This window comes from Bombina bombina, chromosome 8 (genome assembly GCF_027579735.1).
Source record: "Bombina bombina isolate aBomBom1 chromosome 8, aBomBom1.pri, whole genome shotgun sequence".
In the NCBI taxonomy this organism is placed as follows: domain Eukaryota; kingdom Metazoa; phylum Chordata; class Amphibia; order Anura; family Bombinatoridae; genus Bombina; species Bombina bombina.
The window spans coordinates 282,183,511-282,327,689 of NC_069506.1; the positions used below are offsets into that span (position 1 = coordinate 282,183,511).

A 144,179-nucleotide genomic window follows, 5' to 3' on the forward strand; every position below is an offset into this window, starting at 1 on the left:
AATGTGGGCAAAGATTTCCGGATGGAGTTCCCACTCCCCCGGATGTAATGTCTGACGACTCAGAAAATCCGCTTCCCAATTTTCCACTCCTGGGATGTGGATTGCAGACAAGTGGCAGGAGTGAGTCTCCGCCCATTGAATGATTTTGGTCACTTCTTCCATCGCCAGGGAACTCCTTGTTCCCCCCTGATGGTTGATGTACGCAACAGTCGTCATGTTGTCTGATTGAAACCGTATGAACTTGGCCTTTGCTAGCTGAGGCCAAGCCTTGAGAGCATTGAGTATCACTCTCAGTTCCAGAATATTTATCGGTAGAAGAGATTCTTCCCGAGACCAAAGACCCTGAGCTTTCAGGGGTCCCCAGACCGCGCCCCAGCCCATCAGACTGGCGTCGGTCGTGACAATGACCCACTCTGGTCTGCGGAAGCTCATCCCCTGTGACAGGTTGTCCAGGGACAGCCACCAACGGAGTGAATCTCTGGTCCTCTGATTTACTTGTATCGTCGGAGACAAGTCTGTATAGTCCCCATTCCACTGACTGAGCATGCACAGTTGTAATGGTCTTAGATGAATGCGCGCAAAAGGAACTATGTCCATTGCCGCTACCATCAAACCTATTACTTCCATGCACTGCGCTATGGAAGGAAGAGGAACGGAATGAAGTATTTGACAAGAGTTTAGAAGTTTTGTTTTTCTGGCCTCTGTCAGAAAAATCCTCATTTCTAAGGAGTCTATTATTGTTCCCAAGAAGGGAACCCTCGTTGACGGAGATAGAGAACTCTTTTCTGCGTTCACTTTCCATCCGTGAGATCTGAGAAAGGCCAGGACAATGTCCGTGTGAGCCTTTGCTAGAGGAAGGGACGATGCTTGAATCAGAATGTCGTCCAAGTAAGGTACTACTGCAATGCCCCTTGGTCTTAGTACCGCTAGAAGGGACCCTAGTACCTTTGTGAAAATCCTTGGAGCAGTGGCTAATCCGAAAGGAATTGCCACGAACTGGTAATGCTTGTCCAGGAATGCGAACCTTAGGAACCGATGATGTTCCTTGTGGATAGGAATATGTAGATACGCATCCTTTAAATCCACCGTGGTCATGAATTGACCTTCCTGGATGGAAGGAAGAATTGTTCGAATGGTTTCCATTTTGAACGATGGAACCTTGAGAAACTTGTTTAGGATCTTGAGATCTAAGATTGGTCTGAACGTTCCCTCTTTTTTGGGAACTACGAACAGATTGGAGTAGAACCCCATCCCTTGTTCTCCTAATGGAACAGGATGAATCACTCCCATTTTTAACAGGTCTTCTACACAATGTAAGAATGCCTGTTTTTTTATGTGGTCTGAAGACAATTGAGACCTGTGGAACCTCCCCCTTGGGGGAAGCCCTTTGAATTCCAGAAGATAACCTTGGGAGACTATTTCTAGCGCCCAAGGATCCAGAACATCTCTTGCCCAAGCCTGAGCGAAGAGAGAGAGTCTGCCCCCCACCAGATCCGGTCCCGGATCGGGGGCCAACATCTCATGCTGTCTTGGTAGCAGTGGCAGGTTTCTTGGCCTGCTTTCCCTTGTTCCAGCCTTGCATTGGTCTCCAGGCTGGCTTGGCTTGAGAAGTATTACCCTCTTGCTTAGAGGACGTAGCACTTGGGGCTGGTCCGTTTCTACGAAAGGGACGAAAATTAGGTTTATTTTTGGCCTTGAAAGACCTATCCTGAGGAAGGGCGTGGCCCTTGCCCCCAGTGATATCAGAGATAATCTCTTTCAAGTCAGGGCCAAACAGCGTTTTCCCCTTGAAAGGAATGTTAAGCAATTTGTTCTTGGAAGACGCATCCGCTGACCAAGATTTTAACCAAAGCGCTCTGCGCGCCACAATAGCAAACCCAGAATTTTTCGCCGCTAACCTAGCCAATTGCAAAGTGGCGTCTAGGGTGAAAGAATTAGCCAATTTAAGAGCACGGATTCTGTCCATAATCTCCTCATAAGAAGGAGAATTACTAGTGATCGCCTTTTCTAGCTCATCGAACCAGAAACACGCGGCTGTAGTGACAGGGACAATGCATGAAATTGGTTGTAGAAGGTAACCTTGCTGAACAAACATCTTTTTAAGCAAACCTTCTAATTTTTTATCCATAGGATCTTTGAAAGCACAACTATCTTCTATGGGTATAGTGGTGCGTTTGTTTAGAGTAGAAACCGCCCCCTCGACCTTGGGAACTGTCTGCCATAAGTCCTTTCTGGGGTCGACCATAGGAAACAATTTTTTAAATATGGGGGGAGGGACGAAAGGTATACCGGGCCTTTCCCATTCTTTATTTACAATGTCCGCCACCCGCTTGGGTATAGGAAAAGCTTCGGGGGGCCCCGGGACCTCTAGGAACTTGTCCATTTTACATAGTTTCTCTGGGATGACCAAATTCTCACAATCATCCAGAGTGGATAACACCTCCTTAAGCAGAGCGCGGAGATGTTCCAACTTAAATTTAAATGTAATCACATCAGGTTCAGCTTGTTGAGAAATTTTCCCTGAATCTGAAATTTCTCCCTCAGACAAAACCTCCCTGGCCCCCTCAGACTGGTGTAGGGGCCCTTCAGAAACAATATCATCAGCGTCCTCATGCTCTTCAGTATTTTCTAAAACAGAGCAGTCGCGCTTTCGCTGATAAGTGGGCATTTTGGCTAAAATGTTTTTAATAGAATTATCCATTACAGCCGTTAATTGTTGCATAGTAAGGAGTATTGGCGCGCTAGATGTACTAGGGGCCTCTTGTGTGGGCAAGACTGGTGTAGACGAAGGAGGGGATGATGCAGTACCATGCTTACTCCCCTCACTTGAGGAATCATCTTGGGCATCATTTTCTCTAAATTTTGTGTCACATAAATCACATCTATTTAAATGAGAAGGGACCTTGGCTTCCCCACATTCAGAACACAGTCTATCTGGCAGTTCAGACATGTTAAACAGGCATAAACTTGATAACAAAGTACAAAAAACGTTTTAAAATAAAACCGTTACTGTCACTTTAAATTTTAAACTGAACACACTTTATTACTGCAATTGCGAAAAAGTATGAAGGAATTGTTCAAAATTCACCAAAATTTCACCACAGTGTCTTAAAGCCTTAAAAGTATTGCACACCAAATTTGGAAGCTTTAACCCTTAAAATAACGGAACCGGAGCCGTTTTTATATTTAACCCCTTTACAGTCCCTGGTATCTGCTTTGCTGAGACCCAACCAAGCCCAAAGGGGAATACGATACCAAATGACGCCTTCAGAAAGTCTTTTCTATGTATCAGAGCTCCTCACACATGCATCTGCATGTCATGCTTCTCAAAAACAAGTGCGCAATATAGGCGCGAAAATGAGACTCTGCCTATGATTAGGGAAAGCCCCTAGAGAATAAGGTGTCCAATACAGTGCCTGCCGGTTATTTTACAAAATTCCCAAGATTAAAATAATTCCTCAAGGCTATGGAGTATAAAATATGTTTATATATAAATCGATTTAGCCCAGAAAATGTCTACAGTCTTAAAAAGCCCTTGTGAAGCCCTTATTTACTGTCTGTAATAAAATGGCTTACCGGATCCCATAGGGAAAATGACAGCTTCCAGCATTACATTGTCTTGTTAGAATGTGTCATACCTCAAGCAGCAAAAGTCTGCTCACTGTTCCCCCAACTGAAGTTAATTCCTCTCAACAGTCCTGTGTGGAACAGCCATCGATTTTAGTAACGGTTGCTAAAATCATTTTCCTCTTACAAACAGAAATCTTCATCTCTTTTCTGTTTCAGAGTAAATAGTACATACCAGCACTATTTTAAAATAACAAACTCTTGATTGAATAATAAAAACTACAGTTAAACACTAAAAAACTCTAAGCCATCTCCGTGGAGATGTTGCCTGTACAACGGCAAAGAGAATGACTGGGGAAGGCGGAGCCTAGGAGGGATCATGTGACCAGCTTTGCTAGGCTCTTTGCCATTTCCTGTTGGGGAAGAGAATATCCCACAAGTAAGGATGACGCTGTGGACCGGACACACCTATGTTGGAGAAATTAGCTTTGTTTTTAGCCCTAAAGGGCTTGTCCTGAGGGAGAGCATGGCCCTTTCCCCCGGGGATTTCTGAAATAATCTCTTTCAATTATGGCCCGAAAAGGGTCTTTCCTTTGAAAGGGATATTTAATAATTTGGATTTTGACGACACATTGGCCGACCATGACTTGAGCCAAAGCGCTCTGCGCACCACAATGGCGAAACCTGAATTTTTTGCCGCTAACTTAGCTAATTGCAAAGCGGCATCTGTGATAAAAGAATTAGCCAGCTTTAGAGCCTTAATTCTATCCATAATTTCGTCATATGAGGTCTCCGTCTGGAGCGACTCCTCCAGCGCCTCAAACCAGAAAGCCGCTGCAGTAGTTACAGGAATAATGCAGGCAATAGGTTGGAGAAGTAAACCTTGTTGAACAAAAAATTTCTTAAGTAAACCTTCTAACTTTTTATCCATAGGATCTTTAAAAGCACAACTGTCTTCAATTGGTATGGTTGTGCGCTTAGCAAGTGTAGAAACAGCCCCCTCTACCTTAGGGACCGTCTGCCACGAGTCCCGTCTGGGGTCAGTTATGGGGAACATTTTCTTAAAAATAGGGGGGGGGGGGGGGGACAAAAGGGACACCTGGTCTATCCCACTCCCTAGTAACAATATCCGCAACCCTTTTAGGGATCGGAAACGCATCAGTGTATACAGGGACCTCTAGGTACTTGTCCATTTTACACAATTTCTCTGGGACCACCATAGGATCACAATCATCCAGAGTTGCTAATACCTCCCTAAGCAATACGCGGAGGTGTTCCAGTTTAAATTTAAACGCTAATGAATCTGATTCTGCCCGCTGAGAAACTTTTCCTGAGTCAGAAATTTCTCCTTCAGACATCAAATCCCTCACCGCCACTTCAGAGTGTTGTGAGGGTACATCAGATAAACCTCCCAAAGCTTCTGACTGCTCATAATCTGTTCTTAAAACAGAGCTATCACGCTTTGTAGGAAAAACTGGCAGTTTGGATAGAAATGTCGCAAGGGAATTATCCATGACTGTCGCTAATTGTTGTAATGTAATAGAGGCCAATGCACTAGAGGTACTAGGCATCGCTTGCGCGGGCGTGACTGGTGACGACACATGGGGAGAGGAAGGCGGACTATCCTTGTTACCTTCCGTCAAAGAATCATCTAGGGCTACCTCTTTAAGTTACACAATATGATCTTTAAAGTGTATAGACACATTAGTGCACTTGGAACACAATTTTAGAGGGGGTTCCACCATGGCTTCTGAACACATAGAGCAAGGCCTTTCCTTAGTGTCAGACATGTTTAACAGACTATTATTATACACAAGCAGGAATGAAAACACTTTATTCAAATAAAAATTACAATTTGAAAAAAAACATTACTGTGCCTTTAAGAAATAAAAAGTGCACACAATTTTACAAAACCGTGAAAAATGAACCAATCTCTTTGAAATTTTCACTGTATGAGCCTAATGCTTTGATATGATTGCACAGCAATTTTCAGCCCAAACAACCCCTTAATGCCCAAACCGGAGCAGCCTAAAGCCGGCAACCGGTTTATGAACTACAGCACCTTGCCACAGCTTACTGCCGTGGCCCTACCTGCCCTTAGGGATTAGATTTGGGGAAAACAAGCTTCTTTGAAGTCCTCAAACAATCTCTGGACCCTCCATGTGAAGCAGCATGAACTGTCTGTTAATACTAACTGCGCAACTGAGGCGCAAAATTAGGCCCTCTCCCCCTCCACTCCGGAGTTGTGGGGCCTTCAAAATCATAATTAGGTGACTAAGCCATATGCCATGTGGAAAATAACCCCATAATAAACACACAAAAGTGCTTAAAAAGTGTCTACAATGAGTATTTACTCCAATAAACAATCGATTGCCCTGTAACAGTGTCCACCAGTCTATTGAGCCCTGTTAAGTAAGCCATTAATTCTATACTGAGTCTCAGAACATAGCTTACCTTCCCCACATGGGGATTCTTGTCAGTCTTCTAGCATTAACTAAATCTTGTCTAGAAAAAGATGACTGAACATACCTTATTGCAGTTAAGCCTGCAAACTGTTCCCCCCAACTGAAGTTTTCTGGTACTCCTCAGTCCTGTGTGGGAACAGCAGTGGATTTTAGTTACAACATGCTAAAATCATTTTCCTCTCAGCAGAATTCTTCAACACATTTCTGCTATAGAGTAAATAGTACAAACCGGCACGATTTAAAAATAACAAACTCTTGATTGAAGATATAAAACTACAAATCTAACACCACATTCACTTTACCCTCCCGTAGAGAGGCCATGCTGCCAGAGCCGGCAAAGAGAATGACTGGGGGGCGGAGCTAGGGGGGGAGCTATATGGACAGCTCTGCTGTGTGCTCTCTTTGCCACTTCCTGTAGGGAATGAGAATATCAAACAAGTAAAGGATGAAGCCGTGGACTGGATACACCTTGCAAGAGAAATGGTCTATGGATAGGGTCCTCATGAGCCCCACGCATTGCAGGATTTCAGGATCCCTACACTCAGCTAACTGGGTACAATGATTCTGGTACAACTTTGTGCATAAGTAATCTTGTGTGCAAAGCTATCGCTTTCTTCTCATACATCGCAAGCAAACAGTTTGCACCAAGTGACCACAGTAATATCAATAAAATACCATGTTAGTGTCATTTTAATGGTAAACTGCATATCGTTCCCAGAAAGAGCACAGATACGGTACCGTCACATCATTTACACATATATAAAATGCCATTCACATAAAAACTGTGCATTTGTTTTAAGTCACAAAGTGATAAAGTCCAAACAACTTGTAAAGGTTTTTGTACAGAAGTCTCAAAGACAAGATAAAGCATCACATAAAAACAGGAATCGCCCATTTGTCCCAGAGCAGTGTTGTTTAGAGCTCAGTCATTTAAACACAAAGTCAGTCATTTTTCTCTTCTAAAATACATTTAGCCGCACTGTGTACAGGATGCTCTGGCACTGAATCTTTCTTTGCAGAGGACATATGGAGGGTTATTGCTGCGCATATTTAATGGAAGAGCCTAGTCTTATAGTTCTGGGCTGGCACAGATGTCCCTATCCTGGGTATAATGTCTAAATGCTATTGTAAATATGCACATAGGCATATCGTTACTTATGTCTTTAGATAGGTATGTAAATGTTAAACTAGTTGTGTGCTGTACACTCAAGCAATTGGTATTGGAGAGGTAAAATGAATGAAATTTAATATGTTCCTAGATAGATTGAACATATTGGGCAATAATACATATGCGGTGCAAGCTTCAGTGTAGCTGCTGAAACCCATGCCGTCCGTAATTTCACCTAGCACATCGGGGGAAATCACATATTTGGCGCCGGCAGTTCATAAAGTGCCGTAAGTCGGAAAAACTAGCGATGTCCAGAAATGTGTGTAAATACACATTTCTGGAGTTGCCAGTGACTTACGGCACTTTAGAAACTGCCGGCGCTTAAGAAAATAAAAAATATATCAAATCTCCCTTAAAAAGTCTAACCCGACACGTAAAAATTCCAATATCCGCAATCCCCCCACATTGCAACTAATAATAAATGTATTAACCCCTAAACCAACAACCCTCCACAACGCAATATGCCTAATTAAACTATTAACCCCTAATCCGCCATTCACCCACATTGCGATCTACCTAGTAAAAGTATTAAACCCTAAATCCGCCAACATCGCAAACTACCTAATAAATTTATTAACCTCTAATCCGCCATTAACCCACATCGCAAAGTACCTATTAAAATTATTAACCCCTAATCCGCCATTAACCTACATCGCAACAAACCTTATAAATCTTTTAACCCCTAATCCGCCAAACCCACACAAAGCAATAATCCTAATAAAACTATTAATCCTTAATCCACCAACCCCCCACAACGCAAATAACTAATTTAATTACTAAGCTCCCTAAATTACCAAAAATAAAAAAGTCTAACATTACAGAAAATAATAAACAAAATTATCCAAAATAAAAAAATTAAACCTAATCCCTATGAAAATAAAAAAGCCCCCAAATCTAATGCTAAACTACCAATAGCCCCAAGTTAAACAGATCTTTTGCATTTCAAAAAAATTCTAAGTCATCCCCTAACAGTAAAACCCACCACCTACCAAACCCCCCAAAATAAATAAGCCTAACACTAAAAACCTAAGATACCCATTGCCCCTAAAGGGGCATTTATATGGGTATTGCCCTTAAAAGGGCATTCAGTTATTTTACTGCCCTTAAAAGGGCATTCAGCTCTTTTATGATTGCCCATTAAAACCCTAATCTTAAAAAAAAAAAATCCTAACTCTAACCCCTAAATAGGTACTCACCATTCCTGAAGTCTGGTGGAAAAGGTCCTGTTCCAGGCAGTGAAGTCTTCTTCCAAGCGACCGACATCTTCTTCTAAGCGGGGACCACTTCCTTCTTCATCCAGAACCAAGCCAGCGCGGAGCAGAGATGAGCGCGGAGCAGGACTGGCGACCGCTGAGCCATGGAGCGTGGAGGATCCTCTTCATACGATCACCAATAGGATTTCAGTAGCTCTCATCCTATTGGCTGATTTGAATAATCAGCCAATAGGAATGCAAGGGACCTCATATTTAAACGCGTACCTTGAATTCACTATTCAGTGTACAGCGACAATCGTACGAAGAGGATCCTCCTCACTCCCTGGCTCCGCGATCGCCAGTCCTGCTCCGCGCCGGCTTGGTCCTGGATGATGTCGGATGCTTAGAAGAAGACTTCACCGCCTGGAACAGGAACTTCTCCGCCGGACTTTAGGAACGGCGAGTACCTATTTGTGGGTTAGAGTTAGGATTTTTGTTTTTTTGCTCATACAAATGCCCCTTTAGGGGCAATGGGTAGTTTAGGATTTTTTTAGTGTTAGGTTTTTTGTTTTATTTTGGGGGGTTTGTTGGGTGGTGGGTTTGACTGTTAGAGGGGGGACTTAGTATTTTTTAAGGTAAAAAAGCTGTTTAATTTAGGGCAATGACCTACAAAAGGCCCCTTTAAGGGCTATTGGTAGTTAGGGGGTGTTTTAATTTTGAGGGGGCTTTTTTATTTTCATAGGGATTAGGTTTATTTTTTATTTTTGATAATTTGGTTTATTATTTTATGTAATGTTAGACTTATTTTTTGTAATCTTTGATTAATTTAATTTTATTTATTTTTAAATAATGTTAGCTTTTAATTTTAATTTTACTTTTTAATTTAGGTAATTGAGGTTAATTTAGGGGGTGTTAGGTTACGGGGCCCAGTAATTTAATTAGTTATTTGTGTAGTGTGGGTTTGGCGGATAAGGGGTTAATAGATTTATTAGGTTTATTGCGTTGTGTGGGTTAATGGCGGATTAGGAGTTGATAGTTTTATTAGGTTTATTGCGTTGTGGGTTAATGGCAGATTAGGGGTTAATATTTTTATTATGTTTATTGCGTTGTGGGTTAATGGCGGATTAGGGGTTAAAACATTTATTACATTTATTGCGGTGTGGGTTAATGGCGGATTAGGGGTTAATATGCTTTATTAGTTATTGCGGTGGGGGTTGGCAGTTGACAGGTAGATATATATTGCGCTTGCGTTTGGTGTTAGTTAATATTTTCAGGCAGTTACAGGAGTTACGGTGCTCACATTTTCAGCTGCACCTGCCTATGTGTGGCGAGGTGAAAATGTAGTAAAATTCTCCATTTTCACAGCGTAAGTTCTTGTGCTAAATATGTGATACCGATTTGCGACACGGTTCTATGTTAGCTTATGGGAGTAAAAATTGCGGGCGACGGGTGAAATATACGCGCCGCATTTATATGCGGCATATGTGATACCAAAACCGCATAAAAACCATAGCCGCCGGCTTTTGTGGGCGCCGCCGCATATGTAATCTTGCCCATTATTTGTGAGCAATCAGGGTATGAATTTGTTAGTAACTATTAGTCAGTTCCAATGACTCTGCATACATGGAGTACACAGAGAAGGTTTAGAATTGGATTTTATCCCATAATACTGTCCTTGGAACCAGTCAGCAGAAACATATGTGATAGAGAAGTCATTAAATATGAGCAATTTGTGAGCTAATAAGAACTACAGCTTGCGCACTGGGTGCAGAAACATCTTCTACTTGATCTATTGTAATAACATTGAATATTAATTTGCAGCCAGCACTGTCTGAGCCAACAAAGAACATCAGTTGTTTATTAAAGAGCAGCATTGTGTGTGTTTGTCTTGTTCATCCTTTATCTCAAATAAGCAAATTGCTCGATTAGACAGCAAAGACATTTTTATGTGTATGTACAGGCAGCAAAGTATAAAACAAGTTTGTACTAATGCAGGATGTAGCCTACGCTGCTGTTCTACCAATCAGACAGCCCTTGTGCTCGCTCTGTACGCCATGTCTTTACCATCTGTGGTGTCTACACTTATTCTTTAGCTGCTTTTGACTCCCAACACAGGAAACAGACAAAGAAACTAGAAGACAAGCAGATTTCTGATATAAATACATAGAGCTATGGTAATGTAGAACAGGAGAACAAGAGGGAATACAAAATCCACCATCCGTTCTTGTGTATTTATGTACCGTAGAGGGGGCCAAAACAAATGCAATTTAAGGGATTAAAAACAATGGGATAAACTGATTCCTAAATCACTGTATGCACTATTATTGCATGTATATTTTAATACAGTTCCTTTGCTCTCTGACATATACAGAAAAGCTATGTTACAGCCCAAGCAGGGTTGCCATTTCAACACTGTATAGGAAAGAAAAACCAGCACCATCCCTATACTATGGCAGGTCTGCAATATTAAATAGCTCATTTACGTTGATAAAGGGTATGTACCATTGATTTCTTCATGGGATTCTAATTAGCCAAAGACTGGCTGTCCTCTACATAAAAATGGCTTACAATGGAGGCCTTGTCCACTCTGCCCAACTCCCACACATAAAGAAGCTGTATACAGATTAATTGTGCACCTTCTATTTGTATTCCAACATGTGCCAGGCAGCATGACCAAATAAACAACTGTATATATGGAACAAGGGTCGGATTCTCAGGGTTCAAGGTTTTGACAACTAAAAAGGAAAAAATAAACTAATGCAAGACATCTAATCCAATGGCAAAATGGGCTCTGCCCTTCAGAGAAAACTAAAACCATGGCGTGTGCAGTAACTGGAGGCCGGACAGATTCCTTTGGTTCCAGCTCAGTACCCCAGAGAGAACTTCTGTTTGGCAGGTGAGGCGTGTGGGCTGGGCAGCTTCTCAGAGGACGTGGAGCTGCTCAGAGATGACTGAAGGTAGACCGTCTTGTGAAAGAGCCTGTTGCTGAGGAAGACCACCAAAGAAAACAGCCGCAGTTGGAAATGGCTGGCAAAAAAAATTAACAAGCTTTAGCAACATCACAGAATAAGACAACAGTTTAACTAATTAAAATGGACAACACAAAATGATTGGCTGTATTTTTCAAGTGCTTTGTATCAGTTTAAATTTAGATTTGAGATATTCACCTGGATGCTAAGTTTTGGTGAGGACGAAAGAAGACAAAAAGTATATCACAGCCAACCTCTTTGCTTTCATTCACACACTATGCCAGAAATGTTATATGGAGCCTCTATTAGAAATGTGACCCACATAATGCAATACAAGAAATCCTGAAAGGTCTTAAACAACTGGCACTATTAGAAATGTATCTACTCATTTTATATTAAAGTCAAAAGTGAGTCTGTGTACACAACAAATAGATGTAAAACACAACTGGTACTTACTATGCTTTTCCTGGTGTCTTAGCTTCATTAGCACTGATGATGAACAGCGGAAAAAGGATGGAAAACAGACAGCCGCTGGTGAGAAAGAACCCGGATTATACAGCTGCAATACAACTCCAAATCTCAAAGTCTTCTAATAGCTCAGCTTATGTCATGGCAGAAGGTTAATAACTGCTTCAATTACGCTCAGATCTAAATATTAGGGCCATATTAAGTAAACATTTCTGTTATCTATGTAAAACAAGAACCATAAACCGTTTCCTTCCATGATGATACACTGGTTAAATATTTGGACAATATGTCATTTTCAAAGTCCCCGGAGTCAGACAAAGAAAAATGGTTAAAAGACTCCTGGTTTTCAAGTCTCCCATGAACGTTAGAGAGGCTGAAATAATTACAGAGGCTGAAATAAGATGATTTAAGTTTAGTTTCCAACAGCAGAAAAGATAAACTAAGTTACAATAGGGCGGCGCCAACTGCTTTATGTACATTTACGTTACCCTTATTTTATTCAATATTTACACAACTAATATAATTTTTAAAAATACATGTACAAATTATCTATTTCCTCTAGATACATTATGCAAGCAATGATTTATTTAGGGCCAGATTACGAATGGAGCGCAAACGTCTACGTGTGAGTGATAAGGAGGTTATCATGGGTATTTGCGCTGGTATTACGAATTGAAAGCAAACAAGATCACTTGAATGATTACCACGTCCTGCATTACAAACTACATTTACACTCATAATAACATGGTCTAATCAAAATTATTCACATAAAAATATTTTACACAAAAGTTATGTAGGCGCAGAGATATGAGATCTCAGGTGTTAGGAAACAAGAGGCAGGCAAATTGCTTTAACATAGACACATATATACACCTTTATTATAAAACAATAAAAAAAAGTCACCCACTGTGAACATACATATCGAGTACAATATAAAGCAATATGTCAAAACACTCAGCTTAAATAAAACATATATCGATAAAGATAAAAAAGCCTGTAAGTGGAGAGACAAAACAAACTGCTTGCCTGGCCAGGTCAGTAATCCACACAGTGCAATATTCTAAGTTTGGCTTTTTGCGCTCATTGGGTTAGAGTTTGAGCGAAAAACAGTTTACTTTCAACTCATAATACGAGTGCAAAAACCCGAACTTCTAGCACTGTTAACGCTCGATCAGGAGCGTTAATTAATGCTCCAACAGAGCTGAGACGTTTCCTGACAAACGTGGCAGAAGAAGACTGTAAAACATCACAATTGTAATGTGACACAAATGTATGTGGGGTTTTTTTCCAAACTGCTGCCTGGCAGATGTCAGAGATAGTAGCATCATTTTGAAATGTGCAGGATGTGGAAACCACCCATGTAGAATGTGTCCTGAACTCGGGTAGAATCGGAAGTGAGTTCAACCTGTTACCTTCATTATACAGTGAAAATCTTAGGTTAAGACAATATCTTCAGTAGAATTAAATTCTGAGAACATCTTCAGCAAACGTTCTGGAACTGTCCTAAGGAGCACTTTATCCGGATAAAAAATCCTAAAGGGCTCTCCCACTGATAGAGCATGCAACACTTGTCTTTCTGAAGTTATTGGCGACAAAACATGTTTTTCATTGTTATGCAACATAAAAATGCAGATTTCAAAGGATCAAAGAGATTCCATTAAAGCATTTAGCACCAAAGACTAGTCCCAGACAGGACAATGAGTTTTAACCTCTGGTCATATAATAAAGCTTGAAAGAACTGGATCATTATAGGATCTTGAGCCTATTTAATTCCAGAAACTGCCAAAATAGATGAAACATGCACTTTTAAAGTGGATGTAGATAAACGTTGCTAATATCCATTATGGAGAAACTGCAGCAGATGGGAAAATGTAAAATCTTTCATTTAATTTTCTCTCCAGCTTCCAAATTGAAACCCCCAAAATTCTATGCTTTTGAAATAAACAGCTTCCTGGCCTGTAGAAAAGTGTGAATAACTGAAGGAGGAATGTTAAGTTTGCTAAACCGTGACCACTCAGCAGCCATGACGCTATATGCAGCATGTGAGGATATGGAGGGAGGACTTAGAACTTTACTGAGAATACACAGAATCCATGACAGAAGCCAAGGAGGCAGACTCCATGTTCCCCCTTGATATTTGATGTATGAAACTGCTGTTATGTTGTCTAAAAATATCTTTACCAGATGACCTTGAAGTAGTTATTGAAAAGCCTGCAGGGCCTGACATACTCCTCTCAGCAATAAGATATTTGCTGGCAGACCAGATTCTTTCTGATTATAGACTCACTGAACATATGTCTACAGGCTGTTCCTCAGCCTTTTCTGCTGAAATCTGTAGTAACTACTATGCACTGGGGTTGAGACAGAGCAATGCTCAGACAGATTCTGGACCTGCAAGTACCATTCAGACCGGTGTTTCAGAGACATTGAAAAGGATATCTTTTGTGCCAATTATAATTCCCTTGTCCAGTGTTTGAGAAAGTGATATTGGAATGTTCTGACATTACACTGAGCCCATCTGACCATGTGAATGGTAGATCTGAGCTTGACGATCAACTTTATCCATTACCTTGTGGTCAGTACTTTGCATTTCCAGGCCTTTAAAAGAAACAATCTTAACTGATTAATCTTTTTTGAGGAAAAAAACAATTTTCTTCTTGTGTTGAAATAGGTCCCTAGAAACACAACCTCCTGAGCTGGCTTGAGTTGGATTGTTTTCCTGCTCTGAAACAACCACTATAATAATGTTGTCCAAGTAGTGCAGAAGGAAAATCCCTTGTTTGCAAATTTCTGTAATTAATGGCCCTAACACTTTTGTGAAGGTCTTTGTGATACACCAAACGGAAGAGCCACAAACTGGTAATGCTGATCATCAGATACCTTCTGTGTGGAGGAGCCACCAGAATATGGAAATGTGTGTGTCTTGCAGGTCTATGGAAACAAAAAACCAAACCTTGTGGGATGTGTAGTTTGAGGAATTAAGAGAGCTCTTAAGTTCAGAACTGGTGTCCAGAAACTTCTTGGAATAAAGCGCCAATCCTTTGAAAGATGAACTTCTTTGAGTGGCTTGAGCTTTTAGCATCCATATAATATAACACTACTACTTTCACCACTTCTTGCAATACTGTGGAAGCTGAGACTGAGGACTTTGTTTTTTTGGAACTCCAAAAAAAGTAACCAAGTGTTACTATATCTACTGCCCAGGAGTCTGAAATCACACCTACTTAGGTATTACTGAAGTGAGAGAGATGAGACCCCAAAGGGATGTCCTCAGCACCCACACCATCGTGATCTACCAGAAGCATCAAGAAACAGTCTGAAATCACGTCTGGCACTTTTGTGCCTCTAGCCTGTAAAGCCTTCACAGATATGCGTAGCAGTGATTTGTGCAGCGCAAATTAACCGTCCAAGTAACCGAAAATACGCTGAGATTGCCGCACTGAGCTGGACAGGGCCGGAGTAAAGATACTCAAAGTTGGTATTTTTCATGAAGAAGTTCTTAAGGCAGTAAGCACGCAATGGAACGGTAGGATAAAAACGCATGTTTATTGCTATACAGGTATATGCAAGATTGAAAATAAGTCAGTGTGCACAAATCATATAAATATATTGAAGGTATAAGTGACTTAAAGGGACATAAAACCCACATTTTCAGATAGAACATGTTCTTTGTTTTCTTGTTATCCTTTGTTGAAAAGCAAGGATGTAAGCTTAGAAGTGTGCATGTGTCTGCAGCACTATATGGCAGCGGTTTTGCAACAATGTTATACATTAGCAAGAGCACTAGATGGCAGCACTATTTCCTGTCATGTAGTGCTTCAGACACATGCACGCTACCTACCTAGGTATCTCTTCAACAAAAAATATCACGAGAAGGAAGAAAATTTGATAATAGAAGCAAATTGGAAACTTGTTTTAAATTGTATTCTCTAGCTGAATAATGAATTAAATATTTTGGGTTTAATGTCCCTTTAAGGATTGCACAAAGATAGGTCATCACTTATTGGATTAGTTTCATGAAATAGTTTCTGAGTTAAAACTCTACTGTGTATTGGAAGTGTTAAATAAAAAGTCCCAGCAAAGAAGTGCCCACAAAGGGCCAATTCTATTGAAAGTTCATCTGCGGGAGTGTCATCCAATAGGAAAAAAATAATAATCCTGATTAATTGGATGCAAGAAATAGAACGTAGCGCAATCCTTATGCCCTGGCGTTATCTGGAAACAAAGTATCTAGTGTTAGAAAAGTTTCAGTTCACTCTGTATTGTAACAGTTCTCCAAGTGGAGCTAGTTTGCTTAACGTACCTCCGCTGCTAGTCCTCAGTGAAAGAAGTGGTAAGCGACAGAAGCCGAAATACGTTCCCGGTCAGGTGAGTAAAACCTCCAGCCTCCGTCAAGGATCTTGTTGTCCTCTGTATGGGGTAAAATGCTCCGTCAGGGTGGGAATATAACCCTCCTCCCCAGGTTCTGGGCTACCCAATGCGTCAGCAGGTGAGTCACTTGGTAGATTATAGCTGATTGGAGATATAGATAATGTGTCCAGACTTCTCAAAACGCCTTGGGTAATAGCATGGAATTCAGCTGTATTGTGGTTTTCTCAACTGCTTCATAAGTAATCAGTTCACAAATAAAAAAGCTGAAACCATGGGCTTGCTAAATGCTGTGTTTATTGGCTGTGCCAATTAATCTTAAAAGGTTATAAACCAGAACATCTGACGCATTTCACACATGTGACCAGAGGCTGCCACAGAAACAGTTGTGAGATCTCTCTGGGTAGATGGGTAAAGGGCCACTAATAGTGATGCACCGAAATGAAAATTCTGGACCGAAACCGAATCCGAAAATCCGGGATGAATTTGGCCGAAAACCGAAACTGATACCGAAAATGTATTTTTTCAAATTAATCATTTTTATTTTATTTTTTTGCATAATTAGAATTAGAGCCAATAAAAAAGCCCACCCTTTTATTGAAAGTAACACACTAAATGCTACACAATAATTTTACCAAGAAAAAAAAAAAAACAGGCAAACAATAATGCCATTTTTGGCCCATATGTTTCTGCGACCAAAATTTTGGTGCATCCCTACTTAAAACAATTATAAATATCAATATACTGTATTATTCTTCATTTAGTTCTATGTAACAATCATATTTAACAGGTTTTTTTTTTTACCAATTATCCAAATAAAGTATAGTCCTAGAAAACTCATTATATGCAGATTAGAAAGTCAAGTAATAAACTTAAACAGCAGCTCTAGGCTAGCATCAAATTTGAAACATGCTATACAATAATTTTACCGAAAATAACAGGCAAAAAAAACGAAAAACGAAATAGCCAAAAATGCCATTTTCGGCCGAAACTTTCTGCGGCCGAAATTTCGGTGCATCCCTAGCCACTAAGTACAATATAACTGACAAATCCACAATAAAAAATACAATACAATAGCGCGTACTTTGAAATAAGCAGTAGAATATTTCCTGGAAAAGTTAATACAAATGTTCCTTCCCTTGTAGCATTTGACAGCCCATAGCCAATCACAAAATGTATATACGTATATACTGTGCACTTTGGCAGATGCTCAGTAAGAGCTGAAGCCTCAGAAAGCGTACATATAACTGTATCATGTGACAGCCTTCAGGCAATTACAAAATGCATATATGTATATACTGTGCAATTTTGCACATGCTCAGTAGGAGCTGGAGCCTCAGAAAGCGTGCATATAACTGTATCATGTGACAGCCTTCAGCCAATCACAAAAACAAAATGTATGCTTTCCTGATAAATGATTTTTTTTTCCTGGCATGGAGAGTCCACGATTCCATTCAATTACTGTTGGGGAATTCAACTCCTGGCCACCAGGAAGAGGCAAAGACACACCCCTCCCACTTCCCATACTCCCAAGTCATTCAGCCAAGGGAATAAGGAAAGAGGAACACAAGGGGTAGAGGTGCCTGAAGATTATTAAAATAAATGGTGTCTTAAAAAAATTAGATAAGGGTGGGTCGTGGACTCTTCATGCCAGGAAATAAAATAATTTATCAGGTAAACATAAATTTTGTTTTCTTTCCAATGGCATGGAGAGTCCACAATTCCACTCAATTACTGTTGAGAAACCAATACCCAAGCCAGAAAGGACACAGAATGGACAGGGAAGGAGAACTAAAGGCAGGCGGACCTAAACTGAAGGCACCACCACTTGAAGCACATTTCTCCCAAAATAAGTCTCAGCTGAGGCACAAACATCAAACTTTTAACATTTTGTAAAATTTTGAAAAAGGTATGCAAAAAGGACCAAGTAGCCGCATTACAGATTTGTTCCATGGAAGCTTTGTTCTTAAAAGCCCAGGAAGAAGAAACAGCACGGGTAGAGTGAGCCGTAATCCTCTCAGGAGGCTGCTGTTCAGCTGTTTCATATGCCAAACGAATGACACTCCTCAGCCAAAAGGAAAGAGTAGTTGCAGTGGCCCTTAGGCCCTTGCACCTACCGTAATACATTAAAAAACAATGAAGAAGATTGTCTAAGCTCCCTGGTAGCCTGGATTTAGAACTTTAGAGCAAAAACCACATCCAGGTTGTGAAGCAAACCTTCCTTTTGAGAAGAAGGATTAGGACAGAAGGATGGAACTACAATCTCCTGATTAATATTGCGGTCAGTACTGACAACAGCCTTATCCGCATGGAAAATAAGATAAGGAGGGTCACACTGCAAGGCCGACAATTCTGAAACTCTACAAGAAGAAGAAATAGCAAACAAACACAAAACTTTCCAAGATAAAAGTTTAATATCAACAGAATGCATAGGCTCAACCAGAGTCTGCTGCAGAATACGAAGAAGTAGATTAAGGCTCCAGGGAGGAGCAACAGGCTTAAACACAGGCCTGATTCTAACCAGGACCTGAACAAAAGACTAAAAGGGCAGAGATCTGTCCTTTTAAAGTACTAGCAGACAAACCATTTTCCAAAATCTCTTGGAGAAACAAAAGAATTCGAGGAACTCGTCCCTTGTGCCAAGGACAACCTTGAGACTCGCACCAAGAGAGATATGTGAGCCAGACCTTATAATACATCCGGCGAGTCACTGGCTGAAAAACCTCTCAGACAGGACTAAGAGTTAAATCTCCACGCAGTCAGCCTCAGAGAATCTAGATTTTGATTAAGGAATGGACCTTGAAGTAGTAGGTCCTTCCTCAGCGGCAACCTCCACGGAGGGAAGGACGACATCTTCACCAGATCCGCAAACCAAGTCCTGCACGGCCAAGCTGGAGCAATTAGGATCACTGAGGTCCACTCCTGCTTGATGCAGGCTATGACCCTGGGAAGAAGGGCAAGCAGAGAGAACAGATATATCAAACTGAACTCCCACGGAACTGCTAGTGCATCCACCAGCACTGCCTGAGGGTCCCTCGATCTGGACCTGTATCTGGGCAGCTTGGTATTGAGGCGAGATGCCGTGGATGAAGAGCCCACTCCCCTGGATGGAACGCCTGTCTGCTCAGATAGTCTGCTTCTCAGTTGTCCACTCTTAAGGATATGAATGGCCAAAATATGAAATTTAAGAGACTCACTGAAGGATGCCAGAGACTTCCTTCATCGCCAGGAAACTCCTTGTTCCTTTCTGATGATTGATGTAAGCCACAGAAGTTATGTTGTCTGATTGGAATCTGTGAAATCAGACAGAACTCAGTTGAGGCAACATCCCCAGAGCATCGTAGAATGTTCTCAGCTCCAGAATGTTGAGGACCGATTTCTTTGGCAGCCAGGATCCCTGAGGTCTTAAGGAACCCAAAACAGCTCCCCAGCCTGAGAGGCTGGCATCTGTAGTCACAATATCCCACAATGGTCTCAAAAAGCACATGCCTTGGGACACATGATCCTGACAGAGCCACCAAGAGAGAGATTCTCTTGTGTGGTTGTTTAGGACGATTCGCTGAGACAGATCTGAAAGATCGCCATTCCAGTGTCTGCGCATACATAGTTGGAGAGGTCTCAGATGGAAGCGAGCAAAAAGGAATAATGTCCATGAAACCCATCATGAGGCCAATTACTTCCATAAACTGCGCCACTCAAGGGCGTGCCGAGGACTGAAGGGAGAGACAGGCAGAGAGAAGTCTGGACTCAAATCTGTCAGGAAGATCTTCATAGAGACGGAATCTATGATTGTCCCCAAAAAACAGACCCTGTTATTGGGAATCAGGGAACTCTTGTCCAGGATTATCTTCTACCCGTAAGAGCAAAGAAGAAACAACAGAGAGTCCGTGTGAGATTTTTGCCAAATGAAAAGATGAATCCTGAACCAAGATATTGTCAAGGTACGGGCCACAGCGATTCCCTGAGACCTGGCAACCACTAAAAGAGCCCCCAGTACCTTTGTAAAGATTCTGGGAGCTGTAGCTATACCAAAGGGAAGGGCTACAAATTGAAAGTGTTTGTCTAGAAAGGCAAACCCCAGGAATTGAAAGAATTTTAGATCCAGAATAGGACGGGAGGTTCTCTCCTTCTTGGGAACTTGAAAAGTTTTGAATAAAACCCTAATCCCTGTTCTGCAGGAGGGACCAGGGTGATCACTTCCAAGGAAAAGAGGTCCTTAACACAATTTAAGAGTCTTGATATGAGAAATCTGCCCTTTGGGGGGCACAATTTAAAACTATCTTGTATCCTTGGGAGACAATGTCCACTGCCCAAGGATATGGGACATTGCGAACCCAAGCACCCAGAAAGATAGTCTGCTTCCTACTGACCCAATCCCGGATCGGGGGCCACCCCTTCAAGCTGTCTTATTCTCAGTGAAAGGTCTTTTGGACTGTTTGTTTTTGTTCCAAGCCTGGTTAGGCTTCCAGGAACTCTTGGGCTGATCTGATTTATTGGAGACCGAGGATTTCTGTCCCTTCTAGTTGCAAAAGGAATGAAGATTAGAAGACTGATGACGCTTTGATCTAGTCTTCTTATCCTGTGGAAGGATGGCCCCTTTTTTTCTCCAGTAACCGTAGAGATAATTGAATCAAGACCAGGACTAAATAAAGACTTCCCCTTAAAAGGTAAGGAAAGAAGCCTTGATTTAGAAACCATATCCGTTGACCAGGACTTTAGCCACAAGGCTCTGCGCGATATAACTGCCAGACCTGAGGACTTGCACTCAGATGGACAATTTGCATATTAGCATCACAAATAATGGAATTGTCTATCTGTAAAAGTCTTAATCCGATCCTGAATCTCCACCAAGGTAGTCTCCTGCAAAATCAGCTCAGATAAGGAGTTACACCAATACATGGCAGCTCCAGCTACTGCTGCTATACCCGCAACCGGCTGCCATAGCAGACTAAGATGCTGGAAGATTTTCCTTCCCTCCAACTTCCGATCCATGGGGTCCTTAAATGAAGTACTATCCTCTAAAGGTATAGTAGTTCTCTTGGCAAGGGTGGAGATAGCTCTGTCCACCTTAGGAATTGTATTTCATAACTCCAATATATAGAGTCAGAAACTTGAAACATCTTTTTTAAATATAGGAGTTGGAGAAAAAAGAATCCCCAGTCTTTCCCATTCCTTAGAGACGATGTCTGATATGCAAGCCGGGACTGGAAAAATGTCCACAGTCTTATGCCTGACATCATAAACTCTGTCCAACTTAGGGATTTTAGGAGTTTCAGATGGTTTGGGCTCCAGGATATCCAAGGTAGCTAGCACCTCCTTAAGTAATAAGGGAGGGTGTTCCAGCTTAAACCTAAAATTAACTTCCTCTGATTCTACTGGACTGTCTGAAGCAGAGTCAGAATCAGAGATTTTACCTTCAGAGGCAGCTGAGGAATGGTCATCCTCAGATATATGAGATAAACTGACTAAAGCAGCCTTGGTGAGACGAGATTCCTGATTCAAAGGAAACCTGTTTTGTCTTTCTTCCTCTTACGTGCAATAGGTAAGGAACTCAGCACAGCAGAAAAAGTATCCTGGTAAAAAAGAAACAGACTGAGCTGAGCCACAGGGCACTGCCGGTGCAACTACTAGGGAAGGGAACTGAGGAGAAAGTTGAGGCATGTCAAGGACAACAGAGTGCTGAGAGGTAGGAAATTTTTTTACTTTTATTTTCTAAATTGCCTTTTAATAGTTTTGAGGTAGAAGGCATTGAGGGGTTAACTATTCCTGACAAGGATGTCAGAGATTTATTTCCCTGGGGTCTGGCTTGCAAGATAGAAGACAAACATATGGAACAAGGTTGTGCAGGAGGGAAAACCGTTTGCTCTTCCCAGTAAAGGCATTTATTTGCAATAAATAAGGTTGAATCTTAAAAATTGTTCATACTGTCCTTCTCCACCATGAGAAAACAGCTAACCCAACAGTAACAAAGGAAAAAAAAAAAAAAAAAAAAGATCCCTTTTAAGTTCTTTTATTTCCTTATCAAATAAAATACCTAACGGTTGCAAAAGTCTAGTAAGTCCCATCTTCTCAGTGTCCTATAAAATAATTAAAAAGGCACTTACCCTCCAGGGTCACTGCTGTGTAGCAGACACAGCACTTTCAGGTCTGACAGCTTCATCCAGACTTCTGACAGGGACTGAAGTAGAAGGAAAGCAGAGTAACTAACCCTGGTTGCCAGAAGGGGGTGTTAGCACAGATTGCTGGAGGAGGACAGAGAAATTCCCTGTGACATCCATCAGCTAACAGCTACCAAAACTCTTAGTAAAGAGATTTACATGGACACAGCATTAACCCCAGTCCAATCTTGAAGGGAAAATACCCATTAAAGGACTTAGATTCATCTTTATTCAGAGCACTATATTCGCTTCCTCCTGGTTACAGAGGCAAAGAATGACTGGGGAGTATGGGAAGTGAGAGGGATACTTACGCTTTGCTGGGGTGACTTTGCCTCCTCCTGGTGGCCAGACGTTTAATTTCCCAACAATGATTGAATTGAATCGTGAACTCTCCATGCAATTGGAAAGAAATGCATATATGTATATACTGTGCACTTTTCCACATGCTCAGTAAGAGCTGATGTTTCAGAAAGTCAGCGTTTAAAAAATAAGTGCACATTTTGATAATTAAAGTATATTGGAAAGTTGTTTTTTGAAATTTCTCCTCTATCTTAACCAATTAACTTAACTTAATTGTGATATTAGTGGCCCTTATAGTTAAGTGATATATCTGACTTTGGTCTGCTGACGTGTTAATGGGGCTATACTGCTGTATATAGTGCACCACCCTCTGGTAGAGATTGCTCACAACTCCCTCACCTCACTGAGCTCCCATAAATTGCTCCTAATAAATCTGCCCCTTTAACCTCAGTGCCCTTTATGTCAAACATACTCTCTGCATGTATGACTTTGTATTAATGTTTTTACTCACCAGAGTGTATGTTATTTACTGCACTTGGCAGCATCGCTATGGTGACATATCGGCCATCCTAAACAATTTATTAAATATGTAACATACTGAGAGAGTCAGACTATATTTTTGTGGTTTTATTTCCTTGATTTTTTCAAGCTCTCATAAACATCTATATGAAAACTTTAACACAATTTATTAATTCAGTAATTGTGTGACATCACAGCTGCTGAATTAAACAGTTCGAAAATGTGAATTTGATCAATTTGAAGCTATTTAAATACATTGCAAGCAAAATGGAGGACTGAAATTTAAGTATTGGGAATCCTGAAATCTATATTATTTTGTTAGTTATGCTCTACAAAAAGCTGGTCAGCAATTTAAAAACAAAACTGACAGGTAAGTAGAATTGCAGGACTTAGAGTCAGCAAATTACTTGCCAGACGCTGAGTTATTATTCTGCAATCAGCACAGTACTCAGTGGCAGGAGCAAATATATTACCTGATGATATAAGATGACTGCATGGCTGTCAGAAACGCAAGAGGCAAACCGAACCCAAAGTAATACGGCCAGTTCCTTTCAATGTTAGACAGTCGCTGATGCATCTCAATTCCTAAGAGGAAGAACAGTCACAATCTCATATCACTAATCACTGTAGCCATGAGTAGTATATGCACAGTTTAGCATGACAGAAAATCACATATATTGCCAACATGATACAGACAGATTCCAACAACAACGATGATACAAATGTACTGAATATTTGCTGCTACTTGTTTTGTTTACTGTGGTTTCCCATAAAGTACAATATATACGTTTGAGATATAATATTCAGCAATTAAGTCTGTCTCAACTAAAAATGGAACCAGACGTGACAGCAGCTCATATCCTGTTGTACAAGCAAACAGACATGACGTGACATCAGCTCACATCCTGTAGTACAAGCAGACAGATATAACAACAGCTCACGTCCTGTAGTACAAGCAGACAGATATAACAACAGCTCACGTCCTGTAGTACAAGCAGACAGATATAACAACAGCTCACGTCCTGTAGTACAAGCAGACAGATATAACAGCAGCTCACGTCCTGTTGTACAAGCAGACAGATATAACAGCAGCTCACGTCCTGTCGTACAAGCAGACAGATATAAAAACAGCTCACGTCCTGTCGTACAAGCAGACAGATATAAAAACAGCTCATATCCTGTTGTACAAGCAAACAGACATGACGTGACATCAGCTCACGTCCTGTTGTACAAGCAGACATATATAACAGCAGCTCATATCCTGTAGTACAAGCAGACAGATATAAAAACAGCTCATATCCTGTTGTACAAGCAGACAGATATAAAAACAGCTCATATCCTGTAGTACAAGCAGACAGATATAAAAACAGCTCATATCCTGTTGTACAAGCAGACAGATATAACAACAGCTCACGTCCTGTAGTACAAGCAAACAGACATGACATCAGCTCACGTCCTGTAGTACAAGCAGACAGATATAACAGCAGCTCACGTCCTGTTGTACAAGCAGACAGATATAACAACAACTCACGTCCTGTTGTACAAGCAGACAGATATAACAACAGCTCACGTCCTGTAGTACAAGCAGACAGATATAACATCAGCTCACGTCCTGTAGTACAAGCAGACAGATATAACAGCAGCTCATATCCTGTTGTACAAGCAAACAGACATGACGTGACATCAGCTCACGTCCTGTAGTACAAGCAGACAGATATAACAACAGCTCACGTCCTGTTGTACAAGCAGACAGATATAACAGCAGCTCACGTCCTGTAGTACAAGCAGACAGATATAACAACAGCTCACGTCCTGTTGTACAAGCAGACAGATATAACAGCAGCTCACGTCCTGTAGTACAAGCAGACAGATATAACAACAGCTCACGTCCTGTTGTACAAGCAGACAGATATAACAGCAGCTCACGTCCTGTTGTACAAGCAGACAGATATAACAGCAGCTCACGTCCTGTTGTACAAGCAGACAGATATAACAGCAGCTCACGTCCTGTTGTACAAGCAGACAGATATAACAGCAGCTCATGTCCTGTAGTACAAGCAGACAGACATGACATCAGCTCACATCCTGTTGTACAAGCAGACAGACGTGACATCAGCTCACATCCTGTTGTACAAGCAGACAGACATGACATCAGCTCACATCCTGTTGTACAAGCAGACAGACATTACATCAGCTCACATCCTGTTGTACAAGCAGACAGACTGGCATTATAGCAGCTCACATCCTGTTGTACAAGCAGACAGACAGACATGACATCAGCTCACATCCTGTTGTACAAGCAGACAGACAGACATGACATCGGCTCACATCCTGTTGTACAAGCAGACAGACAGACAAGACATCAGCTCACGTCCTGTAGTACAAGCAGACAGATATAACAACAGCTCACGTCCTGTAGTACAAGCAGACAGATATAACAGCAGCTCACGTCCTGTAGTACAAGCAGACAGATATAACAGCAGCTCACGTCCTGTAGTACAAGCAGACAGATATAACAACAGCTCACGTCCTGTAGTACAAGCAGACAGATATAAAAACAGCTCATATCCTGTAGTACAAGCAGACAGATATAAAAACAGCTCACGTCCTGTAGTACAAGCAGACAGACTGGCATTATAGCAGCTCACATCCTGTTGTACAAGCAGACAGATATAACAACAGCTCACGTCCTGTAGTACAAGCAGACAGATATAACAACAGCTCACATCCTGTTGTACAAGCAGACAGATATAACAGCAGCTCACGTCCTGTAGTACAAGCAGACAGATATAACAGCAGCTCACGTCCTGTTGTACAAGCAGACAGATATAACAGCAGCTCACGTCCTGTAGTACAAGCAGACAGATATAACAGCAGCTCACGTCCTGTTGTACAAGCAGACAGATATAACAACAGCTCACGTCCTGTAGTACAAGCAGACAGATATAACAACAGCTCACGTCCTGTAGTACAAGCAGACAGATATAACAACAGCTCACGTCCTGTAGTACAAGCAGACAGACTGGCATTATAGCAGCTCACATCCTGTTGTACAAGCAGACAGATATAACAGCAGCTCACATCCTGTTGTACAAGCAGACAGATATAACAACAGCTCACATCCTGTAGTACAAGCAGACAGATATAACAACAGCTCACGTCCTGTAGTACAAGCAGACAGATATAACAACAGCTCACGTCCTGTAGTACAAGCAGAGAGATATAACAGCAGCTCACGTCCTGTAGTACAAGCAGACAGATATAACAGCAGCTCATGTCCTGTAGTACAAGCAGAGAGATATAACAGCAGCTCACGTCCTGTAGTACAAGCAGACAGATATAACAGCAGCTCACGTCCTGTAGTAAAAGCAGACAGATATAAAAACAGCTCACGTCCTGTAGTACAAGCAGACAGATATAACAGCAGCTCACGTCCTGTTGTACAAGCAGACAGACATGACATCAGCTCACATCCTGTTGTACAAGCAGACAGATATAACAACAGCTCACGTCCTGTTGTACAAGCAGACAGATATAACAGCAGCTCACGTCCTGTTGTACAAGCAGACAGATATAACAACAGCTCACGTCCTGTAGTACAAGCAGACAGATATAACAGCAGCTCACGTCCTGTAGTACAAGCAGACAGATATAACAGCAGCTCACGTCCTGTAGTACAAGCAGACAGATATAACAGCAGCTCACGTCCTGTTGTACAAGCAGACAAATATAACAGCAGCTCACGTCCTGTTGTACAAGCAGACAGATATAACAGCAGCTCACGTCCTGTAGTACAAGCAGACAGATATAACAGCAGCTCACGTCCTGTTGTACAAGCAGACAGATATAACAACAGCTCACATCCTGTAGTACAAGCAGACAGATATAGCAACAGCTCACATCCTGTAGTACAAGCAGACAGATATAACATCAGCTCACATCCTGTAGTACAAGCAGACAGATATAACAACAGCTCACATCCTGTAGTACAAGCAGACAGATATAACAACAGCTCACATCCTGTAGTACAAGCAGACAGATATAACAGCAGCTCACGTCCTGTAGTACAAGCAGACAGATATAACAACAGCTCACGTCCTGTAGTACAAGCAGACAGATATAACAGCAGCTCACGTCCTGTTGTACAAGCAGACAGACTGGCATTATAGCAGCTCACATCCTGTTGTACAAGCAGACAGATATAAAAACAGCTCATATCCTGTTGTACAAGCAAACAGACATGACGTGACATCAGCTCACGTCCTGTAGTACAAGCAGACAGATATAACATCAGCTCACGTCCTGTAGTACAAGCAGACAGATATAACAACAGCTCAAGTCCTGTAGTACAAGCAGACAGATATAACAGCAGCTCACGTCCTGTTGTACAAGCAGACAGATATAACAACAGCTCACGTCCTGTAGTACAAGCAGACAGATATAACAGCAGCTCACGTCCTGTTGTACAAGCAGACACATATAACAGCAGCTCACGTCCTGTTGTACAAGCAGACAGATAATAACAGCAGCTCACGTCCTGTAGTACAAGCAGACAGATATAACAGCAGCTCACGTCCTGTTGTACAAGCAGACAGATATAACAACAGCTCACGTCCTGTAGTACAAGCAGACAGATATAACAGCAGCTCACGTCCTGTAGTACAAGCAGACAGATATAACAACAGCTCACGTCCTGTTGTACAAGCAGACAGACATGACGTGACATCAGCTCACGTCCTGTTGTACAAGCAGACAGATATAACAGCAGCTCACGTCCTGTAGTACAAGCAGACAGATATAACAACAGCTCACGTCCTGTAGTACAAGCAGACAGATATAACAACAGCTCACATCCTGTTGTACAAGCAGACAGATATAACAGCAGCTCACGTCCTGTAGTACAAGCAGACAGATATAACAACAGCTCACATCCTGTAGTACAAGCAGACAGATATAACAGCAGCTCACGTCCTGTAGTACAAGCAGATATAACAACAGCTCACGTCCTGTAGTACAAGCAGAGAGATATAACAGCAGCTCACGTCCTGTAGTAAAAGCAGACAGATATAACAGCAGCTCACGTCCTGTAGTACAAGCAGAGAGATATAACAACAGCTCACGTCCTGTAGTACAAGCAGAGAGATATAACAACAGCTCACGTCCTGTAGTACAAGCAGACAGATATAACAGCAGCTCACGTCCTGTAGTACAAGCAGACAGATATAACAACAGCTCACGTCCTGTTGTACAAGCAGACAGACATGACGTGACATCAGCTCACATCCTGTTGTACAAGCAGACAGATATAACAACAGCTCACGTCCTGTAGTACAAGCAGACAGATATAACAACAGCTCACATCCTGTTGTACAAGCAGACAGATATAACAACAGCTCACGTCCTGTAGTACAAGCAGACAGATATAACAACAGCTCACGTCCTGTAGTACAAGCAGACAGATATAACAGCAGCTCACGTCCTGTTGTACAAGCAGACAGATATAACAGCAGCTCACGTCCTGTAGTACAAGCAGACAGATATAACAACAGCTCACGTCCTGTTGTACAAGCAGACAGATATAACAGCAGCTCACGTCCTGTTGTACAAGCAGACAGATATAACAACAGCTCACATCCTGTTGTACAAGCAGACAGATATAACAGCAGCTCACGTCCTGTAGTACAAGCAGACAGATATAACAGCAGCTCACGTCCTGTTGTACAAGCAGACAGATATAACAACAGCTCACGTCCTGTAGTACAAGCAGACAGATATAACAGCAGCTCATATCCTGTTGTACAAGCAAACAGACATGACGTGACATCAGCTCACGTCCTGTAGTACAAGCAGACAGATATAACAACAGCTCACATCCTGTTGTACAAGCAGACAGATATAACAGCAGCTCACGTCCTGTAGTACAAGCAGACAGATATAACAGCAGCTCACGTCCTGTAGTACAAGCAGACAGATATAACAGCAGCTCACGTCCTGTAGTACAAGCAGACAGATATAACAACAGCTCACGTCCTGTAGTACAAGCAGACAGATATAACAACAGCTCACGTCCTGTTGTACAAGCAGACAAATATAACAGCAGCTCACGTCCTGTTGTACAAGCAGACAGATATAACAACAGCTCACGTCCTGTAGTACAAGCAGACAGATATAACAACAGCTCACGTCCTGTAGTACAAGCAGACAGATATAACAGCAGCTCATGTCCTGTAGTACAAGCACACAGATATAACAGCAGCTCACGTCCTGTAGTACAAGCAGACAGACATGACATCAGCTCACGTCCTGTTGTACAAGCAGACAGACTGGCATTATAGCAGCTCACGTCCTGTTGTACAAGCAGACAGACTGGCATTATAGCAGCTCACATCCTGTTGTACAAGCAGACAGACTGACATGACATCAGCTCACATCCTGTTGTACAAGCAGACAGACTGACATGACATCAGCTCACATCCTGTTGTACAAACAGACAGACATGACAGCAGCTCACATCCTGTTGTACAAGCAGACAGACTGACATGACATCAGCTCACATCCTGTTGTACAAGCAGACAGACTGACATGACATCAGCTCACATCCTGTTGTACAAGCAGACAGACATGACAGCAGCTCACATCCTGTTGTACAAGCAGACAGACTGACATGACATCAGCTCACATCCTGTTGTACAAGCAGACAGACATGACAGCAGCTCACATCCTGTTGTACAAGCAGACAGACATGACATCAGCTCACATCCTGTTGTACAAGCAGACAGACATGAGATCAGCTCACATCCTGTTGTACAAGCAGACAGACATTACATCAGCTCACATCCTGTTGTACAAGCAGACAGATATACCAGCAGCTCACATCCTGTTGTACAAGCAGACAGACAGACGTGACATCAGCTTATATCATGTTGTACAAGCAGACAGACATGACATCAGCTCACATCCTGTTGTACAAGCAGACCGACATGACATCAGCTCACATCCTATTGTACAAGCAGGCAGACGTGACATCAGCTTATATCATGTTGTACAAGCAGACAGACATGACATCAGCTCACATCCTGTTGTACAAGCAGACAGACTGGGATGATAGCAGCTCACATCCTGTTGTACAAGCAGACAGACATGACTTCAGCTCACATCCTGTTGTACAAGCAGACAGACAGACGTGACATCAGCTTATATCATGTTGTACAAGCAGACAGACATGAGATCAGCTCACATCCTGTTGTACAAGCAGACAGACATGACATCAGTTCACATCCTATTGTACAAGCAGACAGACATGAGATCAGCTCACATCCTGTTGTACAAGCAGACAGACAGACGTGACATCAGCTTATATCATGTTGTACAAGCAGACAGACATGACATCAGCTCACATCCTGTTGTACAAGCAGACAGACATGACATCAGTTCACATCCTATTGTACAAGCAGACAGACTGACATGACATCAGCTCACATCCTGTTGTACAAGCAGACAGACAGACGTGACATCAGCTTATATCATGTTGTACAAGCAGACAGACATGACATCAGCTCACATCCTGTTGTACAAGCAGACAGACATGACATCAGTTCACATCCTATTGTACAAGCAGACAGACAGACGTGACATCAGCTTATATCATGTTGTACAAGCAGACAGACATGACATCAGTTCACATCCTATTGTACAAGCAGACAGACTGGGATGATAGCAGCTCACATCCTGTTGTACAAGCAGACTGACATGACATCAGCTCACATCCTGTTGTACAAGCAGACAGACATGACAGCAGCTCACATCCTGTTGTACAAGCAGACAGATATAACAGCAGCTCACGTCCTGTTGTACAAGCAGACAGACTGACATGACAGCAGCTCACATCCTGTTGTACAAGCAGACAGACTGACATGACATCAGCTCACATCCTGTTGTACAAGCAGACAGACATGACATCAGCTCACATCCTGTTGTACAAGCAGACAGACATGACATCAGCTCACATTCTATTGTACAAGCAGACAGACATGACATCAGCTCACATCCTGTTGTACAAGCAGACAGACATTACATCAGCTCACATCCTGTTGTACAAGCAGACAGACGTGACATCAGCTCACATCCTGTTGTACAAGCAGACAGACGTGACATCAGCTCACATCCTGTTGTACAAGCAGACAGACGTGACATCAGCTCACATCCTGTTGTACAAGCAGGCAGACGTGACATCAGCTCACATCCTGTTGTACAAGCAGACAGACATTACATCAGCTCACATCCTGTTGTACAAGCAGACAGACGTGACATCAGCTCACATCCTGTTGTACAAGCAGACAGACGTGACATCAGCTCACATCCTGTTGTACAAGCAGGCAGACGTGACATCAGCTCACATCCTGTTGTACAAGCAGACAGACATGACATCAGCTCACATCCTATTGTACAAGCAGAGAGACATGAGATCAGCTCACATCCTGTTGTACAAGCAGACAGACATGACATCAGCTCACATTCTGTTGTACAAGCAGACAGACATGACATCAGCTTATATCATGTTGTACAAGCAGACAGAAATGACAGCAGCTCACATTCTGTTGTACAAGCAGACAGACATGACATCAGCTTATATCATGTTGTACAAGCAGACAGAAATGACATCAGCTCACATCCTGTTGTACAAGCAGACAGACATGACATCAGCTCACATTCTGTTGTACAAGCAGACAGACTGGGATGATAGCAGCTCACATCCTGTTGTACAAGCAGACAGACTGACATGACATCAGCTCACATCCTGTTGTACAAGCAGACAGACTGACATGACATCAGCTCACATCCTGTTGTACAAGCAGACAGACTGACATGACATCAGCTCACATCCTATTGTACAAGCAGACAGACTGACATGACATCAGCTCACATCCTGTTGTACAAGCAGACAGACTGACATGACATCAGCTCACATCCTGTTGTACAAGCAGACAGACTGACATGACATCAGCTCACATCCTATTGTACAAGCAGACAGACAGACATGACATCAGCTCACATCCTGTTGTACAAGCAGACAGACTGACATGACATCAGCTCACATCCGGTTGTACAAGCAGACAGACTGACATGACATCAGCTCACATCCGGTTGTACAAGCAGACAGACTGACATGACATCAGCTCACATCCTGTTGTACAAGCAGACAGACTGACATGACATCAGCTCACATCCTGTTGTACAAGCAGACAGACATGACATCAGCTCACATCCTGTTGTACAAGCAGACAGACATGACATCAGCTCACATCCTGTTGTACAAGCAGACAGACTGGGATGATAGCAGCTCACATCCTGTTGTACAAGCAGACTGACATGACATCAGCTCACATCCTGTTGTACAAGCAGACAGACATGACAGCAGCTCACATCCTGTTGTACAAGCAGACAGACTGACATGACAGCAGCTCACATCCTGTTGTACAAGCAGACAGATATAACAGCAGCTCACGTCCTGTTGTACAAGCAGACAGACTGACATGACAGCAGCTCACATCCTGTTGTACAAGCAGACAGACATGACATCAGCTCACATCCTGTTGTACAAGCAGACAGACTGACATGACATCAGCTCACATCCTGTTGTACAAGCAGACAGACATGACATCAGCTCACATCCTGTTGTACAAGCAGACAGACATTACATCAGCTCACATCCTGTTGTACAAGCAGACAGACGTGACATCAGCTCACATCCTGTTGTACAAGCAGACAGACGTGACATCAGCTCACATCCTGTTGTACAAGCAGACAGACGTGACATCAGCTCACATCCTGTTGTACAAGCAGGCAGACGTGACATCAGCTCACATCCTGTTGTACAAGCAGACAGACATTACATCAGCTCACATCCTGTTGTACAAGCAGACAGACGTGACATCAGCTCACATCCTGTTGTACAAGCAGACAGACGTGACATCAGCTCACATCCTGTTGTACAAGCAGGCAGACGTGACATCAGCTCACATCCTGTTGTACAAGCAGACAGACATGACATCAGCTCACATCCTATTGTACAAGCAGAGAGACATGAGATCAGCTCACATCCTGTTGTACAAGCAGACAGACATGACATCAGCTCACATTCTGTTGTACAAGCAGACAGACATGACATCAGCTTATATCATGTTGTACAAGCAGACAGAAATGACATCAGCTCACATCCTGTTGTACAAGCAGACAGACATGACATCAGCTCACATTCTGTTGTACAAGCAGACAGACTGGGATGATAGCAGCTCACATCCTGTTGTACAAGCAGACAGACTGACATGACATCAGCTCACATCCTGTTGTACAAGCAGACAGACTGACATGACATCAGCTCACATCCTGTTGTACAAGCAGACAGACTGACATGACATCAGCTCACATCCTATTGTACAAGCAGACAGACTGACATGACATCAGCTCACATCCTGTTGTACAAGCAGACAGACTGACATGACATCAGCTCACATCCTATTGTACAAGCAGACAGACAGACATGACATCAGCTCACATCCTGTTGTACAAGCAGACAGACTGACATGACATCAGCTCACATCCGGTTGTACAAGCAGACAGACTGACATGACATCAGCTCACATCCGGTTGTACAAGCAGACAGACTGACATGACATCAGCTCACATCCTGTTGTACAAGCAGACAGACTGACATGACATCAGCTCACATCCTGTTGTACAAGCAGACAGACATGACATCAGCTCACATCCTGTTGTACAAGCAGACAGACATGACATCAGCTCACATCCTGTTGTACAAGCAGACAGACTGGGATGATAGCAGCTCACATCCTGTTGTACAAGCAGACAGACAGACATGACATCAGCTCACATCCTGTTGTACAAGCAGACAGACAGACATGACATCAGCTCACATCCTGTTGTACAAGCAGACAGACAGACATGACATCAGCTCACATCCTGTTGTACAAGCAGACAGACAGACATGACATCAGCTCACATCCTGTTGTACAAGCAGACAGACAGACATGACATCAGCTCACATCCTGTTGTACAAGCAGACAGAAATGACATCAGCTCACATCCTGTTGTACAAGCAGACAGACTGGCATGATAGCAGCTCACATCCTGTTGTACAAGCAGACAGACATGACATCAGCTCACATCCTGTTGTACAAGCAGACAGACAGACATGACATCAGCTCACATCCTGTTGTACAAGCAGACAGAAATGACATCAGCTCACATCCTGTTGTACAAGCAGACAGACTGGCATGATAGCAGCTCACATCCTGTTGTACAAGCAGACAGACTGACATGACATCAGCTCACATCCTGTTGTACAAGCAGACAGACTGACATGACATCAGCTCACATCCTGTTGTACAAGCAGACAGACTGACATGACATCAGCTCACATCCTGTTGTACAAGCAGACAGACAGACATGACATCAGCTCACATCCTGTTGTACAAGCAGACAGACTGACATGACATCAGCTCACATCCTATTGTACAAGCAGACAGACAGACATGACATCAGCTCACATCCTATTGTACAAGCAGACAGACAGACATGACATCAGCTCACATCCTATTGTACAAGCAGACAGACTGACATGACATCAGCTCACATCCTATTGTACAAGCAGACAGACTGACATGACATCAGCTCACATCCTGTTGTACAAGCAGACAGACTGACATGACATCAGCTCACATCCTATTGTACAAGCAGACAGACTGACATGACATCAGCTCACATCCTGTTGTACAAGCAGACAGACTGACATGACATCAGCTCACATCCTATTGTACAAGCAGACAGACTGACATGACATCAGCTCACATCCTGTTGTACAAGCAGACAGACATGATAGCAGCTCACGTCCTGTTGTACAAGCAGACAGACTGGCATGACATGAAGTAGGTATGAGAGACAAACACGGCAGTGAGTAAGATAGTGGATTTAACTAAACTATAAGACCTATCATGCAAACGCAATCTGCTCCCTGGTCACTAAAGGAAGTGTACGGTGAAAAAGTATTAGAATTATTTACCTTTGTTGAACCAACGATACTCAAAACAGTACAGAGAGTAGAGCAGCGACATGTGCAGCAAACTAATGAGCTGTCCGATGATATCAATAGGGAAGAGGCTGACAAACATCCCCTGAGGAGCAGAAGAAGGGAAGGTTTATTCTACTGTAAAATTAATTATTTAGTTCATTTAAACTTGTGTTTTCAGCATCACTGAAAACAGACTGTAAACTAGTGTAAGCAGCACAGCACTTGCCCCTTCATATGCCAATGCTTCATTCTCTTGGTAACCTTAGCTGAAAGGCATACCTAGGTAGGTTCAGGACAGCAATTCTCTACTGGCAGCTAGCTGCTGATTGGTAGCTGCACATATATGCCGCTTGTCACTGGCTCACCTGTGTTCAGCTAGCTCCTAGTTGTGCATTGCTGCTCCTTCAATAAAGGATACCAGGAGAATGAAGCAAGTTTAATAATAGAAGTAAATTAGATTTTTCTTTAACCCCTTATGCCATTGCAACATATATATATATATATATATATATATATACGTGGTGGGGTACTTTGCTTATTATATATATAAGTTGAGTAGGACTTTTCTTATTGTGTGTGTGTATATATATATCTATATATCTATATCTATATATATCTATATATATTTATATATATATATATATATATATATATATATATATATATATATATATATATATATATATATATATATATATATATATATATATACATACAGGGCCGCCATCAGGGGGTGACTCCTGGCAGGGGCCCAATGGGCCAGGGGGCCCTATGAGGCAAGAACAACTGTTATTTTTTTATTTTTTTTTATTTTGTCAGCCACCAGAGGGTACTACAGCAGAATGCTATTGAGCATGGGAAATGTTATTACAAGGAGTAAAGTATTAGCATTTGAGAGGATTTCTGAGTGTGCACTAAACCACTATGCACAGTGTGAGACAGACTTGGCACTTTGTTTGTACAGTGTGTGCCTGAGTCAGACGGCAGATCACTCATTTGCAGAGTAGGTATGACTTGCTTAGTAAATGTTTATTTCTTTGTGCAATTTCGGATTGTAACTTCAGTGTGGTAGTACTAGTTGTTGTATGGTGGGGCCAGGGGTCAATCTTTTTTTTTTTTATTTAGCAATATGCAGCAGTGTATTTATGATTATTTGACAATGCTGTAGAAATTCTATATTTAAAGCCATGCAGAAATGTTTCCTCCTCAATACACAAATGGTAGGTGCCCTTTTGGTAGATATGAGTTTTTTTAATTAATATATAGATTTTAATTACATTCCAGTTTTGTACCTGTTTGACATTTGACAAAGGCACAGCAATGTGCCGAACCGTTATATATATATCTCTGTATATGTATATATATATATATATATATATATATATATATATATATATATATATATATATATATATATATATACATATACAAACAATCCCTTAAATATTAGAGGGTGTTATTGCACTCTTGCACACATAAACCTACAGCTAATTCTAAAAACAAAGAGATATTCCTCAGATATCTCTTTCCTCAGTAATATAACAAACAAGGGAATAGAAAGTGCTGGTAAATACAATGTGCTAATATTACAAAAAAATGATGAACACAATAGTGTGTGAGCTTAGACGTTTGAGACCCTTATTGAGACATAGAATAAAGGTGCAGTCTCCTTAGTCACAATAGAAATATATATAAAAAAAGATTATCCCAAAGAGATAGTTCTCCTTTAAGTAGATGTGTGTAGATCCTCTAAGTTAATCCCCTTTTGGGTGTCCACTTACTTTATGTTACCTCAATCAATATGAGGTATCAAGCTTTAAAAGTGCCTTGTTCGTCAGGTGCTTTTAAAGCTTAAAGGGACAGTAAACCTCAAAAATAATGTTATATAATTCTGCACATAGTACAGAATTATATAACATTATATTATCCTGATCTGTATAAAACGTAATATTCCCTTTTAATTTAAAAAAAACCCGGCTGTTTTACAGACCCGCTCTCTGCTCTCTGCTGAGCGGGTCTGTTTTATTCACACAGCGCATCGGGCCAGATGTATAGTCACAGCCCGGCCCGACCGCGCCATAACACAAAGTGCATGATGTGTGAGAGAGACACAAGAAATGGTGCAGAAGCTCTGCGCAGACAAAGGGTTATTGGGGAATAAAATTGTATTTTTCCTATTGACAAATATACTGAGCACAAGACAGAGAAACTAACAACTGGCAAACACGTAGCCACGAGAAGGAGAGAACAAGATTTACCTGAATTAGGAAGAGCGCTTGTAGCAACAGGTTAAACAACATGTCCGCTATAATTTTACTAACACTGGGGAAAGGTTGGGATTTCCTACCGGACATCTCAAAAGCCAAATCTGCAATGTCCTGAAATATAAAGCAGCTGGTCATTGCTGAGGTTTAAACATTTGGCTTCCATTTCTGGCAGACAAAGAGTTAATTTTTTTATGATCATCAGTAACCTTTTCAACGCTCACATGATATATTTTCAAACATTTGCACTAAGTAAATATGAAGTCATCAGTGCTCTGGTACAGAACTTAATCGTTGTGTATTTTAAAACATGTAGACAAACAGGCATTAAACAAAGTCTTTTCCTTTTAATTTAAAATAAGATGTTTCAAATATATTACAGTGTTTTTAAGACAGAGTTTTGTTGAGGTAGGCCTATTCCCATCAATAATACTGTAGTATTTGTCTCATCAGCCAGTGAGCAATCTGACCCTAGATATTCATAAATATACATTTCCTGCTTTAAAAGGTACAGCAAATGCTTAACGTACCCACAATGCATTGGAAGAGAATTGTTCCAACATTAAAAATATATTTATTTTTTGAAAAACAATTAAAGCTGTTTATTTTTAAAAAAGAAGTGCGTGTCTGGCTGGTTGTTATTATCTGATAAGCAGAACTCTGCTGCTTTATTGGTAGACAGTGACACACCTCACAAGCATAAAAACAAAAAATATTTTTTTCCCACTACTGGAACATTTCCTCTTTAGATACAACAAAGCAAGACTGAGTTTATTGCCCCTTTAAAGGGACATGAAAGCCAGATCATACAATTAGTGTCCAATTTATTTCTATTATCAAATGTGCTTCGTTTTCATGTTATTCCTTGCTGAAGAGATATCTAGATAGGTAGTTGGGATGTGAATTTGGATCTTTCGTGAGGATCAAAATGTGGAAGTAAGCAGCAGCTCGTGCCCTACGGATCTTTTCATAGCTTAATTGATTTTGTAAAAGATCCCCACAGATCTTAGAGTGGGGATCTTTTACAGGAATCAATCCGGCTACGAAAATATCTGAAGGGCACGAGCCGCTGCTTACTTCCGCATATGGATCTGCATGAAAGATCTGAATGCACGTTTTTAATAGGTAGCATGCACATGCTAGAAGCACTACATAACAGCGAAATTGCTGGCATATAGTGCTGCAGACACATGCACAGACCTGAGCTTACATTCCTGCTTTTCAACAAAGGATAACAAGAAAACAAAGACAATGTGATAAGTAAATTGGAAAGTTATTTAAAATGGTATGTTCTAGCTGAATCATGAAATAATTTTTTTGTGTTTTATGTCCCTTTAACTATTTATGTGTGCAGCTCTGTATATGGAGCCATTTATCTGTGCACAATTATCGGCAGGTGAGTGCGCAGGGTGTTAGCGGCCCGGTGTGCGGCACTATAGGTGTCCTGAGATATGAATGTACAATAATCAGTTTGCTTTATAAGCAGCAGGTGAGTGCGCAGGGTATTGTGTTAGCGGCACGGTGTGCGGCACTATAGGTGTCCTGGGACATGAATGTACAATAATCAGTTTGCTTTATAAGCAGCAGGTGAGTGCGCAGGGTGTTAGCGGCCCGGTGTGCGGCACTATAGGTGTCCTGAGACATGAATGTACAATAATCAGTTTGCTTTATAAGCAGCAGGTGAGTGCGCAGGGTATTGTGTTAGCGGCACGGTGTGCGACACTATAGGTGTCCTGAGACATGAATATACAATTATCAGTTTGCTTTATAAGCAGCAGGTGAGTGCGCAGGGTATTGTGTTAGCGGCACGGTGTGCGACACTATAGGTGTCCTGAGACATGAATATACAATTATCAGTTTGCTTTATAAGCAGCAGGTGAGTGTGCAGGGTATTGTGTTAGCGGCACGGTGTGCGACACTATAGGTGTCCTGGGACATGAATATACAATTATCAGTTTGCTTTATAAGCAGCAGGTGAGTGCGCAGGGTATTGTGTTAGCGGAACGGTGTGCGGCACTATAGGTGTCCTGAGACATGAATGTACAATTATCAGTTTGCTTTATAAGCAGCAGGTGAGTGCGCAGGGTATTGTGTTAGCGGCCCGGTGTGCGGCACTATAGGTGTCCTGAGACATGAATGTACAATAATCAGTTTGCTTTATAAGCAGCAGGTGAGTGCGCAGGGTATTGTGTTAGCGGCACGGTGTGCGACACTATAGGTGTCCTGAGACATGAATATACAATTATCAGTTTGCTTTATAAGCAGCAGGTGAGTGTGCAGGGTATTGTGTTAGCGGCACGGTGTGCGACACTATAGGTGTCCTGAGACATGAATATACAATTATCAGTTTGCTTTATAAGCAGCAGGTGAGTGCGCAGGGTATTGTGTTAGCGGAACGGTGTGCGGCACTATAGGTGTCCTGAGACATGAATGTAAAATTATCAGTTTGCTTTATAAGCAGCAGGTGAGTGCGCAGGGTATTGTGTTAGCGGAACGGTGTGCGGCACTATAGGTGTCCTGGGACATGAATATACAATTATCAGTTTGCTTTATAAGCAGCAGGTGAGTGCGCAGGATATTCTGTAAGCTGTACGGTGTGCGACACTATAGGTGTCCTGGGACATGAATGTACAATTATCAGTTTGCTTTATAAGCAGCAGGTGAGTGTGCAGGGTATTGTGTCAGCGGTACGGTGTGCGACACTATAGGTGTCCTGGGACATGAATGTACAATTATCAGTTTGCTTTATAAGCAGCAGGTGAGTGTGCAGGGTATTGTGTTAGCGGTACGGTGTGCGACACTATAGGTGTCCTGGGACATGAATGTACAATTATCAGTTTGCTTTATAAGCAGCAGGTGAGTGTGCAGGGTATTGTGTTAGCGGCACAGTGTGCGACACTATAGGTGTCCTGGGACATGAATGTACTATTATCAGTTTGCTTTATAAGCAGCAGGTGAGTGTGCAGGGTATTGTGTTAGCGGCACAGTGTGCGAAACTATAGGTGTCCTGGGACATGAATGTACAATTATCAGTTTGCTTTATAAGCAGCAGGTGAGTGCGCAGGGTATTGTGTTAGCGGCACGGTGTGCGACACTATAGGTGTCCTGGGACATGAATGTACAATTATCAGTTTGCTTTATAAGCAGCAGGTGAGTGCGCAGGGTGTTGTGTTAGCGGCACGGTGTGCGACACTATAGGTGTCCTGAGACATGAATATACAATTATCAGTTTGCTTTATAAGCAACAGGTTAGTGCGCAGGGTGTTGTGTTAGCGGCACGGTGTGCGACACTATAGGTGTCCTGAGACATGAATATACAATTATCAGTTTGCTTTATAAGCAGCAGGTGAGTGCGCAGGGTATTGTGTTAGCGGCACGGTGTGCGACACTATAGGTGTCCTGGGACATGAATGTACAATTATCAGTTTGCTTTATAAGCAGCAGGTGAGTGCGCAGGGTATTGTGTTAGCGGCACGGTGTGCGACACTATAGGTGTCCTGGGACATGAATGTACAATTATCAGTTTGCTTTATAAGCAGCAGGTGAGTGCGCAGGGTATTGTGTTAGCGGCACAGTGTGCGACACTATAGGTGTCCTGAGACATGAATATACAATTATCAGTTTGCTTTATAAGCAGCAGGTGAGTGTGCAGGGTATTGTGTTAGCGGCACGGTGTGCGACACTATAGGTGTCCTGAGACATGAATATACAATTATCAGTTTGCTTTATAAGCAGCAGGTGAGTGCGCAGGGTATTGTGTTAGCGGCACAGTGTGCGACACTATAGGTGTCCTGAGACATGAATATACAATTATCAGTTTGCTTTATAAGCAGCAGGTGAGTGCGCAGGGTATTGTGTTAGCGGCACAGTGTGCGACACTATAGGTGTCCTGAGACATGAATATACAATTATCAGTTTGCTTTATAAGCAGCAGGTGAGTGCGCAGGGTATTGTGTTAGCGGTACGGTGTGCGACACTATAGGTGTCCTGAGACATGAATGTACAATTATCAGTTTGCTTTACAAGCAGCAGGTGAGTGCGCAGGGTATTGTGTTAGCGGCACGGTGTGCGACACTATAGGTGTCCTGAGACATGAATATACAATTATCAGTTTGCTTTAAAAAAAGCAGGTGAGTGCGCAGGGTGTTGTGTTAGCGGTACGGTGTGCGACACTAAAGGTGTCCTGAGACATGAATATACAATTATCAGTTTGCTTTATAAGCAGCAGGTGAGTGCGCAGGGTATTGTGTTAGCGGTACGGTGTGCGACACTATAGGTGTCCTGGGACATGAATATACAATTATCAGTTTGCTTTATAAGCAGCAGGTGAGTGCGCAGGGTATTGTGTTAGCGGTACGGTGTGCGACACTATAGGTGTCCTGAGACATGAATATACAATTATCAGTTTGCTTTATAAGCAGCAGGTGAGTGCGCAGGGTATTGTGTTAGCGGTACGGTGTGCGACACTATAGGTGTCCTGAGACATGAATGTACAATTATCAGTTTGCTTTATAAGCAACAGGTTAGTGCGCAGGGTATTGTGTTAGTGGCACGGTGTGCGACACTATAGGTGTCCTGAGACATGAATGTACAATTATCAGTTTGCTTTATAAACAGCAGGTGAGTGCGCAGGGTGTTGTGTTAGCGGCACAGTGTGCGACACTATAGGTGTCCTGAGACATGAATATACAATTATCAGTTTGCTTTATAAGCAGCAGGTGAGTGCGCAGGGTATTGTGTTAGCGGTACGGTGTGCGACACTATAGGTGTCCTGAGACATGAATATACAATTATCAGTTTGCTTTACAAGCAGCAGGTGAGTGCGCAGGGTATTGTGTTAGCGGCACGGTGTGCGACACTATAGGTGTCCTGAGACATGAATATACAATTATCAGTTTGCTTTACAAGCAGCAGGTGAGTGCGCAGGGTATTGTGTTAGCGGCACGGTGTGCGACACTATAGGTGTCCTGGGACATGAATGTACAATTATCAGTTTGCTTTATAAGCAGCAGGTGAGTGCGCAGGGTATTGTGTTAGCGGCACAGTGTGCGACACTATAGGTGTCCTGAGACATGAATATACAATTATCAGTTTGCTTTATAAGCAGCAGGTGAGTGCGCAGGGTATTGTGTTAGCGGTACGGTGTGCGACACTATAGGTGTCCTGAGACATGAATGTACAATTATCAGTTTGCTTTACAAGCAGCAGGTGAGTGCGCAGGGTATTGTGTTAGCGGCACGGTGTGCGACACTATAGGTGTCCTGAGACATGAATGTACAATTATCAGTTTGCTTTATAAGCAACAGGTTAGTGCGCAGGGTATTGTGTTAGCGGCACGGTGTGCGACACTATAGGTGTCCTGAGACATGAATGTACAATTATCAGTTTGCTTTATAAGCAGCAGGTGAGTGTGCAGGGTATTGTGTTAGCGGCACAGTGTGCGACACTATAGGTGTCCTGAGACATGAATATACAATTATCAGTTTGCTTTATAAACAGCAGGTGAGTGCGCAGGGTATTGTGTTAGCGGCACGGTGTGCGGCACTATAGGTGTCCTGAGACATGAATGTACAATTATCAGTTTGCTTTATAAACAGCAGGTGAGTGCGCAGGGTATTGTGTTAGCGGCACGGTGTGCGACACTATAGGTGTCCTGAGACATGAATGTACAATAATCAGTTTGCTTTATAAGCAGCAGGTGAGTGTGCAGGGTATTGTGTTAGCGGTACGGTGTGCGGCACTATAGGTGTCCTGAGACATGAATGTACAATTATCAGTTTGCTTTATAAGCAGCAGGTGAGTGCGCAGGATATTCTGTAAGCTGTACGGTGTGCGACACTATAGGTGTCCTGGGACATGAATGTACAATTATCAGTTTGCTTTATAAGCAGCAGGTGAGTGTGCAGGGTATTGTGTTAGCGGCACGGTGTGCGACACTATAGGTGTCCTGGGACATGAATGTACAATTATCAGTTTGCTTTATAAGCAGCAGGTGAGTGTGCAGGGTATTGTGTTAGCGGCACGGTGTGCGACACTATAGGTGTCCTGGGACATGAATGTACAATTATCAGTTTGCTTTATAAGCAGCAGGTGAGTGCGCAGGGTGTTAGCGGCACGGTGTGCGGGACTATAGGTGTCCTGAGACATGAATGTACAATTATCAGTTTGCTTTATAAGCAGCAGGTGAGTGCGCAGGGTATTGTGTTAGCGGCACGGTGTGCGGCACTATAGGTGTCCTGGGACATGAATGTACTATTATCAGTTTGCTTTATAAGCAGCAGGTTAGTGCGCAGGGTATTGTGTTAGCGGCACGGTGTGCGGGACTATAGGTGTCCTGAGACATGAATATACAATTATCAGTTTGCTTTATAAGCAGCAGGTGAGTGCGCAGGGTATTGTGTTAGCAGCACGGTGTGCGACACTATAGGTGTAAAATTACTTAGGGACCTCACAGTACTGACGAGACTTGTTAAGTCATCAGCTTTTGATCATCATGCACTACATGTCTAAACATACACACTATACAATAAACATACACACACTACAAATTATACACTACACACTAAACATACACACTTAGCATATACACTAAACATACACTACAAATTATACACTACACACTAAACATACACACTTAGCATATACACTAAACATACACTACAAATTATACACTACACACTAAACATACACACTACAAATTATACACTACACACTTAGCATATACACTAAACACACACTAAACATACACACTATACACTAAACATACACACTACAAATTATACACTACACACTTAGCATATACACTAAACAAACACTAAACATACACACTATACACTAAACATACACACTACAAATTATACACTACACACTTAGCATATACACTAAACATACACACTATACACTAAACATACACACTACAAATTATACACTACACACTTAGCATATACACTAAACAAACACACTATACACTAAACATACACACTACAAATTATACACTACACACTTAGCATATACACTAAACAAACACTAAACATACACACTATACACTAAACATACACACTACAAATTATACACTACACACACTTAGCATATACACTAAACACACACTAAACATACACACTATACACTAAACATACACACTACAAATTATACACTAAACATACACACTATACACTACACACTTAGCATATACACTAAACATACACACTATACACACACTACACATTATACACTTAGCATATACACACTACAAATTATACACTACACACTAAACATACACACTATACACTACACACTTAGCATATACACTAAACACACACACTGTACAAACACACTATAAACTATTATTTTAGAATCTATTCTCTTATGATTTTTAATATGTTTTTGTTATAATAAAGTCTATTACTAAATTTATCTCACACAGGGCCTGAAAACTCGCCGGCACATCCCAAAATCGTTATTTTTTTTACCATTATACTGTATGTGTCTCCTGCACAGCGAGATACAACCGTTCTCGGGCTATAATTTCTTTCTCACAGTGCTGATGGGACTTTAGATGATCTCACCAGAGCGGAGACATTTACATCAATTAACCTATAATGTAGCCCTGCTTTTCCGCTAGATACATAAACATCAGGGGCATGCGGCAGGACCTACCTGGAACCAGATGGCGTTAACAACCTTACTAAGCACAAAGAGTGGGAGGACCCATAGTGCGCTGAAAACAGAAGTGAGGATAAACTCCAGCCAGGACCAGACATCGCCATGTAAGGACGGGTCACCTGAGGACAACACAATAACAGGTCACAGTTTATGCTGAGGGAGCCCATCTTCAGTCTGTCAATTTTTACAATTTACTTCTATTATCAAATGTATTACGTTCTCTATGTATCCATTGTTAAAAACCAGGAAAGCTATCTAAGGAGCATGCATAGCAGTAGTTTTGCAACAATGCTTTTAACAATCTTGTACATGGTGCAAGCACTGCTGCCATCTAGTGCTCAAAAGTATTCCTGCAAAACTGCTACCTTCTTGTGCTCCAGGTGCATACTGGTTGGCTACCTAGGTATGCTCTTCAACAAAGGATTACAAAAATAAATTTGATAATAAAGGTGAACTGGAACCTTTTTTTAAACGGTATCCTCTATCTGAAAATGTATAGATTTATGTCCCTTTATGGTCATGCTTGGTCATTGTGATCAGTCTATTCTTTGGCATATGTTGTCCCTGGTATAAGCAGTTCCTGTGATCAGGAAATAGATATTCTATCTGACTGTATCACAGAGCACATGTTGCTAATAAGCAGCACAATCACCTATACTGTAGCCCTGGGGTACGTTGTGAGCGCCACAATCAGTGTGACTGAGATACCTGTACTCACTTTATAACTCATATATTCATCAATTAGCAACAAACTGTGTATTAGTGACATCCTGCTCATATTACTGCAGCTGTAATCAGTGACTGAGATACCTGTACTCAATTAATCACCTGTTTATCAATTAGTAACAAACTGTGTATTAGTGACATCCTGCTCATATTACTGCAGCTGTAATCAGTGTGACTGAGATACCTGTACTCACTTAATAAATCACCTGTTTATCAATTAGCAACAAACTGTGTATTAGTGACATCCTGCTCATATTACTGCAGCTGTAATCAGTGACTGAGATACCTGTACTCACTTTATAACTCATATATTCATCAATTAGCAACAAACTGTGTATTAGTGACGTCTTGCTAACATTGTGTATTAGTGACGTCTTGCTAACATTGTGTATTAGTGACATCCTGCTCATATTACTGCAGCTGTAATCAGTGACTGAGATACCTGTACTCACTTAATAAATCACCTGTTTATCAATTAGCAACAAACTGTGTATTAGTGACGTCTTGCTAACATTGTGTATTAGTGACGTCTTGCTGACATTACTGCAGCTGTAATCAGTGAGACTGAGATACCTGTACTCACTTTATAACTCATATATCCATCAATTAGCAACAAACTGTGTATTAGTGACATCCTGCTCATATTACTGCAGCTGTAATCAGTGTGACTGAGATACCTGTACTCACTTAATAAATCACCTGTTCATCAATTAGTAACAAACTGTGTATTAGTGACATCCTGCTCATATTACTGCAGCTGTGACTAATCAGTGTGACTGAGATACCTGTACTCACTTAATAAATCACCTGTTCATCAATTAGTAACAAACTGTGTATTAGAGACATATTGCTGACATTACTGCAGCTGTAATCAGTGTGACTGAGATACCTGTACTCACTTTATAACTCATATATTCATCAATTAGCAACAAACTGTGTATTAGTGACATCCTGCTCATATTACTGCAGCTGTAATCAGTGACTGAGATACCTGTACTCACTTAATAAATCACCTGTTTATCAATTAGTAACAAACTGTGTATTAGTGACATCCTGCTCATATTACTGCAGCTGTAATCAGTGTGACTGAGATACCTGTACTCACTTAATAAATCACCTGTTCATCAATTAGCAACAAACTGTGTATTAGTGACATCCTGCTCATATTACTGCAGCTGTAATCAGTGACTGAGATACCTGTACTCACTTTATAACTCATATATTCATCAATTAGCAACAAACTGTGTATTAGTGACATCCTGCTCATATTACTGCAGCTGTAATCAGTGTGACTGAGATACCTGTACTCACTTAATAAATCACCTGTTCATCAATTAGCAACAAACTGTGTATTAGTGACGTCTTGCTAACATTGTGTATTAGTGACGTCTTGCTAACATTGTGTATTAGTGACATCCTGCTGACATTACTGCAGCTGTAATCAGTGACTGAGATACCTGTACTCACTTTATAACTCATATATTCATCAATTAGCAACAAACTGTGTATTAGTGACATCCTGCTCATATTACTGCAGCTGTAATCAGTGTGACTGAGATACCTGTACTCACTTAATAAATCACCTGTTCATCAATTAGTAACAAACTGTGTATTAGTGACATCCTGCTCATATTACTGCAGCTGTAATCAGTGAGACTGAGATACCTGTACTCACTTAATAAATCACCTGTTTATCAATTAGTAACAACCTGTGTATTAGTGACATCCTGCTCATATTACTGCAGCTGTAATCAGTGACTGAGATACCTGTACTCACTTAATAAATCACCTGTTTATCAATTAGTAACAACCTGTGTATTAGTGACATCCTGCTCATATTACTGCAGCTGTAATCAGTGACTGAGATACCTGTACTCACTTAATAAATCACCTGTTTATCAATTAGTAACAACCTGTGTATTAGTGACATCCTGCTCATATTACTGCAGCTGTAATCAGTGACTGAGATACCTGTACTCACTTAATAAATCACCTGTTCATCAATTAGTAACAAACTGTGTATTAGTGACATCCTGCTCATATTACGGCAGCTGTAATCAGTGTGACTGAGATACCTGTACTCAATTAATCACCTGTTTATCAATTAGTAACAAACTGTGTATTAGTGACGTCTTGCTGACATTACTGCAGCTGTAATCAGTGAGACTGAGATACCTGTACTCACTTAATCACCTGTTTATCAATTAGTAACAAACTGTGTATTAGTGACATCCTGCTCATATTACTGCAGCTGAAATCAGTGTGCCTGAGATACCTGTACTCAATTAATCACCTGTTTATCAATTAGTAACAAACTGTGTATTAGTGACGTCTTGCTGACATTACTGCAGCTGTAATCAGTGTGACTGAGATACCTGTACTCACTTAATAAATCACCTGTTTATCAGTTAGTAACAAACTGTGTATTAGTGACATCCTGCTCATATTACTGCAGCTGTAATCAGTGACTGAGATACCTGTACTCACTTAATAAATCACCTGTTTATCAGTTAGTAACAAACTGTGTATTAGTGACATCCTGCTCATATTACTGCAGCTGTAATCAGTGTGACTGAGATACCTGTACTCACTTAATAAATCACCTGTTTATCAATTAGTAACAAACTGTGTATTAGTAACATCCTGCTCATATTACTGCAGCTGTAATCAGTGTGACTGAGATACCTGTACTCACTTAATAAATCACCTGTTTATCAGTTAGTAACAAACTGTGTATTAGTGACGTCTTGCTAACATTGTGTATTAGTGACGTCTTGCTAACATTGTGTATTAGTGACGTCTTGCTAACATTGTGTATTAGTGACGTCTTGCTGACATTGTGTATTAGTGACGTCTTGCTAACATTGTGTATTAGTGACGTCTTGCTGACATTGTGTATTAGTGACGTCTTGCTAACATTGTGTATTAGTGACGTCTTGCTAACATTGTGTATTAGTGACGTCTTGCTAACATTGTGTATTAGTGACGTCTTGCTGACATTGTGTATTAGTGACGTTTTGCTGACATTGTGTATTAGTGACGTCTTGCTAACATTGTGTATTAGTGACATCTTGCTGACATTGTGTATTAGTGACATCTTGCTGACATTGTGTATTAGTGACATCTTGCTGACATTGTGTATTAGTGACGTCTTGCTAACATTGTGTATTAGTGACGTCTTGCTAACATTGTGTATTAGTGACATCTTGCTGACATTGTGTATTAGTGACGTCTTGCTAACATTGTGTATTAGTGACGTCTTGCTAACATTGTGTATTAGTGACGTCTTGCTAACATTGTGTATTAGTGACGTCTTGCTGACATTGTGTATTAGTGACGTCTTGCTAACATTGTGTATTAGTGACATCTTGCTGACATTGTGTATTAGTGACGTCTTGCTAACATTGTGTATTAGTGACGTCTTGCTAACATTGTGTATTAGTGACGTCTTGCTAACATTGTGTATTAGTGACGTCTTGCTGACATTGTGTATTAGTGACGTCTTGCTGACATTGTGTATTAGTGACGTCTTGCTGACACTGGGTATTAGTGACGTCTTGCTAACATTGTGTATTAGTGACGTCTTGCTGACATTGTGTATTAGTGACGTCTTGCTGACATTGTGTATTAGTGACGTCTTGCTGACATTGTGTATTAGTGACGTCTTGCTGACACTGGGTATTAGTGACGTCTTGCTAACATTGTGTATTAGTGACGTCTTGCTGACACTGGGTATTAGTGACGTCTTGCTAACATTGTGTATTAGTGACGTCTTGCTGACACTGTGTATTAGTGACGTCTTGCTAACATTGTGTATTAGTGACGTCTTGCTGACATTGTGTATTAGTGACATCTTGCTGACATTGTGTATTAGTGACATCTTGCTGACACTGTGTATTAGTGACGTCTTGCTAACATTGTGTATTAGTGACGTCTTGCTAACATTGTGTATTAGTGACGTCTTGCTGACATTGTGTATTAGTGACGTCTTGCTAACATTGTGTATTAGTTACGTCTTGCTAACATTGTGTATTAGTGACGTCTTGCTGACACTGTGTATTAGTGACGTCTTGCTGACATTGTGTATTAGTGACGTCTTGCTGACATTGTGTATTAGTGACGTCTTGCTGACATTGTGTATTAGTGACGTCTTGCTGACACTGGGTATTAGTGATGTCTTGCTAACATTGTGTATTAGTGACGTCTTGCTGACATTGTGTATTAGTGACGTCTTGCTGACATTGTGTATTAGTGACGTCTTGCTGACATTGTGTATTAGTGACGTCTTGCTGACATTGTGTATTAGTGACGTCTTGCTGACACTGGGTATTAGTGACGTCTTGCTAACATTGTGTATTAGTGACGTCTTGCTGACACTGGGTATTAGTGACGTCTTGCTAACATTGTGTATTAGTGACGTCTTGCTGACACTGTGTATTAGTGACGTCTTGCTAACATTGTGTATTAGTGACGTCTTGCTGACATTGTGTATTAGTGACGTCTTGCTGACACTGTGTATTAGTGACGTCTTGCTAACACTGTGTATTAGTGACATCCTGCTCATATTACTGCAGCTGTAATCAGTGACTGAGATACCTGTACTCAATTAATCACCTGTTTATCAATTAGTAACAAACTGTGTATTAGTGACGTCTTGCTGACATTACTGCAGCTGTAATCAGTGAGACTGAGATACCTGTACTCACTTAATCACCTGTTTATCAATTAGTAACAAACTGTGTATTAGTGACATCCTGCTCATATTACTGCAGCTGAAATCAGTGTGCCTGAGATACCTGTACTCAATTAATCACCTGTTTATCAATTAGTAACAAACTGTGTATTAGTGACGTCTTGCTGACATTACTGCAGCTGTAATCAGTGTGACTGAGATACCTGTACTCACTTAATAAATCACCTGTTTATCAGTTAGTAACAAACTGTGTATTAGTGACATCCTGCTCATATTACTGCAGCTGTAATCAGTGACTGAGATACCTGTACTCACTTAATAAATCACCTGTTTATCAGTTAGTAACAAACTGTGTATTAGTGACATCCTGCTCATATTACTGCAGCTGTAATCAGTGTGACTGAGATACCTGTACTCACTTAATAAATCACCTGTTTATCAATTAGTAACAAACTGTGTATTAGTAACATCCTGCTCATATTACTGCAGCTGTAATCAGTGTGACTGAGATACCTGTACTCACTTAATAAATCACCTGTTTATCAGTTAGTAACAAACTGTGTATTAGTGACGTCTTGCTAACATTGTGTATTAGTAACGTCTTGCTAACATTGTGTATTAGTGACGTCTTGCTAACATTGTGTATTAGTGACGTCTTGCTGACATTGTGTATTAGTGACGTCTTGCTAACATTGTGTATTAGTGACGTCTTGCTGACATTGTGTATTAGTGACGTCTTGCTAACATTGTGTATTAGGGACGTCTTGCTAACATTGTGTATTAGTGACGTCTTGCTAACATTGTGTATTAGTGACGTCTTGCTGACATTGTGTATTAGTGACGTTTTGCTGACATTGTGTATTAGTGACGTCTTGCTAACATTGTGTATTAGTGACATCTTGCTGACATTGTGTATTAGTGACATCTTGCTGACATTGTGTATTAGTGACATCTTGCTGACATTGTGTATTAGTGACGTCTTGCTAACATTGTGTATTAGTGACGTCTTGCTAACATTGTGTATTAGTGACATCTTGCTGACATTGTGTATTAGTGACGTCTTGCTAACATTGTGTATTAGTGACGTCTTGCTAACATTGTGTATTAGTGACGTCTTGCTAACATTGTGTATTAGTGACGTCTTGCTAACATTGTGTATTAGTGACGTCTTGCTAACATTGTGTATTAGTGACATCTTGCTGACATTGTGTATTAGTGACGTCTTGCTAACATTGTGTATTAGTGACGTCTTGCTAACATTGTGTATTAGTGACGTCTTGCTAACATTGTGTATTAGTGACGTCTTGCTGACATTGTGTATTAGTGACGTCTTGCTGACATTGTGTATTAGTGACGTCTTGCTGACACTGGGTATTAGTGACGTCTTGCTAACATTGTGTATTAGTGACGTCTTGCTGACATTGTGTATTAGTGACGTCTTGCTGACATTGTGTATTAGTGACGTCTTGCTGACATTGTGTATTAGTGACGTCTTGCTGACATTGTGTATTAGTGACGTCTTGCTGACATTGTGTATTAGTGACGTCTTGCTGACACTGGGTATTAGTGACGTCTTGCTAACATTGTGTATTAGTGACGTCTTGCTGACACTGGGTATTAGTGACGTCTTGCTAACATTGTGTATTAGTGACGTCTTGCTGACACTGTGTATTAGTGACGTCTTGCTAACATTGTGTATTAGTGACGTCTTGCTGACATTGTGTATTAGTGACATCTTGCTGACATTGTGTATTAGTGACATCTTGCTGACACTGTGTATTAGTGACGTCTTGCTAACATTGTGTATTAGTGACGTCTTGCTAACATTGTGTATTAGTGACGTCTTGCTGACATTGTGTATTAGTGACGTCTTGCTAACATTGTGTATTAGTTACGTCTTGCTAACATTGTGTATTAGTGACGTCTTGCTGACACTGTGTATTAGTGACGTCTTGCTGACATTGTGTATTAGTGACGTCTTGCTGACATTGTGTATTAGTGACGTCTTGCTGACATTGTGTATTAGTGACGTCTTGCTGACACTGGGTATTAGTGATGTCTTGCTAACATTGTGTATTAGTGACGTCTTGCTGACATTGTGTATTAGTGACGTCTTGCTGACATTGTGTATTAGTGACGTCTTGCTGACATTGTGTATTAGTGACGTCTTGCTGACATTGTGTATTAGTGACGTCTTGCTGACACTGGGTATTAGTGACGTCTTGCTAACATTGTGTATTAGTGACGTCTTGCTGACACTGGGTATTAGTGACGTCTTGCTAACATTGTGTATTAGTGACGTCTTGCTGACACTGTGTATTAGTGACGTCTTGCTAACATTGTGTATTAGTGACGTCTTGCTGACATTGTGTATTAGTGACGTCTTGCTGACACTGTGTATTAGTGACGTCTTGCTAACATTGTGTATTAGTGACGTCTTGCTAACATTGTGTATTAGTGACGTCTTGCTGACACTGTGTATTAGTGACGTCTTGCTGACACTGTGTATTAGTGACGTCTTGCTAACATTGTGTATTAGTGACGTCTTGCTGACATTGTGTAGTAGTGACGTCTTGCTGACATTGTGTATTAGTGACGTCTTGCTGACATTGTGTATTAGTGACGTCTTGCTAACATTGTGTATTAGTGACATCTTGCTAACATTGTGTATTAGTGACGTCTTGCTGACATTGTGTATTAGTGACGTCTTGCTAACATTGTGTATTAGTGACGTCTTGCTAACATTGTGTATTAGTGACGTCTTGCTAACATTGTGTATTAGTGACATCTTGCTAACATTGTGTATTAGTGACATCTTGCTGACACTGTGTATTAGTGACGTCTTGCTAACATTGTGTATTAGTGACATCTTGCTGACATTGTGTATTAGTGACGTCTTGCTAACATTGTGTATTAGTGACGTCTTGCTGACATTGTGTATTAGTAACATCTTGCTGACATTGTGTATTAGTGACATCTTGCTGACATTGTGTATTAGTGACGTCTTGCTGACATTGTGTATTAGTAACATCTTGCTGACATTGTGTATTAGTGACGTCTTGCTGACATTGTGTATTAGTGACGTCTTGCTGACATTGTGTATTAGTGACATCTTGCTGACATTGTGTATTAGTGACGTCTTGCTGACATTGTGTATTAGTGACGTCTTGCTGACATTGTGTATTAGTGACGTCTTGCTAACATTGTGTATTAGTGACGTCTTGCTAACATTGTGTATTAGTGACATCTTGCTAACATTGTGTATTAGTAACATCTTGCTGACATTGCTGCAGCTGTTTTTAATGTTCTGTAATAAAAAACAAACTACAAAAGGCTTAAGAAATGACCAAGCTATTCATGTTGTTATGAGGACTAAAGCGAATGATTTCTGTCTGCCGCATTACAGAAAATGTGAGCAGACTTAATGGCGACCCTTTACTGTACTGGTCATAAAAACAGGCTACCCCAGAGGCAGAACTTTTTTTTTACTTTCTGCGATGAGATTTATTTAATGGAAATTTTTTCTGCAGGTTATTTTTAAATAAAATAAAATTTTAAATTAGACAGCAATACTGGAGAATAATTGCAAAAGTTTTATAATATATTGCAGCAGTTGAAAATTTAATTGCAAATTAGCTGCAGACAAAAAAATAATAATTGTAAAATGTCTCTTGAATACATTTGTTTCCTTTTCTCTTGATCTAACATAGAAATGTAGTAATAAAAAGGTGCATTGCTCATAAGAATGTCATTCAGAAAACACAGCTTTGCAGACTGGGAAAAGTTAGGGAGCTGAGAGTCAGTCAACACTGCAGAGCCAGTCAGTACTGCAGAGCCAGTCATCACTGCAGAGCCAGTCAATACTGCAGAGCCAGTCATCACTACAGAGCCAGTCAATACTGCAGAGCCAGTCAACACTGCAGAGCCAGTCAGTACTGCAGAGCCAGTCATCACTGCAGAGCCAGTCAATACTGCAGAGCCAGTCATCACTACAGAGCCAGTCAATACTGCAGAGCCAGTCAACACTGCAGAGCCAGTCAGTACTGCAGAGCCAGTCAATACTGTAGAGCCAGTCATCACTGCAGAGCCAGTCATCACTGCAGAGCCAGTCATCACTGCAGAGCCAGTCAATACTGCAGAGCCAGTCAGTACTGCAGAGCCAGTCAGTACTGCAGAGCCAGTCAATACTGCAGAGCCAGTCAGTACTGCAGAGCCAGTCAGTACTGCAGAGCCAGTCAATACTGCAGAGCCAGTCAGTACTGCAGAGCCAGTCAATACTGCAGAGCCAGTCAGTACTGCAGAGCCAGTCAGTACTGCAGAGCCAGTCAATACTGTAGAGCCAGTCAGTACTGCAGAGCCAGTCAATACTGCAGAGCCAGTCAATACTGCAGAGCCAGTCAGTACTGCAGAGCCAGTCATCACTGCAGAGCCAGTCAGTACTGCAGAGCCAGTCATCACTGCAGAGCCAGTCAGTACTGCAGAGCCAGTCATCACTGCAGAGCCAGTCATCACTGCAGAGCCAGTCAGTACTGCAGAGCCAGTCAATACTGTAGAGCCAGTCAATACTGCAGAGCCAGTCAGTACTGTAGAGCCAGTCAGTACTGCAGAGCCAGTCATCACTGCAGAGCCAGTCATCACTGCAGAGCCAGTCAGTACTGCAGAGCCAGTCAATACTGCAGAGCCAGTCAGTACTGCAGAGCCAGTCAATACTGCAGAGCCAGTCAGTACTGCAGAGCCAGTCATCACTGCAGAGCCAGTCATCACTGCAGAGCCAGTCAATACTGCAGAGCCAGTCAGTACTGTAGAGCCAGTCAGTACTGCAGAGCCAGTCATCACTGCAGAGCCAGTCATCACTGCAGAGCCAGTCAGTACTGCAGAGCCAGTCAATACTGCAGAGCCAGTCAATACTGCAGAGCCAGTCAGTACTGCAGAGCCAGTCATCACTGCAGAGCCAGTCATCACTGCAGAGCCAGTCAGTACTGCAGAGCCAGTCATCACTGCAGAGCCAGTCAGTACTGCAGAGCCAGTCAATACTGCAGAGCCAGTCATCACTGCAGAGCCAGTCATCACTGCAGAGCCAGTCAGTACTGCAGAGCCAGTCAATACTGTAGAGCCAGTCAGTACTGCAGAGCCAGTCAATACTGCAGAGCCAGTCAATACTGCAGAGCCAGTCAATACTGCAGAGCCAGTCATCACTGCAGAGCCAGTCATCACTGCAGAGCCAGTCATCAAGTCAAGAATACTTTATTAGCATGACATTATTACATGTACTGCAGAGCCAGTCAGTACTGCAGAGCCAGTCAATACTGCAGAGCCAGTCAATACTGTACAGCCAGTCAGTACTAAAGAGCCAGTCATCACTGCAGAGCCAGTCATCACTGCAGAGCCATTCATCACTGCAGAGCCATTCAGTACTGCAGAGCCAGTCAATACTGTAGAGCCAGTCAGTACTGCAGAGCCAGTCAATACTGCAGAGCCAGTCAATACTGCAGAGCCAGTCATCACTGCAGAGCCAGTCAGTACTGCAGAGCCAGTCAATACTGCAGAGCCAGTCAGTACTGCAGAGCCAGTCATCACTGCAGAGCCAGTCATCACTACAGAGCCAGTCAGTACTGCAGAGCCAGTCAGTACTGCAGAACCAGTCATCACTGCAGAGCCAGTCAATACTGCAGAGCAGTCATCACTGCAGAGCCAGTCAATACTGCAGAGCCAGTCAGTACTGCAGAGCCAGTCAGTACTGCAGAGCCAGTCAGTACTGCAGAGCCAGTCATCACTGCAGAGCCAGTCAGTACTGCAGAGCCAGTCAGTACTGCAGAGCCAGTCAATACTGCAGAGCCAGTCAATACTGCAGAGCCAGTCATCACTGCAGAGCCAGTCATCACTGCAGAGCCAGTCATCACTGCAGAGCCAGTCAGTACTGCAGAGCCAGTCATCACTGCAGAGCCAGTCAATACTGCAGAGCCAGTCAATACTGCAGAGCCAGTCAGTACTGCAGAGCCAGTCAATACTGCAGAGCCAGTCATCACTGCAGAGCCAGTCAATACTGCAGAGCCAGTCAGTACTGCAGAGCCAGTCAGTACTGCAGAGCCAGTCAGTACTGCAGAGCCAGTCATCACTGCAGAGCCAGTCAGTACTGCAGAGCCAGTCAGTACTGCAGAGCAGTCATCACTGCAGAGCCAGTCAATACTGCAGAGCCAGTCAGTACTGCAGAGCCAGTCAGTACTGCAGAGCCAGTCAGTACTGCAGAGCCAGTCATCACTGCAGAGCCAGTCAGTACTGCAGAGCCAGTCAGTACTGCAGAGCCAGTCAATACTGCAGAGCCAGTCAATACTGCAGAGCCAGTCATCACTGCAGAGCCAGTCATCACTGCAGAGCCAGTCATCACTGCAGAGCCAGTCAGTACTGCAGAGCCAGTCATCACTGCAGAGCCAGTCAATACTGCAGAGCCAGTCAATACTGCAGAGCCAGTCAGTACTGCAGAGCCAGTCAATACTGCAGAGCCAGTCATCACTGCAGAGCCAGTCAGTACTGCAGAGCCAGTCAATACTGCAAATTTGACTTTTCACTTCAAACAGCACTTTGCTGTGGATGCGCTGTGTTAAGGAAAACTTACACAGTGCTACCAGAGCAAAGCTCTTTTTGAAGAGAACAGCCTAATGTGGAGCAGTGCCACAAAGTTAAAGTAGTAACAGTTCCTGTGTGTGTCCTGTTCTTTCTGCGATGACATCTCAGATCACTGTATGTTCTGCCTTGGGGCAGGCTACAAATCTTCATTCACACATAGCGCTGTCACAACACTCGCAACAACAAGCTCTCTACATGTGTTTTCAGGTACTGACTTACCGATTATCCTTGCTGTAACCGTTTGTAGCAATGGGATAAACATTCGGTAGAACAAGAAAAGACTCAACTTAAGAAAACAAGAGGAGGAGAAAGGATTAGATTGTGCAACGTTAATAGCATTAACAGCAAATGTAAAACAAATAACATGTTTCTACACACACAATGTAGCCGGTCTGCACATGCTACAAGGGCTTTGATTCCTACCAGCTGTATGAGCTCTCAGACAGCTAAAAACCCTCAGACACTGCTTACGCCATGATTAAAGGCACATGACACGCAAATCGCTCACCTGACGATTATAGCGAATGGCATAAAAACTAATAATATTATCCTCTGTCAGCAACAAGTATAAAAACTGATCATCCTTTTGTTTCCTAGAAGGGCTCATAATCTGCAAATAATATTCAGTACAGATTCTACACCAGCTCCATCATAGACTAAAATACGAGTATAAAAAGGCAATAAAATGACATACCCAGAATACGCCTCCATTCCACGCACAACACTGGAAAATCCGGGTTACAATGCGCGGCTCACTGGAGACAGAGATGGTTATAGTTATGACCAAAGTAAAGTAAAAACGCTACAGTTCCAGCATATTAAAGTGAATGTAAATTGTGATGATAAACTGTCCGTTTTTTAAAATTTCGATTAAAAACAGGGGCACTTTAATTCATCAAAATTTACATTTCACGCGTGTTGTGAAAATAGTTACCTTTTAATCCTGACAGCGGCTCCAGCTTCCCGCGGTCGGATTGGTCATCCTCCAATCACGGCTTCCCCCCCGGGGGAATCAGTGTCTGATTCAACGCCGTGATTGGAGGAAGCTGGATTCCTCATTTTAGACCCAGGAAGAGGCTTTGCGACGGGCGGAGGAAGCTGGAGCGGCTGTCAAGATTAAAAGGTAAGTATTTTCACAACACAAGTGAAATGTAAATTTTTATGAATTAAAGTGCCCCTGTTTTTAATCGAATTTTTAAAAAAACGGGCACTTTATCATCAACGTTTCTTTCATGATTCAGACAGAACATACAATTTTAAACAACTTTCCAATTTACTTCTATTATGCAATTTGCTTCATTCTCTTGGTCTTCTTTGTGAAAAAGCAGCAATGCACTACTGGGAGCTAGCTGAACACATCAGATAAGCAAATATTAGGAGGTATATATGTGCGGCCACCAATCAGCATCTAGCTCCCAGTAGAGTGTTGCAGCTCCTGAGCTCCTAAACCTACCTAGTCATGCTTTTAACAAAGGATATAAAAAGAATGAAGCAAATTAGATAATAGAAGTAATTTGGAAAGTTATGTAAAATTGTATTCTCTGTCTGAATCATGAAAGAAAAGTGTTGGGTCTCATGTCCCTTTAATCAAAGCTAAATCAGGAAAATATCATATTCATTTCTATTTGGAATTAAACAATTATTTCTTTAAAAAATGTTTGTTATAAGAGAAAGATTTACATACTAAGCTGTTCTAAAATAATTAGGTGTGTATGAAATATATGTGAAAAATAAGCACAAAACAGTAGCCAATTTGTACCCTAACCCTCAAGTATCCTCGATATCCATATATGAGCAGTGAATTTGTGTGTCGGCAGAAATAACCTGCCTCTTCTTCACAGCGAAAATGTTATACAATAAACTTACAGAGCTGAGAAATAGACCTTAAAAGGGACATAATCACATATTTCTTTTATTACTCAGATAGAACACACATTTTTAAACAACTTTAAAATGTACTTCTATTATCCAACTTGCTTCATACTCTTGGGAACCTTTGTTGAAAAGTATACCAAGAGCAAAATTTACTATCCCTGCAGGCTGATAGATATGCAAGTAGTGAACCTATCCGCTTGTGACGTTTCATCACACGGCAAACTGTAACATTACAATGTGCCCCCGCTCCGGGGGAACCAATCGCGCTAGAGCAGGGCTTGTCAATCACCCTGCACGAGCGAGTGTTGGGGCAATTGATTTCGCCACTTCTGAGGTTGCGGTAAAAGAAAAAGAAGCAGTTTCTGCTTCCTAAATGTGTGTCAGCAGCTCCCTCATGCTCCTGCTCCGCATAGCCTCAAAAGCTGCACACCCTAGAGAGACTCAGGAGCAGTAAAATACTGGGAGCTAGCTGCTGATTGGTGGCTTTTGTCATTGGCTCACCTGATGTGCTCAGCTAGCTCCCAGTAATACATTGATGCTCCTTCAACAAAGGACACAAAGAGAATGAAGTAAATGTGCTAATAGAAGTAAATTGGAAGGTTGTTTAAAGCTGTATGTTCTACCTGAACCATGAAATGTGAGTTTATGTCTATAGAAAGGTAAAAGCTAAACGTAGCTGAGGTTTCATGATCTCCCTGCAGCTTAACCAGATAACTGCACATATAGCTGAGAAGGGAGATCCTGAAGCCAAGACCTGTTAGTGGCCCTGTGCTGGGTTTCCTTTTTCTAGGGTCCTTACTGGTGGGTGACTATTTCCCTCAGTGGGACAGCTACAGGAGCGATATGTAATGCGAGTTATAAATATAGTAAATTAACTGACACTGTAGGGGCCCTACCGGTGATAATCAGTGCAACATGACCAGCATGGGAAGGAAACTCATGAAGAGACGTCCTAAGCTCCAGATGACATTAACCTCTAGTGACCCTAGCACCCCCTCTGCTACATGGTTCCTCTCTCTTTGCTGGGTCAGACACTAACATACTCACTTCTCGGGCTTCTTCTCTTCGCTCTGAGCTCTCCTCTGTGCGAGGACACTACTGGCTCTCCGCTTCCTTTGCTCCTCCCTCTTCTGCTGAATACGAGCGTCCAGCTTTGATATTGTGCATATTCCCCAGATGGAGTCCTTGATGCCCTGTTAGATAAATGCACAACACACTCACAAACCTCTCACCAGACTGCACAGACATTAATAAGCAGCCTCTAACAACCACGGCAGAGGAAGAAGTCGTCTGGCTTCTAAATCTCCCCTGTACTTAATTCTATAAGAGACTATTGTGACTGCTGGAACTTTTATTTGTCCTAGGTGAACATAAGGATCTGACATCAATGATTATATAAATCTAAAGGCACAGTAAATACATTAAAGGAAATTTCTGTCGTGTTACATCTAATATCTTGCTTGCTGCAATTGTTTTTCAAAAGCCAAACTCCACCGACCACATGCCTTATCTGGAGGAGCCAAGCTAAGCTTGAGACTGCTGACAACAAGGCTAACCACAGTCATTATGTTAGTATAAAGTGCACTGTATTGTAGTGAGCTACTAAAAGAAGCTAGGCCCATATCTAACTAGAAAATACATGATTTTCAGAAATAAATTACATGAAAAGGGGGGAAATAATGAAAATCTATAGCAAAGTTATTTCCCTATAATATAAGGTGCTTACTGTGTCTTTACAATCAGACACGGATCAGCCCTGAATGATATGAACAGAACATTAATATGAATTAGTTTATAAGGGCTGAGAGTAACATCTGTGGCTGTAAACAATAAACGTTCTTCCTATGTTACACATGATCCTTCTTTAGCTGCTCCTCTACAGTGTATTAGTATCTAATAGTGGCACATAGTATCACAGTGAGCATTCGTATCTCTGTTCTGCAACAAGAGGTCATGCTCATTTCAGCGATTTGGATGAAAAGTGGCAGCAGATACACCCACAACTGCTCTCAATAAGCCCCTCCTACACTGGGGTATAAAAGTCCCCTCTAAACAGTGAAAACTTTTCTCAGCCATAACGTCAGATGGGAGCAAGTCTTGTATAGAGTAACAGGGCATTTATATCCTGGCTTAAGAAGATTGTCTGGGGACCACATTCCTTCAGATGGGGAAACATAGATATTGACGGCAGATAAGAGCCATATAGGCCCAGCAAGTCTGCCTGACCTTACCTAACAGTATAAACTTATCTAGTTCGTAGGATAGCCTTATGCTTGTCCCAGGCATTTTTAAAGTCCCCCACAGAACGTTAACAGTACAGTGTACATTATCACTCCTGCATGAAAGTGGTTTGTGCCAGTTGTGAAGCTATGGTGAGAGTCACATGTGCAAGAGCCGGGTGTACTGTGAGATGCAGAGGCGCACAGAAAGCTGTACTGTGAATATACCTGCTGCTGGTGACACCACTGAAGGAGCTAAAGTCAGTAAAGATACAATGCAAACCAGCAGTACACAGTTATCTTGCTGTGTTACTGTAGAAGGAATGTCACTGAAGACCTGACCCGGATAATACAAGCAAATTAAGGCAATGCTTTTCATTAATGGCGCTGATAGTAACATCAGAGCAACTCACCCGAGCAAGATCCTGAAGAAAGCTCTTTAGACTGTCTGCCATTGTCCACTCCTGGACCTTCGCCGACTCCCAAACTATCAACTGCACGGAGAAAGGAAGCCTAGAGGCCCACTAGGTCTCATCATGAACCCCACAGGACCACGACAAAGCCTAAGAGAAGAAACAAAGCTACATCAGCAGCTGCACTAAGTAGTTATGATAAGGCGGTTTCTTGTGCTTTATACACAGCTCACTACCCAGAATGCTTAGCTGTAGTGCTGTGCACTTGGTCTGCTGACTTGCCTGGGATACATAACTTGTCTTACTAGAGATCTTATCTGCACTTCTGATACAGGACAGTTATAACCGAGGGCTGAAATAAATAGCATTTCCTAAATCTACCTGAAATGCATACTTATTGTTCAGATAAAAAGGTGAAGCAATCAGACTGCTAGAATTAATAATATATTTTATTAATAAAATGCTCTAATGTGCTTGCTACTGCTTGTACTGAACTATACGCTTAGCCCCTACAGATGGTGAAACACAATTAAAGTCAGCTACAGACTGGTCATCCACCCCTGCGCTAAACACAGCCATTGACTTGCAGCTATGCACATATGCCGGCCATTACTGGCTGTTTAGCTCAGGACCAGCTGTACATTGGTATTCTGCTTCTGGAGTTAGTTATATGTTCAACCTCTTCTTCTCTAGCATATGCACGTTCTCCGGTATTGTCTCTAGCATACGCACGTTCTCCGGTATCGTCTCTAACATGTTCGCTTCCTCCGGTATTTTCTCTAGTATGCACGTTCTTTGGTATGGTCTCTAGCATGTGCACGCTCTCCGGTATCTTCTCTAGCATGTGCACATTCTCTGGTATTGTCTCTAGGACGTGCACGTTCTCCGGTATCTTCTCTAGCATATGCATGTTCTCTGGTATCGTCTGTAGCATATGCACATTCTCCAGGATCGTCTCCAGCATTTGCACGTTCTCCGGTATTATCTCTAACATATATACGTTCTCTGTTATCTCTAGCATATGCACGTTCTCTGGTATGTTCTCTAGTATAAGTATGTTGTCTGGTATGTTCTCTAGTATAAGTATGTTGTCTGGTTTGTTCTCTAGTATAAGCATGTCCTCTGGTATGTTCTCTAGTATATGTACGTTCTCTGGTATGTTCTCTAGTATAAGCATGTCCTCTGGTATGTTCTCTAGTATAAGCATGTCCTCTGGTATGTTCTCTAGTATAAGCATGTCCTCTGGTATGTTCTCTAGTATATGTACGTTCTCTGGTATGTTCTCTAGTATAAGCATGTCCTCTGGTATGTTCTCTAGTATAAGCATGTCCTCTGGTATGTTCTCTAGTATATGTATGTCCTCTGGTATGTTCTCTAGTATATGTATGTCCTCTGGTATGTTCTCTAGTATATGTATGTCCTCTGGTATGTTCTCTAGTATATGTATGTCCTCTGGTATGTTCTCTAGTATATGTATGTCCTCTGGTATGTTCTCTAGTATATGTATGTCCTCTGGTATGTTCTCTAGTATATGTATGTCCTCTGGTATGTTCTCTAGTATAAGTATGTCCTCTGGTATGTTCTCTAGTATATGTACGTTCTCTGGTATGTTCTCTAGTATAAGTATGTTGTCTGGTATGTTCTCTAGTATATGTATGTCCTCTGGTATGTTCTCTAGTATATGTACGTTCTCTGGTATGTTCTCTAGTATATGTACGTTCTCTGGTATGTTCTCTAGTATAAGTATGTCCTCTGGTATGTTCTCTAGTATAAGTATGTTGTCTGGTTTGTTCTCTAGTATATGTATGTCCTCTGGTATGTTCTCTAGTATATGCACGTTCTCTGGTATGTTGTCTAGTATAAGTATGTTGTCTGGTTTGTTCTCTAGTATATGTATGTCCTCTGGTATGTTCTCTAGTATATGCACGTTCTCTGGTATGTTCTCTAGTATAAGTATGTTGTCTGGTTTGTTCTCTAGTATATGTATGTCCTCTGGTATGTTCTCTAGTATAAGTATGTTGTCTGGTTTGTTCTCTAGTATAAGTATATTCTCTAGTATAAGCATGTTCTCTGGTATGTTCTCTAGTATATGTATGTTCTCTAGTATAAGCATGTTCTCTGGTATGTTCTCTAGTATATGTATGTTCTCTGGTATGTTCTCTAGTATATGTATGTTCTCTGGTATCTTCTCTAGTATAAGTATGTTCTCTGGTATGTTCTCTAGTATAAGTATGTTCTCTAGTATAAGTATGTTCTCTAGTATAAGCATGTTCTCTGGTATGTTCTCTAGTATATGTATGTTCTCTGGTATGTTCTCTAGTATATGTATGTTCTCTGGTATATTCTCTAGTATATGTATGTTCTCTAGTATAAGTATGTTGTCTGGTTTGTTTTCTAGTATAAGTATGTTCTCTGGTATCGCCTGTAGCATATGCACGTTCTCCAGTATGTTATCTAGTATAAGTATGTTCTCTAGTATAAGTATGTTCTCTAGTATAAGCATGTTCTCTAGTATAAGCATGTTCTCTAGTATAAGCATGTTCTCTAGTATAAGCATGTTCTCTGGTATGTTCTTTAGTATATGTATGTTCTCTGGTATGTTCTCTAGTATAAGTATGTTCTCTGGTATGTTCTTTAGTATAAGTATGTTGTCTGGTTTGTTCTCTAGTATAAGTATGTTCTCTGGTATGTTCTCTAGTATAAGTATGTTCTCTAGTATAAGCATGTTCTCTGGTATGTTCTCTGGTAGATTCTCTAGTATATGTATGTCCTCTGGTATGTTCTCTAGTATATGTATGTCCTCTGGTATGTTCTCTAGTATATGTATGTCCTCTGGTATGTTCTCTAGTATATGTATGTCCTCTGGTATGTTCTCTAGTATATGTATGTCCTCTGGTATGTTCTCTAGTATATGTATGTCCTCTGGTATGTTCTCTAGTATATGTATGTCCTCTGGTATGTTCTCTAGTATATGTATGTCCTCTGGTATGTTCTCTAGTATAAGTATGTTCTCTGGTATGTTCTCTAGTATAAGTATGTTCTCTAGTATAAGTATGTTCTCTAGTATAAGCATGTTCTCTGGTATGTTCTCTAGTATATGTATGTTCTCTGGTATGTTCTCTAGTATATGTATGTTCTCTGGTATGTTCTCTAGTATAAGTATGTTCTCTGGTATAAGTATGTTCTCTAGTATAAGTATGTTCTCTAGTATAAGCATGTTCTCTGGTATGTTCTCTAGTAGATTCTCTAGTATATGTATGTTCTCTAGTATAAGTATGTTGTCTGGTTTGTTTTCTAGTATAAGTATGTTCTCTGGTATCGCCTGTAGCATATGCACGTTCTCCAGTATGTTATCTAGTATATGTATGTTCTCTAGTATATATACATTCTCTGGTATGTTTTCTAGTATAAGTATGTTCTCTGGCATGTGCTCTAGTATAAGTATATTCTCTGGTATGTTCTCTAGTAAATGTACATTCTCTGGTATGTTCTTTAGTATAAGTATGTTCTCTGGTATGTTCTCTAGTATATGTATGTTCTCTGGTATGTTCTATAGTATATGTATGTTCTCTGGTATATGTACGTTCGCTGGTATGTTCTCTAGTATATGTATGTTCTCTGGTATGTTCTATAGTATATGTATGTTCTCTGGTATGTTCTCTAGTATAAGTATGTCCTCTGGTATGTTCTCTAGTATATGTACGTTCTCTGGTATGTTCTCTAGTATATGTACGTTCTCTGGTATGTTCTCTAGTATAAGTATGCTCTCTGGCATGCTCTCTAGTATATGTATGTTCTCTGGTATGTTCTCTAGTATAAGTATGCTCTCTGGCATGCTCTCTAGTATATGTATGTTCTCTGGTATGTTCTCTAGTATAAGTATGCTCTCTGGCATGCTCTCTAGTATAAGTATGTCCTCTGGTATGTTCTATAGTATATGTATGTTCTCTGGTATGTTCTATAGTATATGTATGTTCTCTGGTATGTTCTCTAGTATATGTATGTCCTCTGGTATGTTCTCTAGTATATGTATGTCCTCTGGTATGTTCTCTAGTATATGTATGTCCCCTGGTATGTTCTTTAGTATAAGTATGTTCTCTGGTATGTTCTCTAGTATAAGTATGTTCTCTAGTATAAGTATGTTCTCTAGTATAAGCATGTTCTCTGGTATGTTCTCTAGTATATGTATGTTCTCTGGTATGTTCTCTAGTATATGTATGTTCTCTGGTATGTTCTCTAGTATAAGTATGTTCTCTGGTATAAGTATGTTCTCTAGTATAAGTATGTTCTCTAGTATAAGCATGTTCTCTGGTATGTTCTCTAGTAGATTCTCTAGTATATGTATGTTCTCTAGTATAAGTATGTTGTCTGGTTTGTTTTCTAGTATAAGTATGTTCTCTGGTATCGCCTGTAGCATATGCACGTTCTCCAGTATGTTATCTAGTATATGTATGTTCTCTAGTATATATACATTCTCTGGTATGTTTTCTAGTATAAGTATGTTCTCTGGCATGTGCTCTAGTATAAGTATATTCTCTGGTATGTTCTCTAGTAAATGTACATTCTCTGGTATGTTCTTTAGTATAAGTATGTTCTCTGGTATGTTCTCTAGTATATGTATGTTCTCTGGTATGTTCTATAGTATATGTATGTTCTCTGGTATATGTACGTTCGCTGGTATGTTCTCTAGTATATGTATGTTCTCTGGTATGTTCTATAGTATATGTATGTTCTCTGGTATGTTCTCTAGTATAAGTATGTCCTCTGGTATGTTCTCTAGTATATGTACGTTCTCTGGTATGTTCTCTAGTATATGTACGTTCTCTGGTATGTTCTCTAGTATAAGTATGCTCTCTGGCATGCTCTCTAGTATATGTATGTTCTCTGGTATGTTCTCTAGTATAAGTATGCTCTCTGGCATGTTCTCTAGTATAAGTATGCTCTCTGGCATGCTCTCTAGTATAAGTATGTCCTCTGGTATGTTCTATAGTATATGTATGTTCTCTGGTATGTTCTATAGTATATGTATGTTCTCTGGTATGTTCTCTAGTATATGTATGTCCTCTGGTATGTTCTCTAGTATATGTATGTCCTCTGGTATGTTCTCTAGTATATGTATGTCCTCTGGTATGTTCTCTAGTATAAGTATGTTCTCTGGTATGTTCTCTAGTATAAGTATGTTCTCTAGTATAAGTATGTTCTCTAGTATAAGCATGTTCTCTGGTATGTTCTCTAGTATATGTATGTTCTCTGGTATGTTCTCTAGTATATGTATGTTCTCTGGTATGTTCTCTAGTATAAGTATGTTCTCTGGTATAAGTATGTTCTCTAGTATAAGTATGTTCTCTAGTATAAGCATGTTCTCTGGTATGTTCTCTAGTAGATTCTCTAGTATATGTATGTTCTCTAGTATGTTCTCTAGTATATGTATGTTCTCTGGTATGTTCTATAGTATATGTATGTTCTCTGGTATGTTCTCTAGTATAAGTATGTCCTCTGGTATGTTCTCTATATATGTACGTTCTCTGGTATGTTCTCTAGTATATGTACGTTCTCTGGTATGTTCTCTAGTATAAGTATGCTCTCTGGCATGCTCTCTAGTATATGTATGTTCTCTGGTATGTTCTCTAGTATAAGTATGCTCTCTGGCATGCTCTCTAGTATATGTATGTTCTCTGGTATGTTCTCTAGTATAAGTATGCTCTCTGGCATGCTCTCTAGTATAAGTATGTCCTCTGGTATGTTCTATAGTATATGTATGTTCTCTGGTATGTTCTATAGTATATGTATGTTCTCTGGTATGTTCTATAGTATATGTATGTTCTCTGGTATATGTATGTTCTCTAGTATATGTATGTTCTCTGGTATGTTCTATAGTATATGTATGTTCTCTGGTATGTTCTCTAGTATAAGTATGTCCTCTGGTATGTTCTCTAGTATAAGTATCTCCTCTGGTATGTTCTCTAGTATATGTACATTCTCTGGTATGTTCTCTAGTATATGTATGTCCTCTGGTATGTTCTCTAGTATATGTACGTTCTCTGGTATGTTCTCTAGTATATGTACGTTCTCTGGTATGTTCTCTAGTATATGTATGTTCTCTGGTATGTTCTCTAGTATAAGTATGTCCTCTGGTATGTTCTCTAGTATAAGTATGTCCTCTGGTATGTTCTCTAGTATATGTACGTTCTCTGGTATGTTCTCTAGTATAAGTATGTTCTCTGGTATGTTCTCTAGTATATGTATGTCCTCTGGTATGTTCTCTAGTATATGTACGTTCTCTGGTATGTTCTCTAGTATATGTACGTTCTCTGGTATGTTCTCTAGTATATGTATGTTCTCTGGTATGTTCTCTAGTATAAGTATGTCCTCTGGTATGTTCTCTAGTATAAGTATGTCCTCTGGTGTGTTCTCTAGTATATGTACGTTCTCTGGTATGTTCTCTAGTATAAGTATGCTCTCTGGCATGCTCTCTAGTATGAGTAATATGAGGCAGATAGAGGGGTTGTTAATGTAGTCAGAGAATACATTTAGGGGTCCCTACACTAGACCTACACAAGCTATAACCTACACTAGGGCTTGACAAATCTTGGGAGCCAGAAAGTCACAGACAGACCCTAAAATGTAATATATGTCTCCTGAATATAGCTATGTGATACTTTTTCAAAAATGCCTATCAATGAAGTAGAAGTAACATGTTTTGCATTCTTGGACACATCACTACAATTAGGCAGATGTAGATGCTGGTTTACACAGCACTTCTACCGGCTGATATATGCTGCATTCTGAGATTTGTAAATTAGCAGCACATTAATAAATGTACTTTTTACCCACAGAATGTTTTTTCACAATTAGAATTTGAATAAATTATCACATTAAATGAACAAATAAAAGAAACCAGGACTCTTGTGCTTCAATTAATGTATATAAATAATGTATAGCAGCAGAATATGAAGTTTGATGTATCCAATAATTAAAGCCTTTTACAGGTACAGCAAGCGGAGGTTACCATGGTAACCTGCATAATGCGCTGTGCGTCATTTAAGATGATTTCAATTAAGGGTTCTTAAAACTGAATGTGATTGTGGCTGACAATACAGAACACAGAGACAATACACTAATAACAAAATTAAAGTAAACAGTGTGCTCCCTTTAGCAAGACACAATGTTTTTAGGTAAAAAGTGGCTTTATATAATTCCACCAGGGAAACTGGCAGCACTCCCCAGGCCAGAGACCTTTAGATTATTGCTCCTATTGAGAGCTGATCTCTGGGTCACAGATTAAACAGTCACACCTAATGAGAGCTGATCCCTGGGTCACACCTTCAACAATCACATCTAGTGAGAGCTGATCCCTGGGTCACAGATTTAACAATCACACCTAATGAGAGCTGATCCCTGGGTCACACCTTCAACAATCACATCTAGTGAGAGCTGATCCCTGGGTCACAGATTTAACAATCAAATCTAATGAGAGCTGATCCCTGGGTCACAGATTAAACAATCACACCAAATGAGAGCTGATCCCTGGGTCACACCTTAAACCATCACATCTAGTGAGAGCTGATCCCTGGGTCACAGATTTAACAATCAAATCTAATGAGAGCTGATCCCTGGGTCACACCTTCAACAATCACATCTAGTGAGAGCTGATCCCTGGGTCACAGATTTAACAATCAAATCTAATGAGAGCTGATCCCTGGGTCACAGATTAAACAATCACACCTAATGACATCTGATCTCTGGGTCACAGATTAAACAATCAAATCTAATGAGTGCTGATCTCTGGGTCACAGATTAAACAATCACACCAAATGAGAGCTGATCCCTGGGTCACACCTTAAACCATCACATCTATTGAGAGCTGATCTCTGGGTCACAGATTAAACAATCACACCTAATGAGAGCTGATCCCTGTGTCACACCTTAAACAATCACATCTAGTGAGAGCTGATCCCTGGGTCACACCTTAAACAATCACATCTACTGAGAGCTGATCCCTGGGTCACACCTTAAACAATCACATCTAATGAGAGCTGATCCCTCAGTCACACCTAAAACAATCACATCTAGTGAGAGCTGATCCCTGGGTCACAGATTTAACAATCAAATCTAATGAGAGCTGATCCCTGGGTCACACCTTCAACAATCACATCTAGTGAGAGCTGATCCCTGGGTCACAGATTTAACAATCAAATCTAATGACAGCTGATCCCTGGGTCACAGATTAAACAATCACACCTAATGAGAGCTGATCTCTGGGTCACAGATTAAACAATCAAATCTAATGAGTGCTGATCTCTGTGTCACAGATTAAACAATCACACCAAATGAGAGCTGATCCCTGGGTCACACCTTAAACCATCACATCTATTGAGAGCTGATCTCTGGGTCACAGATTAAACAATCACACCTAATGAGAGCTGATCCCTGGGTCACACCTTAAACAATCACATCTAGTGAAAGCTGATCCCTGGGTCACACCTTAAACAATCACATCTACTGAGAGCTGATACCTGGGTCACACCTTAAACAATCACATCTAATGAGAGCTGATCCCTCAGTCACACCTAAAACAATCACATCTAATGAGAGCTGATCCCTGGGTCACACCTTAAACAATCACATCTAATGAGAGCTGATCTCTGGGTCACACCTAAAACAATCACATCTAATGAGAGCTGATCTCTAGGTCACACCTTAAACCATCACATCTAGTGAGACCTGATCCCTGGGTCACACCTTAAACAATCACATCTAATGAGAGCTGTTCTCTGGGTCACAGATTAAACAATCACATCTAATGAGAGCTGTTCTCTGGGTCACAGATTAAACAATCACATCTAATGAGAGCTGATCTCTGGGTCACACCTAAAACAATCACATCTAGTGAGAGCTGATCCCTGGGTCACACCTAAAACAATCACATCTAGTGAGAGCTGATCCCTGGGTCACACCTTAAACAATCACATCTAATGAGAGCTGATCTCTGGGTCACAGATTAAACAATCACATCTAATGAGAGCTGATCTCTGGGTCACACCTTAAACAATCACATCTAATGAGAGCTGATCTCTGGGTCACAGATTAAACAATCACATCTAATGAGAGCTGATCTCTGGGTCACAGATTAAACAATCACATCTAATGAGAGCTGATCTCTGGGTCACACCTTAAACAATCACACCTAATGAGAGCTGATCCCTGGGTCACACCTTAAACAATCACATCTAATGAGAGCTGATCTCTGGGTCACAGATTAAACAATCACATCTAATGAGAGCTGATCCCTGGGTCACACTTTAAACAATCACATCTAATGAGAGCTGTTCTCTGGGTCACAGATTAAACAATCACATCTAATGAGAGCTGATCTGGGTCACACCTTAAACAATCACATCTAATGAGAGCTGTTCTCTGGGTCACAGATTAAACAATCACACCTAATGAGAGCTGTTCTCTGGGTCACATCTTAAACAATCACATCTAATGAGAGCTGATCTCTGGGTCACACCTAAAACAATCACATCTAATGAGAGCTGATCTCTGGGTCACACCTAAAACAATCACATCTAATGAGAGCTGATCCCTGGGTCACAGATTTAACAATCAAATCTAATGAGAGCTGATCCCTGGGTCACAGATTAAACAATCACACCTAATGAGAGCTGATCTCTGGGTCACAGATTAAACAATCAAATCTAATGAGTGCTGATCTCTGTGTCACAGATTAAACAATCACACCAAATGAGAGCTGATCCCTGGGTCACACCTTAAACCATCACATCTATTGAGAGCTGATCTCTGGGTCACAGATTAAACAATCACATCTAGTGAGAGCTGATCCCTGGGTCACACCTTAAACAATCACATCTACTGAGAGCTGATACCTGGGTCACACCTTAAACAATCACATCTAATGAGAGCTGATCCCTCAGTCACACCTAAAACAATCACATCTAATGAGAGCTGATCCCTGGGTCACACCTTAAACAATCACATCTAATGAGAGCTGATCTCTGGGTCACACCTAAAACAATCACATCTAATGAGAGCTGATCTCTAGGTCACACCTTAAACCATCACATCTAGTGAGACCTGATCCCTGGGTCACACCTTAAACAATCACATCTAATGAGAGCTGTTCTTTGGGTCACAGATTAAACAATCACATCTAATGAGAGCTGATCTTTGGGTCACACCTAAAACAATCACATCTAGTGAGAGCTGATCCCTGGGTCACACCTAAAACAATCACATCTAGTGAGAGCTGATCCCTGGGTCACAGATTAAACAATCAAATCTAATGAGAGCTGATCTCTGGGTCACACCTTAAACAATCACATCTAATGAGAGCTGATCTCTGGGTCACAGATTAAACAATCACATCTAATGAGAGCTGATCTCTGGGTCACACCTTAAACAATCACATCTAATGAGAGCTGATCCCTGGGTCACACCTTAAACAATCACATCTAATAAGAGCTAATCTCTAGGTCACACCTAAAACAATCATATCTAATGAGAGCTGATCTGGGTCATAGATTAAACAATCACACCTAATGAGAGCTGATCTCTGGGTCACACCTTAAACAATCACATCTAGTGAGAGCTGATCCCTGGGTCACAGATTAAACAATCACATCTAATGAGAGCTGATCTCTGGGTCACACCTTAAACAATCACATCTAATAAGAGCTGTTCTTTGGGTCACAGATTAAACAATCACATCTAATGAGAGCTGATCTCTGGGTCACACCTTAAACAATCACACCTAATGAGAGCTGATCCCTGGGTCACACCTTAAACAATCACATCTAATGAGAGCTGTTCTCTGGGTCACAGATTAAACAATCACATCTAATGAGAGCTGATCCCTGGGTCACACCTTAAACAATCACATCTAATGAGAGCTGTTCTCTGGGTCACAGATTAAACAATAACATCTAATGAGAGCTGATCTGGGTCACACCTTAAACAATCACATCTAATGAGAGCTGTTCTCTGGGTCACAGATTAAACAATCACACCTAATGAGAGCTGTTCTCTGGGTCACATCTTAAACAATCACATCTAATGAGAGCTGTTCTCTGGATCACACCTAAAACAATCACATCTAATGAGAGCTGTTCTCTGGATCACACCTAAAACAATCACACCTAATGAGAGCTGTTCTCTGGATCACACCTAAAACAATCCCACCTAATGAGAGCTGTTCTCTGGGTCACATATTAAACAATCACATCTAATGAGAGCTGTTCTCTGGGTCACAGATTAAACAATCACACCTAATGAGAGCTGTTCTCTGGGTCACATCTTAAACAATCACATCTAATAAGAGCTGATCTCTAGGTCACACCTTAAACAATCACATCTAATGAGAGCTGATCTCTGGGTCACACCTAAAACAATCACATCTAATGAGAGCTGATCTCTGGGTCACACCTTAAACAATCACATCTAATGAGAGCTGATCTCTGGGTCACACCTTAAACAATCACATCTAATGAGAGCTGATCCCTGGGTCACACCTTAAACAATCACATTTAATGAGAGTGGATCCCTGGGTCACACCTTAAACAATCACATCTAATGAGAGCTGATCTCTGGGTCACACCTTAAACAATCACATCTAATGAGAGCTGATCCCTGGGTCACACCTTAAACAATCACACCTAATGAGAGCTGTTCTCTGGGTCACACCTTAAACAATCACATCTAATGAGAGCTGATCTCTGGGTCATACCTAAAACAATCGCATCTAATGAGAGCTGATCCCTGGGTCACAGATTAAACAATTACATCTAATGAGAGCTGATCTCTGGATCACACCTTAAACAATCACACCTAATGAGAGCTGTTCTCTGGGTCACAGATTAAACAATCACATCTAATGAGAGCTGTTCTCTGGGTCACAGATTAAACAATCACACCTAATGAGAGCTGTTCTCTGGGTCACATCTTAAACAATCACATCTAATAAGAGCTGATCTCTAGGTCACACCTTAAACAATCACATCTAATGAGAGCTGTTCTCTGGGTCACATATTAAACAATCACATTTAATAAGAGCTGATCTCTGGATCACACCTTAAACAATCACATCTAATGAGAGCTGTTCTCTGGGTCACAGATTAAACAATCACATCTAATAAGAGCTGATCTCTGGGTCACAGATTAAACAATCACATCTAATGAGAGCTGTTCTCTGGGTCACACCTTAAACAATCACACCTAAATAAAAGCTGATCCCTGGGTCACAGATTAAAAAATGACATCTAATTTGAGCTGATCCCTGGGTCACAGATTAAATTATCATATCTAATGAGATCTGATCTCTGGTTTACACCTTAAACAATCACATCTAATGAGAGTCGATATCTAGGTCACACCGTAAACAATCACACCTAATGAGAGCTGATCCCTGGGTCACACCTTAAACAATGACATCTAATGAGAGCTGATCCCTGGGTCACAGATTAAATTATCACATCTAATGAGATCTGATCTCTGGTTTACACCATAAACAACCACATCTAATGAGAGTCGATATCTAGGTCACACCTTAAACAATCACACCTAATGAGAGCTGATCTCTGGGTCACACCTTAAAGGGACACTGAACCCAATTTTTTTCTTTTGTGATTCAGATAGAGCATTGAATTTTAATCAACTTTCTAATTTACTCCCATTATCAATTTTTCTTCGTTCTCTTGCTATCTTTATTTGAAATAAAAGCCATCTAAGCATTTGGGTTAAGAACTCTGGACAGCACTTTGATTGGTGGATGGATTTTTTCCACCAGTCAGCAAGGACAACCTAGGTTGTTCACCAAAATGGGCCGGCATCTAAACTTAGATTCTTGTATTTCAAATAAAGATACCAAGAGAATAAAGAAAATTTGATAATAGGAGTAAATTAGAAAGTTGCTTAAAAATTCATGCTCTATCTGAATCACAAAAGAAAAATTTTGGGTTCAGTGTCCCTTTAAACAATCACATCTAGTGAGAGCTGATCTCTGGATCACACCTAAAACAATCACATCTAATGAGAGCTGTTCTCTGGATCACACCTAAAACAATCACACCTAATGAGAGCTGTTCTCTGGGTCACATCTTAAACAATCACATCTAATGAGAGCTGTTCTCTGGGTCACAGATTAAACAATCACATCTAATGAGAGCTGATCTCTGGGTCACACCTTAAACAATCACATCTAGTGAGAGCTGATCCCTGGGTCACAGATTAAACTATCACATCTAATAAAAGATGATCCCTGGGTCACAGATTAAACAATCACATCTAATGAGAGCTGTTCTCTGGGCCACAGATTAAACAATCACATCTAATGAGAGCTGATCTCTGGGTCACACCTTAAACAATCACATCTAGTGAGAGCTGATCCCTGGGTCACAGATTAAACTATCACATTTAATGAGAGCTGATGCCTGAGTCACAGATTAAACAATCACATCTAATGAGAGCTGTTCTCTGGATCACACCTAAAACAATCGCATCTAACGAGAGCTGTTCTCTGGATCACACCTAAAACAATCACATCTAATGAGAGCTGTTCTCTGGATCACACCTAAAACAATCACACCTAATGAGAGCTGTTCTCTGGATCACACCTAAAACAATCCCACCTAATGAGAGCTGTTCTCTGGGTCACATCTTAAACAATCACACCTAATGAGAGCTGTTCTCTGGATCACACCTAAAACAATCACATCTAATGAGAGCTGTTCTCTGGATCACACCTAAAACAATCACATCTAATGAGAGCTGTTCTCTGGATCACACCTAAAACAATCACATCTAATGAGAGCTGTTCTCTGGATCACACCTAAAACAATCACACCTAATGAGAGCTGTTCTCTGGGTCACATCTTAAACAATCACATCTAATGAGAGCTGTTCTCTGGGTCACAGATTAAACAATCACATCTAATGAGAGCTGATCTCTGGGTCACACCTTAAACAATCACATCTAGTGAGAGCTGATCCCTGGGTCACAGATTAAACTATCACATCTAATAAAAGATGATCCCTGGGTCACAGATTAAACAATCACATCTAATGAGATCTGTTCTCTGGGTCACAGATTAAACAAACACACCTATTGAGATCTTATCTCTGGATCACACCTTAAACAATCACATCTAATGAGAGCTGATCTCTGGTTCACACTGTAAACAATCACACCTACCGAGAGCTGTTCTCTGGTTCACACCGTAAACAATCACACCTACCGAGAGCTGTTCTCTGGTTCTGATTGGTGGATGGATTTTTTCTACCAGTCAGCAAGGACAACCTAGGTTGTTCACCAAAATGGGCCGGCATCTAAACTTAGATTCTTGTATTTCAAATAAAGATACCAAGAGAATAAAGAAAATTTGATAATAGGAGTAAATTAGAAAGTTGCTTAAAAATTCATGCTCTATCTGAATCACAAAAGAAAAATTTTGGGTTCAGTGTCCCTTTAAACAATCACATCTAGTGAGAGCTGATCTCTGGGTCACAGATTAAACAATCAAATCTAATGAGAGCTGATCCCTGGGTCACAGATTACACAATCACATCTAATGAGAGCTGATCTCTGGGTCACAGATTTAACAATCACACCTAATGAGAGCTGATCTCTGGGTCACAGATTAAACAATCACATCTAATGAGAGCTGATCTCTGGGTCACAGATTAAACAATCACATCTAATGAGAGCTGATCCCTGGGTCACAGATTAAACAATCACACCTAATGAGAGCTGATCCCTGGGTCACACCTTAAACAATCACATCTAGTGAGAGCTGATCCCTGGGTCACACCTTAAACAATCATATCTAGTGAGAGCTGATCCCTGGGTCACAGATTAAACAATCACATTTAATGAGAGCTGATGCCTGAGTCACAGATTAAACAATCACATCTAATGAGAGCTGTTCTCTGGATCACACCTAAAACATTCGCATCTAATGAGAGCTGTTCTCTGGATCACACCTAAAACAATCCCATCTAATGAGAGCTGTTCTCTGGATCACACCTAAAACAATCACACCTAATGAGAGCTGTTCTCTGGATCACACCTAAAACAATCCCACCTAATGAGAGCTGTTCTCTGGGTCACTTCTTAAACAATCCCACCTAATGAGAGCTGTTCTCTGGATCACACCTAAAACAATCACATCTAATGAGAGCTGTTCTCTGGATCACACCTAAAACAATCACATCTAATGAGAGCTGTTCTCTGGATCACACCTAAAACAATCACATCTAATGAGAGCTGTTCTCTGGATCACACCTAAAACAATCACACCTAATGAGAGCTGTTCTCTGGATCACACCTAAAACAATCACACCTAATGAGAGCTGTTCTCTGGGTCACATCTTAAACAATCACATCTAATGAGAGCTGTTCTCTGGGTCACAGATTAAACAATCACATCTAATGAGAGCTGATCTCTGGGTCACACCTTAAACAATCACATCTAGTGAGAGCTGATCCCTGGGTCACAGATTAAACTATCACATCTAATAAAAGATGATCCCTGGGTCACAGATTAAACAATCACATCTAATGAGAGCTGTTCTCTGGGTCACAGATTAAACAATCACATCTAATGAGAGCTGATCTCTGGGTCACACCTTAAACAATCACATCTAGTGAGAGCTGATCCCTGGGTCACAGATTAAACTATCACATTTAATGAGAGCTGATGCCTGAGTCACAGATTAAACAATCACATCTAATGAGAGCTGTTCTCTGGATCACACCTAAAACAATCGCATCTAATGAGAGCTGTTCTCTGGATCACACCTAAAACAATCACATCTAATGAGAGCTGTTCTCTGGATCACACCTAAAACAATCACACCTAATGAGAGCTGTTCTCTGGATCACACCTATAACAATCCCACCTAATGAGAGCTGTTCTCTGGGTCACATCTTAAACAATCACACCTAATGAGAGCTGTTCTCTGGATCACACCTAAAACAATCACATCTAATGAGAGCTGTTCTCTGGATCACACCTAAAACAATCACATCTAATGAGAGCTGTTCTCTGGATCACACCTAAAACAATCACATCTAATGAGAGCTGTTCTCTGGATCACACCTAAAACAATCACACCTAATGAGAGCTGTTCTCTGGGTCACATCTTAAACAATCACATCTAATGAGAGCTGTTCTCTGGGTCACAGATTAAACAATCACATCTAATGAGAGCTGATCTCTGGGTCACACCTTAAACAATCACATCTAGTGAGAGCTGATCCCTGGGTCACAGATTAAACTATCACATCTAATAAAAGATGATCCCTGGGTCACAGATTAAACAATCACATCTAATGAGATCTGTTCTCTGGGTCACAGATTAAACAAACACACCTATTGAGATCTTATCTCTGGATCACACCTTAAACAATCACATCTAATGAGAGCTGATCTCTGGTTCACACTGTAAACAATCACACCTACCGAGAGCTGTTCTCTGGTTCACACCGTAAACAATCACACCTACCGAGAGCTGTTCTCTGGTTCACGCCGTAAACAATCACACCTACCGAGAGCTGTTCTCTGGTTCACACCGTAAACAATCACACCTACTGAGAGCTGTTCTCTGGTTCACACCGTAACCAAACAATCACACCTACTGAGATCTGTTCTCTGGTTCACACCGTAAACAATCACACCTAAATAAAAGCTGATCCCTGGGTCACAGATTAAACAATCACATCTAATGAGAGCTGATCCCTGGGTCACAGATTAAATTATCACATCTAATGAGATCTGATCTCTGGTTTACACCTTAAACAATAACATCTAATGAGAGCTGATATCTGGGTCACACCTTAAACAATCACACCTAATGAGAGCTGATCCCTGGGTCACAGATTAAACAATCACACCTAATGAGATCTTATCTCTGGATCACACCTAATGAGAGCTATTCTATGGGTCACAGATTAAACAATCATATCTAGTGAGAGCTGATCTCTGGGTCACACCTTAAACTATCACACCTAATGAGAGCTGTTTTCTGGGCCACACATTAAATGATTATACCTAGGCCCCGATATTCAAAACATTGACAGACCGACGAGACTGTTTTAACTGGCCTAGCAGTCTGTTGGTCTATCAAGATTTTCAAAGAAAAGGAGTGTGGCCAAGCAGTGCAAGCGAGTGGCAATGTCTCTCCCATAGAAGTTAATGGGAGCGTGATGTCACGACCAGCATTGCCGCTAGTCTACATTTTGCTGTGGCCAGATGGGGGCCCTATTTGAAGTGGGCCTACACAGTGCAGACAGTGTGCTCACTGAAACTAAAAATTGTTTCCAAATATTGGCGGCGGGATATAAGTTTTACTACACCTACACTAACTACCTCAGGCAATGTAGTATCGACAGCTGATGAGACAAACATGGCCACTACCTTTCTCGCAACCTGCACTTCGGAACATATCACATTGGTGAAAATTTGTCAGAATCAAAGTGCAGCCTAATCCCACTAGCTCGCCCCACTAACTGTCCCTGAATGCCTATACCTACGTCACATCTAAGCTACACTCCCACTGCTCCAACTCGCTATATCAGAGCTAACCTACACGTCGTCCTCTGCACTGCACAGCTAACTCTCTCTGACCGCCTACACCTACATCACGCCTAACCTACACTCCCATGGAACACCCAGCTAAGTCCCTAATACTGCTTACACTTACGTAATGTCTAACCTACACTTCCCTGGAATGCCCCACCTAACTCCTAAATTCTGCCTACTGTCAGAAAAATACCTTGCATATAATAAACTATACTAAATAGTAATCCTCCCCATTATAACTATAGGAGCTATGGCACTAAAATGATAAACAATGTTTAACCCTTTGAGTGCTAATGACGGCTCTGAGCCGTCACAGAGTTTCTCACTCTGGTGCTAATGACAGCTCAGAGCCGTCATGAGCACTCTCCCACCTTGAGGGAGATCTGGGGGCTCCTTACTGCTGCTACCCTGGCGATCGTGCCTGTAGAGTAACAAGCATCACCGGGGCTTCACGTGATGTGCGGTGACGTCACGTGCAATTACGTGATGACGTCACCGCACAACTTTATTTATACTTAACAATGTTAAGTATAGGAGGGGGGGGGCATGCTGCTTAGAAGCCTGTATCTAAGGCATCTAAGCAGCTACAGACCCCCAAGACCCACTGCTGGAAAGGTAATCGCCTAACCTTTCCAACAGTGTAAGTCTTGGGGGTCTGTAAAAGAAAATATTAGCACCCAGGTGGGAAATGGCTTAGCAGCCAAAGGGTTAAATGATGCGTCACAGAGATGCACTAAAATGCCTGCTGCTGACCTCTGGAGGGCCGGCAAAACCGTGACTGCCTAGCTGGGCTCCTGGAACTGATCGCCAGACCGGAAATTAAGCGCATCTTAAAGGGATGCCGATTGAGCAGGGGATCAAGTTGCCCTTTTAGTATGTTGTTGGCAATCCGATGAGCCACCTAGAGATACCATTTGTTTGGGGGTGCTACCGTCTGTGAAAAATGAGGGAACGGAACTGAAGTGTACAACATTCCACCTTGAAGGTAGCACCCCCAAACAAGTGGTATCCCCAGGTGCCTCATCAAATTGCCAACAACATACTAAAAGGACGACTTGATCCCCTGAACCCTGCTCGATTGGCACCCCCCTTTTAAGATATGCCGGGACTCAATTCTTGTCTGGCATTCCAGGAGGCCAGCAAGGTTTTACCACATCTCCTTGACAAAATATGCACGTACAATGTAGATTATTTAACGTATTGTAGATATCTTAAAAGGGATTGTTGCTTGCTATTACTTCAAACACAAATATATATGTTTAAATTAATAGAAAGCATCATTAAATACATTTTAATCTATAGATATATACAATGCTTTAAACAATATGCATATCATTTAAACATTGTCCCCTAAATTGCCATAACCTAATACTAACTGTAGAAGCTAAGGCCCTACACATATTCAATATTTAAAACGATGCATTGTTATGTAGAATGCATATTATTTAAATAGTTTAATATAAATTAAAATGTAATGTTGCTTGTTGTGTTTATTATTTGCTATTAAAGACAGTCACCTAGATTACAAGTTTTTTCATTCCGGTTTTAATGCTGAAAAAATTGTAATTTCAGCGTTAAAACAGCCCAGAAGCTATTACAAGTCTTGTCGGTATAGCTGTAACGCAAGCCTTTTAGCCTGTAACGCAACGTCAGTCCCGCACTCGTAAAAATTAAGTTTTTTTCATGGGACTTCCATAGTGCAGCTATTACGAGTTTTGCGGTGAGGCTAAAATGCTTGCGTTCCAGCCTATACCGACAAGATCCGTTTCCCAATCTGAGAGCAGTAGTTATGAGTTTTATGCAACAAAACTGTTACATAAAACTCATAACTAAACTGTTACAAAGTACACCAAACACCCATAAACTACCTATTAACCCCTAAACCGAGGCCCTCCTGCATCGCAAACACTATATTAAACGTATTTACCCCTAATCTGCCGCTCCCGACATCGCCACCACTAATACAATTTATTAACCCCTATTCCGCCGCTCCCTGACATCGACGCTGCTATACTAAAGTTATCAACCCCTATTCCCCTGCACCCCAACATTGCCCACATATAAATATAGCCCACATATAAATATAAAGATATTAACACCTATTCCGCCGCTCCCCACCACTGCTGCCACTATAATAAACCTATTAAACCCTAAACCGCAAGCCCCCCACAACGAAATATACTAAATTAAACTATTAACCCCTAAACCGAAAGCCCCCCACATTGCAATAAAGTAATGTAAACTAGTAACCCCTAAACCTAACGCCCCCTAACGTTATATTAAAATTACAATTTCCCTATCTTAAATTAAATTAAAACTTAACTGTCAAATAAAATAAAAAACTAAGTTTAAACTAGCAATTAAACTAAAATTAAACTAACTACCAATTAAAGAAAACTAAAATACACATAAAAAAAATCCTAACACTACTATAAAAATTACAAAATATCTAATTACAAAAAATAAAAAATACTAAATTTCAAAAAATAATAAATGAAATTATCACAAATAAAAAAGAATTACACCTAATCTAATAGCCCTATAAAATAAAAAAGCCCACCCAAAATTAAAAAAAAACCCTAGCCTACAATAAACTACCAATAGCCCTTAAAAGTGCATTTTGTAGGGCATTGCCCAAAGTTAAACTGCTCTTTTGCCTGTAAAAAAACACAAAGACCCTCCAACAGTAAAACCTACCACCAAACCAACCCCCCAAAATAAAAAAAACTAACAAAAACCTAAACTACCCATTGCCCTGAAAAGGGCATTTGTATGGGCATTGCCCTCAAAAGGGCATTTAGCTCTTTTAAGAAAAGCTTAAAACCCTAAACTAAAAAAAAAAAAACACCCAAAAAAGTTTAAAAAATCCTAACACTAACCCCTGAAGATCCACTTACAGTTCCTGAAGTGCGGACATCCAGGCGGTGAGAGGTCTTCATCCAGGCGGCTCCATCTTCATCCATCGTGGGACCGGCATCGTTTTCATCCCTGCGGAGGCGGAGCAGTCGATGCGCGGAGGCAGAGGTTCAGGCGAAGGTTCAAGGCGGAGGTCCAGGCGAAGGTCCAAGGTGGAGGTCCATCGATCCGACATGGAGGTCCTCTTCATGCGATCGTCTGCCGCACACTGAGGATTGAAATGCAAGGTACCCCTTTTATACTGGGGGTACCATTGCATTCCTATTGGCTGAAAATTTTTGAATCGGCCAATAGGAATTAGGCCTGCTAAAATCCTATTGGATGTTCAAATCAGCCAATAGTATTTAAAGGGACACTGAACCCAATGAGAGCTGCTTAAAGGGACACTGAACCCAAATCTTCTTTCATGATTCAGATAGAGCATGAAAGTTTAAGCAACTTTCTAATTTACTCCTATTATCAATTTTTCTTCGTTCTCTTGCTATCTTTATTTGAAAAAGATAATATCTAAGCTTTTTTTTTTGGTTCAGCTTCTGAGCAGCACTTTTTTATTGGTGGATGAATTTATCCACCAATCAGCAAGAACAACCCAGGTTGTTCACCAAAAATGGGCCGGCATCTAAACTTACATTCTTGCATTTCAAATAAATATACCAAGAGAATGAAGAAAATTTGATAATAGAAGTAAATTAGAAAGTTGCTTAAAATGTCATGCTCTATCTGAATCACGAAAGAAAAATTTTGGGTTCAGTGTCCCTTTAAGCAGCTCTCATTCTATTGGCTGATTCGAATCAGTGTGGCGGACGATCACATGAAGAGGACCTCCACGTCGGATCGATGGACCTCCCCCCGGACCTCCGCCTCCGTGCATCGCCGCTCCGCCTCCGTAGGGATGAAAAAGATGCCGGTCCCGCGATGGATGAAGATGGAGCCGCCGGGATGAAGATGGTTCAAGCGGGACCTCAACAACTGTGAGTACCTAAAGAGGGGTTAGTGTTAGGTTTTTTTTAAAGTTTTTTTGGGGTGGGTTTTTTTTTAGATTAGGGTGGGCACTCTTAAAAGAGCTGAATGACCTTTTAAGGGCAGCAAAGGAGCTGAATGCCCTTTTCAGGGCAATTCCCATACAAATGCCATTTTCAGTGCAATGGGTAGATTAGGTTTTTTAGATTTTTTTTTATTTTGTGGGTTTGGGGGGGTGGGGGGCTGTAATGTTAGTGGGTCTTTTTATTTTTTTCAGAAAAAGAGCTGATATCTTTAGGGCAATGCCCTACAAAAGGCCCCTTTAAGGGCTATTGGTAGTTCATTCTAGATTAGGTTTCTTTTATTTTGGGGTGGTTTTTTTTTTTTTAAATGGGTATTAGAATAGGAATAATTTTATTATTTTGGATAATTTGTTATTTTGTGTAAAAAAAAATTTCATTTTGGGGTGGGTTTTTATTTTTAGATTAGGGGTTGGGCATTTCATAAAAGAGCTGAATGCCCTTTTAAGGACAGGAAAAAGAGCTGAATGCCCTTTTAAGGGCAATACCCATACAAATGCCCTTTTCAGGGCAATGGGTAGATTAGGTTTTACTTTATTTTTATTTTGTGGGTTTGGGGGGTTGTATACTGTTAGGGGGGTGTTTGTTTTTCTTTTGTAGGAAAAGAGCTGTTGTTATCTTTAGGGCAATGCCCTACAAAAAGCCCTTTTAAATTAAGGGCCCTTGGTAGTTTATTATAGATTATGTTTTTTTATTATTCGAGTAGGAATAATTTTTATTATTTTGGATAATTTAGTTTGTTATTTTTTGTAATGGTAGGTTTTTTATTTTTTGTAATTTTAGTGTTTTTTATTTTTTGTAATGTTAGGTTAGAGTGTAAGGCAGCTTAGGTTTTATTTCCCAAGTAAGTTTGTATTTATTTTAACTAGGTAGTTAGTAAATAGTTAATAACTATTTACTAACTAGTCTACCTAGTTAAAATAAATACAAGCTTACCTGTGAAATAAAAATAAAACCTAAGCTAGCTACAATATAACTATTAGTTAGCTATCTTAGGTTTTATTTTACAGGTAAGTATGTATTTAGTTTTAAATAGGTATTATTTAGTTAAAGGGACACTGAACCCAATTTTTTTCTATCGTGATTCAGAAAGAGCATGCTATTTTAAGCAACTTTCTAATTTATTCCTATTATCAAATTATTTTCATTCTCTTGGTATCTTTATTTGAAATGCAAGAATGTAAGTTTAGATGCCGGCCCATTTTTGGTGAACACACTGTGTTGTTCTTGCTGATTGGTGGGTAAATTCATCTACCAATAAACAGGTGCTTTCCATGGTTCTGAACCAGAAAAATAGCTTAGATGCCTTCTTTTTCAAATAAAGAAAGCAAGAGAACGAAGAAAAATTGATAATAGGAGTAAATTAGAAAGTTGTTAAAAATCACATGTTCTATCTGAATCACGAAAGAAAAAATTTGGGTTCAGTGTCCCTTTAATAATTATAACTTTAATTTAGCTCTATTTTAATTACGTTAAAGTTAGGGGGTGTTAGGGTTAGGGTTAGGTTTAGGGGTTAATAGTTTAATTTAGGTTGTTGCGATGTGGGGGGCTGGCAGTTTAGGGGTTAATAGGTTTATTTAGTGATGTGGGAGGCCAGAGGTTTAATACTTTAGTATAGTGGTGGTGATATCAGGAGTGGCAGATTAGGGGTTAATAGATTTATTTAGGTGGCGGCGATATCGGGAGCGGCAGATTATCATTATGTAGGTATCAGAGATGTTGGGGGCAGTAGATTAGGGGAGTTTAGACTTATGGTTTCTGTTAGGGTGTTAGGTTTAAAAGTTTCTTTTTTTCCCCCATAGACATCAATGGGGCTGTGTTACGGAGCTTTTCATTCCGCGATCGCAGGTGTTAGGTTTTTTTCGAACCCGCTCTCCCCATTGATGTCTATGGGGAAAGCGTGCACGAGCACATCAAAACAGCGCTTGTATTTTGTGCGGTATGGAGCTCAACGCAACCATATCGCACGTACAAGCCGCCTGTTTCAAAACTTGTAATGGCTGCGCAATAGAGGGTGAAACAACGCAACTTTTGTTGCTTTGGTTAAATTCCCCATAGCGCGCATAACTCGTAATCTACCTGAGTATAATTAACATGCAAGTCTGTCGAAAGAACTGAAATAAGGGGGCAGTCTGCAGAGGCTTAGAAACAAGGTAATCACAGAAGTATAATGTGTATTAGTATAACAGTGTTGGTTATGCAAAACTGGGGAGAGGGTAATAAAGGGATTATCTATCTTTTTAAACAATAACAATTCTGGAGTAGACTGTCCCTTTAAGTATGGTATATAAATTACAATGTAGATATTCTTGCTTGTTGCGTTTATTATTTTAAATATAAATATAATTTTAGAATATATATCTATGTTATAAAAGACAGTTGTATTATAATTATAGTATTACATAACTTGCCTGATATGTAATAATAAAATTGTAATACTAATGACTATTGTAACATAAATATAAATTTAAAAAAATATATTTATGTTTACAATAAAAAAATACATATTAATTTATATACAATACTTAAAAAAATATGCATCATACATAAGAAAGCATATTTTAAACATAGTAGATAAATGCATTATTAACCCCTAAGCTGCACTAACCTAATCAACCCCCATACAGGTATGGGGGGGTTAGGTGATTAAGGCCTACTAAATGCAAATTATCAATAAGCACCTAATCAACCCCCATACAATAGAAATGGATAATAGAATTTAAAATTAAATACTTTCTTGCAATTGGCCGATTTGAATCCGCAAATAGGGTTTGACTGATTTAAAAACAGCCAATAGGGATGAAGAGGTACCTCTATTTAAAGGGGTTCCAAGCTTCCGGAAATTCGGTTTGGGGGATTAGGATTAGTGGTTAGGAACAAGGCAGTTCTATTTCAAGGGATCCTTTACTAAGCATCGCCGACCAATGGCATGTATAGCAAAACGCCTCTCTGCGATGACGCTATGTCAGGAGCTTGGAATATATCGAAAGGCTCGCTCGCCTTGTAGCACTTTCGATCATTGGGGCCCTAATGAGAGCTGATCTCTGGGTCACAGATTAAATTATCACATTTAATGATGCCTGATCTTTGGGTCACATATTAAATGATCACACCTTATGAGATCTGATCTCTGGGTCACAGATTAAATGATCACACCTAATGAAATCTGATCTCTGGGTCACAGATGAAATGATCACACCTAATGAGATCTAATCTCTGGGTCACAGATGAAATGATCACACCTAATGAGATCTGATCTCTGGGTCACAGATGAAATGATCACACCTAATGAGATCTAATCTCTGGGTCACAGATGAAATGATCACACCTAATGAGATCTAATCTCTGGGTCACAGATGAAATGATCACACCTAATGAGATCTGATCTCTGGATCACAGATTAAATGATCACACCTAATGAGATCTGATCTCTGGATCACAGATTAAATGATCACACCTAATGAGATCTGATCTCTGGATCACAGATGAAATGATCACACCTTATGAGATGTGATCTCTGTGTCACAGATGAAATGATCACACCTAATGAGATCTAATCTCTGGGTCACAGATGAAATGATCACACCTAATGAGATCTGATCTCTGGGTCACAGATGAAATGATCACACCTAATGAGATCTGATCTCTGGGTCACAGATGAAATGATCACACCTAATGAGATCTGATCTCTGGATCACAGATTAAATGATCACACCTTATGAGATCTGATCTCTGGTCACAGATGAAATGATCACACATAACGAGATATGATCTCTGGATCACAGATTAAATGATCACACCTTATGAGATCTGATCTCTGGGTCACAGATGAAATGATCACACATAACGAGATATGATCTCTGGATCACAGATTAAATTATCACACCTTATGAGATCTGATCTCTGGGTCACAGATGAAATGATCACACCTAATGAGATCTAATCTCTGGGTCACAGATGAAATGATCACACCTAATGAGATCTGATCTCTGGATCACAGATTAAATGATCACACCTAATGAGATCTGATCTCTGGATCACAGATTAAATGATCACACCTAATGAGATCTGATCTCTGGATCACAGATGAAATGATCACACCTTATGAGATCTAATCTCTGGGTCACAGATGAAATGATCACACCTAATGAGATCTGATCTCTGGATCACAGATTAAATGATCACACCTAATGAGATCTGATCTCTGGATCACAGATTAAATGATCACACCTAATGAGATCTGATCTCTGTGTCACAGATGAAATGATCACACCTAATGAGATCTAATCTCTGGGTCACAGATGAAATGATCACACCTAATGAGATCTGATCTCTGGGTCACAGATGAAATGATCACACCTAATGAGATCTGATCTCTGGGTCACAGATGAAATGATCACACCTAATGAGATCTGATCTCTGGATCACAGATTAAATGATCACACCTTATGAGATCTGATCTCTGGTCACAGATGAAATGATCACACATAACGAGATATGATCTCTGGATCACAGATTAAATGATCACACCTTATGAGATCTGATCTCTGGGTCACAGATGAAATGATCACACATAACGAGATATGATCTCTGGATCACAGATTAAATTATCACACCTTATGAGATCTGATCTCTGGGTCACAGATGAAATGATCACACCTAATGAGATCTAATCTCTGGGTCACAGATGAAATGATCACACCTAATGAGATCTGATCTCTGGGTCACAGATGAAATGATCACACCTAATGAGATCTGATCTCTGGGTCACAGATGAAATGATCACACCTAATGAGATATGATCTCTGGATCACAGATGAAATGATCACACCTAATGAGATCTGATCTCTGGATCACAGATGAAATGATCACACCTAATGAGATCTAATCTCTGGGTCACAGATGAAATGATCACACCTAATGAGATATGATCTCTGGATCACAGATGAAATGATCACACCTAATGAGATCTGATCTCTGGATCACAGATGAAATGATCACACCTAATGAGATCTAATCTCTGGGTCACAGATGAAATGATCACACCTAATGAGATCTGATCTCTGGGTCACAGATGAAATGATCACACCTAATGAGATCTGATCTCTGGGTCACAGATGAAATGATCACACCTAATGAGATCTGATCTCTGGGTCACAGATGAAATGATCACACCTAATGAGATCTGATCTCTGGGTCACAGATGAAATGATCACACCTAATGAGATATGATCTCTGGATCACAGATGAAATGATCACACCTTATGAGATCTGATCTCTGGGTCACAGATGAAATGATCACACATAACGAGATATGATCTCTGGATCACAGATTAAATGATCACACCTTATGAGATCTGATCTCTGGGTCACAGATGAAATGATCACACATAACGAGATATGATCTCTGGATCACAGATGAAATGATCACACCTTATGAGATCTGATCTCTGGGTCACAGATGAAATGATCACACCTAATGAGATCTAATCTCTGGGTCACAGATGAAATGATCACACCTAATGAGATCTGATCTCTGGGTCACAGATGAAATGATCACACCTAATGAGATCTGATCTCTGGGTCACAGATGAAATGATCACACCTAATGAGATATGATCTCTGGATCACAGATTAAATGATCACACCTTATGAGATCTGATCTCTGGGTCACAGATGAAATGATCACACATAACGAGATATGATCTCTGGATCACAGATTAAATGATCACACCTTATGAGATCTGATCTCTGGGTCACAGATGAAATGATCACACATAACGAGATATGATCTCTGGATCACAGATTAAATGATCACACCTTATGAGATCTGATCTCTGGGTCACAGATGAAATGATCACACCTAATGAGATCTGATCTCTGGGTCACAGATGAAATGATCACACCTAATGAGATCTGATCTCTGGGTCACAGATGAAATGATCACACCTAATGAGATATGATCTCTGGATCACAGATGAAATGATCACACCTAATGAGATCTGATCTCTGGATCACAGATTAAATTATCACACCTAATGAGATCTAATCTCTGGGTCACAGATGAAATGATCACACATAATGAGATGTGATCTCTGGATCACAGATTAAATGATCACACCTAATGAGATCTGATCTCTGGGTCACAGATGAAATAATCACACCTAATGAGATATGATCTCTGGATCACAGATTAAATAATCACACCTAATGAGATCTGATCTCTGGGTCACAGATGAAATGATCACACCTAATGAGATCTGATCTCTGGGTCACAGATGAAATGATCACACATAATGAGATGTGATCTCTGGATCACAGATTAAATGATCACACATAATGAGATCTGATCTCTGGATCACAGATTAAATGATCACACATAATGAGATCTGATCTCTGGATCACAGATGAAATGATCACACCTAATGAGATCTGATCTCTGGGTCACAGATGAAATGATCACACATAATGAGATGTGATCTCTGGATCACAGATGAAATGATCACACATAACGAGATATGATCCAGTGTCCGCTCCATCACCTTGTCACATAACGTACACCATGCATGCATACATCACCCTACTTGTTTTGAGGATACATATTCTGACACTTTGCCTGTGACGTCATTAAACCACACGCACAGAGAAAGCGGCGCAACACAGATGATGAAGGGGGTTGTCCTATTAGTTACTATTAATAGATGTTGTTTAGCTGGATATGATACTCAGATTTATAAAATGTGGTACAAACACAATAATCACTATAGGAGTGCACAAAGCTTGTTGCCAATACAGCAGTAAGCAGCATGCACGTGCAGCCTAAAACTGTGCACACTACTCACCTGAGGACCAAGCACAGAAGGTAACATGTCACATGACCAGAACTCACAGCATGTGCAAGTGAAGGGGGCAAAAGGCCAAGTGCACTTTCAAAGTTATCAGTGAAAATGTTTAAAGAGACAGTAAAGCCAACGTTAAACTTTCATGATACAGATAAATACACAGCACATACATATATACAGATTACACATACATACAAATACATACACAGCACATACATATATACAGATTACACATACATACAAATACATACACAGCACATACATATATACAGATTACACATACATACAAATACATACACAGCACATACATATATACAGATTACACATACACAGCACATACATATATACAGATTACACATACATACAAATACATACACAGCACATACATATATACAGATTACACATACATACAAATACATACACAGCACATACATATATACAGATTACACATACATACAAATACATACACAGCACATACATATAGACAGATACATACACAGCACATACATATAGACAGATACATATAGATACATACACAGCACATACATATATACAGATACATACACAGCACATACATATAAATAGATACATACACAGCACATACATATAGACAGATACATACACAGCACATACATATAAATAGATACATACACAGCACATACATATATACAGATACATACACAGCACATACATATAGATACATACACAGCACATACATATAGATACATACACAGCACATACATATATACAGATTACACATACATACAAATACATACACAGCACATACATATAAACAGATACATATAAATAGATACATACACAGCACATACATATAGACAGATACATATAAATAGATACATACACAGCACATACATATAGACAGATACATACACAACACATACATATATACAGATACATACACAGCACATACATATAAATAGATACATACACAGCACATACATATATACAGATACATACACAGCACATACATATAGATACATACACAGCACATACATATAGATACATACACAGCACATACATATATACAGATTACACATACATACAAATACATACACAGCACATACATATAAACAGATACATATAAATAGATACATACACAGCACATACATATATACAGATACATACACAGCACATACATATAGATACATACACAGCACATACATATATACAGATACATACACAGCACATACATATATACAGATACATACACAGCACATACATATAGATACATACACAGCACATACATATAGATACATACACAGCACATACATATAGATACATACACAGCACATACATATATACAGATACATACACAGCACATACATATATACAGATACATACACAGCACATACATATATACAGATTACACATACATACAAATACATACACAGCACATACATATAAACAGATACATATAAATAGATACATACACAGCACATACATATATACAGATACATACACAGCACATACATATATACAGATACATACACAGCACATACATATATACAGATTACACATACATACAAATACATACACAGCACATACATATAAACAGCTACATATAAATAGATACATACACAGCACATACATATATACAAATACATACACAGCACATACATATAGACAGATTACACATACATACAAATACATACACAGCACATACATATAGACAGATACATATAAATAGATACATACACAGCACATACATATAGACAGATACATATAGATACATACACAGCACATACATATATACAGATACATACACAGCACATACATATAAATAGATACATACACAGCACATACATATATACAGATACATACACAGCACATACATATATACAGATACATACACAGCACATACATATATACAGATACACACACACATATATACCGTATATATATATATATATATATATATATATATATACACACAGATACAGACACAACACATACATATATACAGATACATACACAAATATATAAACAAATACATACACATCACATATACAGACAGATACATATACAGCACATACATATATATACTGATCACATATACATAATTATACAGATACATACACACATATATATATATATATATATATATATATATATATATATATATATATATATACAGATACAGACACATATATATATATATATATATATATATATATATATATACACATACACAGATACAGACACATATATATATATATATATATATATATATATACACATATGTATTAAAGTGACAGCACAGCAGGCCATGCCAGGACTCTCACCTGCAAGAAGCCCCTGACTGCCCTGAGCTGCCACCTCCTGCCCAGGTTGTTTGTTTAGGTCTCTCTCCTTACAGCATTACAATAGGCAGCCCATGTACATCAGGCCACAGACAGCCCATGTAGCCCGGTGCATGATGGGAGATGTAGTATCATTGCCTGCTGTCCTACTCAAGCACAAAACAAGTACAGACTACAAGTACCAGAATGCAGCTTCATAAAGGGAGAGGCCTGAGCTGTTTTTGTCCTTGTGATTTCTGGGAGCTGTAGTCTTTTTATGCAGCAATACGGCAAGTACAAGAGGACAAACATGACAATCCGAGCAGGAACAGGAAGTGCATTTATTACCCTGAAAACAAAACTCACCGAGTGGTGGTGCAGTGAGCTGAGTGTGTAATATAACCGCTGGGTATTTCCTCATGTTACAGCCCCGGCCGGCTGCCTGATGCACTGAGCTTTACACTCATAAAATATAAATAGTTTCAGGAATAAAGGGACAGTAAACACCTGAGGCTTTTATATAAAATGTTGTTATGTGTAATACAATATATTTCCACAATTTATTTGACCCCTTTCATGTAATTTAGCTCTGAAAATGAATCAATGGCAATTCTAACTGGTGAAAACCAACATACTTCATACTATCATAATGACAGTGGCTAGCATTGTTTTCTGTGAACTAAAGACCACATTGGTGCCTCTAAATAAGGTTAATAGTTTGTGGAGCTTGACTATTGAAAAACATTTTCAGTGAAAAGTATAGTTTGGACTTGGTTGTTATGTTATTCTATAGTAACACAACAGAAATGTCTTGTAATTACACAATGTGTACTATCCCTTTAAATAGGTTTGCAGCCTGGGACAGTCATTTTTATAATGGTGGGGTCCCAGGTGTAACTGTGTGATACCATACCTCCCAACATTTCAAAATTCAAAAGAGGGACCCCCACCCTGCAAAAAAATTGAAATGTGGTGGGTGGGACTTAAAAAAATCATAAGACCAATGTAATTTAAATAAAATTCTAAATAAAGTCAAATACAGGTAGTCCTCAGTTTACGCCGGGGTTAGGTTCCAGAAGGAATGGTTGTAAATTGAAACCGTTGTAAATTGAAACCCAGTTTATAATGTAAGTCAATGGGAAGTGAGGGAGATAGGTTCCAGGCCCCTCTCAAAAGTGTCATAAGTAACACCTAATACATTATTTTTAAAGCTTTGAAATTAAGACTTTAAATGCTAAACAGCATTATAAACCTAATAAAATAATCACACAACACACTTCACTTGCATTTTTCTACAAACAGTTCTTTCTATGCATTGCAATCTGGACTGATTTATAGACAGGAAGATCTTGTTCCTTTGAAATCTGCTCAATAGCTCTGGTCTGGCTAAACTGATTAATTTCAGCTTGCTTGGCTTTGCTGCAACACCAGTGCACAGCTCCACCTACTGGCTATTTTAATAAATGCACTGCTTCTCAATGCTTTTCAATAGCAGTCACATGACTGGAAAAAAAGGTTGTTATTCTGAAACAGTGTAAATTGAACCGTTGTAAAACGAGGGCCACCTGTATTTTAATACACTTAGGTAGCAAATCAAACACAAGCTCAAACCACTGGTATAGCTATGTGAGCTCTGTATTTAATTAGCCTTTGCAAAGACATTAAATATTTTTATCTTAATTGGACATTTAATAATAAATTCTTTAAACTACATAGTATACACTTATACATGCAGATGCACACACACTACATAGCATACACTTACACATAAAGATACACACACACACTACATAGCTTACACATACACATGAAGATACACACGCACACTACATAGCTTACACTTACACATGAAGATACACACGCACACTACGTAGCATACACTTATACAGGCAGATACACACACACTACATAGCATACACTTATACATGTAGCATACACTTATACATGCAGATACACAGACACTACATAGTATACACTTATACATGCAAACACACACACACTACATAGCATACACTTATACATGCAGATACACAGACACTACATAGTATACACTTATACATGCAGATACACACACACTACATAGCATACACTTATACATGCAGATACACACTTATACATGCAGATACACATACACACACTACATAGTATACACTTATACATGCAGATACACACACACTACATAGCATACACTTATACATGCAGATACACACTTATACATGCAGATACACATACACACACTACATAGTATACACTTATACATGCAGATACACACACACTACATAGCATACACTTATACATGCAGATACACACTTATACATGCAGATACACATACACACACTACATAGTATACACTTATACATGCAAACACACACACACTACATAGCATACACTTATACATGCAGATACACACTTATACATGCAGATACACATACACACACTACATAGCATACACTTATACATGCAGATACACATACACACACTACATAGCTTACATTTATACATGCAGATACACAGACACTACATAGTATACACTTATACATGCAAACACACACACACTACATAGCATACACTTATACATGCAGATACACACTTATACATGCAGATACACATACACACACTACATAGCTTACATTTATACATGCAGACACACACACACTACATAGCATAAACTTATACATACAGATACACACACACAGTTATGGATACAGATAGACACACACACTACATCATATATGGGTATCTGTAATTCATTGTATGGGGTCCTGGGGTTGGCAAGCACATTAGCTGGCAGGCTGCAGCTGCCACTGTTCGTTACCCTTTTATTAGCACTGCTCATTGTATAAAACTGAAGGCATGCTAGTATTATCACCAGGGGTTAGACATCATAACTACCAGAGGTAGGTTAGAGAGGTCACCATTACCCGTGGTCAGAGTGTATACAGCCTTCTTACTCCTGCTTAACCCACACACCATTCCTTTTCCACAGGGAATCTAACAGGTATCTAACCCTATGAGAGCAAAGCCAGCTGCTTCTGAGTATGGTCCCAATAGAATAAAAAAAAAAAAAACTTTTTTTTTTAATGCATGGGGCAAATCGGGACAGATGGCTAGCAACCCGGGACAGGGGGACAGACCCCTAAAATCGGGACAGTTAGGGGGTATGAGATACTAGAACATAACTAGGAATAAGAGCAGCACACAGCTGGCACAGTCCTGAGACATGTGAGAAAATGGTTCTACAGCACACAGCTCCTAAACTGGCACAGTCCTGAGAAATGTGAGAAAATGGTTCTACCGCACACAGTTCCTAAACTGGCACAGGCCTGAGAAATGTGAGAAAATGGTTCTACAGCACACAGCTCCTAAACTTGCACAGTCCTGAGAAATGTGAGAAAATGGTTCTACAGCACACAGCTCCTAAACTGGCACAGTCCTGAGAAATGTGAGAAAATGGTTATACAGCCCACAGCTCCTAAACTGGCACAGGCCTGAGAAATGGTTATACAGCCCACAGCTCCTAACCTGGCACAGGCCTGAGAAATGTGAGAAATGGTTTTACAGCCCACAGCTCCTAAACTGGCACAGTACTGAGAAATGTGAGAAAATGGTTGTGCAGCCCACAGCTCCTAAACTGGCACAGTCCTGAGAAATGTGAGAAAATGGTTCTACAACCCACAGCTCCTAAACTAGCACAGTCCTGAGAAATGTGAGAGAATGGTTCTACAGCACACAGCTCCTAAACTGGCACAGTCCTGAGAAATGTGAGAAATGGTTCTACAGCCCACAGCTCGTAAACTGGCACAGTCCCAAGAAATGGGAGAAAATGGTTCTACAGCACACAGCTCCTAAACTGGCACAGTCCTGAGAAATGTGAGAAAATGGTTCTACAGCACACAGCTCCTAAACTGGCACAGTCCTGAGAAATGTGAGAAAATGGTTCTACAGCACACAGCTCCTAAACTGGCACAGTCCTGAGAAATGTGAGAAAATGGTTCTACAACCCACAGCTCCTAAACTGGCACAGTCCTGAGAAATGTGAGAAAATGGTTTTACAGCCCACAGCTCCTAAACTGGCCCAGTCCTGAGAAATAGGAGAAAATGGTTCTACAGCACACAGCTCCTAAACTGGCACAGTCCTGAGAAATGTGAGAAAATGGTTTTACAGCCCACAGCTCCTAAACTGGCACAGTCCTGATTATTGTGAGAAAATGGTTCTACAGCCCACAGCTCCTAAACTGGCACAGTCCTGAGAAATGTGAGAAAATGGTTCTACAACACACAGCTCCTAAACTGGCACAGTCCTGAGAAATGGGAGAAAATGGTTCTACAGCCCACAGTTCCTAAACTGGCCCAGTCCTGAGAAATGTGAGAAAACGGTTCTACCACACGCAGCTCCTAAACTGGCACAGTCCTGAGAAATGGGAGAAAATGGTTCTACAGCACACAGCTCCTAAACTGGCACAGTCCTGAGAAATGGTTCTACCGCACACAGCTCCTAAACTGGCACAGTCCTGAGAAATGTGAGAAATGGTTCTACAGCCCACAGTTCCTAAACTGGCACAGTCCTCAGAAATGTGAGAAATGGTTCTTCAGCCCACAGCTCCTAAACTGGCGCAGTCCTGAGAAATGTGAGAAAAAGTTCTACAGCCCACAGCTTCTAAATTGGCACAGTCCTGAGACATGTTTGAAAATAGTTCTACAGCACACAGCTCCTAAACTGGCACAGTCCTGAGAAATGTAAGAAAATAGTTCTACAGCACACAGCTCTTAAACTGGCACAGTCCTGAGAAATGTGAGAAAATGGTTCTACCGCACACAGCTCCTAAACTGGCACAGTCCTGAGAAATGTGAGAAAATGGTTCTACAGCACACAGCTCCTAAACGGGCACAGTCCTGAGAAATGTAAGAAAATGGTTCTACAGCCCACAGCTCCTAAACTGGCACATTCCTGAGAAATGTGAGAAAATGGTTCTTCAGCACAAAGCTCCTAAACTGGCACAGTCCTGAGATATGTGAGAAAATGGTTCTTCAGCACAAAGCTCCTAAACTGGCACAGTCCTGAGATATGTGAGAAAATGGTTCTACAGCACACAGCTCCTAAACTGGCACAGTCCTGAGAAATGTGAGAAATGGTTCTACAGCCCACAGCTCCTAAACTGGCACAGTCCTGAGAAATGTGAGAAAATGGTTCTACAGCCCACAGCTCCTAAACTGGCACAGTCCTGAGAAATGTAAGAAAATAGTTCTACAGCACACAGCTCTTAAACTGGCACAGTCCTGAGAAATGTGAGAAAATGGTTCTACCGCACACAGCTCCTAAACTGGCACAGTCCTGAGAAATGTGAGAAAATGGTTCTACAGCACACAGCTCCTAAACTGGCACAGTCCTGAGAATGTAAGAAAATGGTTCAACAGCCCACAGCTCCTAAACTGGCACAGTCCTGAGAAATGGGAGAAAATGGTTCTACAGCCCACAGCTCCTAAACTGGCACAGTCCTGAGAAATGTGAGAAAATGGTTCTTCAGCACAAAGCTCCTAAACTGGCACAGTCCTGAGATATGTGAGAAAATGGTTCTACAGCCCACAGCTCCTAAACTGGCACAGGCCTGAGAAATGTGAGAAAATGGTTTTACAGCCCACAGCTCCTAAACTGGCACAGTCCTGAGAAATGGGAGAAAATGGTTCTACAGCCCACAGCTCCTAAACTGGCACAGTCCTGAGAAATTTGAGAAAATGGTTTTAGAGCCCACAGCTCCTAAACTGGCACAGTCCTGAGAAATGGGAGAAAATGGTTCTACAGCCCACAGTTCCTAAACTGGCACAGTCCTGAGAAATGTGAGAAATGGTTCTACAGCCCACAGCTCCTAAACTGGCATAGTCCTGAGAAATGTGAGAAATGGTTCTTCAGCACACTGCTCCTAAACTGGCACAGTCCTGAGAAATGTGAGAAAATGGTTCTACAGCACACAGCTCCTAAACTAACACAGTCCTGAGAAATGTGAGAAAATGGTTCAACAGCACACAGCTCCTAAACTGGCACAGTTATGAGAAATGTAAGAAAATGGTTCTACAGCCCACAGCTCCTAAACTGGCACAGTCCTGATTATTGTGAGAAAATGGTTCTACAGCACACAGCTCCTAAACTGGCACAGTCCTGAAAAATGGGAGAAAATGGTTCTACAATCCACAGCTCCTAAACTGGCACAGTCTTGAGAAATGTGAGAAAATGGTTTTACAGCCCACAGCTCCTAAACTGGCACATTCCTGAGAAATGGGAGAAAATGGTTCTACAGCCCACAGCTCCTGTCAGGCTTTTGGGTGTACTGTTTCCTTAATTAGAATTCAACCAATCATATCTTACTTACTCTCATAAAACACCTGTTCACTGAACACACCTTGCTTAGTATTTTGTTATTTTCCTCAGAGTAACACTGAGCCTCTGATACCTCTGGAAGGTTAATATTGTATCTAAACTTTTCAGCAACTCAAGTTACCTCATTCAAGATCTACCTACTACGGATTTAATATTTATTTCCAGCCTGTTGCAACATCTTACTTTGGCAAGTACTTTTCATTTATTCAAGACTGTCTTTATTTTGGGAAGTTACGTTACCTGTTTCAACTTATCAGCTCATATTATTTATCAACCAAGTCTGTGGCTGCCATAAAGAATAACCGGTTATTGAAGCTCTTATCTGTTAATCTTATTTGTTCTGTTATATTATCCTTATGTTGATTTCTGCTGCACCGGAGAATCGTGACGTCACACGCTGACTGTTAGCTGGCTTCAGCGTGTCTCTGCTGCTGCTGCAGCCGCAGCCCACAGAACCCGGAAGTGTTTGTCCTTACTTACCGCATTCACAGTTTTCAAGGTACATTACTACGTTTGCAACTATAATCATATCTGCAGAAGTTCTCCATTATAACAATCTATCAATACTACATTGGATAAGACTTACTTGCTGTGTGTTCAATATCTCATGTTACGCAATATATTATAATTATTCCTTACTTATTCTTAAGAAAGTTTCACCTATTCCTATATCCTTTTGTATTATTACAAGCCTGCTTATTTCTAAGATTGCATTTGATTTTGATTCCTATAATACAGATAATACTTTAGTGTGTACTTTTTGTAGGGAAACATTAATCTATATTAACTGCACATATATCCATATGGGTTTACCAAGTAATAGTACTCTCAATTGATATTGTGCTACATACCTATACTAGTAATCAAACTAAGCAGGATTGATTATTACATAATACTAAGCCTTAAAAGAAAATGGAACCTGCTGAAATTCCCCAAGTAGTCTATAACCTGAGTCAAAAGGTAGACAAAATGGGACAGGCTATCTTGGACTTACAACTAGAAAATCAGGTTCTCAGAGAGCTTATAAAGGAGGTAAAAGAACAACAAACCCCCAGTTCTGAACCACAGATAAGCTTGCCAGAATTATATAATGGTAATAGGAAAACCTATAGGCAGTTTAAAAATGCCTGCTACCTGCTCTTCAATTTAAAACCAAAAACTTACCCCACTGACAGGGTAAGGGTTTTGTCTACAATATCTTTTCTAAGATCTGAACCCAGAATTTGGGCAGATCATTTGTGTGAAACAAATGACCCTCTACTAGATTCACTAACAAATTTTTTCCAAGCCATGGATGAGCTATATAGAGATACTGATATTCAACTAACGGCTGAACAAAAGATGAGGAGTTTAAAACAAGGAAAAAAGACAGTGGAGGAATATACCACTGAATTTAAGCTGTACGCATCAGACTCAGCATGGAGTTTGGTTTCGCTCAGAAACCAATTTAGATTGGGACTGTCTGATCCTGTCAAGGATGAGCTAGCACGTATAGAGCTTCCAAGTACCCTGGATGCATTAATAAAAGTCTCAACCCAAATTGACCGGAGGCTCAGGGAACGCAAAGCTGAACGTGGTTATTCAGATCCAACATTTAAAGCCACTATGTCCACCTCTGCACACATAAAATCACCTCCAATGGAGCATGTCACCCCCATGGAAATAGGAGTTATTCGTGGACCATTAACCCCTGAAGAAAGGATAAGAAGAAGAACTAATCACCTCTGTATGTATTGTGCAAATCCCAGTCATACAGTTATGAATTGTCCAACATTACAAAAAAAATAAAAAGAGTAAGTTTGTTCATATTAACAATACTCAAAGTCTAGATAAACAAATTTCTTATTGCAAACTAACTCTCCTTTTGCAGTGGGACCTTAATAGATTGGCTACTTCTGCCATCGTTGACTCTGGAGCCTTTGGAAACTTTATAGACAAATCTACTGTATTGAAAAATAAAATACCTATTGTATTAAAGAAAACAGCAGTTTCAATCAAAGTTATTGATGGCTCTGTAATTGCAAATAGTCCTATAACTCACAACACAGTACCTATATTAGTTATTACTGAAGATGGCCACACTGAATATATAACATTCGATGTAATTCCATCACCTCATTTCCCTATTGTATTAGGGTTATACTGGCTTCAGACACATAACCCCTATATTGATTGGTCTACTTTAACTGTTGCCTTCCAATCAAAATTCTGTGAAAATACATGCTTCCCACATCATAAAATACTACACACAGAATTAGAACAGATTCAAATACCGGAACCATACCAGGACTTCATAGAGGTCTTTAGTAAAGTTGAGGCAGAAACTCTTCCACGGGTTTATGATTGCCCAATTGAATTAATTCCAGGTGCAACATTACCGGTTGGTCATTTGTATCCATTGAGTCACCCTGAGTTATTACATCTTAAACAATACTTACAAGATAATCTTAGAAAGGGTTTCATCAGACCCTCTTCTTCACCCACAGCAGCTGGAATGTTCTTTGTAACCAACAAAGACACTTCCCTCAGGCCGATAATAGATTACCGAGAGCTTAATAAACGGACGGTAAAAAACCGATATCCGTTACCTCTCATACCAGAATTAATTGAAAGATTAAGTAATGCTACCATCTTTACTAAGTTGGACTTGCGTGGGGCATACAATCTCATACGTATAAGAGAAGGAGACGAATGGCTCACAGCATTCAGAACTCGCTATGGACTCTATGAGTACCTAGTGATGCCATTCGGTCTCTGTAATGCCCCCGCAACGTTCCAACACTTTATTAATGATATCTTCCGGGATTTATTAGACATATGTCTAGTAGTATACTTAGACGACATCCTAATTTACTCCAACAATTTGCCAGAACATATAAAACATGTACGTTGGGTATTAGCTCGGTTACAAACACATAAACTATATGCCAAATTAGAAAAGTGTTCATTCCACAATACCACTATCTCATTCTTAGGTTACACTATATCTCCTGCTGGTATCCAAATGCAAACCGAGAAGGTTGATTCAGTAAAAAATTGGCCAACTCCTAAAGATAAGAAGTCTCTCCAAAGGTTTTTGGGGTTTGCCAATTATTACAGAAAATTTATAAAGAATTTTTCATCAATAGTGAGACCACTCACACAACTTACTGGTTCAACCCAACAATTCCATTGGAATCAAAGTCATTCCAAAGTATTTGACTTCTTGAAACAAACTTTCACAGAAGCACCCATACTCAAATTTCCTAATGTTGATTTACAATACGTATTGGAAGTTGATTCCTCAGACTTTGCGATTGGGGCAGTACTTTCACAACAGAAAACACCTAAAGATCCTCTACATCCAATCTCCTACTTTTCAAAAAGTATGACATCAGCAGAGAGGAATTACGCAATAGGAGACAAAGAATTACTCGCCATCCGTAAATCTTTAGAATTTTGGAGACACCTACTAGAAGGTGCAAAAATGCCCTTCATAATTTACACTGACCACAAAAACCTCCAATACCTGCAAAATAACAAGACTCTATCAGCTAGACAGGTACGGTGGAGTCTCTACTTTGCAAGATTCGACTTTCAAATCCAATACCTCCCAGCAAACAAAAATGGAAAAGCGGATGCACTCTCTCGACAACTATCCGAACCTATTCCTAACGAAAATCCTACTGCTATAATTCCTCCTGAACGCTTCATCGGATTAACTTCAGACTTTCTAACTGATATAAAGAACTCTTCAAAAAATTCACCTACTGACACTAAGGTTCCTTTGGAATTGAAGGACGGATTATACTACTACAAGAATATGATTTATATTCCTAAAGAATTGAGACAACAAATTTTACAACATCACCATGATTCACCCTTAGCGGGACATCCAGGGGAATCACGCACCATCGAACTTATAACAAGGACATATTGGTGGCCTCATTTGAAGGAAACTGTTTCAGATTATATTAAGACTTGTGTTACTTGTCAAGTATGCAAAACTGAGCGGAAATTACCTTATGGACTTTTAATATCAATTCCAACATCTGACAGACCTTGGAAACAAGTAGGAGTTGACTTCATTGTGGATTTACCTCCATCAAAGAATTATACCACCATCATGGTAGTTGTTGATAGTTTCACCAAAATGTCGCATTTTATTCCATTTCATAAGCTTCCCACTTCAGCAGAAACAGCTAACTTATTTATACAACATGTGATTCGGCTTCATGGGGTACCAACAGTTTTGATATCTGACAGGGGTTCCCAGTTCACATCTAAATTCTGGAAAAGTCTCTGTCAATCTCTTAACATAACCCATCAATACACCACTGCATTTCATCCACAAGCAAACGGACAGGTTGAGAGAATCAATCAATGGTTAGATGAGTACCTACGATGTTTTTGTTCCTACCAGCAAGACAATTGGATAACATACTTACCCTTCGCTGAATTTTCCTACAATAATCTAACCAATTCATCCACAAAATTATCTCCATTCTTCGCAAATTATGGGTACCATCCAACCATCACTTCAGTTAGTACTTCTCCTTCCAATTCTCCTCTTGTAGATGAATGGAATAATGCACTTCTAGACAATTTTCGGGTTATCAAGGAAAACATTTCAAAAGCTCAGACTTCCCAAAAGCACTATTATGATTTGAGACACAGACAACCACCTTCATATCAAATTGGAGACCAGGTATGGTTGTCAACTAAAAACCTAAAGCTACATCTTCCTAGTAGGAAAATGACACAAAAATTCTGTGGACCATTCCCTATCACTAGGGTAATAAATCAGAATGCAGTCACTCTGGATTTACCTTCATCTATGAGAATACATCCGACTTTCCATGTTTCCCTCCTCAAACCATACGTTCCTACTAGAAATAACACACCCCAATTACTACCAACCACTTCCATCCAAGACTCAGAAATCTATGAAGTTAAAGAAGTACTTGACTCAAGGTTTTCCAAGGGTATTCTGGAATATTTAATTAGGTGGAAGGGGTACTCGGAGGAAGATGACTCTTGGGAACCCGCATCTAATCTTAATGCTCCTCGACTTGTTTCCCAATTCCACAGGAGATATCCAGATCGCCCCAGACTTCAAGCTGAGGATCAGCTTGTTTGAGGGGGGAGTCATGTCAGGCTTTTGGGTGTACTGTTTCCTTAATTAGAATTCAACCAATCATATCTTACTTACTCTCATAAAACACCTGTTCACTGAACACACCTTGCTTAGTATTTTGTTATTTTCCTCAGAGTAACACTGAGCCTCTGATACCTCTGGAAGGTTAATATTGTATCTAAACTTTTCAGCAACTCAAGTTACCTCATTCAAGATCTACCTACTACGGATTTAATATTTATTTCCAGCCTGTTGCAACATCTTACTTTGGCAAGTACTTTTCATTTATTCAAGACTGTCTTTATTTTGGGAAGTTACGTTACCTGTTTCAACTTATCAGCTCATATTATTTATCAACCAAGTCTGTGGCTGCCATAAAGAATAACCGGTTATTGAAGCTCTTATCTGTTAATCTTATTTGTTCTGTTATATTATCCTTATGTTGATTTCTGCTGCACCGGAGAATCGTGACGTCACACGCTGACTGTTAGCTGGCTTCAGCGTGTCTCTGCTGCTGCTGCAGCCGCAGCCCACAGAACCCGGAAGTGTTTGTCCTTACTTACCGCATTCACAGTTTTCAAGGTACATTACTACGTTTGCAACTATAATCATATCTGCAGAAGTTCTCCATTATAACAATCTATCAATACTACATTGGATAAGACTTACTTGCTGTGTGTTCAATATCTCATGTTACGCAATATATTATAATTATTCCTTACTTATTCTTAAGAAAGTTTCACCTATTCCTATATCCTTTTGTATTATTACAAGCCTGCTTATTTCTAAGATTGCATTTGATTTTGATTCCTATAATACAGATAATACTTTAGTGTGTACTTTTTGTAGGGAAACATTAATCTATATTAACTGCACATATATCCATATGGGTTTACCAAGTAATAGTACTCTCAATTGATATTGTGCTACATACCTATACTAGTAATCAAACTAAGCAGGATTGATTATTACAGCTCCTAAACTGGCACAGTCCTGAGAAATGGGAGAAAATGGTTTTACAGCCCACAGCTCCTAAACTGGCACAGTCCTGAGAAATGGGAGAAAATGGTTCTACAGCACACAGCTCCTAAACTGGCACAGTCCTGAAAAATGGGAGAAAATGGTTCTACAGCCCACAGTTCCTAAACTGGCACAGTCCTGAGAAATGTGAGAAATGGTTCTACAGCCCACAGCTCCTAAACTGGCACAGTCCTGAGAAATGGGAGAAAATGGTTCTACAGCCCACAGCTCCTAAACTGGCACAGTCCTGAGAAATGTGAGAAAATGGTTCTACAGCCCACAGCTCCTAAACTGGCACAGGCCTGAGAAATGTGAGAAAATGGTTCTACAGCCCACAGCTCCTAAACTGGCACAGTCCTGAGAAATGTGAGAAAATGGTTCTACTGCACACAGCTCCTAAACTGGCACAGTCCTGAGAAATGTGAGAAAATGGTTCTACAGCCCACAGTTCCTAAACTGGCACAGTCCTGAGAAATGTGAGAAATGGTTCTACAGCCCACAGCTCCTAAACTGGCACAGTCCTGAGAAATGTGAGAAATGGTTCTTCAGCACACTGCTCCTAAACTGGCACAGTCCTGAGAAATGTGAGAAAATGGTTCTACAGCACACAGATCCTAAACTGGCACAGTCCTGAGAAATGTGAGAAATGGTTCTACAGCCCACAGCTCCTAAACTGGCACAGTCCTGAGAAATGTGAGAAAATGGTTTTACAGCCCACAGCTCCTAAACTGGCACAGTCCTGAGAAATGTGAGAAAATGGTTCAACAGCACACAGCTCCTAAACTGGCACAGTTATGAGAAATGTAAGAAAATGGTTCTACAGCCCACAGCTCCTAAACTGGCACAGTCCTGATTATTGTGAGAAAATGGTTCTACAGCACACAGCTCCTAAACTGGCACAGTCCTGAGAAATGTGAGAAAATGGTTCTACAGCCCACAGCTCCTAAACTGGCACAGTCCTGAGAAATGTGAGAAAATGGTTTTACAGCCCACAGCTCCTAAACTGGCACAGTCCTGAGAAATGTGAGAAAATGGTTCTACAGCCCACAGCTCCTAAACTGGCACAGTCCTGAGAAATGTGAGAAATGGTTCTACAGCCCACAGCTCCTAAACTGGCACAGTCCTGAGAAATGTGAGAAAATGGTTCTTCAGCACAAAGCTCCTAAACTGGCACAGTCCTGAGAAATGGGAGAAATGGTTCTACAGCCCACAGCTCCTAAACTGGCACAGTCCTGAGAAATGTGAGAAAATGGTTTTAGAGCCCAAAGCTCCTAAACTGGCACAGTCCTGAGAAATGGGAGAAAATGGTTCTACAGCCCACAGTTCCTAAACTGGCATAGTCCTGAGAAATGTGAGAAATGGTTCTTCAGCACACTGCTCCTAAACTGGCACAGTCCTGAGAAATGTGAGAAAATGGTTCTACAGCACACAGCTCCTAAACTAACACAGTCCTGAGAAATGTGAGAAATGGTTCTACAGCCCACAGCTCCTAAACTGGCACAGTCCTGAGAAATGGGAGAAAATGGTTCTACAGCACACAGATCCTAAACTGGCACAGTCCTGAGAAATGTGAGAAATGGTTCTACAGCCCACAGCTCCTAAACTGGCACAGTCCTGATTATTGTGAGAAAATGGTTCTACAGCACACAGCTCCTAAACTGGCACAGTCCTGAGAAATGTGAGAAAATGGTTCTACAGCCCACAGCTCCTAAACTGGCACAGTCATGAGAAATGTGAGAAAATGGTTCTACAGCACACAGCTCCTAAACTGGCACAGTCATGAGAAATGTGAGAAAATGGTTCTACAGCCCACAGCTCCTAAACTGGCACAGTCATGAGAAATGTGAGAAAATGGTTCTACAGCACACAGCTCCTAAACTGGCACAGTCCTGAGAAATGGGAGAAAATGGTTCTACAGCCCACAGCTCCTAAACTGGCACAGTCCTGAGAAATGGGAGAAAATGGTTTTACAGCCCACAGCTCCTAAACTGGCACAGTCCTGAGAAATGTGAGAAATGGTTCTTCAGCCCACAGCTCCTAAACTGGCACAGTCCTGAGAAATGTGAGAAAATGGTTCTTCAGCACACAGATCCTAAACTGGCACAGTCCTGAGAAATGTGAGAAAATGGTTCTACAGCCCACAGCTCCTAAACTGACACAGTCCTGAGAAATGTGAGAAATGGTTCTACAGCACACAGCTCCTAAACTGGCACAGTTATGAGAAATGTAAGAAAATGGTTCTACAGCCCACAGCTCGTAAACTGGCACAGTCCTGAGAAATGTGAGAAAATGGTTCTACAGCACACAGCTCCTAAACTGGCACAGTCCTGAGAAAATGTGAGAAAATGGTTCTACAGCACACAGCTCCTAAACTGGCACAGTCCTGAGAAATGGGAGAAAATGGTTCTACAGCCCACAGTTCCTAAACTGGCACAGTCCTGAGAAATGTGAGAAATGGTTCTACAGCCCACAGCTCCTAAACTGGCACAGTCCTGAGAAATGTGAGAAATGGTTCTTCAGCCCACAGCTCCTAAACTGGCACAGTCCTGAGAAATGTGAGAAATGGTTCTACAGCCCACAGCTCCTAAACTGGCGCAGTCCTGAGAAATGGGAGAAAATGGTTCAACAGCACACAGCTCCTAAACTGACACAGTCCTGAGAAATGGGAGAAAATGGTTCAACAGCACACAGCTCCTAAACTGGCACAGTCCTGAGAAATGTGAGAAAATGGTTCTACAGCACACAGCTCCTAAACTGGCACAGTCCTGAGAAATGGGAGAAAATGGTTCTACAGCCCACAGTTCCTAAACTGGCACAGTCCTGAGAAATGTGAGAAATGGTTCTACAGCCCACAGCTCCTAAACTGGCACAGTCCTGAGAAATGTGAGAAATGGTTCTACAACCCACAGCTCCTAAACTGGCACAGTCCTGAGAAATGTAAGAAAATGGTTCTACAGCCCACAGCTCCTAAACTGGCACAGTCCTGATTATTGTGAGAAAATGGTTCTACAGCACACAGCTCCTAAACTGGCACAGTCCTGAGAAATGTGAGAAAATGGTTCTACAGCCCACAGCTCCTAAACTGGCACAGTCATGAGAAATGTGAGAAAATGGTTCTACAGCCCACAGCTCCTAAACTGGCACAGTCCTGAGAAATGGGAGAAAATGGTTCTACAGCCCACAGCTCCTAAACTGGCACAGTCCTGAGAAATGGGAGAAAATGGTTTTACAGCCCACAGCTCCTAAACTGGCACAGTCCTGAGAAATGGGAGAAAATGGTTTTACAGCCCACAGCTCCTAAACTGGCACAGTCCTGAGAAATGTGAGAAATGGTTCTTCAGCCCACAGCTCCTAAACTGGCACAGTCCTGAGAAATGTGAGAAAATGGTTCTTCAGCACACAGATCCTAAACTGGCACAGTCCTGAGAAATGTGAGAAATGGTTCTACAGCCCACAGCTCCTAAACTGACACAGTCCTGAGAAATGTGAGAAATGGTTCTACAGCACACAGCTCCTAAACTGGCACAGTTATGAGAAATGTAAGAAAATGGTTCTACAGCCCACAGCTCGTAAACTGGCACAGTCCTGAGAAATGTGAGAAAATGGTTCTACAGCACACAGCTCCTAAACTGGCACAGTCCTGAGAAATGTGAGAAAATGGTTCTACAGCCCACAGTTCCTAAACTGGCACAGTCCTGAGAAATGTGAGAAATGGTTCTACAGCCCACAGCTCCTAAACTGGCACAGTCCTGAGAAATGTGAGAAATGGTTCTTCAGCCCACAGCTCCTAAACTGGCACAGTCCTGAGAAATGTGAGAAATGGTTCTACAGCACACAGCTCCTAAACTAACACAGTCCTGAGAAATGGGAGAAAATGGTTCTACAGCCCACAGCTCCTAAACTGGCACAGTCCCGAGAAATGGGAGAAAATAGTTCTACAGCCCACAGCTCCTAAACTGGCACAGTCCTGAGAAATGGGAGAAAATGGTTCAACAGCACACAGCTCCTAAACTGGCACAGTCCTGAGAAATGTGAGAAATTGTTCTACAGCCTACAGCTCCTAAACTGGCACAGTCCTGAGAAATGTAAGAAAATGGTTCTACAGCCCACAGCTCCTAAACTGGCACAGTCCTGATTATTGTGAGAAAATGGTTCTACAGCACACAGCTCCTAAACTGGCACAGTCCTGAGAAATGTGAGAAAATGGTTCTACAGCCCACAGCTCCTAAACTGGCACAGTCCTGAGAAATGGGAGAAAATGGTTTTACAGCCCACAGCTCCTAAACTGGCACAGTCCTGAGAAATGGGAGAAAATGGTTCTACAGCCCACAGCTCCTAAACTGGCACAGTCCTGAGAAATGTGAGAAATGGTTCTACAGCCCACAGTTCCTAAACTGGCACAGTCCTGAGAAATGGGAGAAAATGGTTCTACAGCCCACAGTTCCTAAACTGGCACAGTCCTGAGAAATGTGAGAAATGGTTCTACAGCCCACAGCTCCTAAACTGGCACAGTCCTGAGAAATGTGAGAAATGGTTCTTCAGCCCACAGCTCCTAAACTGGCACAGTCCTGAGAAATGTGAGAAATGGTTCTACAGCCCACAGCTCCTAAACTGGCACAGTCCTGAGAAATGTGAGAAATGGTTCTACAGCACACAGCTCATAAACTGGCACAGGCCTCAGAAATGTGAGAAAATGGTTCTACAGCCCACAGCTCCTAAACTGGCACAGTCCTGAGAAATGTGAGAAATGGTTCTACAGCCCACTGCTCCTAAACTGGCACAGTCCTGAGAAATGGGAGAAATGGTTCTACAGCCCACAGCTCCTAAACTGGCACAGTCCTGAGAAATGTGAGAAATGGTTCTTCAGCCCACAGCTCCTAAACTGGCACAGTCCTGAGAAATGTGAGAAATGGTTCTACAGCCCACAGCTCCTAAACTGGCACAGTCCTGAGAAATGTGAGAAATGGTTCTACAGCACACAGCTCATAAACTGGCACAGGCCTCAGAAATGTGAGAAAATGGTTCTACAGCCCACAGCTCCTAAACTGGCACAGTCCTGAGAAATGTGAGAAATGGTTCTACAGCCCACTGCTCCTAAACTGGCACAGTCCTGAGAAATGTGAGAAAATGGTTCTTCAGCACAAAGCTCCTAAACTGGCACAGTCCTGAGAAATGTGAGAAATGGTTCTACAGCCCACAGCTCCTAAACTGACACAGTCCTGAGAAATGGGAGAAAATGGTTCAACAGCACACAGCTCCTAAACTGGCACAGTCCTGATTATTGTGAGAAAATGGTTCTACAGCACACAGCTCCTAAACTGGCACAGTCCTGAGAAATGGGAGAAAATGGTTCTACAGCCCACAGCTCCTAAACTGGCACAGTCCTGAGAAATTGGAGAAAATGGTTCTACAGCACACAGCTCCTAAACTGGCACAGTCCTGAGAAATAGGAGAAAATGGTTCTACAGCACACAGCTCCTAAACTTGCACAGTCCTGAGAAATGTGAGAAATGGTTCTACAGCCTACAGCTCCTAAACTGGCACAGTCCTGAGAAATGGGAGAAATGGTTCTACAGCACACAGCTCCTAAACTGGAACAGTCCTGAGAAATGGGAGAAAATGGTTCTACAGCCCACAGCTCCTAAACTGGCACAGTCCTGAGAAATGGGAGAAATGGTTCTACAGCCCACAGCTCCTAAACTGGCACAGTCCTGAGAAATGTGAGAAAATGGTTCTACAGCCCACAGCTCCTAAACTGGCACAGTCCTGAGAAATGGGAGAAAATGGTTCTACAGCCCACAGCTCCTAAACTGGCACAGTCCTGAGAAATGGGAGAAATGGTTCTACAGCACACAGCTCCTAAACTGGCACAGTCCTGAGAAATGTGAGAAAATGGTTCTACAGCCCACAGCTCCTAAACTGGCGCAGTCCTGAGAAATGTGAGAAAATGTGAGGTTACTGATCAGCTGATTACTTCACCTGTGCACTGGTTCAGCTATAATGAAAACCAGGCCTGTTGGGGGTACTTGAGGACTGCGGTTGGGATTCAAAGAACATTGTGTATGATTGGTTATAACATTGTGTATTATTTGTTAGGATACTGCATGTGATTGGTTAGAACATTTTTTATGATTGGTTAGTATACTGTCTGTGAATGGTAAGAACATTTTGTATGATTGGTTAGGATACTGTCTGTGATTGGTTAGAACATTGTGTATGATTTGTTAGGATACTGCATGTGATTGGTTATAACATTGTGTATGATTGGTTAGGACATTGCATGTGGTTGGTTAGGACATTGTGTATGATTGGTTAGGACATTGCATGTGGTTGGTTAGGACATTGTGTATAATTGGTTAGTAAACTGCATGTGATTGGTTAGAACATTATGTAAGATTGGTTAGGACATTTCATGTGATTTAGTGAGGGCTTTTTTAAACCTGTCACTAGCTGTCACTGATGGAAGCCGTGGAATAGAGAGTTAAGTGCAATTTCCAAGGCCCTCTTGCCAGTGCTCCTACCTCCTCTGTACTTGGGTATTGGCAGTCTGGGTTGTCGGTCAGCAGGGTTTTTTGGAAGATGCAGGATTCACTGAACGCTGTCATAACATGTCACCTGTCACAGAGCCTCCAGGGACCATCTTACCTCTATAGCCTATTGACCATCCTGCTTGCACCCATGACAGCCCCCAGGAACCGGCCAGTGCCTGCATATGGCAGAATGCTTAACTACTGCACAATAGACTGTCTCAAGGTAAAGTAAAATGGTTTAAAAATAAAGTAATGTCTGTGATGTCCTGCCTGTGATATACTGTCTGTGATATACTGTCTGTGATATATTGCCTATAATGTCCTGTCTGCTTGTTACATTCTGCCAGCAGGGCAGTTTCTAGAAAATCTAGCTCCTAGGGCAAAATATAAAAATGGGCCCTCCCCCCAATTCTAAACTGCAATCTTTTCCCTCCTGAGATTTCATTGCCTCGCTGTCGTTTAATTTCAACATTACATGCAAGCACACAGGCATCTATAGAGATTTACTTACACAACAGCACCCATAGTCATGCACATACATACATACCCATCTACATCCACATTCACGTAAATACCATCAAACACCCACATTCTTGGCTCCACTCATCTCAAAATACACATCTATCACAAACACAGGCCTTGAATCATAAACTACCTATTAACCCCTAAACCGAGGTCCTCCCGCATCGCAAACACTAAAATAAAATGATTAACCCCTAATCTGCCGCTCCGGACATCGCCGCCACTATAATAAACATATTAACCCCTAAACCGCCGCACTCCCGCCACGCAAACACTAGTTAAATATTATTAACCCCTAATCTGCTGCCCCCAACATCGCCGCCACCTACATTATACTTATTAACCCCTAGTCTGCCGTCCCCAACATCGCCGCAACTATTCTAAATTTATTAACCCTTTAAACTTAAGTCTAACCGTAACCCTAACACCCCAACCTTAAATATAATTTAAATAAATCTAAATACAAATTCCTATCATTACCTAAATTATTTCTATTTAAAACTAAATACCTATAAAATAAACCCTAAGCTAGCTACAATATACTAATAGTTACATTGTAGCTAGCTTAGGGTTTATTTTATTTTACAGGCAAGTTTGTATTTATTTTAACTAGGTAGAATAGTTACTAAATAGTTAACTATTTACTAACTACATAGCTAAAATAAATACAAATTTACCTGTAAAATAAAACCTAACCTAAGTTACAATAACATATAACGCTACACTACAATTAAATAAATTCCCTACATTAAATACAATTAAATAAATTAAATACAATTAGCTAAATTACCAAAAAAAAACAAACACTAAATTACAGAAAATAAAAAACAAATTACAAGATCTTGAAACTAATTACACCTAATCTAATATTGCAGCCCAAAGCCCTAACCTAAAAAAAACCCCCACCAAATATACCATTAAAAAATCCTAACACTAACCCCCGAAGTCTTCATCCAAGCGGCAAGATGTCCTCAACGAAGCCGGCAGAAGTGGTCCTCCAGACGGGCAGAAGTAACCTCCAGATGGGCAGAAGTCTTCATCCAGACGGCATCTTCTATCTTCATCCATCCGGCACGGAGCGGCTCCATCTTCAAGACATCCGCCGCGGAACATCCTCTTCCAACGATGTCTTCTTGATGAATGAAGGTACCTTTAAATGACGTCATCCAAGATGGCGTCCCTTAGATTCTGATTGGCTGATAGAATTCTATCAGCCAATAGTGATGTCGTGAATAGTTCGCCAGCGAATAGTTCCCGGCGAACATAGCATGTTCGCGTTCGCCGCGGCGGGCGAACATATGCGATGTTCGATCCGCCCCCCATTCGTCATCATTGAGTAATACTTTGACCCTGTACCTTACAGTCAGGAGGCACATTCCAGCCAATCAGAAGCAGACCCTCCCTCCCAGACCCTCCTACCTCCTGGACAGCATCCATTTTAGATTCATTTGGAAGCTGCATTCTTAGTGAGAGGAGGGACAGTGTAGCTGCTGCTGATTTAATAGGGAAATTGATAGCTAATCTAGTGTATTCAGTGTCCACTACAGTCCTGAAGGACTCATCTGATCTCTGCTGTAAGGACAGCACCCCAAAAAGCCCTTTTTAGGGCTAGAACATCAGTCTGTTTTGTTTTTTTCCCTGTGTAATCTAATTGCAGTTGCCTGCCTGCCAAGCCACTTGCCCAGTGCCACCACTCATATCTGGTGTAACAGTAGTGTAAATTTATAAAAAAAAAACTTTTTTGACTGTGAAACATCAGTCTGCTAGTGTAATCTAATTGCAGTTGCCTGCCTGCCAGCGTGTGTGCCAGGCCCACTTGCCCAGTGCCACCACTCATATCTGGTGTAACAGTAGTGTAAATTTAAAAAAAAAAAACTTTTTTGACTGTGAAACATCAGTCTGCTTGTGTAATCTAATTGCAGTTGCCTGCCTGCCTGCCAGCGTGTGTGCCAGGCCCACTTGCCCAGTGCCACCACTCATATCTAGTGTAACAGTAGTGTAAATTAAAAAAAAAAAAAAACGTTTTTTGACTGTGAAACATCAGTCTGCTAGTGTAATCTAATTGCAGTTGCCTGCCTGCCTGCCAGCGTGTGTGCCAGGCCCACTTGCCCAGTGCCACCACTCATATCTTGTTTAATAGTAGTGTAAGTGTACATTTAAAAAAATAAAAACTTTTTGGACTGTGAAACATCAGTCTGCTTTTTTGTGTCAGGCTCACAGCGTATACTGTGCCCACTTGCCCAGTGCCACCACTCATATCTTGTTTAATAGTAGTGTAAGTGTACATTTAAAAAAAAAAAAAACTTTTTGGACTGTGAAACATCAGTCTGCTTTTTTGTGTCAGGCTCACAGCGTATACTGTGCCCACTTGCCCAGTGCCACCACTCATATCTTGTTTAATAGTAGTGTAAGTGTACATTTAAAAAAAAAAAAAACTTTTTGGACTGTGAAACATCAGTCTGCTTTTTTGTGTCAGGCTCACAGCGTATACTGTGCCCACTTGCCCAGTGCCACCACTCACATCTTGTCATACCTGATGTTTTAAAGCATGTTATTCCAAAAAATTTAGGAATGTTAGGTGATTTATGCCCTTTATGGCTTAAAACCAGACTCTGCATCAACTATGTAATTTTCCATGGGAGTTTTGCCATGGATCCCCCTCCGGCATGCCACAGTCCAGGTGTTAGTCCCCTTGAAACAACTTTTCCATCACTATTGTGGCCAGAAAGAGTCCCTGTGGGTTTAAAAATTCGGCTGCCCATTAAAGTCAATGGAGGTTCGCCCGGTTCGCCGGTTCGCAACCTTTTGGGGAAGTTCGCGTTCGCTGTCCGCGAACCCAAATTTTTAGGTTCGCGACATCACTATCAGCCAATCGGAATTAAGGTTGAAAAAATCCTATTGGCTGATGCAATCAGCCAATAGGATTGAACTTCAATCCTATTGGCTGATCCAATCAGCCAATAGGATTGAGCTCGCATTCTATTGGCTGATTGGAACAGCCAGTAGAATGCTATCTCAATCCTATTGGCTGATTGCATCAGCCAATAGGATTTTTTCAACCTTAATTCCGATTGGCTAATAGAATTCTATCAGCTAATCGGAATCTAAGGGACGCCATCTTGGATGACGTCATTTAAAGGTACCTTCATTCATCAAGAAAATGTCGTTGGAAGAGGATGCCCCGCGTCGGATGTCTTGAAGATGGAGCCGCTCTGTGTCGGAAGGATGAAGATAGAAGATGCTGTCTGGATGAAGACTTCTGCCCATCTGGAGGACCACTTCTGCCCGTCTGGAGGACCACTTCTGCCGGCTTTGTTGAGGACATCTTGCCGCTTGGATGAAGACTTCTCCCTGTAAGTGAATCTCCGGGGGTTAGTGTTAGGATTTTTTAAGGGTGTATTGGGTGGGTTTATTTTCTAGGTTAGGGCTTTGGGCTGCAATAGAGCTAAATGCCCTTTTAAGGGCAATGCCCATCCAAATGCCCTTTTCAGGGCAATGGGGAGCTTAATTTTTTTAGTTAGGCTTTTATTTGGGGGGTTGGTTGTGTGGGTGGTGGGTTTTACTGTTGGGGTGGTTGTTTGTATTTTTTTTTACAGGTAAAAGAGCTGATTTCTTTGGGGGAATGCCCCGCAAAAGGCCCTTTTAAGGGCTATTGGTAGTTTAGTTTAGGCTAGGGTTTTTTTTTATTTTGGGGGGGCTTTTTTATTTTCATAGGGCTCTTAGATTAGGTGTAATTAGTTCAAGGATCTTGTAATTTGTTTTTTATTTTCTGTAATTTAGTGTTTGTTTTTTGTAATTTAGCTAATTTTATTTAATTTATTTAATTGTATTTAATGTAGGAAATTTATTTAATTGTAGTGTAGTGTTAGGTGTTATTGTAACTTAGGTTAGGTTTTATTTTACAGGTAAATTTGTATTTATTTTAACTAGGTAGTTAGTAAATAGTTAATAACTATTTATTAACTATTCTACCTAGTTAAAATAAATACAAACTTGCCTGTATAATAAAAATAAACCCTAAGCTAGATACAATGTAACTATTAGTTATATTGTAGCTAGCTTAGGGTTTATTTTATAGGTAAGTATTTAGTTTTAAATAGTATTTAAATTATATTTAAGTTAGGCGGTGTTAGGGTTAGGGTTAGACTTAGATTTAGGGGTTAATAAATATAATATAGTGGCAGCGACGTTGGGGCCGGCAGATTAGGGGCTAATAAATGTAGGTAGGTGGCGGCGATGTTAGGGGCGGAAGATTAGGGGTTAATAATATTTAAATAGTGTTTGCGATGCGGAAGTACGGCGGTGTAGGGGTAAATATGTTTATTATAGTATCAGCGATGTCGGGGACGGCAGATTAGGGGTTAATAAATGTAAGATTAGGGGTGTTTAGACTCGGGGTTCGTGTTAGGTGTAAACATAAATGTAGTGTCCCTATAGAAATCAATGGGGCTGCGTTACTGAGTTTTATGCTGCTTTTTGGCAGGTGTTAGACTTTTTCTCAGCCGGCTCTCCCCATTGATGTCTATGGGGAAATCGTGCGCAAGCACGTACAACCAGCTCACCGCTGACTTAAGCAGCGCTGGTATTGGAGTGCAGTGTGGAGCGCAATTTTGCTCTACGCTCACTTCTTGCCTGTTAACGCCGGGTTGATAAAAACCCGTAATACCAGCGCTGTAGGAAAGTGAACAGTGACAATAAACTGCAAGTTAGCAACGCACCCCTGTTAATGCACAACTCGTAATCTAGGCGACAGGATTTATACTTCAGTTAGTTCCAATGCAATGAAACATGTCACTATATATCATCTAAGTCCATTCTCTGCTCCCCCTTCCCCACTCTTTCAGCAGATAAACTAGAAGTATGAGATGCTTGCTGGAAACACATGGGAGATCGCATTACTTGCTAAGTAATGTGTCGTTATCTAAGGGAAGCCATAAAACCAGGAGCCTGAAACATAGCAACTTGCAAGTAAACATACCGCTATTCGCTGTGTCTTCTATATGCTGATTGCTGACAACTCAACCCCCGCTTCTGCTGTCTTTACTACTCCGTTTGGCAGGGGAGTTCGCCAGTTTGAAATAAACTCCAGCTGTCTCAAAGGTTCTACCGGGAGAAGTGTAGCAGTCATCTCTGCACTTCTCCACAGCCATAGTGTGCGCCTTACATTTAACCCACGCGCCAAAAACACATTTTTAAGAATTCTGGGGAGTGGGGAGCTGCGATTGCTGCCTTCACATTATATACCAGCTCTCTCGTCTGCTGAGATTATCTAATAGGTCTGGTCAGTAGTTTGGTGCTGGGGCCGGTGATATAAAGCTCTCTGGTCTGGTGTGAGTATCTAATAGGTCTGGTCAGTAGGTCTGTGCTGGGGGCCAGTGATATAAAGCTCTCAGGTCTAGTGAGATTTTCTAATAGGTCAGGTCAGTAGTTTAGTTCTGGAGGTTCTCTGGTCTGGTGAGATTATCTATTAGGTCTGGTCAGTAGTTTGGTGCTGGGACTGGTTATATAAAGCTCTCTGGTCTAGTGAGATTATATAATAGGTCTGGTCAGTAGTTTGGTGCTGGGGCCCGGTGATATAAAGCTCTCTGATCTGGTGAGATTATCTAATAGGTCTGGTCAGTAGTTCTTTGCTGAGGGCCGGTGATATAAATGTCAGGGTGCCAGGAATCAGACTGAGACGAGAAGTGCAAAAATAATCACACCTTTATTAATAGCAAAAAATAATAAAAAGTCCACAAGTCAAATAACAAGCCAGGAGTCAAAACCAGAGCTGGCAGTCAGACGAGCCAAATCAGGAGCCAAAGTGAATAGTCAGACGAGCCGGAATCAGGAACAAGGAAAACAGCAGAGTCAGGAACAAGCCAGGGATCAGGAACCAGGAAGGACGTCAGGCAGCCAGGTAATACACAGGAACTCTCACAAACTGTTCTGAGACAACGCAAAGGCAAAGCATACTGAACAGAGGCCCTTTAAATAATAAGTGATGACATCACAATTCTGAGACTGCATCCTGTCTCACATGGATGATGCACACCAGTTTGGCCATAAAAGGAAGTGCAGGAATTGAGCAGCATCCCCCAAAATGCACCATAGTCGGGAAGAGAGGTGAGTAAAATGGCTGCCAGCAGCACATGGCAAACACAACAGGGAAAAAACCCTGACAGTACCCTCCCCTCAACGACCCCTCCCCCACGGGAGGACAAAAGGCTTATTGGGGAAACGGGCATGGAAGGCACGGAGGAGGGCGGGAGCATGAACATCAGAGGAGGGAACCCAAGAACGCTCCTCCAGACCGTAGCCTCTCCAGTGAACCAAATACTGTACACAGCCCCTGGACATACGAGAGTCAATAATGCTGCTGACCTCATACTCCTCATGGTTGTCAAAAAAGATAGGATGGGGACGAGACAACACAGTGGTAAACCGATTACAAACCAATGGTTTCAAGAGGGAGACATGAAAAACATTGGAGATGCGCATAGCAGGAGGAAGGTCAAGAGCGTAGGCCACAGGATTAACCCGTCTGAGTATTCAAAAAGGACCAACATAACGGGGAGCCAATTTATTGGAAGGCACACGAAGGTTCAAGTTGCGGGAGGACAGCCAAACTCTCTCACCAACCTGGTAGGAAGGTGTGGGCAGACACCTACGATCAGCCTGGAACTTTTGGCGCTGCATAGAACGATGAAGGCAATCCTGAATCTGCACCCACGTGGAACGGAGTTGCCGGAGATGCTCCTCCAAAGCCGGAATACCCTGAGACATGAATGAATCGGGCAACAAGGATGGTTGAAACCCATAATTGCTGTTGAATTATAAATAATAAAAAAAAAAAAAAAAAAAGAAACCCATAATTTGCCATGAACGGGGATATCTTGGAGGAAGCATTAATAGCACTATTACGAACAAACTCTGCCCAAGGTAACAGTTCAGACCAATTATTGTGGTGATCTGAGACATAGCAACGGATGAACTGTTCCAGAGCTTGATTAGACCGTTCCGCAGTCCCATTGGATTGAGGGTGATATGCCGAGGAGAAGGAAAGCTGGATCCCCATTTGAGCACAAAAGGAACGCCAAAATCTGGAGACAAACTGGCTACCCCGGTCCGACACTATCTCCTTGGGTAACCCATGTAAACGGAAGACCTCACGGGCAAAAATTGAAGCAAGCTCCTGAGTGGTAGGCAGCTTCATCAAGGGAATGCAATGTGACATTTTAGAAAAACGGTCAACCACCATAAGGATAACAGTATTGTCATTGGAAACAGGGAGCTCGACAATGAAGTCCATGGAAAGATGTGTCCAAGGACGCTCACCATTAGCAATAGGTTGAAGAAGACCCACAGGAAGACGTTGAGGAGTCTTATTCTGTGCACAAACTGAGCAGGAGGCAACATACGGAGCAACATCAGAATGAAGACCTGGCCACCAGAATTGTCGATTGACAGACCAAATCATTTGGTTCTTGCCTGGGTGACCTGAGGCTTTAGGATAGTGGTAAGTGTGCAAAAGTTTAGTTCGAAGATTCTCAGGAATAAAACACTTATCACTAGGTTTCTCAGGAGGTGCATTGGTTTGTGCGGCCAGGATCTCCTCCCCCAAGGGAGAAGTCAAATTAGTACGTATGGTATAAAACAAAGAATTGGGGAGTGTTTGCACACACACACCAAAGCAGCGCAATGATCCTGGAAATTATAAATTGAATATCATATGTAAAACATACCAAATGTTATTGTATAAAATATAAATACAAATAGCAAAATGTCCAGTGATATAAATGCAAGGAAAGTTCTTTATACTTGTTCATATGAATAAGGCAAAAGATTCCAGCAGCTCCTCTGGAACAGGTGATTCCACAGACCTTGATTGCAAAACACGTTTTTCTCTGAAAATAGAGAAGAGAGGAGCGCAGACTCAAATGCAGAGTAATAACAGTTTTAATATAACACACACAACAAATGGCCACTCACAAGATAAAAGTTAAAATTCAGCATATATGCAACAAAAACACCCAAGACTTATCGTCTCATGTCAGCCTCCTTCTGTATTCCAAGGATGTCAAAGTTGGCGTGTCCCTCCAATGCTTTCCAAAACACAGCCCGGTTGTCAAAATATGTCCGTTAAAAGTGTCTCCAAACGAAGTTTATGCAAAGGCATCAGACATGAACAACAGTGGTAATTGTACCTGTGATTCAACACTGGAATATGGGGCAAGCAGATTAAAGAAAGCGGCTATGTGGTAACGTTCCTCTGCTCTTATACCTCCAGACTCGTAGCTGCAGACTTAGAGCTGGGGCTGCTTCACAGGAACGGATCAGAGAAAAACGTGTAGTACATATGGTAGCCAAAATATGATCAGGAGGTATAACAGGAGTAGGTATAGACTCCTCCTTGGACAGAGGCGAAAATTGTCGAGAGAGGGCATCAGCCCTAACATTCTTACTACCAGGCAGGTAGGAGACCACATAATTAAACCAAGACAAAAATAGCGCCCATCTGGCCTGTCGGGGCAACAAACGTTTTGCTTCAGATAGATAAGTTAAATTCTTGTGGTCAGTAAGAATGAGCACTGGCACGCTAGTACACTCGAGAAGATGCCTCCATTCCTTAAGTGCCAAAATTATGGCCAGTAATTCCCTGTCGCCAATTTCATAATTGCACTCCGCTGGAGACAATTTCTTAGAGAAGAAACCACACGGATGCAAGGAACCGTCAGGCGTAGGACGTTGAGACAAGAGGGCACCTACTCCAGTCTCAGACGCATCGACCTCAAGAATGAAAGGCAGGACAGGGTAAGGATGAGCCAGAACTGGAGTGGCAGCAAAGGCAGTCTTAAGACTATCAAAGGCCTTAATGGCAGTAGGTGACCAATGGAGTGGATCATTCTCTTTACGGGTCATGTCTGTGATAGGTTTGACCAAGGAAGAAAAGTTTTTAATAAACTTCCTATAGTAATTGGCAAACCCCAAAAAACGTTGAATAGACCGAAGACCAACTGGGCGAGGCCACTGCAGAACTGCAGATAACTTGTCAGGATCCATCGCATCCAGAGCATCGGCAACATACTCCTCCATAGCACAATTCTCCGGGTTGCAGGTCTATGGCACAATCGTAAGACCGGTGAGGAGGCAATGTACCAGCACGCACCTTGTCAAACACGTCTAGGAACTCTCAGTACTCCTCTGGCAATTGAGATACCGAAGAAGAGCACAAGACTTCAACTGGTTTCCGAAGACAAGTGGAAATACATTGCGGGGACCATGACAAAATTTCGGACCTGCGCCAGTCGAGACTTGGATTGTGCTTTTGGAGCCAGGGATAACTCAGAACAACCGGAAAATGTGGAGAGTTTATCACCTGGAACTGGAGGGTTCAAAATGGAGAGCCCCAACAGCCATGGACAACGGAGCAGTTTTGTGAGGAATGAGTGCGGGCTGAATTACCATCAATGGCCTCAATAGCAAGCGGAATGGATCGAGGCAAAACAGGAATGGAGTGCTTTGATACAAAAGCACTGTCACTGAAATAGCCCGCAGCACCGGAGTCAACAAGAGCCTGGGTGACTATGGAGGAGTCCACCCAGGAAAGGACAACAGTGACCAAATGTTTCTCCTTAAGCAGTTCCGGGGATGAGGATAAACCACCCAAGGTCTGCCCCCGACAGGACCTTAGGTGTGAGCGTTTCCCGACCGTGTAGGACAAGACTTCAAAAGGTGGCCCTGTAACCCACAATAGAGGCAGAGCCCCTCCCTCCTCCTAAAGGCCCTCTCCGCCACGGAGAGGCGCGTGAATCCCAGCTGCATCGGCTCTGCAGTACCTGGTGACTCTGGACCAGGAGGCATGGGAGGAGAGGGAGGCACGGGTGGGAACGAACACGTAGGAGACAACTAAACAGGAGGCTTCCGCAAGCGCTCCTAGAAAGAGGGCCTCTCTCTGAGTCTGATGTCAATTAGGATAAAAAAAGACACCAATGCCTCGAGATCCTCTGGTAAATCTCTGGCAGCAACTTCGTCTTTAATCGCATCAGAGAGCCCATGAAAGAAGGCGGCAACAAGGGCTTCATTGTTCCAGCCTACCTCTGCGGCAAGCGTATGGAACTCAATAGCATACTGAGCAACAGATCTTGTACCTTGCTGAATGGACATGAGTCGTTTAGCAGCAGAGGAGGAGCGAGCCGTAACATCAAATACCATTCGAAAGGAGGCCACAAATTCAGGGTAATTTGAAATCACAGGTTTATTAGTCTTCCACAAGGGATTAGCCCAGGCAAGAGCTGTGTCAGAGAGTAACGAGATGAAAAATCCCACCTTAGCTCTGTCAGAGGGAAACGCCTGAGGTAACATCTCAAAGTAAATGCCCACCTGGTTCAAAAACCCTCTGCACTGAAAAGGATCGCCTCCATATCGCTGAGGTAGAGGTGCAGAACTGGACATGCTCCTGGTAGGCATAGGTGCAGCAGCGGAAACAGGAGCAGCCATAACTTGCGGGACACTTTGGTCCAAATGTGCAGTGCGAGTCAGCAGGGTTTGCAGGGCTAGGCAAATTGATCCAAGCTGTGATCCTGTACATCCATCCTGGAAATGATGGCAGGTAAAGGTGGATTATTAGCACCATCAGGATTCATGGCCTTTTCGTAATGTCAGGGTGCCAGGAATCAGACTGAGACGAGAAGTGCAAAAATAATCACACCTTTATTAATAGCAAAAAATAATAAAAAGTCCACAAGTCAAATAACAAGCCAGGAGTCAAAACCAGAGCTGGTAGTCAGACGAGCCGAGTCAGGAGCCAAAGCGAATAGTCAGACGAGCCGGAATCAAGAACAAGGAAAACAGCAGAGTCAGGAAGAAGCCAGGGATCAGGAACCAGGAAGGACGTCAGGCAGCCAGGTAATACACAGGAACTCTCACAAACTGTTCTGAGACAACGCAAAGGCAAAGCATACTGAACAGAGGCCCTTTAAATAATACGTGATGACATCACAATTCTGAGACTGCATCCTGTCTCACATGGATGATGCACTCCAGTTTGGCCATAAAAGGAAGTGCAGGAATTGAGCAGCATTCCCCACAATGCACCATAGTCAGGAAGAGATGTGAGTAAAATGGCTGCCAGCAGCACATGGCAAACACAACAGGGAAAAAACCCTGGCAATAAAGCTCTCTGGTCTAGTGAGATTATCTAATAGGTCTGGTCAGTAGTTTGGTGCTGTGGCTGGGGATATAAAGCTCTCAGGTCTGGTGATATTATCTAGTAGGTCTGGTCAGTAGTTCTTTGCTGGGGGCTATCGATATAAAGCTCTCTGGTCTAGAGAGATTATCTAATAAGTCTAGTCAGTAGTTTAGTGCTAAAGGCCGGTGATATAAAGCTCTCTGGTCTGGTGAGATTATCTAATAGGTCTGTGTTAAGATTACTGCAGCTTTTACTGTATCTTTGCACTAACCTTGTCTCATCATTATATGTTAGAAGTGCTGCAGCTTTAAGCTCAGCTCACCACACCCTCTGGGTGTGTCTGGGTCTCTGTGACATCAACAGAAGCCATGTTAGTTTTACTGATGAACCTGTGAGTGAAGAAGCCATGTGGTTGTAGCTGAATAAAAGTTTGTCTAAAGTACCTGCTGCAGTCTTCATGATATGTGCAAGACACATCAGACACAAGGTAACAGCACACAACTGAATGTTCTAATCCTGACTACACAGAGAATATAACAGCTATCAATGAGCATCTGTGGTCTGACCCTATAATGGCACTTATTGGCACCTTACCTGTGTTTGCAGCAGACACAGAAAGATGGGACACATGGGTTGAACAGTTTGAGCTATATTGTACAGCAAATAACATAGGAGCTGATAAGCAAGCGGGTGTGTTTCTGACAACTATAGGCTCAGCAGCTTACACTACATTAAGGGACATTCTCTCACCAGATAAACCTCTGTTTGACCTGATCTGCCTGTTATCTGACCACTACCTACCTAAGCCTCTGGAGATAGCAGAACGCTTTAAGTTTTATACACGCAAGCAATTGCAGCATGAGGACATTAAAACTTATGTGATCAGTTTAAAACAACTAGCAAGTAGCTGCAGATTTGGGGATTATTTAAGCACTGCTTTACGTGATATGTTTGTTATTGGACTCATGGACTGTTCAGTACAAAAGAGACTACTAGCAGAGGATGATTTAACACTAAAGCGTGCTATAGAGATAGCTACAGTCATGGAATTTGCTACTAAAGATGCACAAATGCTCCAGGCCCCAGCACAGACAGTTTGTGATTAGGAAAAATATGTTTTTCATACAAGTATGCACCTAAATAAACAGTATCCAGCTAGACAAGGGCCACAGACAGCATGTTACAGATGTGGTGACACAAATCATACTGCAAATGCCTTCAGGTTTAGGAACAACACCTGCTGTGGGTGTGGGAAGATTGGTCATACAAAGAGAGTGTGCAGAAGTTCCTTAGACAGAAATAAAAGTAATAAAGGCAGCAAGTCACATGCAGCTTTTCATGTGCAAGAAAATACACCACACACAGATTCAGAGGAAGACATACCATTATACACATTACAGATCTACAGCCTTGAAAATAAAATTCTAGAACTGCAAGCAAAGGTGAATATAGATGGTAAACCTCTCATTATGGAAGTTGATACAGGAGCAGCAGTCTCTGTTATCACAGCTGCTAATTGGAACCGCCTGGGAGGACTAAGGCAACCAACTGTTCCAACAGTTGTCACCATGCAAACATATTCAAATTAAAGGGACATGAAACCCAATTTTTTTTCTTTCATGATTTAGAAAGAGCATGTCATTTTAAACAACTTTCTAATTTACTTCTATTATCTAATTTGCTTCATTCTCTTGATATCACTTGCTGAAAAGCATATCTAGATATGCTCAGTAGCTGCTGATTGGTTGCTGCACATAAAGGCCTTGTGTGATTGGCTCACACATGTACATTGTTATTTCTTCAACAAAGGATATCTAAAGAATTGAGCAAATTAGATAATAGAAGTAAATTGGAAAGTTGTTTAAAATTGCATGCCCTATCTGAATCATGAAAGTTTAATTTTGACTAGACTGTCCCTTTAAATAATAAAGCCTATTTGGGTGTGTATCACCTACAGTGACATTTAATGGTATAACTAAAAAGCTATGCCTCTACATTTTACCTAGAGGAGGACCTCCTTTGTTTGGTAGATCCTGGATCCAAGCATTGGGCTACTGGACCAAAGTGGCAATTCAATTTCTTCTTGGATTAATTCACTAAAGCACAAATATAAGACTGTATTTGATGGGACCCTAGGTTTAGTGAAAGACAAGCAGATTCAGCTTCACTTAAAAGAAAAAAACTATTCCAAAATGTTGTAAACCAAGAGTTGTACCATTTGCACTTACACCTAAAATTGTAGCAGAACTAGAAAGACTACGAAATCAGGGGATTATTGTTCCAATTTCTAGCAGTGAATGGGCTTCCCCAATAGCTCCTGTCAGAAAAAAATGGGGACATTGGCATCTGTAGAGATTTCAGAGTAGGCCTTAACCCTCAATTACTTGTGGATCAGTATCCTTTATCACGGATTGAAGAATTGTTTAGTTCTCTGGCAGGGGGTGAAAAATTTATAAAAATTTACTTGCATCAAGAGTACTTACAGTTAGAGGTGCATCCAGACTCCAGACACCTGTTAACTATCAACACTCACAAAGGACTTTTTCAGTATACGCGGATGGTGTTTGGCATTGCCCCAGCACTTGCAGTGTGGCAACGGATAATGGATGAGATCCTGGCAGGTATTCCACATACCCACTGTATGTTAGATGACATGCTTATCACTGGTGAAAATTATGCTGCTCATAAAGCCAATGTTGAAGCTGTTTTACAGCGCCTACAGGAATTGGGACTGAAAGTTAACATGGAAAAGTGTGAGTTCTTCCGTGAAAGTTTAGAATATTGTGCACATGTAGTGGACAAGACTAGTCTCCACACAACTGCTGAAAACGTGAAAGTGCTGGTCCATGCTCCCACCCCTGTTAATGTATCTCAGCTACGTTCTTATTTGGGGTTGCTCAATTACTATCACATATTTTTACCAAATTTGGCTAATTTACTATATCCACTACACCGCCTTTTAGATAGTAAAAACCAGTGGGCCTGGACTGACTTATGTACACGATCATTTGAACGATCTAAGCTTCTTCAGGAATAAAGACTGCTTGTCCACTATGACCTTAAGAAGCCTTTGGTACTAGCCTGTGATGCTTTACCATATGGTTTAGGCACAGTACTTTCACACATTATGCCCGATGGTTCTGAATGTCCTGTGTCTTTTGCATCCAGATCTCTAACTCCATCTGAAAGAAATTATGCCCAGATTGATCAGGAAGCTTTAGCAATAATTTGGGCTGTGAAATTCTACATTTATATATATGACAGACCTTTTACTCTGATCCCGGATCATAAACCATAAGGGTATCTCCAACACAACAGCTGCTCGACTTCAGCGCTATGCACTTCAGCTGGCGGCTTACAACTACTCCATTAAATATCGATGCCACAGTGATCATACTTATTTGGATATGTTTTCAAGATTATCAATGGTACATCACATGACAGCATCTTCTAAAATCATAGAAACCCTTCCACAGCCTTTAAATCTAAATTCCAAAGTGATTGCTACTTATACATGCTCTGATTCTACCTTACAGGAAATTAAGTCTTTTGTTCAACATGGGTGGCCTAAAGCAGTTTGCGCTGACCTTCAGCCATATTTTACAAGAAGAAGGAAATTGTGCATGACTCAGGCTGTCTGTTATGGGGGTCACGAGTGATAATTCCGACTTTACTGCAAACATTAGCATTAAAGTTACTACACAGCTCACATCAGGGTATAGTAAAAATGAAGCAAAGAGCACGAGAATATTTTTGGTGGCCTAAATTGGATACAGATATTGCTTCTTATGTAGCTGCTTGCAATGCATGTGCACAGACACAGCGGAATCCCAGCAGGGACACCTAAAAAAAAAAAACTTGGCCATGGCCAAATGAACCTTGGACAAGAATCCATTTTGATTTTGCAGGGCTAGTGGATGGACAAATGTATTTGGTGGCTATGGATGCTCATTCCAAGTGGCCAAAAGTAGTTCAAATGTCAATATTTTTGCAAGATTTGGACTGCCACAAACTTTAGTCTTAGACAATGGTCCCCAGTTCATATCACATGAATTTGAAACATTTCTAGCTACAAATAACATCAAACACTGTAAGACAGCTCCATATTTTCCAGCCTCTAATGGACAGGCTGAAAGATTTGTACAAACTTTAATACGCCACTTAGCTGTCTCTCACAAATCAAAATTTAATCCAAACTCCCGTTCTAACTTTTTGTTTAACTATCGAAACACTCCCCATGCCACTACTGGGCTATCACCTGCAATGTTAATGTTTGGAAGACGCCTGAGAACTCCACTGGATAAAGTTAGACCAGAACATTCCAAACAAGAGTTGAACACTTCAGAGTATGGGTTAGAAACTACCGTGGCCCAAATAAATGGATTCCAGCTGTCATAATACAAGGCATAGGCAACAGAATGTTTAAAGTTCAACTACTAGCTGGTGGTACAGTTTCCCCCATGTAGAACAAATGAGACATAGATCTCACCAGCTACACAAATATCCAATGATTCAGATGGTGAGGATATCTGGCACGGAGTGTGGTGCCCACCTGAGTCTTCTGAGGATGAAAATACAATGAACACAACTGAAACAGATCAACCTCAGAATGATTCTGTCCAACAACAAAATATCACAGGTGATCAACAACCTTTGGGTACTTCTCCACAGACAATTTCTCCTGAACCAAATACTCTACGGCCCTTTAGACACAGAAGGCCACCTTCTAGATGGTAATGTGAGGATTCAGTGAGAGATTATTCAGCAAGGAATGACTGTGACGAACCAAGGTTACTCAACCCTGCACCAGTCACTTATTTGGCACAGAAAGGGTTATCAGCCCCCTTTTTCTGTCACCTATAGGTCACAATCTACCCACACCAGGCAAGCTTGTGATTCAGTTTAGTGGGTGCAAGGGTTAACCACACTCCCTATGCCACCCACAATAAACTATGAACCTATAGCTCCAATACTGCCACCACTTAAAATTTATTAAAGGGAAAATCCTAAGAAAAAACCCAGACTTTACACATTAACTCTAGAAATACATTTTAGCAGAAAATTACCTAAATTATACAGTTCTAATATTCCAGTCTCTTTCAGTAACGTGGTTCAATTATTAGACAAAGGCCAAACTTAATAAAGGAATTATTTATTATGCCAAAAATATTATGCACAATGCATTATTAATAAACAAGTTGTTACAAATAAAATTACACATGCAAACAGTTTTTTCAAAATAAAAAGAAGAAAATTAGAAACCTTACACTGTACTAGTCTTTGGAATCTGTTACCAGAGAGATGGCATGAAGCAATTGGGTCCTTACTCTGTGTTGTCACAGCCTCCCTTGTAAGAATGACAATCTTATTGTTAAAACATAAAATTCTTATACCATTTTCCACAGATCAAGTTGCCTGAACACACCCTCTTGGGCGGGCTAAGAAAACCCTCCTGTCTTTATGACCTTCAATAGACTAATTTCTTGCCTGAAATTATACAATCCATTATAAGTTCTGCTAGGTAACTCAATTTCTATATTTACATATCTAGAACCTTTTAGTTTTATTGGGAGAATCGGTTGGATATCAAATATGTCATAGGTTGTCATATTTACCTTCCTTTAAAGTTATAACAGTTTTAACACACATATGTACATAATATACCAATGTCCTTTCAGTGACCTGGTCAGTTTTGTGATGAAGGGCCTGTTTTGCGTCATGCATTCTATTGACAGCCTAAGCCATAAACTTTATCTTGTGTATCTCTGGGACTAAGAGCTTGAGTGGCTTTATGACTCAATGCATACACAATAACATTTGGTGGGGCTATTTAGGAGACTCCTGGCAGTTAAAAAAAAACACAAGTCACAATTCTTCTTGAAAAACAAATAACTGTTTTGAGTTCAAGCTACACAGAATTAACCTGTTCTTAGCTAAATCCTGAGGTTTTCGTGACAATGACCTAATCCGAAGGCGGACTTATCGCAGAAAACATAAAAGTGACTAAAATCTAGGCTATGACCTAGATCTTGTGCACATAGACTATAGAGATAAACTGTTCTAAGTTCAAGTGGTTTAGTGATAAACATGCATGTATGTATGTTGTATGTTACAATATTATCCACTGTCTGTTCTTTATGTTTCTTTATTTTTTTTATATATTTTTTGTTTTTAGAAAAAAGGGGATGTTAAGATTACTGCAGCTTTTACTGTATCTTTGCACTAACCTTGTCTCATCATTATATGTTAGAAGTGCTGCAGCTTTAAGCTCAGCTCACCACACCCTCTGGTGTTGTCTGGGTCTCTGTGACTTCATCAGAAGTCATGTTAGTTTTACTGATGAACCTGTTAGTGAAGAAGCCATGTGGTTATAGCTGAATAAAAGTTTGTCTAAAGTACCTGCTGCAGAGTCTTCATGATATGTGCAAGACACATCAGACACAAGGTAACAGCACATAACTGAATGTTCTAATCCTGACTACACAGAGAACATAACAGTCTGGTCAGTAGTTTAGTGCTGGGAGCCGGTGATATAAAGCTCTCTGGTCTGGTGAGATTATCTAATAGGTCTGGTCAGTAGTTTGGTGCTGGGGGCCAGTGATATAAAGCTCTCAGGTCTGGTGAGATTATCTAATTGGTCTGGTCAGTAGTTCTGTGCTGGGGGGGCACAGTGATATAAAGCACTCAGGTCTAGTGAGATTTTCTAATAGGTCAGGTCAGTAGTTTAGTTCTGGGGGCTGCTGATATAAAGCTCTCAGGTCTGGTGAGATAATCTAATAGGTCTGATTAGTAGTTTAGTGCTGGGGGCTGGTGATATAAAGCTCTCAGGTCTGGTGAGATTATCTTATAGGTCTGGTAAGTAGTTTATTGCTGGGGCTGTTGATATAAAGCTCTCTGGTCTGATGAGATTATCTAATAGGTCTGGTCAGTAGTTTGGTTCTGGGGCCCGGTAATATAAAGCTCTCTGATCTGCTGAGATTATCTAAAAGGTCTGGTCAGTAGTTTGGTGCTAGGGGCCGGTGTTATAAAGTTCTCAAGTCTAGTGAGATTATCTAATAGGTCTGGTCAGTAGTTTGGTGCTGGGGACTGTTGATATAAGGCTCTCAGGTCTGGTGAGATTATCTAATAGGTCTGTTCAGTAGTTTAGTGCTGGGGGCCGGAGATATAAAGCTCTCAGGTCTGGTGAGATTATCTAATAGGTCTGGTCAGTAGTTTGGTGCTGGGGGCTGTTGATATAAGGCTCTCAGGTCTGGTGAGATTATCTAATAGGTCTGGTCAGTAATTTAGTGCTGGGGCCGGTGATATAAAGCTCTCAGGTCTGGTGAGATTATCTAATAGGTCTGGTCAGTAGTTTTGTGCTGGGGGCCGGTGATATAAAGCTCTCAGGTCTGGTGAGATTATCTAATAGGTCTGGTCAGTAGTTTAGTGCTGGGGCCGGTGATATAAAGCTCTCAGGTCTGGTGAGATTATCTAATAGCTCTGGTCAGTAGTTTAGTGCTGGGGCCGGTGATATAAAGCTCTCAGGTCTGGTGAGATTATCTAATAGCTCTGGTCAGTAGTTTAGTGCTGGGGCCGGTGATATAAAGCTCTCAGGTCTGGTGAGATTATCTAATAGGTCTGGTCAGTAGTTTTGTGCTGGGGGCCGGTGATATAAAGCTCTCAGGTCTGGTGAGATTATCTAATAGGTCTGGTCAGTAGTTTAGTGCTGGGGCCAGTGATGTAAAGCTCTCTGGTCTGGTGAGATTATCTAATAGCTCTGGTTAGTAGTTTAGTGCTGGGGGATGGTGATATAAAGTTCTCAGGTCTGGTGAGATTACCTAATAGTTCAGGTCAGTAGTTTAGTGCTGAGGGCCGGTGATATAAAGCTCTCTGGTATGGTGAGATTATCTAATAGGTCAGGTCAGTAGTTTAGTGCTGAGGGCCGGTGATATAAAGCTCTCTGGTCTGGTGAGATTATCTAATAGGTCTGGTCAGTAGTTTGGTGCTGGGGGCTGGTGGTATAAAGCTCTCAGGTCTGGTGAGATTATCTGATAGGTCTGGTCAGTAGTTCTGTGCTTTACATTGCAGCAGTTTTTTACAAATACTTACCTCTTTCTGCATCAAAGCCGGATTGCCGATCCCCCGCCTGCGTCTCATGCTGTACTTAGTACAGCAATGATGAAACCGGCTTCCTCCAATCATGGCGTGGCCTCACGAGATTGAACGCTCTAGGGTGCACGCCATGATTGGAGGAAGCCGGTTTCGTCATTGCTGACGTAAGTACAGAGGAACTGCGGGTGGGAAATCGCCGATCTGGCTTTGCTGCATAAAAAGGTAAGTATTTTTAAAATTACGCTGCAATGTAAAGTTTCATGAATGAAAGTGCCCCTGTTTTTAATAGTATTTTTAAAAACTGGGCACTGATTCATGAAAGTTTACATTCATTTTAAGAACTTGATATTTGGATAAAGCAATAACATGTGGTGAAAGGTTACATAGTGATGGCACAGAGTGTGTCTACTCTAGTCCCAACTCCGTTATATATGGAGCAGTGTGTGAGCATTAGTGAGTGGATCACACTATAGACTTGTTCAGCTGCTGCTGGAGGCATAGAGGTTAATGCTGGGAATAAGGGGACGTGGTGTACACGCTCATAGGGACCAATCTGCTACATAGTGACAACCCCCACAGTACAATCACAAGTGATCAAACTCAACTGCACATAAATGTAGCAGCAGCGGTTACCTTTTTAGAAGCCGCTAATACACTATCCTCATACCCTATGCTTGTTGTTATTATGTGTCATTAATAAAGCCTTATCGTCGCCTCTCAGTAATAACTCCTAATAGCAATAACCATTGGCTAAATGATCTAAAGGTCTCTGGACTGATGAGATTCTATAACAATGCTGCCAGCCCTTCTATTTCCCTGGTGGAATTATCTAAAGGTCTCTGGGCTGGTAAAATTCTATAAGAATGGTGACAGTACTTATATTCTCCTGGTGGAATTATCTAAAGGTCTCTGGGCTGGTGAGATTCTATAAGCATGCTGCCAGTACTTCTAATTCCCTGGTGGAATTATCTAAAGGTCTCTAGGCTGGTGAGATTCTATAAGAATGCTACCAGTACTTCTACTTCCGTGGTGGAATTATCTAAAACTCTCTGGGCTGGTGAGACTCTATAAGAATGCTCCCAGTACATCTATTTCCCTTGTGGAATTATCTAAAGCTCTCTGGGCTGGTGAGAGTCTATAAGAATTCTTCCAGTACTTCTATTTCGCTGGTGGAATTATCTAAAGCTCTCTGGGCTGGTGAGAGTCTATAAGAATGCTGCCAGTACTTCTATTTTGCTGGTGGAATTATCTAAAGCCACTTTTTACCCTGAAAACTGTGTGTCTCGCTAAGGGGCCTATACTACATTTTCATATGGGTAGGAGATGCGTAAAAAAAGTGCTTAGTGAAAATTGTAAATTTAGTTATCATACAAAATGAAGAATTGAACCATTCACACAAAAATACGCAGGGAAATTGTTAAAGGCACATGAAACCCAAAAAAAATTCTTTCACGATTCTGATAAAGAATCCAATTTTAAACACCTTTCAAATTTACTTCGATTACTTAATTTGCTTTCTTCTTTTGTTATCCTTTGCTTAAAGGTTTATCTATGAAAGATCAGGAGCAGCAAAGAACCTAGGTTCTAGTTGCTGATTGGTGGATGCATATATATACCGATTGTCATTGGCTCACTCATGTGTTCAGTCAAGAGCAAGAAATGCATTGCTGCTCATTCAACAAAGCATACCAAGAGAACAAAGAAAAATTGATAATAGGAGTAAATTAGAAAGTTGCTTAACATTTCCTGCTCTATCTCAATTATGAAAGAAACATTTTGGGTTTCATATCCCTTTAAGCTGCACCAAACATTGCAAAAAATTCTTCACCAAAAATCGTATTTTATCAAACACGTAAAATGTTTATGTATATTACACAGGAATATATCGGAATAAATATGCACAGTGTAAATCATGAGTTAAGTGTGCTGGTTTTGCAAAAACACATATCAATGCATACATATAAGTACTAAATACAAAGAGTAATGATTATTTTATCATAAAATCGTCTGAATATGGCCGTTCCATGGGAGTGTATTAAAATTATCTCCCAAATCCCAGCGTAATTCTGTAAACATTTCCACCCTATAGATCTTACTGTTTTTTTGCAACTTTATCTTGCAAAAGATGTTGAGCCTTTATCAAAACACTAATTGCTCTGGAAGGAAAACCTATGTATACATAAATACCAGCGCATATAAGGTACAGTGCACTGAAAAGCAGCGTATTTGTATTAGGCGTAATATAAGTTTACACGTACGCGGGTTTCTTCCTGTGTAGTGTACTCCATCCTCCATCGCAAACTTTTACATAGCAGAGAGCTATCATTCACCTAGATTACAAGTTTTGCGTTCGGGTTTTAACGCTGAAAAAATGGCCATTTCAGCTTAAAAATCCAAAGCAGCCATTACAAGTCTTGTCGGTAAAGCTGTACTGCAAGTAATTTAGCCTGTAACGCAACGTCAGTCCCGCACTCAAAAAATAAAGTTTTTGCGGGGGATTTCCATAGCGCTGCCATTACAAGTTTTGCGGTGAGGCTAAAATGCTTGCGTTCCAGCCTATACTGACAATCTGAGACCAGAATTATGAGTTTTGTGCCACAAAACTGTTACACAAAACTCAGAACTAAAATATTACAAAGTACATAAACTACCTATTAACCTCTAAACCGAGGCCCCCCGCACCCCAACAATGCCCACACTATAATAAAGATATTAACGCCTATTCCACCGCTCCCCAACATTGCCGCCACTAAATAAAGTTATTAACCCCTAAACATCTGGCCTCCCACATCACTGTCACTAAATAAACCTATTAACCCCTAAACCGACAGCCCCCCACATTGCAAAAAATCTAAACTATTAACCCCTAAACCTAACAACCCCCTAACTTTAAATTAAAATTACAAGATCCCTATAAATTAAACTAACATTACTATTATACTAAAATTAAAATAACTATCAATTAAATAAATTAAGTTACACATTAAAAAACCTAACACTACTAAAAAAAAATTAATCTACAATTACAAAAAATAAAAAATACTAAATTACATAAAAATAACAAACACTAAATTACGAAAAATAACAAACGAAATTATCCAAAATAAAAACAATTACACTTAATCTAATAGCCCTATAAAAATAAAAAGCCCCCTAAAATAAATAAAAAAACCTAGCCTACAATAAGCTACCAATAGCCCTTAAAAGAGACTTTTGTAGGGCATTGCCCTAAAGAAATCAGCTCTTTTACCTGAAAAAAAAATACAAAGTAAAATACAGTAAAACTCACCACCCAACCAACACCCCAAAATAAAAAAACCTAACTCTAAAAAAAACCTAAGCTTCCCATTGCCCTGAAAAGGGCATTTGTATGGGCATTGTCCTTAAAAGGGCATTCAGCTCTTTTTCTTGCCCTGATTTGAATAGCCAATAGAATTCCAGTAGCTCATCCTATTGGCTGATTTGAATTTCAAAAATCAAATCAGCCAACAGGAATGCAAGGGACACCATTTTGAAAAGGCTCCCTTGCATTGAAGATTCAGTATATGGATAATTTCGTTTGTTATTTTTAGTATTTTTTGTCATTTAGTATTTTTTATTTTTTGTAATTGTAGATTTTTTTTTTAGTAGTGTTAGATTTTTTTAATGTGTAATTTAATTTATTTAATTGATAGTAGTTTAATTTTAATATAATATTAATGTTAGTTTAAACTTATTTTTTTTTAATTTTGCAGGTAAGTTTTTATTTATTTTAAGATAGGGATCTTGTAATTTTAATTTAAAGTTAGGGGTTTGTTAGGATTAGGGGTTAATAGTTTAATTTATTTTTTTTTGCAATGTGGGGGGCTGTCGGTTTAGGGGTTTATTTAGTGGCATTGATGTGGGAGGCCAGAGGTTTAGGGGTTAATAACTTTATTTAGTCGCGGGGATGTCGGGGAGCGGCGGAATAGGGTTTAATATCTTTATTCTTATGTGGGCGATGTTGGGGTGTGGGGGAATAGGGGTTAATAACTTTATTATAGTGGCGGCGATGTCGGGGAGCGGCGGAATAGGGGTTAATACATTTAATTAGTGGCGGCAATGTCGGGGAGCGGCGGAAAAGGGGTTAATAACATTTTTTACCCATAGACATCAATGGGGCTGCGTTACGGAGCTTATTATTCCGCAATCACAGGTGTTAGTTTTCTTTCTAACACTCTCTTTGGGGAGTGTTTGGGAAAGTGTGCACGAGCACGTCTAAGCAGCGCTTGGATTTTGTGCGGTATGGACAGGGGCGGACTGTGCCAGGGGGCAATTGCCCCACAGGCTGCCTTAAAGGGACACTGAACCCAATTTTTTTCTTTCGTGATTCAGATAGAGCATGCCATTTTAAGCAACTTTCTAATTTACTCCTATTATCAAATGTTCTTTATTCTCTTGGTACATTTATTTGAAATGCAAGAATGTAAGTTTAGATGCCGGCCCATTTTTGGTGAACAACCTAGGTTGTCCTTGCTGATTGGTGGATAAATTCATCCACCAATCAAAAACTGCTGTCCAGATTCTGAACCAAGAAAAAAAGCTTAGATGCCTTCTTTTTCATATAAAGATAGCAAGAGAACGAAGAAACATTGATAATAGGAGTAAATTAGAAAGTTACTTAAAATTGCATGCTCTATCTGAATCACGAAAGAAAAAATTTGAGTTTAGTGTCCCTTTAAATCATGTTAAAAACAGCTTTTTTTTATTGTAATTTTAATAGCGGCCAGCAGGGGGAGCAGCTGTACACACATAAACAGCAGTGGATCAGCCCTTCTCTGTATGGCACTGACAGGCCATGTGCTGAGGGGGAAGGGCTTAGGGCAGGCTTTCCCTAAGTCAAATACAGCAGTCTCAATGAATGGAGGGAAAGGCTGCTTGCATCAGTGTGAGCTGCCAGAAGCATGTGTGGCCACCTCTACTAACTGATATAGCTGAGATTCACCTGGGCAGCTTCCAGCTGACAACTACTAAACAGTAAGTACATAAATGTGCTCTCAGCAAGTGTGTGGGGCTGCAGTAAGATCCTCATATACAGCTAATACTGTGTAGTGTGCAGCTTTTATTTTAGCTGAAGCCATTTCAGTTTATGTTGTATATTATCTGGGTCTCCTACATAGGAAAATAATAATAAAACAGCAGCAGTATTTGTCACCTATGCATTGCTTTACTGTGTGATGTAGGTAACAGTCCCTTGCTATAGGCTACACATTTATATACAGTTCTGCAATGGGAGTTATGTGTTCCCCAGGGCTAGTGAGCAGGGCTGCATGGGAATATGGAAGAATGTTCTCTTTTAAAAGCATTCTGTGTTCATTCAGATAAGCTGTGCCTGTGCTGTTTTTTTCTGTTACTCATTTCTTGGTTACTAGGAGGAATTAGCTAAAAACAGGTTTACTGAAGCATTTTTATTAAAGGGACATGAAAACCATCATTTTACTGTCATGCTTTAGATAGAGCACACCATTTTAAACAACTTCCTAATTTACTTTTATTTAATTTGCTTAGTTCTCTTGGTATCATTTGCTGAAAAAGACACCTAGGTAAGCTTAGAATCTGGGAGCTAGCTGCTTATTGGTAGCTGCACATATATATCTAATAGATATGACAATAGATATTCTATGTTCAGCTGGCTCACATTGCTGCTCCTTCAATAAAGGAAAAGAAGAAAATGAAACAACATTGATAATAAAAGTACATTGTAAAGTTGTTAGAAATGTCTGCTCTATCTGAATCTTAAAATAAATAAATTGTTTTTTATGTCCCTTTAAGTTATTAAACGTGACATTGTGGAGCTTTTGATTGCATTTGCTTTCTTGCAGTATTATTAATCTGTAACTTTAAGGGTCATGAAACCCAATGTTGTTTTTTCATGATTCAGAGAGCAAACAGTTTTAAAAAAATATTCCAGGTGACTTTTATTATTTGATCAAATTTGCTTCATTTTCTTGGTATCTTTTCTTGCAGGGGCAGCATTGCTCTACTGGGAGCTAGATAAACACATCAGGTGAGACAATGACAAGAAGCATATATATGCAGCCACCAATCAGTAGTGCATTGCTGCTCCTGAACCAGCATGTAAGCATACGAGACCAGCTGCTTTATAGATCACCTTCACCCTAGACACTGCTCTAGTGGCGGCCCTGCGTATTACCCAGCACTATGGCGCCAACCTCTGGGTTTTAGCGCTGGTGTGAGATGCAGTGAGTGCTATGTACATTTATATATTATATTATTTACTGTTTATTAGGTTAGAATACATGTAGGGCTCCTCTTTTGTCTCATTGGCATCCGGTGATTGTAGCATTTAAGGTGTTAATACGAGATCAGTCATTTAAATAGGAAAGCAACATGGCTTGAGGTGTACGTGAGGGCTGCACACTCCATGCAGCATGAGAAATAATAGGTAACGTGTGATCGCTCTAACTGTAGGCTTATGTAGCTTAGAAGAAATATTACATTTTTTATTTAGTTGTTAATCCGGTGTGTACAGACCTTCAATTCTACCAGCCTACATGGTCACCATATTTTTAAAGAGGCAATGAATGTGTTAAAAATTTTTTTTAAAAAAATCAGTGGTTTAAAATCATTGCAGAAAATACTGCTCAAAAAGCTTTCCTTTAACCCCTGGAAAAAAAATCCCCTGGCCGGCACATTCCACGGACCCACATTTAAGGAATGTAAACACTTTGAGATTACAATACAACATTTTAAATAAAGTCCAGTGAAACACCTTTTGCAAAAAACTTTCATTATTTTGCAACCTTTTCTGCTATTAGACTTTGAAAACAAAGTTTTTTTCCTAATGCCAAGAATTGGAAGTGAACATGCACTATCTGTTCCCAGTTGGCTTCAGTAACGGTTATTCCTGGTGGGTCCTGCTGGCTGTGAGTCCTGCTTTGGTCTGCGGTAGGTCCTGCTGGCCGTGGGTCTTGCTGGCTGTGAGTCCTGCTTTGGTCTGTGGTGGGTCCTGCTGGCTATGGGTCCTGCTGGCTGTGGGTCCTGCTTTGGCCTGTGGTGGGTCCTGCTGGCTGTGGGTCCTGCTGGCTATGGGTCCTGCTGTGGCCTGTGGTGGGTCCTGCTGGCCGTGGGTCCTGCTGGCTGTGAGTCCTGCTTTGGTCTGCGGTAGGTCCTGCTGGTCGTGGGTCCTGCTGGTCGTGGGTCCTGCTGGTCGTGGGTCCTGCTTTGGTCTGTGGTGGGTCCTGCTGGCTATGGGTCCTGCTGTGGCCTGTGGTGGGTCCTGCTGGCTGTGAGTCCTGCTTTGGTCTGCGGTAGGTCCTGCTGGCCGTGGGTCCTGCTTTGGTCTGTGGTGGGTCCTGCTGGCTATGGGTCTTGCTTTGGTCTGCGGTAGGTCCTGCTGGCTGTGAGTCCTGCTTTGGTCTGCGGTAGGTCCTGCTGGCTGTGAGTCCTGCTTTGGTCTGCGGTAGGTCCTGCTGGCTGTGAGTCCTGCTTTGGTCTGCGGTAGGTCCTGCTGGCTGTGAGTCCTGCTTTGGTCTGTGGTGGGTCCTGCTGGCTGTGAGTCCTGCTTTAGTCTGCGGTAGGTCCTGCTGGCTGTGAGTCCTGCTGTGGCCTGTGGTGGGTCCTGCTGGCTGTGAGTTCTGCTTTGGTCTGCGGTAGGTCCTGCTGGCTGTGAGTCCTGCTTTGGTCTTTGGTGGGTCCTGCTGGCTGTGAGTCCTGCTTTGGTCTGTGGTGGGTCCTGCTGGCTGTGAGTCCTGCTTTGGTCTGTGGTGGGTCCTGCTGGCTGTGAGTCCTGCTTTGGTCTGTGGTGGGTCCTGCTGGCTGTGAGTCCTGCTTTGGTCTGTGGTGGGTCCTGCTGGCTGTGAGTCCTGCTTTGGTCTGTGGTGGGTCCTGCTGGCTGTGGGTCCTGCTTTGGTCTGTGGTGGGTCCTGCTGGCTGTGAGTCCTGCTTTGGTCTGTGGTGGGTCCTGCTGGCTGTGAGTCCTGCTTTGGTCTGTGGTGGGTCCTGCTGGCTGTGAGTCCTGCTTTGGTCTGTGGTGGGTCCTGCTGGCTGTGAGTCCTGCTTTGGTCTGTGGTGGGTCCTGCTGGCTGTGAGTCCTGCTTTGGTCTGTGGTGGGTCCTGCTGGCTGTGGGTCCTGCTTTGGTCTGTGGTGGGTCCTGCTGGCTGTGGGTCCTGCTTTGGCCTGTGGTGGGTCCTGCTTTGGCCTGTGGTGGGTCCTGCTGGCTATGGGTCCTGCTGTGGCCTGTGGTGGGTCCTGCTGGCTGTGAGTCCTGCTTTGGTCTGTGGTGGGTCCTGCTTTGGTCTGTGGTGGGTCCTGCTGGCTATGGGTCCTGCTTTGGTCTGTGGTGGGTCCTGCTGGCTGTGAGTCCTGCTTTGGTCTGTGGTGGGTCCTGCTGGCTGTGAGTCCTGCTTTGGTCTGTGGTGGGTCCTGCTGGCTGTGAGTCCTGCTTTGGTCTGTGGTGGGTCCTGCTGGCTGTGAGTCCTGCTTTGGTCTGTGGTGGGTCCTGCTGGCTGTGAGTCCTGCTTTGGTCTGTGGTGGGTCCTGCTGGCTGTGGGTCCTGCTTTGGTCTGTGGTGGGTCCTGCTGGCTGTGGGTCCTGCTTTGGCCTGTGGTGGGTCCTGCTGGCTGTGGGTCCTGCTTTGGCCTGTGGTGGGTCCTGCTGGCTGTGGGTCCTGCTTTGGCCTGTGGTGGGTCCTGCTGGCTGTGGGTCCTGCTTTGGCCTGTGGTGGGTCCTGCTGGCTGTGGGTCCTGCTTTGGCCTGTGGTGGGTCCTGCTGGCTGTGGGTCCTGCTTTGGCCTGTGGTGGGTCCTGCTGGCTGTGGGTCCTGCTGGCTATGGGTCCTGCTGTGGCCTGTGGTGGGTCCTGCTGGCCGTGGGTCCTGCTGGCTGTGAGTCCTGCTTTGGTCTGCGGTAGGTCCTGCTGGTCGTGGGTCCTGCTTTGGTCTGTGGTGGGTCCTGCTGGCTATGGGTCCTGCTGTGGCCTGTGGTGGGTCCTGCTGGCTGTGAGTCCTGCTTTGGTCTGCGGTAGGTCCTGCTGGCCGTGGGTCCTGCTTTGGTCTGTGGTGGGTCCTGCTGGCTGTGGGTCTTGCTTTGGTCTGCGGTAGGTCCTGCTGGCTGTGAGTCCTGCTTTGGTCTGCGGTAGGTCCTGCTGGCTGTGAGTCCTGCTTTGGTCTGCGGTAGGTCCTGCTGGCTGTGAGTCCTGCTTTGGTCTGCGGTAGGTCCTGCTGGCTGTGAGTCCTGCTTTGGTCTGTGGTGGGTCCTGCTGGCTGTGAGTCCTGCTTTTTTTATCTGAATCATGAACGAGACATTTGGGATTCATGTCCCTTTTAATAATGCATTTGTCTCACCACTATAAATCAGGTTAATTCTCAGATGTGGGGCCCCATTACACATGCGGCGTCGCCGGCTGTGAGTCCTGCTTTGGTCTGCGGTAGGTCCTGCTGGTCGTGGGTCCTGCTGGTCGTGGGTCCTGCTGGTCGTGGGTCCTGCTGGTCGTGGGTCCTGCTGGTCGTGGGTCCTGCTGGTCGTGGGTCCTGCTTTGGTCTGTGGTGGGTCCTGCTGGCTATGGGTCCTGCTGTGGCCTGTGGTGGGTCCTGCTGGCTGTGAGTCCTGCTTTGGTCTGCGGTAGGTCCTGCTGGCCGTGGGTCCTGCTTTGGTCTGTGGTGGGTCCTGCTGGCTATGGGTCTTGCTTTGGTCTGCGGTAGGTCCTGCTGGCTGTGAGTCCTGCTTTGGTCTGCGGTAGGTCCTGCTGGCTGTGAGTCCTGCTTTGGTCTGCGGTAGGTCCTGCTGGCTGTGGGTCCTGCTTTGGTCTGTGGTGGGTCCTCTAGTCAAAATTAAACTTTCATGATTCATATAGGGCATGGCATTGTAAACAACTTTCCAATTTAATTCTATTATCCAGTTTTGTTTTGTTTTGGTCTCTTGGTATCCTTTGTTGAAAGGGATACCTAGGTAGGCTCAGGAGCTGCTAATTGGTGGCTGCACATATATGGCTCATGTTATTGGCTTACCTGGTGTTCAGCTAATACTCAGTAGTACACTGCTGCTTCTTCAACAAAGGATACTAGGTAAATGAAGCAAATTTATATCGTAGAAGTAAATTGGAAAGTTGTTAAAGAATATAATTTTTATCTGAATCATGAACGAGACATTTGGGATTCATGTCCCTTTTAATAATGCATTTGTCTCACCACTATAAATCAGGTTAATTCTCAGATGTGGGGCCCCATTACACATGCGGCGTCGCCGGCAAAAACCATCGACGCCGGATTTTACGTGATTTTGGTATTACATATACGGTGTAGTATACAAGTTACGCGCCTATATTTCACCCGTCTCCCGCAATTTTAACTCCCATAAGCTAACATTGGACCGCATCACAAATCGGTATCCAATTTTCAGCGCAAGGACTTACGTGGCGAAAATGGAGAAATCTTACTCCATTTTATCCTCGCTATACTAAGGCAACCGCAGCAGACCTTGCGCTGAGTATGGGAGCACCGTAACTCCTGGAACTACCTGCAAAAATAAATGAATATCTTACGCATGCGCAATATCTAGCTACCTGTCAACTGCCAACCCCCACCGCAATAACTAATAAAATATATTAACCCCTATATCTGCCATCAAACCCACAACGCAACTACAAATAAAGGGCGCAATCAAATATACGGCGCAGGTTTCGGCGCAAGCGTGGGAACCTGCGCCGTCCGTAATTTCACCTCCCACATCGGGGTATTACATAAACCCCGCCGGCAGTTCATAAAGTGCCGTAAATCTGATAAACTAGCGATGTCCAAAAATGAGCATAAATACAAATTTCTGGAGTCACCAGTGACTTACGGCACTTTAGAAACTGCCGGCGCCTAAGAAAAGTAAAGAAAATAACAAATCTCCCGTAAAAGTCACGCCTCCCAAAAATAAGCCTGACACATAAAACCCCTATATCCGCAATCCCCCCCCTCTCATTACTAATATTAAATGTATTAACCCCTAGACCGACAACCCCCCACAACGCAATATGCCTATTTAAACTATTAACCACTATATCCGCCATTAAACCCACACCGCAAGTAATAACTAAATTATTAACCCCTAAATCCGCCAACCCCAACATCGCAAACTACCTATTAAAACTATTCACCCCTAATCCGCCAACGCAATAAACCTAATCAAGTATTAACCCCTAAACTGCCATAGCCCACAACGCAATAAATCTAACCCCACCTAACCCCCACTAACCTAACCCCCCTAAATAAACTAAAATTACCTAATTTACAAAATACTAAAGTTACTATTAAATATAAAAAAAATTACACTACTTTTAAAATACAAATAAACTAAGTATAAATTAAAGGGGCAGTGTAATCAAAATTCAGGAGTAGACTGTCCCTTTAAGCAAGAATTACAGAAAATAAAAAATAAAATTACAAAATTTTAAATAAATTACACCTAATCCCTATGAAAATAAAAAAGCCCCCCAAAATAAAAACACCCACTAATCTAATCAACTACCAGTAGCCCTTAAAAGGACTTTTTGCAGGGCATTGCCCCAAGATAATCAGCTCTTTTGCAAAAAAATACACACAGCCCCCTACCAGTAAACCCACCCACCAAACCCCCCCAAAAAAATACTAACACTAAAAACGCTAAACTACCCATTGCCCTGAAAAGGGCATTTGTTGGGCATTGCCCTTAAAAGGTCATTAAGCTCTTTTGCTGCCCACCCTATCTAAATAAAATAAATCCCCCCCCAAAAAACCCTTAAAAAACCCTAAGTCTAACCCCCAAGTGGTCCTCACCTGTCCTGAAGTTCAGCGGAGAAGGTCCTGTTCCAGGCGGTGAAGTCTTCTTCCAAGCGGCGACCTCCGTCTTTCTTCTTCCAGGAACCAGCCGGCGCGGAGTTGAAGACCGGCGACTCTGGAACTGAAGACCGGCGACCACGGAGCCATGGAACGTGGAGGATCCTCTTTATACGATCTCCGCCGTACACTGAATAGGAATTCAAGGTATGCGATTAAAAATGGCGTCCCTTGAATTCCTATTGGCTGATTTGAGCCTTCAAATTCAAATCAGCCAATCGGATGAGAGCTACTGAAATCCTATTGGCTGTTCAAATCAACCAATAGGATAAGAGCTACTGAAATCCTATTGGCTGTTCAAATCAGCCAATAGGATAAGAGCTACTGAAATCCTATTGGCTGATTTGAACATCCAATAGGATTTCAGTAGCTCTTATCCGATTGGCTGATTTGAATTTGAAGGCTCAAATCAGCCAATAGGAATTCAAGGGACGCCATTTTTAATCGCGTACCTTGAATTCCTATTCAGTGTACGGCGGAGATCGTATGAAGAGGATCCTCCACGCTCCATGGCTCCGCGGTCGCCGGTCTTCAGTTCCAGAGTCTCCGGTCTTCAGTTCCAGCGTCGCCGGTCTTCAACTCCGCCCTCCGCTCCGCGCCGGCTGGTTCCTGGAAGAAGAAAGAAGAGGTCGCCGCTTGGAAGAAGACTTCACCGCCTGGAACAGGACCTTCTCCGCGGAACTTCAGGACAGGTGAAGACCACTTGGGGGTTAGACTTAGGGTTTTTGGGGGAATTTATTTTATTTAGATAGGGTGGGCAGCAAAAGAGCTGAATGCCCTTTTAAGGGCAATGCCCAACAAATGCCCTTTTCAGGGCAATGGGTAGTTTAGTGTTTTTAGTGTTAGCATTTTTTGGGGGCGGGTTTGGTGGGTGGGGGGGTTTACTGGTAGGGGGGGCTGTGTGTATTTTTTTGCAAAAGAGCTGATTATCTTGGGGCAATGCCCTGCAAAAAGTCCTTTTAAGGGCTACTGGTAGTTGATTTGATTAGGGGGTGTTTTTATATTGGGGGGCTTTTTTATTTTCATAGGGATTAGGTGTAAATTATTTAAAATGTTGTAATTTTATTTTCTGTAATTCTTGCTTAAA

At 41.3% G+C, this 144,179-nt stretch overlaps 1 protein-coding gene across 1 annotated transcript; it reads right to left on the reverse strand.

Moving 5' to 3' along the window:
- Positions 1-6,704: 6,704 nt before the first annotated feature.
- On the reverse strand, positions 6,705-92,586 carry LOC128639184 (etoposide-induced protein 2.4 homolog). The gene is made up of 11 exons (XM_053691411.1): positions 92,438-92,586; positions 61,740-61,889; positions 60,155-60,300; positions 57,927-57,987; positions 57,452-57,518; positions 45,184-45,308; positions 37,522-37,641; positions 35,255-35,366; positions 23,649-23,760; positions 11,819-11,893; positions 6,705-11,420 (listed from the first exon to the last, which is right to left on the reverse strand). The coding sequence occupies exons 2-11, from the start codon at positions 61,779-61,781 to the stop codon at positions 11,258-11,260; spliced, it is 1,023 nt and encodes a 340-aa protein (XP_053547386.1). The 5' UTR covers positions 61,782-61,889; positions 92,438-92,586; the 3' UTR covers positions 6,705-11,257.
- Between the last annotated feature and the right edge of the window lie 51,593 nt (positions 92,587-144,179).

What these genes read in the sequence shown, in the direction of transcription:
- LOC128639184 (XM_053691411.1), bottom strand. Translation starts at nt 61,781, where the DNA reads ATGGCAGACAGTCTAAAGAGCTTTCTTCAGGATCTTGCTCGG. An exon ending in TTAACGCCATCTGGTTCCAG is followed by an intron (nt 37,642 to 45,183) that starts GTAGGTCCTGCC and finishes TTTATATTTCAG; the next exon opens with GACATTGCAGATTTGGCTTT. An exon ending in AAGACACCAGGAAAAGCATA is followed by an intron (nt 11,421 to 11,818) that starts GTAAGTACCAGT and finishes TTTTTTTGCCAG; the next exon opens with CCATTTCCAACTGCGGCTGT.